This window comes from Tasmannia lanceolata, unplaced genomic scaffold (genome assembly GCF_043159265.1).
Source record: "Tasmannia lanceolata isolate RefF3 unplaced genomic scaffold, GAP_Taslan_0.1 ptg000054l, whole genome shotgun sequence".
NCBI classification, from domain to species: domain Eukaryota; kingdom Viridiplantae; phylum Streptophyta; class Magnoliopsida; order Canellales; family Winteraceae; genus Tasmannia; species Tasmannia lanceolata.
Genome location: NW_027518731.1, coordinates 2,340,280 through 2,478,970, shown reverse-complemented (window position 1 = coordinate 2,478,970; position 138,691 = coordinate 2,340,280). Strand labels below are relative to the sequence as shown.

The window sequence follows — 138,691 nt, the reverse complement described above, 5'->3', positions numbered from 1 at the left end:
TCAACAGTACCATTAGGATGTAATAACATCCCAGTCAGGCACGCATCAAATCTATCCCGTGGAGCCAAGAAGGAAAAATAATGAAATAAATAACAATATGATAATGCATGATGTGTAGTGTGTGAATCCCTCGTTTTAATTACGCACCTGTCTGGTGCCTCTGGATTCTAACGATAGAATTCCCATTTAAAATGATTTTAACTCAAATTTCTCCAAAGTTAGTAAAAATGGCATTTCTATAGAGTTAGGCAATGTTTCAAAAACTCCCCAGCAGAGTCGCCAGCCTGTGGACCCCGATCCTGAGGACGGTGCCGAGGGACGCGAGATCCCTCCTGCAATCCTCTAAGATCTCCACAACGTGAAGGAGAGCTCTGCCAAGGAACTCTCGAAACGGATGCCACCCTCACAGCATAGCATGAGTGGCGATATAAAAAGAAAGAGATACATCCTGATCCGGAGCCAGGGCTCGAAACCAAGATATATCTGAAAAATAACTCAGAGTCGCCATCCATGGACATGCCATGGAACCAAAACAAATGCTCTGTTTGCAATGGATAACCAGAGATACAAAAGGTCCGTGCCTGATGACGAATGGGGAAGGGGTTAGGCGCCCCCAATTCGCCCAAGTGCAAGCACCTGGTCTCTTATGCCATTTATTATTAACTCCAAAGAAGTTTGGGTAAAAATCATGTGAAATGGGAACAATCCTCAGGATTCGTCTACCTAAGCATGCATTTCCTGAGGATAAAATAATAAGCACACATAAAATAAAATGAAAGATGTGGCACCTAAGCATAGCTAGGTTATGAGTGACATGCCTAATGGGTGTCTAAGTTCTGATGTGCAAACACATGCAAGCTATAGCTAAAAGGTATAGGATCAGTACTAGAAAATAAGAAAAACACATCAAAACACACAATAACAATACAACAAATCCTAAGACTCTAAATTATTAGCCCGAGTCCTCGGATGGTCTGGTATTCATCCAAAGAAACCTACGTATCCCCGCCTCCACGAGAATCAAGGCAACGTAGTTCTTCGTACCCATTCTAAGCTAGGATGCCTAAGACACCTAGACCTCTATCCTAGACTCGATCTAAAAGACCGGACTAATTATTAAAGCTTCTTGAACGATTATTTAAATTCCAGTGAATTGTAGATTTTAGGACACCCTATATGTCCTAGCTAAATGCAGGTTAGCCCTAAGCTAATGCAGGTGGTTCCTACAACCTATGTGTAGCTAGGCTGTGTGTCCTAAGGAAAACCAAGGGATCGCTAACGTATCCAAGACCTAGTCATCAGTCGGCGATGTGAATCGCCAACTGACCGGACGGAGGCGCTCCTATAACTCTAGGACAGACCCCTAACTCTAAAACAAGCACACAGCAAACAAACAATCAAACAACCTATCAAAAGAAAAACCCTAACTCTAAAACTCTCTATCTAGGAGAAACTCCTAACTCTAGAGGAAGATCTTTTGAAAACAAGATTTTAAAGGTTTTTGAAGAAGGTTTAAAACATTTATTTACAAAAAAGTTTGGCTGGACTTGGGATGTAAATCCCAAGCTGCACTACGTACCTCGGAAGAGGATCAAGCCAACGTAGTTCGAAAATCGAACTCGCCTACTACGCTTCTAAAAGAAACACTCAACACTTAAGATTTTTTAAAGGTTTTTTATGTTTTTCAAATATTTTTGATATTTTTAAAGTTTTCAAATGTTTTTGAGATTTAAATTTCTAATGTTTTTGGATTTTAAAGCTTTTCCAATGCTCAAGACCTTTAAATGTTTTCAATCTTAAAGGGGACACGCAAGTAATACCATAAACTAAGGCAAAGCCTTAAAGCAAAAAAGGGAAACCCCAAACAAGCAACAAAGGTCTCAAAGAGACGATCCACAACAAGAAACTGGCGTCTCAAAGAGACAAACCACAACAAGAAAGATAGCGCCCCAAGAACAGAGAAAACAATCTAAGATCCTAAGCAGGGAAGGCTCTATATGACTGAGTTAGTCTCTAATGGAAAAACTCCTAACTAATAACACTAGGGAGGAAGTACAAATGAGTCAGAGACTGTAATAACACTACAAATGATGAATGAGTCAAAGACTCTCTAGTCAGGGCTGACTCCTATGCGAATGGACTATCGAATAAGGAGAAGCTCACAAGTAAAAAGAATAAAAGACCATGTGCATAGTTGGCAAAGGTGAAACACCCAGCCGGGCCGGACAGCTACCTAGCCCTAGGGTGCAACAAATGTGCAACCCAATACCCATAAGGGTAGGGGTATGAAGCCAAGCCGAGAAGGGTGTTCTCCCAAAAACCAAACGACGCACAAAGATGAGGTTAAGCAAGAGAATGAGACTGGGCAAGTCTCCTATATACAAAGGAGGGGTATGCTATTTGGACTGAGCAAGTCCCCTAAGGATGGGCTTGGGCTAGCGCCTTCATCGCCCCGATACAAGCATTAGAATCAATATAGGCTCAAAACAATCTAAAAAAAAAGGAAAAGGTAAAATTTCCACCTAACATGTAATTTTTACCAAAATAGTTAAAAATGCCAAACAAATCATGGGAATGATTCAATATATGATTTATGACTTGCTAGCATGCTCATCATATCCCAATACAAGCATTAGAATCAATATAGGCTCAAAGCAATCTAAAAAAAAAGAAAAGGTGAAATTTCCACTCAACATGTAATTTTCACAAAAAATGGTCAAAAATGCCGAACAAGTCATGGGAATGATTCAATATATGATTTAAAACTTGTTACCAAGCTCAAAACATCCCAAACACTCATTAAAATTGAATAGAGCTCATATTGTCCATGATTTTCAAGAAATAGCACAATCATGACATATAATGTTAAAAGTGCAACTTTGAACTGACTTTTAGACCCCTCAAACATCAAAACCATCAAAAACTCTACCAATCAAAATTGTAGATCTCAGCATGAATGACATTCTCTCAGTTGACCAGTTTGTTCGGATCTAGCCAGAAGTGTCCGGAAAATGGCCTCTTCCGATCCATCGCCATTAAAAGACATATTAGCGTTTTAACTGAAAGTTCGGGCTCAGTTTTGACACTTAAAACATCGCTTCTGGAAAAATTCACTCAAGGACAAAGTATTAGAAAATCTTGTGAAGAACATTTTTTCTTTGTATGGCTTTGGACGAAACAGATCTGGAATAGCCTAAAAATGGCCAGCAAGCTGCTGTTGCAGAAATGACAGTTTGTTTAAAAAAAATGAAGCTTGCAAGTCGTTTTTGACATATTAAAAAGCATTTATGGAAACATTTGCTCAATAAGACAGTTTTAGGAAACATTATAACAAACACTTTTCCAGTTGACAGTTTTGAGCAATTCCGATCAGAAGCAGCCCAAACATTACTCGACACGATAATTTCTAAAACACTTGGAACAAAAATATCATTATGGACTAAACTTTAAACGAGCATAACTCTCTCGTCTTTTGGCCAAATTTGGGCCGCCATATGTCGAACTGACCGGCTTGACGAGATCTACAAGATTGATATGTTTGCTTTTTTTTAAAAGTTTTGAGTATTTGAGGTCGAGAAAGGAAAAAATTCATAACTGGACAGCAAAGATCACCATACCTAGGAGAATACACACTCACTCACACCCATACACACACATATATATATACGCAGACATATGTTCACATATATACACAACACACACTCACACACACAGACATACATACATTAGCCACTGAGAAAAACGAATTCCTAAATGCATGCAAAACCATTCCACAATTCTCAATTAAAGGCAGAGCATAGGACCAAAACTCATTTGACAACACCGTGGAAATCACAAAGTGAATCACTCAAGGACAGGCACAATATAAGTTTCTAGATGGACCGACCTTGATTTTGATTTTCAGTTCAAGCACAATGGAAAGGAGATACAGTACTTGTCAGTTTAAGATAATGAAGATGAACGATAACAGTTTTCCTTTCAAACACAATAAAAACGAACTTCCAGTGGGTTAACAAACAGCCCTTACACCAGTGTAGTAAACTAAATATGTAAACGAATGCATTACCAGTGACTTATTCACCCCTTGGACATAAAACTGAACTGGTGGAATAAAATGAGATGAGTTTGGTTGATGGGCTAAATAGTGCTTAAGACAGGGGTTGAAATGTGTTTAGGAATGTGCATAAAACCGAGGCTGAGCTATGGGACAGATTTGTGCCAAAACTGGGACAGCAACATGGAATGAATTTATCCCAAAACAAGGGCAGCAACATGGACTGAAGTGGGGACATAATTTGTGCTAAAACAAGGGTGAGTTGTGAACAGATTTTTGTGCTAAACATGGCTGAATATAGGGACAGATTTGTGCCAAAACTGGGACAGCAGCATGGACCGAACTGTGGGCAGAATCGTGCCTCAAATTGGGGCAGAGATGCGCTTAAAAATGGGGTGAATCATGGGTGAAAACTGTGCTGAAACAGGGAGCAGCAGTATGGACAGCATTTATGTTAAAACAAGGGCAGCAATGGGGCTGAAATAGAGGTGAATCTGTGCTGAAACGGAGGTAGCAATAGGGTGCAAACCTGGGGCAGCAACATGGACCGGGTTGTGAAAGAACTGGGACTGATTCGGGAGGGGAACCATGGACAGAATTGTGCTAAAACAGTGGGGCTGAAATGAAGTGAATAAACTGATTTTTATACACAGAAATAGGAGCTGAAATGATGTGCAAACAACTAGTCCTCCCTATAGATCTGCTATACACAGTTCACACGTATGAGAACAAATAATGCACAAGTACCCTACAAACCAATACATGCAGCAGAAATCTGTTATAAACAGTCCATACATATGAGAATAACTCATGCACAAGTACCCTACATACCCCAATATGTGCAGCAGACTAAACGATGAAGTAGTCGCTGTGAATAGAGATTACCAGATGCACGGAGTCTCGCCGGAGTTAGATCGGGTTGTGAATTTTTTGCCGGATTCAATCAGCCCCCTAGTGATGACAAAATGGTGGAGGACCGGAGGTAGGAGTCGGAAGTAGAAGAAGAAGAGGCACGGTTATGGGTTGGGGCAGATTTCCAAATTAGAGGGTAGCTCAGGTGGCTGTTATGGAATAAAGTAGAAGAAGAGGGTTTTGGTGTTAGAGATGAAGGTGGAAGAGATGGTGGTAGAGGGTTTAATGGATATCGGTTGAGATAGTGGGTTTCGGGCTATGCTAAGGAATGGAAGGGAGCCCAGTTAGGCCATATGCAAGTGGGAAGGGGATCAAATTTTTCTAAGGTAGGAGGGAGTGGGAATTCCTTTGTTTTTTTTTTTTTTTATCTCCTTCCCTCTGTTTTCTCCCTACGAGAATGAGTTCTCTCTTTGTGTTCTATCCCTCTCCTCAATCCTTCAATTAAGGGTAGGTTCAATTAAGAATCAAAGCCTCTTTCCATAAAATATTAGTTGTTCCCTAAATAGTGTATAGAAGATGCCATCCACATTTTGCAAAGCAATTTTTTATTTTAGCAAATGTGATGCAATCATTTTAAAATTGATATTTTAAGCATGCACTCATCATTATACTATTTCTCAAATTGAAAACCGTATGGCTCCATGCAAGGGAAGAAGAAAAATACTACCTTTCCAATCACCATGCTTCTCTTTTCTTTCTTTTCTTTTTTTTAAATTGCTATTTTAAACAACACCACACCCATTCCCATGTTCAAAACCATGTGGCTCCATGTAAGGGAAAAGAAAAAATGCTACCTTTTCAATCACAACATGCTTCCCTTTTCTTTCCTTTTTTCCTTTTTTTTTTAAATTGCTATTTTAAACAACACCACACCCATTCCCATGTTCAAAACCGTGTGCCCTCTTTCAACAAATTTTTTTTTTTTATATTTAGCTTTAATTAATAAAATACCCCTCCATGAAGTGTTGTACAAGCAACCCTTTTCTTCTCTTAAATCATTTGCCATATGATCTAGACCGTCCAAGCAATATGCCATTGCATATATGGATTGCGCCCCCTTAAATCATTCCTCTATGACGATCCAGACCATCCAATTGATGGGTCCCAACCTAGGCAGGTTGTGTCCTCCTAAATTATTTCAATGGGCTGATCTGATCTGTACAATTGATGGGCTGAAATGTAAGTTGGTTGCACCCTCGAAAATCTCTTCTATGGGATGATCTGAAGCATTCAAATAATTGGCTATCAAGTGATAGGCTTGGATCACTCATAATGTGGGCCCCCTGAGTCTCTCCCATTGGATGATCTAAACCATCCATTTGGATGATCCATATTGCAAATTAGTTGTGCCACAAAATTAATTCTAATTAGAATAATTTCAACCATCAATTTGACGATCCACAACTTCAAAAATCATTTTCAAGAATGGTTCGGATCGTTTGGTGGGCCTCAACATGGAATAGATGTGGACCCAAATTATTTCGATAGAATGGTCTGAACTGGTTCATTTGATGCAACATAATGTAGATTGGCTGCGCCCCTCTAAATCATTTCTGTAGGCTTATCTGAATAACTCAACTTGATGATCGTAACAAAATTGGTTGTTAAAACGACTTCTCTGAGATTTTGACCGTTCTCTTGATGGTCATCTTTAGGCGTTGGATCGAAGTAGTTCAAAACTCATTTTTCACTAAAACAATGTGCGGGCCCCCCTGTTTGATCCAAATCTAAACAAATGCTCAAGGCGGGCCCACCAAACGGATCCAAATTCTCTTTTGCTCGGATTCTTATGAATAATCTCTCTCAACACTTAACGGAAAAAATGCGAAACATGGCGGAGATGATTGGATGGGGTTTTGCCCAAGCATAGCGAACTTGGGTCCGATCAAAATGGGGTGTCTACAATGGGAGAATATTTGCTCCATCTGTGGCTCTATTTGGATAGTGTGGATGAGTCACATGTTGTTTTTGCATGTCTTTGCCTATAACAGGCTCTGTAGGGTAGGACTCTTAGTCTAAAGATGCTAGCTTTCGAGCCTTGACTTGTAATCTTTTCTATTTATTATTATGAATCTGGTAGGGGTCTGCCTAACCCCAGCTTGCCTATAAAAAAAACAAAAGAAACTCAGGTGGGGTTCAACCTGAAAAAAAAAAAGTGTTGGGTCAGGTTCGGGTTGAGCACTTAAATTTCCGGTAGGGGTACAACTCAGGTGGGGTTCAACCTGAACAAAAAAAAAGTCGGGTCAGGTTCGGGTTGAGTTCAAGTGGGTTCGGGTTGAAGACTTGGGCAACCCGACTCGAGTAAAACTCGGGTTAGGTTCGGGTTGATTAAATGGTTCCTTGGGTCGGGTTCGTGTTGGCCTGAACCCGACATGAGTTGCACCCCTAATTTCCGGTCTAATGGTAATTCAGGTGATATTATATGATGTGTGACCCAAAAAATCATTCCCGAAGGATGATCCCAACCCTGCGATCTATTGAATTTTCCATAATATGCAGTCCCTCAGTAGAGGATCATCGTAAAAGAAAGCCCCTGCTAGTGGTGAAGAAGTTATGTCGTGTAAAAGAATCCAATTTTTAATGATCCAAAAGGCCCTTGTCACGCCATAACATCCACTGGTTTCCTTTTTCTATTCAATGCAACTGATCCTTGGATAGTTAAATAAAAGGAAAATGAGAAAAACAAAAACAACTACTAAAAGTTGGGGTACACTCGGGTGGGTGCAACCCGATTTAAGATCAATCATATTTTGGGAGGTGCTTTTTGTTTCCTTGTTTTTCAGTCTTTTCTTACCCTCTCCTTACTTGGTCGCTCTCATGTGGATCGCTCTCCTACCCTCCCTCAACATTGGGGAATTAATATTTTAGGGAAAAAATTCGTGGTAGCCAACACAAGACCTAATTGTGCGAAAGTGATTATTAGAGAAATGATATACCCATCCCTTTTTTTACCTTGGGACAGCCCCTTGTAGTGTAAAAGAGTAGGAGCTTTTGTAGAGACTTTTGCATACAGGTGAGAACAACTTCCTTAGATGAGTTAAATGAATAAGACAAAATCTGCTGAAAAGTGCACCTGCATTTCTGCTCTCTCATGCAATAGTAAGTCGTGAAGTGCCTCTGGGAAAGTCCCCTAGCAAATCCCTATATGTACAGTTAAACACATGGCATACTATAGAGAGTTGTTACGAACAAGAAACCAACAATTAACTACAAATTCAGTTTGTTTTAAAAAAGCTTGGTTGCAGTTTAAAATTGTTACATGTAGGATCTATTTGGATCGCACGAAACAATTTCTCAAAGAAAAATTTATGTCAGGAATTTTCTTTTCACGATTTAGAGGAAAATGATATGGTCATAGCTTATTTATAGGCATAAATTATAAACTGAAGTAGAAAAGCTTGAACCTTCTGTTTTAAGTTACTTTTTTCATGCCTAATCAAACCATGGAAAAGCAAGAATTACGGAAAAGTTTTTCTTTTCCAAAAACTTCCACAAATTGAAAATGAACCTTAATATGAATACATCAAACTTGATGCAAATAAAGAATGGGAAATGTTATCAGCACAACCATAAATTGATATTTGCACAAACCATCTTGTCTTTTAGCATTCAAAAAGCAATCAAAAGGTTACTACATTTCCCAAAAAGCTCTCTCGAGCCAATTAAAGAAGAATAAAAAGGTTGTTACATTTTGCAAAAGGCTCTCACGAGCCCATTAAAGAAGAAAAGACAGTTGGGTTTGTGCAAATATCAATATATGGTTGTGTTCCCTAAAGCAAATTGTATACACTTACACCCTTTATAAGGGGTGTAAAATTGTCTGTAGAAAACTACCTCTTTCTCTCTATCTGAAAAACCCGTAGGGGACTCCTCCAATCCCCAACTTACCTACCAAAAATAGGAACAACTACACTTACACAAGCACTCTTTCTTCAAACTTGTAGAGATGATCCTTTCACCACCTGATAGCCTTCTTCTTCATGCTCTTGGCTGGAATTGTGTAGCAACGTAGACAAGGGGTGCCAATATCAAATATGTATGCTTTTGGGCCATTAGAAATTTAAAAAAAAAACCATAAAAAAAAGAAATGAAATGAGGCGTGTAAAAATCAAAAGATAGGGAAATGATATCGATACTCCAATGTTTAATATATGTGCGGTCCTGGGTGTCTTTTCTTTTTTATTACGGTTCTCTAAAACCTCTTACAAGGCAATTATAAAAGAAAAGTGAAGGTAGGAGGAAAAACACTGCAGGGACTAATGTAAGTGTTAATCGTTTTAGCAATATCACAATCGGTTATCATAATCTTAAACCAGCAGGGACGTGTTTTTCATCGTTGTTTGTCAAAGTTGCGGGCCGTACAAACGAAACTTGGCTGGTCCGAGGAAAGTTCCTCAGACCCGTGAGGAAAGTTCCTCAGACCAACCCTGGTTGCTAAAAAGTCAGCATGGAATTGATATTTCCACACCCCCACACTCTTTGCTAGGAGTGTCCTTATAATCGACCTGTTCAGCTTGAGACTTTGTCAGACCAGATTAGCCATGAATCCGGCTAGATCAAACCCTAGCTCAGAGGGCCACGACGATGAGCAGCAAAAGAAGATGGAAGCGTTCTTCTCTTTGGGAATCTCCTGCGCAACTGGCATTATCGGACTCCCCCGTGAGAAAGGCAACCATCATCCCATTTTCCACATCGCCATCTTCGCTATCCTCGCTTCCTTATCAGCTTCTATTTTTTCACTTCTAATCAATGGTCACAACACCGCCGCTCGAATCTCCAGCAAAATGGGTATCTTCCTCTCTTTCATCTCCCTGTGTTCTTTGCTCTCTACTGAATTAATGGAGGAGATGACGCCGTGGGTTATTGTGGTTTTCGCTCCTTGTCTTATCCCTCTCATCTTTTTGGGTTTCGACTTAAAAGATGTGGTGGTTTGTTCAACAAGAAGATGCGACTTGGAGAATCAGTTGGAAGAGAATGGTTTTGATAAGCTTTCCAAGAGGAGGTTTTTGGCAGAACTTTCAACGAGGAGGCTTTTGGTGGAGCTTTCCAGGAGGCTTTTGGTGGAGCTTTCCATGAGGGAGCATGTGGGGAATGGTGTTGATATTTCAATTGTCGATCTGCTTTCCACAGGGAGGAGGGATTCGGTGGAGGGGAAGGATTTGGATATCTCAACCGTTGATAAACCTTACACCTTGAGGGATTTGGCACAGGAGGAGGAGGAGGAGGAGGAGAATCCTACCTCAACCGTCGATCAACCTTCCACGATGAGGGATTTTGATAAGGTTGAAGATGTTACTGAGATGATGAGGAGAAGAAGAGGGAAGAGAAGAGTGAAGAGAAGGTTGCCTTCCACAATGAGTAAAACCATCTATGCGGAGAATCCTCCTGTGATCTCTACCGTCGATAAGCCAGAGAAGGTTGTAGATGATGTTGAGATTAACGCCAAGGCAGATGAATTCATCCCTAGGATCAAATTGCGGAGCTTTGACAAAATCTTTAAAAGAAAAATACAGGGCAAATTGCAGAGGCTTGAGGAAATCAAGAATTACACGGACTAGCTCAGATCGGAGAAGCTTGAGAAAACTAATTGAGCCCCCTCTGTTAAGATATGTGTGATCATATGTGGTAGAAATTATTGTTGGATGAGATTAATTAGAATATCTAGCTTGATTAGAAAGTTGGATTGGATTAGGGAAGTAGATTGGATTAGGATAATCTAGATTAAATCTTATCTTTATCTTCTTTTATATTTATCTGTAAGTGCTTATTTAAGCACACCTTTACTGATTAATGATATATCAGAGATTAGAGAAATCCTAAATTTAACATGGTATCAAAGCGGGTCTATCCTACCCGGACACGGCCCTGACCACAACCACAGTGAAGTGTCCCTCCGGCGGACGGCCGATCTAGCCATCCGCTCGGCCTAATTCCTTTTCGTTTTCACTTTTTGTTTCCTACTGGAAGCCGATGCCCAATCCAAGTCTTGCTAGAAAGACTCCCCCAACTTCCTCTCCATCCATGCCCTGCACCATCATGATCATCATCAAGCTTGACGATCGTGTGTGTCAGATGAACCGGAGACCGCAACATGGCGTCTGGATATTTGATGGTGGTGAGCATCCTCCATCTTTCATGGCAAGTGTAAAGGAAAGCAGCAAGGTGTCGTTATCTCTTGCATTATGATGTGATGTGAGAGTAGGGTTTAAAAATGTACGGGCTTTAAAAATAAAAAAAAACAGGAGTTGGACTTTCGTAGTCCCATCCATTTTTTTAATCCCTTCTTTTCCTTTGGTAAAATAGTCTCCCAATTCATATTGGCACCTCTTCCTTTGCCATTTATCTAATTCTCACCCTACTGGCACTCCTTTTATTTTAGGAGTTCTCGTGCCTAATTCTCATCCTAATGATTTTGATAGTGGCGCTCTTGCCTTTGAAGAACTTGTTAAGCCCTTTCACATTGCCTTACGGAAAATTTCCTTCCCAACTATTGATATTTGCATCTAGGGCTGCAACAAGGTCGGGTTGGGTCGGATTTTTCAAAACCCTAGCTCAACCCTGGATCCCATTATCTCGGCCCTGACCTGCCCTGACCCTGAGTCAGGGCCGAAGAACCTCAACCCATGGCCCGCCCTACAAGGCTTAGTGTTGGCCCTGGCCCGCCCTGATTGGCCCTGATTGGGCAGGGCCAGGCCGGGCCGGCCCTAATTGACCCTAGTGCAAATACCTGTTAACTTGTTAAGAGTGTCAAAAATAAAGCAACCACTTATCATATAGAACAAAATGATCAATAAACAGAGAAAGGGAACAAAATAAGACAATATGAATTCAACAACATGACGGGCAACAGAGACAATTAATAATAAGAATCTAAAGAAACATCAATCCAAGATAATAGGAAACATTAGCAAAAGAAACATGCATAGATGGTTCAATTCTATAATAGAAAACTTAGGGTCGGGTCGGGTCAAAGTACCCGAGGCATTAACCCAAAACCCGACCCGACCTGAGTTAGGGTCTAAAAAAATGAACCCTGACCCGCCCTCAGGGTTGGAAAATCCAGCCCTAACCCTGTTCGGGCTCAGGGCGGGTCAGGGCTGACAGGGCCAAACTTGCACCCCTATTTGCATCCCTCTTTGTGTACACACTGGCCATTTCTTTTAAAAGGATTTTTTATGATCTTTCATGTTTGCCACTAATTGTTTCTTAAGTCGTTTAGTTGTCGTTCCTTTCTACCTTCTTTTTCTTCTAAAACTTTGTTCTCCAAACTATTTCAGTTGAGGTGCATCTTTGAGGTGTATGCCTGAAATAGAAATATTTACTTTGCTCAGTTGAGGTACTCCAGTCTTTTGGACCCTTGGAGTGCATGCCTGAGAGAGTTTTTCTGCCCATCAAGGCTCATTCTCGCCAATTTTGGCATTGGTCTATAGTGACCCATTTTATGTAGACTCGCCCATCGAGGCCTTGAGTCTCATTTAGCCCATTATGGCTTCCTTTCAGCAACTAGCATTGACACACATGCAACAAGAAGCATCAATCAAGGTTAACAAACCTTCTTCATCAACATGGTGCGACTTACACGAGATGATTCGGCAGTATGCTGCTAAGTGTGTTTGGGAGATTTTATTCTAATCAATTTGAGAAATTTTGTTGTATTCAAACGTATATAGATTTTCAATCAATATACGTTTGAGGGGGCATGTTTGAGGGGGCATGTTAAGATATATGTGATCATATGTGGTAGAACTTATTGTTGGGTGAGATTAGTTAGACTATCTAGCTTGATTAGGAAGTTGGATTGGATTAGGGAAGTAGATTGGATTAGGCTAATCTAGATTAAATCTTATCTTTATCTTCTTTTTTATTTATCTGTAAGTGCTTATTTAAGCACACCTTTACTTATTAATGTGATATCAGAGATTAGAGAAATCCTAAATTTAACACTCACTCTCTCTCTCTCTCTCTCTCTCTCTCTCTCTCTCTCATGGAATAATATAATCCATTTTGATCTTTGTTCTGTGCCACTTCTCCACTGTTTACGTAATTAGTAGTTTGCTGTTGTTTAGGGCTTCCATGGGTTTTGAAGAGTAAGATCTGTGTGTTTCCTGGATTTGACAGCCCTATTTATGCAGATCTAATTGGTAGAGCTGAGGTATTCTTGTTTGCACAACTAAATCTCCTTTTTTTGATATGCTGTTAATGGTTTTCTTGGTTGCAGATCTTGATTGCTGGTTCTGATAGATTTGGCTTTTCTTATTTGGATTCTTCATACTTGGATTTCCCATAAGGGTGCAACTCGGGTGGGGTTCAACCCGAAAAAAGCCTGGTCAGGTTCGGGTTGAGTTCGGGTGGGGTTCGGGTTTAGGACTTGGGCAACCCGACCCGAGTGAAACTCGGGTTAGGTCGGGTTGAACTCGGGTCTGGTTCGGGTTGATTAAATGGTTCCTTGGGTAGGTTTCAAGGTGGGCCTCAACCCGACCCAACTCGACATGAGTTGCACCCCTAATTTCCGGTCTAGTGTTAATTCAGGAGATATTATATGATGTGTGGCCCAAAAAATCATTCCCAAAGGATGATCCCAACCCTTCGATCTATTGAGTTTTCCATAATATGCAGTCCCTCAATAGAGGATCATCTTAAAAGAAAGCCTCTACTGATGGTGAAGAAGCTATGTCATATAAAAGAATCCAATTTTTAATGATCCAAAAGGCCCTTGGCACACCATAACATCCATTGGTTTCCTTTTCTCTTCAATGCAACTGATCCTTGTATAGTTAAATAAAAGGAAAATGAGAAAAAAAAAAATAACAACTACTAAAAGTTGGGGTACACTTGGGTGGGTTCAACCTGATTTAGGTTTGGGTTGGTATTTCCTTGGCTTGGGTTCAGTTAGGGTTGGGAGAAGCCAATCCGATTTAATGTCACGTTGGGTTAGGATCGAGGCATAGACCCAGACGCAACTTAAGATCAATCATATTTTCGGAGGTGCTTTTTGTTTCCTTGTTCTTTTGGCTTTTCGTACCCCCTCCTCACTCGGTCGCTCTCGTGTGTATCCCTCTCCTAACCCTCCCTCACCATTGGGGAATTAATATTTAAGGAAACAAAAATCATTGTAGCCAATACAAGCCGTAATTGTGTGCAAGGGATGGAGAAGGAGAGAGGCGGAGAGAATTAGTTGTGCGGGAGATGAGACTGTTGAGACAAATTGTAAGGTTGATGAACAAATGGTGGAGATGTAAATAATCAAAGTAAGAAATAATAAGAGAAAATTAGAAAGAGGATTAGAAGAGAAAGGGATGCAGGGAAGACAAGCCAAAGCAATGGATTTGCTTATAATTATCTTGGAGAATAGTATTATTTGGTTGCGCATAATAGACTCGAAGAGTAGTGGAATTAGTAGGGGAATTTGGTTTGAAATTTATGAGGGGATAGGAATGCCACCTCAATAGACATTCAACAATTACACAAGAGACATCTCAGCGAGCCTATTAGCAACCAAACAGGGAATGGCATAACAAATCCCAACAAAATCTCGATGGCTGCTTGAATTTTAGGCAACCAAACACTGTTATATATTCATTATATTTCTAAAGGTGAGGTCCAAAATGTGAACGATCGGTAGTCATTAATAACATATATGATCTAAAAGATCGACTGTAATTAAGTGTTTAAAATCAAAGCACTCTTCCAGCATTCAGAGTCGAAGACGGTATACAATAGCACATAATTTATTTTTTCCAAACAGCTGAGTTTTCAAAATTTAAGAGGGGAACTTACGAAACAAATTCTTGCTACGAGGTTCAAATATCATAGTTTTTTTTTTTTTTAACTGAGTATCAAAATCTTCAAATTGAAGCTCTTCGTTGAGCTAGTTCAACATAAAATTTGTTTATCCTGAGGTTTCTTTTATCTCGAAATTTTTCACTGATAAGCGAAGATAAAATGGCGACCTAAGGAGTGTAATTATGGTCGAATTGCAATAGCTTACTCTAAGGTTCAAAATCAAAACACATATATGTTTTAAATTTACATATTACCAAATTTATTTTTCCAATTTGACCAACTAAGGTTGAGGTAAAACTAAGGGTTAGATTCAGATTACAATAACAAACATTATATCAGATGAGATTGATATCAACTGAATTCAGTTTCTTTAATTTCAAGGGCAAATTTTTTTCCCATGGAATTTATTCAGATGCTACAATAATGATCTTTGATCTTATTCGATTAAAGAGGTTTATCGGAAAGCAATCAAAACTTTACCACATATGGTAGGAAAACATAAAGAAAGATACATAATTCTTGATATTTCGCTAAATTGGATAGCAACCAACCATATCTTGGCGAGGATGTGCTCAAGATAGGGCAAATCGATCACATTCCCAATCAAAGAGGATTACAAGATGAATTAGGTGTATATTTATGATTCGAAGTAATCATAGGGCAAAATCATACAGTGCCTGTCACAGAGAAAATCAGATTCCTAACTCATTCTGATCATTCTCTAGCTTTGTCTCAGAACACTTGAACCAATCCTATCTTTTCACACCAATACGCTGAATCACAAATTCAACTAAAGGGTTATGTGCACATAAACTCACCACACCGTCCCATACCAGCATGGTTAACTTATATGCTAAACCAAATGCCCCTGATCCAAATGATCTGACTATATTTTCATATCTCATAACTAACTAATTCTCATATCAAATTGAGCACTCTAGATACATACAAGCTCACTATGCTGTCTCATACCAACACAACTAACTCACATGCAAGACCAAAGGCTCTAAATTTCTTACGACAAACTAAACTTTCTTCACAAGTACAACAAATTCACATACTGAACCAAGCGTCCCTGGTGCATGCAAACTCATCATACCAGCTCATCTAATCTCATTCGAATACGATAAACCTACATGTTGAACCAAGCGTCCCTGGTGCATGTGAATCTATCGTATGGTCTCTAATAGCACAACTAACTCATGTGCAACCAAGCATCCACTGTGCACACAAGCCCATCACGCCATCCTCGCAAATATTCATCACCAATGACTAATCTTCCGAATTAATGTCATGTCGGGTTAGGATTGAGGCCAAGACCCGGGCTCCCCCTCAAGATCAATCATATTTTGGGTGGTGCTTTTTGTTTCCTTGTTTTTCTGGCTTTTCTTATCCTCTCCTCACTCGGTCGATCTCATGTGTATCCTCTCCTACCCTCCCTCACCATTGGGGAATTAATATTTAAGGAAAAAAATTCATTGTAGCCAACACAAGCCCTAATTGTGTGGAAGGAGTGGAGGAGGAGAGAGGCGTAGAGAATCAGATGGGCTGGTGTGGAACCAGATCCGGGACGGGGGCGCGGGACGGGCCCCCACGCGAGTCTCAGGATCATCCACGTGAAGGAGAGCCCCACCAAGGAACTCTCGAAAGAGTGCCCCTCACAGCATGAGCGGCGATGTGAAGTGAGATACCTCTCGATTCGGGGACCAGCCCGGATTCGAGACGCACCTCGAATAAAGAAGAGTCGCCATCCAAGGAAGTGGGCCCTGGATCCCATGCTGTGCTCTGTTGCAACGGATAACCAGAGATATAAAATAGGGTTCGTGCCTGATGACGAATGGGGAAGGGGTTAGGCGCCCCCAATTCGCCCAAGTGCGAGCACCTGGTCTCTTATGCCATTTATTATTAACTTTGAAGAATTTTGGGCGAAAATCATGTGAAATGGGAACAAGCATCCCCAAAAAAAACGTCTATCTAAGCATGCATGACCCGGGGATGGGTAAAAGAAAAATAGACATCCAAATCCTAACTCACCGCATCTACTCCTAACCCATCACATCTAGGAAAGCAGTAACATCCGCATGCACTGCTACAGCTAAACAAGCAATATCAGATATGGTAAGCAGAAAAGCAGTAAATAGCCACAGCTAAGCATCTGAAACTAAGCGCACAAATAATAAGCAAGCTGAAAGTAAACACACAAGGAACCAAAGACAAACACACGATAAACAAAAGATGCAAGGAAAGAAATGAATCGATAAATCGACGGTACATGAGGACCGAGAATACCAGGAAAAATAAAAGGGAGTGTACGATAGGCTCAGGGAGTCTAATGAATCAAACTCAACAATCCTGATCCGCTGAAGATCGGATAGGTCTCACGATCGTCATAGCCTATCGTTGGGCTCAGCGAGGACAATCCCTGCGAAGGGGCCACGCTACGTCGTCGCCCGTCCCAAAACGCGATAAAAACGTCGGAAAAACGATAAAACCGGCAAACCACGATGAAAACCGGAAATGGAATGAAAAGAGGGCTCCGAGTGACCTGGCAATCACCGTCCTTGCCCATGTTTTTTTTTGCTTTTGTTTTGAAATGTTTAAAAATATTTATTAAAAAGGTTTGACTAAACTTGGGTTGATGAAAAGGTGAGAGGGTGTAAAAATAGTGTGTGAAAATAGTGTAAAAAAAAAGAAAGAAATTGTGACTGAACTCAGGATGCCAGCAGCACGCCTGAGCTGCCTACGTACCCCTCAGCTAGGGATCAAGCCATCCGTAGTTCGGACGGAAAGGTGAGAAATAATGGTAAAGTGGTGTGTAAAGGGTGAAAGAGTGTAAAAAATGGTGTCTGAACTCAGGGTGCCAGCAGCACGCCTGAGCTGCCTACGTACCCCTCAGCTAGGGATCAAGCCATCCGTAGTTCGGAACAGATTTTCCTAACTACACTCTACTGACTCGAGATTTTTGAGATTTTTGAGATTTTTGATTTTTCAGATGTTTTTTGAATTTTTCGACACAAGAGGACAAAATCCTATCATCACAAGGGGAGGACAGACTCCTGATATCCCGCAAAGGTTGGACAGCATCCTATGCTTTGCGGGGGGGATGAACAGAATAACAACTCTGCAAGGGTTGGACAGCATCCTATACCTTGCAGGAGTGAATAAAATCACGTGATTGGATGAGGGGATGGACAGAATCCTAACCCCTATGATGATAGGACAGACCCCTGAAAGACTGAAGGACTGACTCCTATGCTGAAGACTGACTCTGAAAGATGGAAGGACGGAATCCTAAACTCTCTATGACAGACTCTAAAAAAAAGAAGAAAACCACACAAACGGGCCCCACATCAGCGGGCCCCACATAAACGGGTCCCACACAAACGGGCCCCACAAAAGCGGGCCCCACAAAAGCGGGTCCCACACAGGCGGGTCCCACACAAACGGGTCCCACACAAGCGGGCCCCACATTTTCTTTTGCTCGGATTAATTTCATTCATTTTCCGTCTGACCTCGGGATTTTATTCGAATATGCGGGTTTAGGGCCTTGTCAAAATGGGGTGTCTACAGATGCCCCTCTTTGGCAGAGTGTGCTTGTCGCGCGAATGTCAAAGCTGAACAGACAACACATTTTGACTGGCCCAAAATTTATTTTACAAAGATTGAACTCGTGGAGGGAACAGATGTCTCAGGGGTCTCACTCGAATTGGAGGGAAGGGATGCCTCAGGGGTTTCGAATGAAAAGGATTTTGATTATTGGCTTGATGCTCTCAAAGATGCTCTCAGAGAGACTTTCGTTTTTAAAATTTCACATTCAACATGACTTAATATTAATTTGGTGAAATGCTGGACACATAACTCAGCATTCAAAACATATTGGTGAGATAGCCTCCCACCAGAGAAATAACTCGAGTAACACATCGGTCACACTCGAGTAACACATCGGTCACACAGGTATTCCTGACTCCGCACTTGGGTGACGGCACACTGTGGAACGACGGACCATGACTTGACAACAAAATAACTAGAGAGAGTTGTTGTCCAGCTTTTCACCAAATTAGACAAGGAAGAACAACAGTTGAATGAAAATTTTGATCAGGGGTCCATGGTAATAAGCCATGAAGAGCCTTGCAGAAAACGAGGGTCCACGGTGGTGAACCGTGAAGAGCCAAGCAAACGGGAATCGAGGGTCCATGGTAGTAAGCCACGAAGAGCCTCGCGGAACGAAATTTATTTATATTTTTTTATTTTTAGGAAACTAGAAATCGAGGGTCCACGGCAACAAACCGCGAAGAGCCAAGCCATAATCCGGGGTCCGTGGTAATAAGCCACGAAGAACCTTGCAAGAAAGATATTGAGTGATTAATGGATTAGAAAAACTGAGAATCAAGGGTTCATAGCCATAAGCTATGAAGAGCCAAGAAGTAATCGAGGGTCCACGGTGACCAGCCGTGAAGAGCCACGCAATGAATCTAGGGTCCATGGCAAGAAACCATGAAGAGCCCAGCAGAAAGGAATTTAGGGTCCACGGCAATACTCCGTGAAGAGCCAAACATTGAATTTGGGGTCCATGACAATAAGCCATGAAGAGCCCAACATGCAGAAACAAATGATATGTAAAAGATATGAATGGAATGACTATGAATAGTGGGTCCATGATATTTCTGGAAGGACATATCACGAAGAGCCAATCGGGGAGCATGGGTCCATAGTATACCTGAATGGTAGACCATGAAGAGCCAAGAAGTAATCGAGGGTCCACGGCAACAAACCGTGAAGAGCCACGCAATGAATCTAAGGTCCATGGCAAGAAACCATGAAGAGCCCAGCAGAAAGGAATCAAGGGTCCACGGCAATACTCCGTGAAGAGCCAAACATTGAATTTGGGGTCCATGACAATAAGCCATGAAGAGCCCAACATGCAGAAACAAATGACATGTAAAAGATATGAATGGAATGACTATGAATAGTGGGTCCATGATATTTCTGGAAGGACATATCACGAAGAGCCAATCGGGGAGCATGGGTCCGTAGTATACCTGAATGGTAGACCATGAAGAGCCAAGAAGTAATCGAGGGTCCACGGCAACAAACCGTGAAGAGCCACGCAATGAATCTAAGGTCCATGGCAAGAAACCATGAAGAGCCCAGCAGAAAGGAATCAAGGGTCCACGGCAATACTCCGTGAAGAGCCAAACATTGAATTTGGGGTCCATGACAATAAGCCATGAAGAGCCCAACATGCAGAAACAAATGACATGTAAAAGATATGAATGGAATGACTATGAATAGTGGGTCCATGATATTTCTGGAAGGACATATCACGAAGAGCCAATCGGGGAGCATGGGTCTGTAGTATACCTGAATGGTAGACCATGAAGAGCCAAGAAGTAATCGAGGGTCCACGGCAACAAACCGTGAAGAGCCACGCAATGAATCTAAGGTCCATGGCAAGAAACCATGAAGAGCCCAGCAGAAAGGAATCAAGGGTCCACGGCAATACTCCGTGAAGAGCCAAACATTGAATTTGGGGTCCATGACAATAAGCCATGAAGAGCCCAACATGCAGAAACAAATGACATGTAAAAGATATGAATGGAATGACTATGAATAGTGGGTCCATGATATTTCTGGAAGGACATATCACGAAGAGCCAATCGGGGAGCATGGGTCCGTAGTATACCTGAATGGTAGACCATGAAGAGCCAAGAAGTAATCGAGGGTCCACGGCAACAAACCGTGAAGAGCCACGCAATGAATCTAAGGTCCATGGCAAGAAACCATGAAGAGCCCAGCAGAAAGGAATCAAGGGTCCACGGCAATACTCCGTGAAGAGCCAAACATTGAATTTGGGGTCCATGACAATAAGCCATGAAGAGCCCAACATGCAGAAACAAATGACATGTAAAAGATATGAATGGAATGACTATGAATAGTGGGTCCATGATATTTCTGGAAGGACATATCACGAAGAGCCAATCGGGGAGCATGGGTCCGTAGTATACCTGAATGGTAGACCATGAAGAGCCAAGAAGTAATCGAGGGTCCACGGCAACAAACCGTGAAGAGCCACGCAATGAATCTAAGGTCCATGGCAATAAGCCACGAAGAGCCTAGAATGAAATTTGGGGTCCATGACAATAAGCCACGAAGAGCCCAACAAGAATAACAAGTAATGGAGATGAATGAAATGAGCATGGAGAGCGGGTCCATGATATATCCTAAAGGACAGATCACGAAGAGCCATTCAGGGAGCAAGGGTCCATGATGTGCCTGCCTGACAAACCACGAAGAGCCTTGGAAGGACAGTGATATTGCTGAGAATTGGACTCAGATAACTTGCAGGGATTTGGATATTGACCATTTTTTCTGATTTTGCCGGGGATTGAAGGCTGCGCGAGCAAATTCTAGACTCCGCTTGGGAAACTGATTTTCTTAGAGAATTGACTCTTCTGAAGAGAGGACTCAACTGAGGAGTTTAGAGGTTAGGCTTGAGATGTGCTTGTACCCCTCTTATCCTTACTTGCTTGAGACATTGTTACTGATTGCCTTTGTGCGCTTGACATCTTTTATGACGCAAGTCATAAAAGATGCCCCTAGTATATTGTGTTTCCATGACAGGAGTTTTAAGAAGGCAAGACAATGATGGTTGAAGAAAAGATGTTTCGTTTAATGAAGGCTTGAGGATGCAAAGTTTTTTTTTTTTTTTTGTATGGAGAGAATAGGACAATAACCATGATGGCTGAGTCTGAAAATCTCTTCTTTCGCATGGCTCACTTTTGGAGGCTTAAGGTCTCGGGTAGGTTTGAACAAGATGTCTCCCGCCCCTTCTGATACCTAAACCAGGATTTACTCTGAATTTTCTTTGCATTTTGGAGGACACGCTCCCATTCTTCCAGCACCCGACAGTTTGGACTTTGCAAGGAGAGGGAACACAAATATGGGGGAACAGATTTCCAAGGACTCAATCAAAGAAGACTCTTTTTGCTTTAAGGACTCGATTCGCTTTCGACTCACTCTTGGATCTGATGTGTTATTTTTCAAGGGTATGGCTTAGCCACTCTTAGAGTATTTCGAAGACCATGTCAAGAGGCACTACTCTCCTCTTTCGGTGTTTCCGTCATGGTTATTATCCCTTTCGAATTGCTCGGTTTCAATGCCCCTAGTTTAGAGTTGCTGGCACTACTTGGACTCCGAGATTTTGCCCTGGTTGAAGACTGTTTCTCCATCTCGATGATTCGCTTTTTCGTTGGAAGTCATTGCCATTGACCAGATTGCCTTTTCAGGTTTTCAATCTGACGGACCGCTTGCCCTAACTTTTGCCTGGTTCGCCCTTTCGGGTTTTCAATCCAGCGGGCTTGATACCCTAACTTTTGCCTAAGCTGACTTTTCAGTTGTCAACTTAGCGGGTGAATGACCCTAAATTTTGCCTAGACCGCCCTCTCGGGTTTTCAGCCTAGCGGGTCTTCAGACTCCGTCTCTTTTTCTTCTTGACTTTGAACCTCTGCTTGTTCACCAGAAGGACTTTTCTAGGTAGGCTTGGATTCAAAAGGGTTGGGTATTTTTTTTGGATTTCAAAGTTTCGACCGAACCTTGATCGGCCAGGTTGCCTAAAGTATCCCAAAAATGGAGGATCAGGTCCGCGTAGTTCGCTGGGGTTTGGAACACAATGATTTGGCTTTAAGCTCAAAGGTTGAAAGGGAATAATTTGACTTTTATTCCAAAGGTTGAAAGGGAATAATTTGACTTTTATTCCCAAGGTTGACCGAACCTGAATTGATCAGGTTGCCTACGTACCCTGTAGAAAGGGATCAGGTCAGACGTAGTTCGGAACGAACTACCCCTGGTTTGTGGGTGTTTGAAAAGAATGTTTGATTTTGTTGAGGCTCAAAGGTGTTTGCAAAAGGATTTTTTTTTTTAAAAAAAAAAAACTTGGGATTTTGGCATTTAAGGCTCAGGCGTCCAAGGATGGCCTTCTGGTGTTTTGGCATACAAGCTTCTTGAATGGCTAAGGTTCAATGGCTTTGAACTTTTTTCTCTTTCCTCTTTTTTTTTTTTTTGAGGAGTCTGGCGGCATTTCCTGGCAAGACTTCATCTGCACTGTGCAAGCTAGACTGATTGAATTCCCACTTTTTCTTTGGGATCTTGCACTGATATTCGGGATTCTACGACTCTGGGTCCTCTCTGAATGCTGGATCCTCTCTGAATGCTGAAGATTTTGAAATCTTTCAATCTATTTATCAGCTCTGCTTTTTGAGATTCTGACGCTCTCGAGAAGTTGACGTGGGGCATGCTCCCTTCTTCTTTCTTCTCTGGATTCTATCCTTTTTTTCTTATTGGATGTCGGGGAGGCCCCTACTCCTTGAATGCTCTAACTTGAAATTCCATCGGAATGTATAGCCCAAGTATTCTTTTTGGGGTTCATGTTCTATGCTCATGACTTTGTTGTCCGAAAGTCTTCTCTCAATTTTTCATTAACTTCACTTGATATCTAGTATTCTTCGTTTGAAATTTTCGCTTTTTCGACCCGATGTCTGAAGCTGAGGGTGACTCACGTTGAACAGTGTCAAGACACGCTTCCGGTTTATCCTCATAGGACCAAGCAACACTTATTTGAACCCTCTAAATAGATTTATCGATTCTTTGCGCTCTTCGGGAGATTTTGCCAATCCTTATTTCCCGAGTTTCGGATTTGGATACCACTATCCACGGTATCGATTTCATCTTCGAGTGGCTTTGCTCGACGCTCTTCCCCTCGTTTGATCAGCTTTCAAATCTCGAGGAGAATTTCATCGGCATCCTCGTCTGAGGAGGGTGTCTTAATTTGTTTATTAACATTAGATCCAAGAGTGAACATATACAAGAATACTGACGACACTGGAATCAAATGTTCGTTGCATTGAATGTTTGAAGTACATACATTGATTTTTGACGCGCCACGATAGGCTCTCCATCAAATTCAACAAAAGATGGGACATTGGCTCACAATGAGAGAGACCACAAAACACGACATACTTAGAATTGATATTGACATGGTTAGACTTACCAACTTTGACAGGAGGGTCGGTATACACACTTCAAAGCAAATTTCAAAGATGGGACACTTCATCGGAGGCAACGGATTGGCGCTGAAAGTTCAAGGGCAACGTGCCTTCATTAATGATGATAATGATTTGAGAGAGCAATCCTGGAGTTAGAATCTCAGAAGAGAGGGCCTCTTTGGTTTCTGTTGATCCAGCTCAAATTGTCCTTTAGCACCTGACAATGGCAAGGCTTTCTCTGGTATAATGTTTTCAAGGAGTTCAAGCTCTGACATTTTTCTTTTCCCTTCCTAATCATTTTCCAGCCCAGAGGCGGTACAGGTAAAGGTGGTAAGATATGTGAAGGGTTGAATGGGTGAAATGGTTCCCATGGTGGGTGAAAGAAGTGCAACATGGTTATGTGCAGGGTTCTCAGAAGCATTTGAGTTCAAGAAGAATGAGGGAATCCCTGTCTACCAGGTAGCGGGCTAGACCAAGCGAGTTTAGAGATGAAAGCTTTTTTGGGGTTGATGGTAGACGAGTGACTAAGACTCCTGTCATGGACATCATAAACACTAGGCTCAATGAGAATTAATCGCATGACAATGTAATGTGCAAGTTGAAGCAAAAGGTAGCACAAACACATCCTCCCCTTGGATAAAAATCCGACAGCATAACAACTGTACATGAAGATGTGGTACGGCAAGTACATGGTTCGTCAACAAGCCTAAAAGGATGATGACCACACTTAAGGTATTTGGAAAAAATTCGGCAGCATAACGGCTATACCAGGAGATGTGGTAAGGTAAGCACATGGTTGTCAACGAACCCAAAAGGATAATGATTACGCTCAAGGGTTCTGAAAAAAAATCGGCAGCATGACGGCTATACTAGGATGGTCTCAGCAACTAAACATGAAGAGTATGCCGTCATGGTCAAGATAAAGCAGGGCTCTCAGCAAGAACACACTCCGGTAATGATAATGGCAAGATAGACTCATAATCGACATGCGGAGTACATCTGATCAGGATCAATCAAATGATCAAGCACATGGGAGATAGATCATGGCTAAAAGAGCCCAGCATCTGATGATAATCCACAGAATGGATGGAGAAGAATAATTGATTAGATTATGAAGGAAAACTTAACTAGGAAGCAAGCCCTAATCTAATAATAAATATGTACATATATATATATATACATCCTAACCAGGGACACCAACCCTAGTCTAATCTAGCGGAGTCAAGGAGGTCTCGACTCGTGACAGACTGATGAGTGTACTAAGACCGCGCTGTAGCCACGCAAGGTGAGCTACCCTAGTCTACAAATTGGACAAGGCTCCTAACTCTAGGCTTCACATGTGTAAGTAACACATGTTCGTCCTCATATGAATGCAATATAGATGTATATAAACACGGGTACTTCCTAGTTGGTTTTCACTAAGCCAGTAGGTATATACATAATATATAAAACAAAGTAGGGCTCCGAACTCAATCTATCGGGTACTATGCGTATAAAACATACTTAATATGTATAACTCAAGTGCACCGAGTGTTATACATAGTATGCTTCATTGCTCATCGGCTGCTGTAAACACAAGTGCACCGAGTGTTTACGGCCGCAGCGCTGGCGCATAGCTTGGAAATAGATTCAACAGTACCATCAGGGTGTAATGACATCCCAGTCGGGCACGCATCGAATCTATCCCGTGGAGCCAATAACGAAAACAAATAAAGAAATAAAGAATATGACGATGCATGATGTGCAGTGTGTGAATCCCTTGTTTTATTTACGCACCTACTTGGTGCCCCTGGATTTCTAACGATAAAGTTCCCATTTAACTTGGTTTTGACCCAAATTTCTTCTAAATTAATAAAGATGGCATTTTTACAGAGTTAGGCAATGTTCCAAGATTTCCCCAGCAGAGTCGCCAGTCTGTGGAACCAGATCCGGGACGGGGGCGCGGGACGGGCCCCCACGCGAGTCTCAGGATCATCCACGTGAAGGAGAGCCCCACCAAGGAACTCTCGAAAGAGTGCCCCTCACAGCATGAGCGGCGATGTGAAGTGAGATACCTCTCGATTCGGGGACCAGCCCGGATTCGAGACGCACCTCGAATAAAGAAGAGTCGCCATCCAAGGAAGTGGGCCCTGGATCCCATGCTGTGCTCTGTTGCAACGGATAACCAGAGATATAAAATAGGGTTCGTGCCTGATGACGAATGGGGAAGGGGTTAGGCGCCCCCAATTCGCCCAAGTGCGAGCACCTGGTCTCTTATGCCATTTATTATTAACTTTGAAGAATTTTGGGCGAAAATCATGTGAAATGGGAACAAGCATCCCCAAAAAAAACGTCTATCTAAGCATGCATGACCCGGGGATGGGTAAAAGAAAAATAGACATCCAAATCCTAACTCACCGCATCTACTCCTAACCCATCACATCTAGGAAAGCAGTAACATCCGCATGCACTGCTACAGCTAAACAAGCAATATCAGATATGGTAAGCAGAAAAGCAGTAAATAGCCACAGCTAAGCATCTGAAACTAAGCGCACAAATAATAAGCAAGCTGAAAGTAAACACACAAGGAACCAAAGACAAACACACGATAAACAAAAGATGCAAGGAAAGAAATGAATCGATAAATCGACGGTACATGAGGACCGAGAATACCAGGAAAAATAAAAGGGAGTGTACGATAGGCTCAGGGAGTCTAATGAATCAAACTCAACAATCCTGATCCGCTGAAGATCGGATAGGTCTCACGATCGTCATAGCCTATCGTTGGGCTCAGCGAGGACAATCCCTGCGAAGGGGCCACGCTACGTCGTCGCCCGTCCCAAAACGCGATAAAAACGTCGGAAAAACGATAAAACCGGCAAACCACGATGAAAACCGGAAATGGAATGAAAAGAGGGCTCCGAGTGACCTGGCAATCACCGTCCTTGCCCATGTTTTTTTTTGCTTTTGTTTTGAAATGTTTAAAAATATTTATTAAAAAGGTTTGACTAAACTTGGGTTGATGAAAAGGTGAGAGGGTGTAAAAATAGTGTGTGAAAATAGTGTAAAAAAAAAGAAAGAAATTGTGACTGAACTCAGGATGCCAGCAGCACGCCTGAGCTGCCTACGTACCCCTCAGCTAGGGATCAAGCCATCCGTAGTTCGGACGGAAAGGTGAGAAATAATGGTAAAGTGGTGTGTAAAGGGTGAAAGAGTGTAAAAAATGGTGTCTGAACTCAGGGTGCCAGCAGCACGCCTGAGCTGCCTACGTACCCCTCAGCTAGGGATCAAGCCATCCGTAGTTCGGAACAGATTTTCCTAACTACACTCTACTGACTCGAGATTTTTGAGATTTTTGAGATTTTTGATTTTTCAGATGTTTTTTGAATTTTTCGACACAAGAGGACAAAATCCTATCATCACAAGGGGAGGACAGACTCCTGATATCCCGCAAAGGTTGGACAGCATCCTATGCTTTGCGGGGGGGATGAACAGAATAACAACTCTGCAAGGGTTGGACAGCATCCTATACCTTGCAGGAGTGAATAAAATCACGTGATTGGATGAGGGGATGGACAGAATCCTAACCCCTATGATGATAGGACAGACCCCTGAAAGACTGAAGGACTGACTCCTATGCTGAAGACTGACTCTGAAAGATGGAAGGACGGAATCCTAAACTCTCTATGACAGACTCTAAAAAAAAGAAGAAAACCACACAAACGGGCCCCACATCAGCGGGCCCCACATAAACGGGTCCCACACAAACGGGCCCCACAAAAGCGGGCCCCACAAAAGCGGGTCCCACACAGGCGGGTCCCACACAAACGGGTCCCACACAAGCGGGCCCCACATTTTCTTTTGCTCGGATTAATTTCATTCATTTTCCGTCTGACCTCGGGATTTTATTCGAATATGCGGGTTTAGGGCCTTGTCAAAATGGGGTGTCTACAGCTGGAGCTGAGACTGTTGAGCCAAATTGTAAGGTTGATGAACAAATGGTGGAGATGTAAATAATCGAAGTAAGAAATAAAAAGAGAAAATTAGAAAGAGGATTAAAAGAGAAAGGGATGCAGGGAAGGCAAGCCAAAGCAATGAATTTGCTTGTAATTATCTTGGAGAATAGTACTATTTGGTTGCGCGTAATAGACTCGAAGAGTAGGAGAATTTGGTTTGAAATTTATGAGAAGATAAGAATGCCACCTCAATAGACTTTCAATAATTACACAAAGTTTTTTGAAATTTATGAGAAGATAGGAATGCCACCTCAATAGAGATTCAGTGCAGAGAGAGCACTAGAGAGAGTCACCGGAGGGGGAAAACAGATTGGGGAAGGGAAAAACAGGGAACGCGTGGGAGTCGGGAAATTATCGCGCGAGGGGAGAGAGCAAAGTTCTTTCCTGTTTTTAATTTCCAATTTCACCGACGGTCATAAATGAAAGTGGGTAATATTAGGGGTGGACATGGTTCCGGTTCGAACCGAGGAACCGAACCGAACCGGCACATATGGTTCGGTTCGGTTCGGTTCCATTTCTATATGGTTCGGTTCCGGTTCCGAAATCCGGGAACCGGTGCAAATTCGGTTCGGTTCTGGGTTTGGGATTCCGGAACCGAAAACCGAACCGAGAACCGACCCTCACCTTAAGTCCTTAAGTTCCATACCTCCTCATTTGATAAAATCACCCCACGCCCATTTTAATTCACCCCCTTATAAGTTTTAATTCATGCAGGGGATGGAAATATCATTTCCACGAGATTTTATAGGGTGTGGGGTGTGGCCCTAAAATCTAGTATTTTCAAAAAAGTAATATATGGCCCACTTCATAGGAATATCCAAACCGTTCATTTGTTGGCCCACTTCATAGGAATATCCAAACCGTTCATTTTCTGCTTTTTCATGCCTTAATCAAATGTAAAATGACCACCAAAAACAATAAATATCACCCAGGCTGTTACTAGCCCACTACTATTACTGTTACTATGGTTTGCGCCTTGTCGCATGACACATGTAGATGTTTAGCAGAATGGACATCTACTAAACACTAAACAGGGGTTACAGGGCCATTAGTGAAGGTTGGGTAAACCCAGAACCGAACCGAACCGAACCGATTATATATGGTTCTGGTTCGGTTCGGTTCCATACATATATGGTTCAGTTCTGGTTCCAATTTCAGGGAACCGATTATATATGGTTCGGTTCTGGGTTTAGCCCAAAACCGAACCGAACCGAACCATGTCCACCCCTAGGTAATATTGTAATTAACGGCTAAATAAACATCGGTGCAAAAAAAACACAAATTAAGTCGTCGGGTCTTGTATTAAGAAAGATATATTGAGCATTTCTAGATAAACAATTGTGAAGATTAATATTTAGGGACATTTCTTGAACGTCGATGGATATTCTTAGTCAAAAGTAATGGCGGGATCACCTCGAATTGATATGCAGCGACGCTCATGTATAGAATGCCGGTAATTAATCACAATTAGGGACGGTTTTAGTGAACGTCGGTGAAGAACCGCCAGTGAATGCCACTTTTCTTGTAGTGCTTGTACCACCTTCTTGCAGATGTTTGAGTTCTTCTAACACCCATCGTAGCTAAAGAGCTTGACAACCAGCTGAATGTAATGAAATGTACTCCGTTTCCGCCATTGAAATAGCAACAACCGATTGCTTCTTTGATGCCCATGACATTGTACCCGAACTAATGTTAAAAACATAACCAGAAGTACTTTTGCTATCATCAACACTTCGGCCTCAATCACTATCATAATAACCAACCAAATTTGAATCTTCAACTCTTCCATAATGTACCCCATTATCGGCTTCCCAATGATTTCTTTTTGGTGATTCTATAAATTTACTAATCATACTCACCACAAACATAAGATTCATTCTTGTAGCCGTCAAGTACATGAGACCATAGTTTAAAATTTCGGTTTCGGTACCCTGAATTTCCAAAATTTAGGTCGAAATTTTGTAATAAATTAAAAAAAGTATTTAATAAATTTCAAAATTTCGGCCAAAATTTTGTAACAGGTTTTTTCTTTTTAAAATTACATTAAATTGAAATTTCGAACAGAAATTACCGAAATTCCAAAAAGGGCGAATCCGAAATTTCGCCAAATTTCGCCAAATTTCGGTTTCGGTCTCCACTGAAATCTGAAATTTAAAACCATGCATGAGACTACCAACAAGACTTCTATAAAGAGTTGCATTAACTCATTTCTCATCCTCATTCTTGCATAGTTTCAAGCCAACTTCCATAGGTGTGCTAATATGTGTAGCCCTTCCATTCTAAACATCTTTAGCAAATCTTTTGTGTACTTCTTTTGAGAAGTAAAAATTCCATTCTCTGTTTGGTCAATCTCAAGAAAGAAATGAAGAAGACTCATATCGGTCATCTCAAATTCTTGCATCATATTTCTTATGAATTCTTTACACTTACTTGAACTATTACCGATAAAAACAAATCATCAACATATAAGCGAACAACTAAAAACTCACCTCGGGTGCTCTCTTTGATGTAGAGGGTGTGTTCATAAGGACACCTTTTGAAATCGTTCTTCATTCAATATCTGTCAATTCGACTATACCATACCCTTGGTGCTTGCTTCAAATTACATAAAGCTTTCTTCAATCAACACACTTTGCTTTCTTCACCTTTCTTTACGTAACCGGGATGTTGATCAACACACACCTCTTCAAAAAAACCCACCAAAGAATGCTAATTTGACATTCATTTGATAAACTTTCCAATTCTTTTGTGCTGCTAAAGCTAAAACTATTCGAATTGTCTCAAGACGAGCAATGAGAGTAAATACTTCTTTATAATAAATGCCATACCTTTGCTTGTAGTCTTTTACAACTAAGCGAGAGCTTTATACTTTTTAAGGTCACCATTTGCATTCAATTTTGTCTTGTATACCCGCTTCACACCAATCGTCCTTTAACTATTTGGAAGCTCCGTTAGCTTCCAAGTATTATTCGTTTGAATGAAAGAAATTTCTTGATCCATTGCTTGCTTTTACTTTTCATCTTGACATGCCTCCTCAAAACTAATTGGATCGACATCCACAGATAAAGCAAAATTCACCAACTCTTCATCGGCAATTCTTCCAGACTTTTCTAGATTTCTCTAATGCTTTTTGTCTTCTTTAGAGGGTCAAGGATTGTTGAGATGATGGAGCCGAAGAATATTGAGAGTTTGGGGGAGTTCTATCCTCACCATTTTCTTCAATTTCATCATCATGAGTATCTTTAGTTTCATCCATATCTACAAAAATTGATTGTTTCTTCTCATTTTGATTCCAATTCTAAGATTCTTCTTCATTGAACTCCACGTCTCTACTTATTTTGTGATGGGATTGTACAAACTTGTATGCTTTTGAGCTTTCACTATACCCAACAAGAATTCATTTTTCAGATTTGTCATTCAACTTTCTTCTTGTTTCATCCAGCAAATGAGCGTAGGCGATACTACCAAAAACTCGTAAGTGAGCCACACAAGGCTTGTGACCATTCCAAGCTTCTTAAGGAGTCATACCTTAATTACGTTTTAATGTTGCTTCGTTCAAGAGATAAATAGGACATGTCACGCCCCGAACCCAGAATTTTAGGTATGGCGCACGTGACAGCCGCCGCACGCCCATAGGGTCACCCCCACAAGCATGCAAGGCTATTTTACAATCAACTATTCTCAACATTCAGAGCGACTAATAAATGCGAAAATTTTAGTCTCAATTAAAGCTCAAAGAAAATACATATATAGGTCCATAAGTCTAAATCCACAATAAAACAACAAAAGTTTCTAAACTGGAAATAATGAAAGAAAGCAGGAAATGTCTTAGGTTCCAATCCAAGTGCCTGAACTCAACAAATTTACTGCCGCTCATCGGTATCTGAAAATTGTTAAACCACATAATGAGCTAACAGTACAACTTGTTTTCCAAATCCAAGCCAACTAATAGGAAAATGAAAACATGATGGTGCGGAAAAGAAGTAACATGCCATAAAATTTTAGTCTATGCAGAAATTGATAAGAAGCGGGAAAATCATTTCTACATTAGCTACATAAGAAAAATACATGTTTTTACAAAAACGGTTCCAACCACTCGGTTATGCAGTTTTTCGCTTTGAAATCAATGACAATGAATATATATTTCCAAACACTTGGTTTTGCAGTTTTTCCACTTAGAAATCAAATACTTAACAGTCTTCTCTGTGGCCAATTTCCAACCTTATTGGCAAGTAGCTGTAGACACCACATTTTGACCGTACCCTAAATCCCTCCATGATTGTTCAAAACCCTATCAAATCAGTGAGGTATGATCCCAAACTTCACCCTAAGCTAGTTTAGGGTCCCACCAAGGTCCCTGCAAAATTTCGTCGAAATCCGAGCACGTTTGCCTAGCGAACGAGCCGAGAGATGCCCGCAGTGTAACCAAAAAAAGGGGGGTGAATTATCCTGGAACGGTGCCAAACCTGGGCTGAATAAGACACGATTCCGCGGCGCGCTCATCAAAATTCGCGCAACCGCGCACCCATCCAATAGGAGTGCCAATATCCACACCTTATCTTTAATATAATATTTTGTTTAAGCTCATTTTCAAGAAAGGAAGAAAAAAAAATCTTCGCAGAGAAAGGGAGAATTTAGATCTGAGCAGAAACCCTAACTCTATCCCCTTTTCCTTCTCCGGCCAAGATCCGATCGGATTCCGGCAGTTCTCCGGCTAGAACTTTCTTCTTATAACATTGCTGGCTGTTGTCTTCTTTATTTCTTCTTATAATTAGAAAAATCTAGTCTCTGCTCCTTTTCCGATCTAAACTCTAACCTTTGATTTTCTCCTACGATCAGCTCATCAAAGCTCCGGTGAGCCTATCATCGTCAGGTTTTGATGCCTCATTAGAGCCTGAAATCTCCATAACTCTAGATCTGTGTATGCCAAAGCATAGAAACCCTAATTTTCTCAAAATCTAAGATCCCTCTTTTGAAACCCTAACTCATCCAAAGCCTCAGATCTATAAAAGAGGAAGGGAAATCTCACTTCAGAGGAATTATCAAGATCTGTTTCAATCACCTTGATCTCATCATCAAGATCTGTAAAAGAGAACCGAGACGAATTGTTTTTCTCGCCTTCTCCGATCATCTTCTCCGGTGAAAGCCTACCGGAATCTGCTCCGGCGAGATCATTCCCACCGGCCGATCCAAGCTTCATCTTCTCCGATTGATCTCTTCCGTTCCGGTAACTCTTCTTCTCCGACAAGCTCCGTTCGAGCCCCGGCGAACTCAAGATAATCTCCTTCTTCTCAACGATCCTCAGTTTAACCTTGTTGAAGAAGAAGAGGAGGAATAAAAGGAAATCGATTTCTTCTTCTCAGGTATTTTAATTGAAGCTTTGGAATACTTCTAGATTCTCTGGTTTATTTTAAATTCTTCTCCGATCGATCTCTTCATCTGCTTTGATTATTTCATCCAAAGTCTTATTTAACAGATCATTTATTATCAGATGTTTAGAGATAGTGTAGATGAATTTATAACCTTTGTAAAGGATCAATCATTTTTAAAGATAATTAGTTTTATGAAATTATTTTAACCTAATTGAATATTCAAGAATGTTTATTGTCTTTTGAAATTCTGAGTAGCAAAATGATTTGAATTTACGTTTAAGAATGTTTGCTGGTAAAATTTGTTTGCACCCTGAACCTGTTTGCAACATTATTTTTAATCTAGAGTTTTTGCTACCTATGCTCTGATAAGATCAAATTACATTTGATTGTGGCGTTATTAAGTAGTAATATGCCTTTGGACGTTCTTATTTTTGTTCAATTTGATTCATTTCGTTTGATATCTTTCCTAATTATACCTTGTTTATGTTATTCTCTGTGTTGAGAGTAGGAAATAATGTTGTATTGTTGTTGTTCCCTACTGAGATCTCAATCCTTGGATAAATTGCTCTTGCGGTGAGTTGGGAATGGACAATGTTATCTTTCGTAATAGCAGCCCCTATTTTTTTGTTTTGGCGACCATCCCTTTGATAATGGCAACCCTTATTGCTTTGTTTTAGTAATCATCTCTTTGATAATGATCACCCCTTTTCATGTTCCTAAAGTTGAACAGATTTTGTTCTAGTCATCAATCCTTTATATTTGAGAAATTATTGACAAGAGACACTTCTGGTGGTTAGATTAATAAGGGATATGAAGAGGTTATGATATGCCTAGTTGAATATTTTTGTACTATTCCAAATGGGAGTTCAAGCTACCATGCTTCTTGATTTGCACTTACATATCCTTGTTTCCAATAAAAAAAACTCTCATTAATCTTCAACAATTCCGTAGAATCTAATCACTGATTATTTGGATTCTCTCGTGTCATTGGATTTTCTGATCAATTTATGGTAGTTTAAGGAATAGGTTATGTTCTAATTCATGTTCCTGATGGTTCCTTATGTGCCTTGTTTTGATTTGCTTTATTTATTTATTTGGAAATTAATAATAGTATGAGTTTACTTTGGGTGATTGCATTGATAGATTAACAAGAGAGAGCTAGAAGTTAAAGAATGTGATTTCCATTTTTTATCATGATCATGTTTGGATAGGGAATTATTTCAGCACAAAAGATTTTCATTTTTTCAAGAGGCTATGTAGCTATGTTTGGGATAATAACACAGAATTGGTTTGGTATCATTGTGGAAAATAACATTAGTTCAAACATGTTTTGAGAATCTCACAATTCACTTTGTCTTTTCCTTTCAACTAGCTCTGAAATTTTTTGATAATTATAAAAAAAAAATATGTGTGTCTTGGCGTATGAATCAAAACCTGATGATGCTCATTATATATATATATATATATATATATATATATGTCCATGCATTAATCAGGTAACATGTCCTGTTGTAAATAGGTATTTCTCTTCTCTGAAATGGTTTTGTCAAAAGATGATCACACATAGTTGCTGTCTCACAATTTCCTGCATTTCACAACTAGGATTTATATTAGCTTAAAAGTTCACAGATACTATCCTATATGCACTTTACTGTTATAAATTGTATTGATTTAAAAGCATATAATTGCTATCATATAGGTTTGTATACTTGTATTTGTAATAATAATTCAGTCAAAGGCACGTAGCTGCTGTTTCCACCAGTTTATACACTCTGTAGCTGTGATTTTGTTTGGTTTAAAGTACCCAGCTACTGTTCTATAGGTATATACATTTTTATAGTGGTGATCTTTGTTTAGTTTAAACTATTTGGTTGCTGTCCTATCAGTTTCCTGCACCTTATAAATATGATTTGTATCTGCTTAAAAGATCATAGTTGCTGTCCTAGCAGTTTCCTGCACCTTATAAATATGTTGGGTAATGATCTAAAGGCTCATAGCTGCTGTCCTGAAGTTTCCTACGCTCACAGCTATGATTTATGTTGGTCTGAAAGTCCATATTTGTTTTCCTATAGCTCCTTGTATTTTATAGTTATGAATTGTATTAGTCCACAAGCACATAACTGCTATACTTTATTGTATATATCTGCTGCCCATTCCGGACTCCTTTGAGCCAGAGTCCGACTCGGAACTAGTGCTAGACATTAAAAGGGAAGAAAAGAAAAGCTAAAAGAAATTACCGAACTGAGGTGTTGACCGAAGATCTCCGGGCTCACTGATCCGAAGCGGGCAGAAATTTGACTAGCCGAGCAGCAGAGAAGGAGAGAAGAATGTGAAAAGTGAAAAATGAGGAGTAAAAACTCCGGTATATATAGGCTGGGAAGAGCGGGAAAAATCCCGCCCTTTTCCCACCAGCCGGAGTGCGCCACGTCACCTACCGCATTAAATGCGCCGCTCGCATTAAATGCGCCGTACACATTAAATGCGAGGTACAAGTTCCAAAGTGATAACGCCAAAATTCTGCTCGGCCTGGCCGTCCAGCGGCTTAGCCGGACAGGATATGGCGCAATCGCTACGCGACAAAAGACCTGCCCGGCCAAGCCGCCTAGAAGGCTTAGCCGGACAGGATATGACGCGTTCGCTAGAAGACAAAGGACCTGCCCGGCCAAGCTGCCCAGAAGGCCTAAGCCGGACAGGATATGACGCGTTCGTTAGACGACAAAATTCTGCCCGGCAGAGCCGCCCAGAAGGCTTAGCCGGACAGGATATGGCGCAATCGCTACGCGACAAAAGACCTGCCCGGCCTGGCCGTCCAGCGCCTTAGCCGGACAGGATATGACGCGTTCGCTACGCGACAAAAGACCTGCCCGGCCAAGCCGCCCAGAAGGCTTAGCCGGACAGGATATGACGCGTTCGCTAGAAGACAAAGGACCTGCCCGGCCAAGCCGCCCAGAAGGCCTAAGCCGGACAGGATATGACGCGTTCGTTAGACGACAAAATTCTGCCCGGCCAAGCCGCCCAGAAGGCTTAGCCGGACAGGATATGGCGCAATCGCTTGGCGCCCAGAAACAGATCAGCTAGGCCTGCTGCAACGCCCAGGAGATCTGCCCGGCCAGGACGCCCAGGAAGTTTGGCCGGCCAGACTTCTGGTTCAAATTTTGGCCGGACTGGGTCGCCCACAGACTCCTGTCCGGCCGTGCTCCTCAGGCCATGCTCCAAGGCCCGACCAGGCCACCCGGAGGCCCCTGTCCGGCCGCGGTTTCTTCTGGACCAGTTTGAGGCCGGCCTCAGCTTCCCAGAGGCCTTAAGGCCGGCCAGATGCTGTTTTAACCCTCTTTTTGCTTCCCCTAGCCGCTATCACGACTCGGAGAACCAGGGGGCAACTGATGGGGTCCAAAATCTGCAACCAATCGGCTGTTGACACGTGGCCCTCACAGAGACCACTGCAAGGCCAACACCTGTCCCTGCTAGGTGTGACACCTGGACCAATCAGGGACTTCCATCTGCCCCTCCTAGGTATGAGACCTGGTCCATACAGGGGCTACCACCTGTCCTGGACAGGTGGCTCAGAACCACTATAATAGCCTTCACTTGTGCTAAGGTGAGGGATCTGAAATCAAAAACCCTAAGCTTTCTGCTCTGACATTGCTCTGCACTCCTGCTCATACTGACTTGAGTGTCGAAGCGCCCGTCCGGAGCACCACTCCGGGTTGGTCAGCTGACCCTTTGTATTCTTGTCTGTGCCTGTGCAGCGCAGGACTCCACTAGCCCTTCAGCTGTGGCTTGTCAGATCAGCCCTTCCGGCCCTACCATAACCTGTTACCAATTTTAGACCTAACACTCTGCAAGACACCTAATGCTACAGCCAACCTCTCACTGTGATAAGCAACGATTGCTTCCTTTTGCAACTCATCAACGTCGTGAAGAGCATACTCTGTCATAGGGACATAACCCATTCCTCTACATTCTCCATCCAACTCTGTCAGGTTCTCATATATCTCCCCCCTATTTGGGTGAGAAACATCTCCTGCTACAAAAACGTGCCTTTTGCTTCGAATCTCAATCCAGCTAAATCCAATTTCCTTCTTTAACCCTCTTATCTTTCATCTGCCTCCTCACTCTTATTGCATCGTCCCACATACCAGAGGCAGCATAGAGATTATTAGAGAGAAGAATGTGACTAGTCTCATCTCCGGGTTCCAACTCAAGAATTCTTGTTGCAACAAGCACACCAAGTACAAGTCTCTTATGTGCATGGCACGCCCCAAGTAACACCCTCCACGAGCTCAAGCAAAAGTTCCGCTCAGTCCCGAGGAGAGCAATGCCAGTCTCAACCAACTTTTCAGCTCTTTTAAACAGACCGGAACGTCCAAACAGATCAACCATGCAAGCATAATGCTCAATGCTGGGCTTTATATTATGATCTTTACTCATGGAGCTGAAAATGAGGTTCCTTCATTGACTAGGCCCGCGTGGGCACAAGCAGTAAGCAAACCGAGAAAGGTTACGGAGTTTGGCTTGACACCATTTGCTTTCATCTTCTCAAAGAGTTTGAGAGATTCATAACCCATACCATGATGGGCATACCCAGTAATCATGGCAGTCCATGAAAAAACATCTCTTCTTGCCATCCTTTGAAATACACTAGTCGCTTTGCTGATGCTACCACATTTTGAATACATGGATACCAAGGCATTATTTATTGACAACAGATAAATTTGATAATTAGGAAGCGGAAACTGGTATTTAATGGCTAAGGCATGAAATTGTTTGCTTAGCTGCATAGAAGCCAATCTGCAGCAAGCTGTAAGAAGAATTGAGAAAGCCAATTGATGGAATTGCATTCCTTGCTCAAACATATCTAAAAAGAGAACGATTGCCTCATAATAATGGCCACTGATGGAATATGCCTCCATCATCGCATTCCACGAGTAGGAATCTCTCTTGCTCATCGCTTTAAAGATTTCCTTTGCATCGGCCAGCCTATTGCATTTTGCATACATTGTTAGGATAGCACTATATGTTGAAATACCCACTACTTCTAACACAGTCCTCTTCAACACAGCCATGGATCTCCCTACCACGTTTCCAACAGTTTGACAGAGATGGATATGGCGATAATGCGACAAGAATACTTGTGAAACTGTGATTATCAGGGTTGATTCCTGATGACTGCATCTCCACAAAGAGTTCAAAACAATTCTCGAATTCTTCACTCTGGGCATATCCTGCAAGCATCGAATTCCAAGTAATAACATCCTTGTAGGGCAATCTCTCAAATACTAAGCTTGATCTTCCAGTTTTTCCGCACTTAGCGTACATGGTAATAAGAGAATTTGCTAAGCTCATCTCTTGTTCAAGCCCTGACTTGATCATCTGCCCATGGACCTCTTGACCATGCTTTAGAGCTGAAACATCAGATATAGCGCTGAGGATGCTGAGAAAGGTTATGACATTTGGTTTCACACATGACTCTTACACGACGAGTCTACGGAACTACATTCTTTGGGGAAATCATCTCGAACATTCTGTTTGCATCTTTCAAATTCCCACACTTGGCATACAATGCAATAAGAGAATTCCCCATAGTTTCCCTGTTGAACAGTCCATCTTTGACGATTTTTCCATGTATTATCCTCCCATACTCTACTGCTCCAACAGAAGCACAAGCATTGAGGATGCTAGCATAAGTGGGTTCTGTTGGACGAACAAGTCCTATGCATAACATGTCAGAAAACAAGTGAAGTCCTTCACTCCAATTCCCATTCGAAACATTAGCTGCTATTATCGAATTCCACGTTGGAATGTCCTCTTGCAAGGAAGGAGGAACCTCGCAGAAAATCCTCAGAGCATCAGCTAAGAATTTGAAATTCGAGTACATGGTTATGAGGGAAGTCCGCACACCAATATGTGATGCAAAACCAGTCCTTATAGACCACCCATGGAGCTGCTTGCCGACCCATATATCACCCGGACCAGAGCTCGCCTTAAGAAGGCTCCCCAAAGTGTATTCATTGGGAACCAAACCCTCCTCCATCATCTCCTCAAACATATCAAAAGCACGAAAGCAATTCCCACAATGAGTATTTGCAGAAATAATAGAAGACCATGAGACTGCGTTTCGCCCAGGCATTTTGTCGAACAGATGGTGTGCATCTTCAAATTTTCCCTGTTTTATGTGAGAACTCAAGAGGGAGTTGTAAGTGAAAGTGTTTAGTTGAAGTGGGGTATCGATGTTTTCTATCTCACATAATTAAGCGTTTGAGTTCTGTAATGTGTTCGCTGAATTCGGAGTTGGAAAGGTTACTGTTAGTTGTCTTGCAAGAAAAAGAAAGGTGTTGTGTATAAACCGTGGAATTGCTGCATATGGGTTTTTTTTTTAGAGGGAGAATGGCCATGGAATTGCTGCATATGGGTTTTTTTTTAGAGGGAGAATGGGGTTGAGGAAGAGAGAGGTGGGTTTTGTGGTGTATTTTCTTCTCGTTTGAGCGTTGGTGGAAGGCGGGAAAATGAAAAAAGATGGCTTGTGAAACGAAGGCCATTCTCCCTCTAATGTCATCAGCCTCGACGTTACTATGGAGAAGTGATAAATTCGTCCCTTCTTTTTACATGGGACAGCCCCTCTAGTGTGTTTTTTACTGTGGGGTTTTTTTACACAGCCCCCCCGTAGTGTATGTTTTTTGCATTATTTAGGTGACACGTGGCGCACCCACATCGTCCAAGATTCTATTTTACCAAAAACCCAAGTTTCTCAGCTATTTTCAGAAACTTACTAACCCCAAAACACTAGGCTTTCTAATTAAATTTGGTTTCTTGGCTTTTCTTACTCTTTTCCTGCTTCATCCTATCTCTCCCTGATCCCAAACTTTACAAATTTAAATTTTCTGCCAAAAATAACACTCACTCAAAAGTCAAAACCTTATAAAATTCACCCTCGTCACACCCTCAATCTAATTAGGAGTTGTAAAACTCTTTTGCTGTTGCTGGACCAAAACAAACAAATCAGAGCAAACTTCTGAAAACTCATCTGAAACTTCTGAATGTTGACATGGATATCTGTTCTCTCTAGCTATCTCACCTCTTTTTTCTTTCTTCTTCTTCTTCTGTTGTCATTCTTATTATTTTTCAGTTATTTTAGTTTATCTGGGTTTTTCATGGATGGAACAAATCACAAAAAAGGACAAAGGCTGAGCTTTTTCTTTACCTGTTTTGTCTTCATTGCCAAATTCTCCAATTTTCTTTTTCGTAACGTTTGGTTTATCTTGAGTTGATAACCACCCGTCAAGTCCATGGGTGGTTATCAAGTCAAGTAGTTTAATGATGTGGATTGTCATTGTGGCCCATCAAATGGACGGTTTGGATCATCCTATGATATGAGCCGTACAGTCCATTTTGAAAAAACATACATGATTTTACAGAGTACCTGTCTCTTCAATCTTTGAACATAAACCCTTAGTGGGGCCAAGACTGAATGTGGTTTATATCTTTGAAAAAGGTGGACACCATAAACAATTAAACATGTATTTTTATATTAGAAAAAGGGTGATGATATTTTCAACTCCGGTCCCCTCAAAATGAAAATGTGATTTGACATAAAGTTACCCACTTTTTACGTCAAATCAAGTTAAAAGGAGAGCGCGCATGTAATGCAAGCGGGTGAAAATATCATCTCCCTAAAAAAATAACTTTGGCTTACTTTTTTTAACTCCAGACCATTCATCTGTTGTGACCCAAAGTAAATAGGCCTTGCCCATCTCCCCAGTCCCCCAATATGATCTTAGCTCTACGATCTACGGAGATTCTTATATGGTATCGTCGTATTGGTTCTTATCATTCAGATGATTTTTGGGGCATACACTATTTACATAAGTCCAACAATTGAATGGTAAAGTGGCCCAGTGAATTTTCTAAAAAAATGTGTTGTTACCTTTGTTCGTAGGAGAACATATATATAGAAAAATATAATGAAGCCCACCTTATAGTTACCAGTCTGTTCCCCAAATCAGCTCTATTAGATGATCCTAACCTGAAAATAGTCTCCCTGAGATGATCCTAACTCTTAGATCATTGAACAAAGTGGCCGCGGTGAATTTCCTTTAAAACATGCGTTATATGATATATGCTCGTAGGTGAGGTGGGCCCAATCTATATTAATAATTGAGAATATATTTTGAAAAATACAGTGAAGCCGAGCTTGTTCGAAGATCCAAACAATTCAATTGAGCAGTAGTGTTACTAGACTCTGTCCCAAAAATAAGCTCCATTGGATGATTCGAACCCTCTAAAGTCTAATCGATAGAAAATTTACACCATGTAGAAATGTCTATAGAACGAAGACTGCAGATAATCCAATGGAGATGAATTTCGTGGTACGAGGTATTTAAGTTGGGGATACCAACCGAATGGTTTAGATCTTTGAACAAGGTGGGCCATGATCTTTTTCTTTCTTTCTTTTAAATACACCTCCATAGATACACCATATACCGCATATTTATTAAAAAATTCATTGCGGCCCTTATTCCAATATCCAAACCATTCATCTGATGGACCCAATGTACAATCATGGACCTTTAAAGGGATTTTGCTAGTCATTGGGGGGGGGGGGGGGGGGGGGGCATGGCCTCCCTCATGCTATACGTGTCTCCGTGCCGAAAATTATCCAAGGATTCCTATTGGCCCGCAGCCGACCCATACTTATTCACAATCACTTTGTCCCAAAGCTGAGATTCCTCCTCACCAAATCTCCACAGCCACTTACCGAACAAAGCCTGTGTAGCTTCTCTAAGCTTTCTGATCCCAACGCCTCCCACCTTAACGGGGAACATATATAATCTTCCAAGAGACCAAAGGTACTCCCGCGCGCAACCCACACACAAACCTTATTCGAAACCTTATTCGGATTTTTGTATTTTCTTGAATAAGTAGTTTACCCTCGTTTAAAGGTCTAAACAAATCACTTGTTAGGCCCCACCAATGGTTCATACATGTAAGAGGGAGTGAATTTATCCAAGAAGGGAGTTGGGAGTTGTAACATTGCGTCAATTTATCACCACCTTTTGAAATTAAGGAATGCTAAAATCAAGGGCGCCCGTACAAAAAACAGAGGAATGGGTGCCCCCATTGGATGCCGCCACATCACGTAGAAGCTAAAAAAATATTAAATGGACTTTGGTGACGTGAATCCCACGGTGACGCCCTTGAGTTTAGAATTCCTCCTTAAAACGTGCACCCCAGCAAAGCTGTGCGTTGGTTAAAATTTACTGTTCCAGATTAATCCAGAAATTCCTGTAATCTAAACTTCAATGCAAAGATATATTACTCAATCCGGACCATACACGTGAGCATATTTTAAGTTTTTCAACCAAATAACTAAAATACCCCTTTACGATAAGATTTTTTTTGCAATAATAGAGAGAGAGAGAGAGAGATTTAAAAACATAACTCTTTATATAAGGTATTGAATATCTTGAGGAGTCAGGTTGTGGTATAAGAAATTCTCTTGTAGGAATAACAAGAGAATGGGTAAAGTGTTTAAAAAAACTACGGGAAATGATTTTGCATATTTTGATGTAGTTTTAGATCTAAAATAGATCATGGCAATCTTTTCTGGTCGTTTATGTTAAATTTTGGAGAGAAGATTTCACTAATCTTGAATACCTTGGATAAATTACAAAGACAATTGATGGTGCTTATAAAGAGCACTTACATGATAAACATATAAATAAATCAAGACAACTATGAAAGAGATAACACTAGAATATTCTAATCTAACCTAATCAGATCTACTTTCCTAATCTCTCTTGCTTGCCTCTTCTAATCCACTTGGCTAATTTATCTAGTTGCTTCATTTAGCCAACTTACCCAATCTACCTCCAAGATGATCCAATGGTTAAACTTTCTCATATCAGATCTAACAAATCTTAACACGCCCCCTCAAACGTATATAGATTGAAAATCAATATACGTTTGCTCACAATAAAAATTCTCAAATTGATTACAAGGAAATGTCCCCAACACACATAGCGATGTACTGCTGAATCTTCTAGTGTAACACACATCAAGTTGATGAAGAAGGTCCCATTAACGTTGATTGATGCTTCTTGCCAAATGTACGTCAATGCCGGTTGCCAAAATGAAGCCACAATGGGCTAGATGTGACTCAAGGCCTCGATAGGCGAGTTAACATAAAACGTATATAGATTGAAAATCTATGTATGTTTGACAATAATAATAAAAACTCCCCAATACAATAGAATTTCCCAAATTACAAATGTAATCAAAATCAATTGATTTGATGCCCATTTCCAGAAGTCGATGACAAAGATTTGTAAGATCTGATATGGGAAAGTCTAACCATTGGATCATCTTGGAGGTAGATTGGGTAAGTTGGCTAAATTAAGCAACTAGATAAATTAGCCAAGTGGATTAGAAGAGGCAAGCAAGAGAGATTAGGAAAGTAGATTTGATTAGGTTAGATTAGAATATTCTAGTGTTATCTCTTTCCATAGTTGTCTTGATTTATTTCTATGTTTATCATGTAAGTGCTCTTTATAAGCACAGCTTGAGCTCTATTGTAAATCATCTAAGGATTAGTGAAAATCTCCAAAATTCTACATGGTATCAGAGCATGAGAGGGTTTAAAAACCAAAAATGAGGGTTGTGCATATCAAATATTAGGGTTCAAATAGGACGAGGTGAGACTCAAATAACTTTAGTACGAGGGGGTGTCATTACAAATATTTGGGGTGTTATGTAAATGCAGCCAAGAAATTGAAACAGAGGGGCTGTAGCCTGTAGGATTCAAAAAATAAAATGGGTGATATTTTCACACCTTTCATCCCATCCCATCTCGTGAGAAACCCTCTCTGGCAAATATTCAGAGATCACGTCTTTTCCCATCTCTTCTCTAAAGGGTATACGTATCATGGGATATCATAGGGATTTCTCAAAAAGAAAAAAAATATCATCTCAAGTGGCAACAAAAGAGAAGAGCATATGGTTTATTCCCAACAGAAATCCGGAACTGACTCACGGAAAATATGGGTCTTTTAGCGTGGACCACATCTTCATCAATTAGTTTTGGAGAGATGTAACGACAGGGGCTTGTAGCAGGAAAGAATAAGATTTATGGAAGATTTGGGATGGGATGGTCGAACCAGTATAGGATGATTAAAGATCAGCAAGCTAGAGAACAAAGTTTGATGAGATAAAACCAAACAAGGAAGAAGAACTAACGATTTACTTACTATGGCCGGGTAGAATTGTAGAAGATGATGAAAATGTTATGTTTGCAATGGCAATCGATTGGGGCCCGGCAGACGGCCGATCTAGCCGTCCGCGGGAGGACGAGCTCAGCGAGGTTGTGATCAGCACAGGGGCGGATCGACCCGCTCTGATATCATGTTAAATTTTGGAGAGAAGATTTCACTAATCTTGGATACCTTGGATAAATTACAAAGACAATTGATGGTGCTTATAAAGAGCACTTACATGATAAACATAGAAATAAATCAAGACAACTATGGAAAGAGATAACACTAGAATATTCTAATCTAACATAATCAAATCTACTTTCCTAATCTCTCTTGCTTGCCTCTTCTAATCCACTTGGCTAATTTATCTAGTTGCTTAATTTAGCCAACTTACCCAATCTACCTCCAAGATGATCCAATGGTTAGACTTTCCCATATCAGATCTAACAAATCTTAACATTATAGTGGAATTCTTGTCAACTCGCCACTTCTTCCTGATTTATCATACAAGAAAATCCTGGCTGCGAGACATGGCAAAAAACAACATGATTTCTAATATTGCCTCCCACCGACCGTGGGAAACAAGGCAACTTTCCCAACAACGGAAAATTATAAAATAAAGTAAAAAAGATGAGCAAGAGATTTAAAAAAAAAAACCCTATTTAAGAGAGAATTTTAAACAAATGTCACCAATGACACAATGTGACCAATGTCTAAAAGAGTCCCTCGGCTTGCCAACACGTTTTTTTAAAGGAAACGCATCCCATTGCCAATCTATAGACAATGGGTACGAAGGGAAAGGGACATGGCTTTGTTTGGATCTCATAGTAGGCATCTTTTCTTCCCTTTAAGTTGAAGTCATTTAACACTTTGTAAGGGACCCCGACATGGCTTTTTCAGTAAAGCAAAACTTCATGATTTCCAACTTTTTTGTGTGGATCGCTACACTTTGGTGGGACTTGTTAGGCAATTCTGCGGAAAGCCATTTCGGGGCTCACTTTTGCAGGAGAGAACAACCACCTCAGATGCACTAAATGAATAAGACAAAGTGTATAAAAAATTGAGCCAGTGTGGCTGTTTTCTCTTGCAAAAGTAAGACTCAAAATGGCTATCCGTAAAATTGCATACCAAATCCCTACTTTGGTTTTTCGTCCTTTGGAAGGCAATTAGACAGTTGGGGCAGGAAAGAAAGCTAGTGGAAGTGATGATTTTTAAACCATTATAGAAAGAAACAACTTCAATCCTTTACATTACAACTATAACTTGATTTAGTCTCTGATTTTATATGATGTGTGCACATGAAGTCTAGTATTTTTCAAAAAGTACTGTGGAGCCCACTTCATAGCACAATCTAAACCGTTCATTTGTTGGGCCACAACCTAAATAGGTTGTAACACATAAATCATCTCCACATGATGATCCAAATCTCTGATCTTTAGAGGTTTCTATTATGTGGAGAATTAAAAGGTGCCACCCAGGCTTTCTAGATAAATTCTAGGTCAAAAGAATGAAAAAAATACAAATAACAAACCAATAGTGACTCGATTGAATAAGTTAGGCCCTATTCGTTTTAGATTGTGACAACCGATTGTGAACCCCAAACCTATTATTGGGCTCAAAATTAACTATTCAAGTGGATGATATTGTGAACAAGCGGGTAACTATTTATGAACATATGCGAGTGGCAGTCATATCATCTTCAATTGAATAATTCGCACAGAGCAGTTCTCTAGACAAATTTAGTCATCACATTTGATTGAGTTTTGCGAATCCAGTCTTGCCATCAATTTATGACCAAATTACCCATGGTAGATTTTTTTTTACTCATATAATGACAAAAATATCCTTACAGGTGAAGAGACAAAAATTACCTCCAATAAAAAACCTTGATTTAATTTGAGAAATAATAAGAGACCTATTCTCTGCCCATTTTACCCCTCTCTTTTCCTTTTTTTTTCATTCATATACTCACGGCTTGAACTTGATTCAATTGTTAGGGTTGAAGGAGAAAAATGTTTTTCATCCATTTTTTTCAGGATTTTTTTTTTCTAAGTTAGAAACTGTTTCAAACTCAGGAATCCTTTAGAGTCGGGTCGAGTCGGGTAGGGTTAGGGTTGGATTCAGATTATGTGACTAGTTGACGCACCTCAGGTTGGGTTCGAGTTGGACTAAACCGGGCAAAACCTGGCTCAGGTTGCACCTCTAGTTGGATATGTTCGTCACTTTATCAAAAGTATAAAAAGGGTGAGTAAATTAGAAAAACAGTTTTTTCAATTAGATATTTAAAAATAGCAATACACAATTTCCTGAAATTTCTTTCCTCTCAATACATTATCATGATATGTACTAGACATGTTTTTTACCCTTTGTCATTGGTTTTCTTTCCATAGAAAATTTTTAATGGAAATATTTTTCAAAATTAAAAAATTTCCTATTTTCATAGAAAATTGTAAACCATAGAAATTATTTTCCAAAATTAAAAAAATTTCCTACACTCAAGGAAAATTGTAAAAGTACTTAGACCTTGGATTTTTTTTTCTATGGAATGTTATTTTTGGTGGAATTCTTTTGCACCTCATACCATAGCATCTGGGGGCCACCATTTTACACCTCATTAGGGGTGTCAATGGATCCAGACGGTCCGATGGACCATCCGAATCCGAACTTTAGTGGACGGGATATAAGCATACCAAGAGGGTCCCTGGGCATATTTCGGATTCCCAATCATACAATCCGAAAATTTTCGGATCGGATCCAGGCATGCTTCAAAAGTCCTTAGGGACAGTCATGATCCGAAATCATCTTACTAAAATACCCTAAAAAGTCAAAATCATTATAACAGCAATGTTAATAAGTGGGGGTATTCTTGTTAAAATAGCCCAAAATTTTCTAATAGTTATCGGTTTCCAACTTTTCATCATTATTTGACGTACGGAATCTCCTCTTTCCTTTTCGAAATAAATCTCATCTTCCTTCCGGTGTAAGCAACCCTTAAAGTACAAAATCTCCTCTTTCCTCTTCGAAATAAATCTCCTCTTCCTTCCCGTGTAAGCAACCCTTCCCCATTTGCCAACAAACATCTCATCTCATCTTCCTTTTGATAACCCTAACCCACCACTCTAATGACATTATGACATTAACTCGCTACCCATTGCCCTCACCCTCGCCATTGCCGCAACCTTTCATTCCCACTTTCCCCGAGCTAAGCACAAAAACCTCGTTATTTTTTGTTTCTATTATATTCTTAGTATTCTGGAATCTGGATATATTTTTAGTCACATTTTTTAAGTTTATCACCTATTTTTTTCTAGTGGTTATGACGGAATGATCCAGTCCTTGGACTTTTAGAGGGTCTACGGTACTGTAAAAAAACATCTCCGCGGCTAATAATTTATCTAAGCAAGGATTTCAGCCTGAGTAATGGGGAAAACTTGATTATCAATTATTTGGATGTAAGCAACTCAATGGGTTTTTAGGGCAGCGATAAATCCACCCCCTTCTATTACAATATTCACCCCTTATATGGACTGTACAGCCCACACCATAGGATGATCCAAACCGTCCAATTGATGGGCCACAATGTAAATAGGTTGTGCCCCAAAAATCATGTCCATAGGATGATCCTAGCTGACATTCTAAGTCTTTTTAAAGAAAAATTAATTGTGTACTAAGCTTAGTAGGACACACTAGGACACTCCGATTTAAAAAGGATCGTGATCGTGACGTGGAAAGTAGGATCCGAAGTACTATCCGAATCAGACCCGACCGATAAGGAATTTGAATGGAACATAACTGTGACATAGGTGGATCCGATCCGTGGACACCCCTACACCTCGTGGGTCACCATCTCACCAAAACCATAAGTAGCCTTATGAGATGGGGCCATTTTATACCTCATCTTTGATATGTAGGTGTCACCGTCTCCACCCTGATACATTCATAAAGAGTTGTTTCTTTTAATGAATTTACCAAAAATAGATGAGATTCCTCGTGGTAATAGTAGGATAGATTCCATCAGTTAAGAGAGTTCTTTCAAAGATCAATGTTTCTAATAGTGTCAACGATGGTATAGATTTTAAAGATTTATCTATTTCTAGTCTTAATCTTCTAACGAAAAATAAACTTTAAACAAAAATTTGAAAGTTATTTAAGCCATTAAAAGTAAGGTAAGGCCCGCACCATAGGTTGATCCAAACTGTCCATTAGATGGGCCACACCATAAATAGGTTGTGCCCCAAAAATCATTTCCATGGGTTGATCCTAACCCTCCGATCTGAATGTTAGAGGGTTGATGCTAACGTCTATAGATCGGAGGGTTAGGATCAACCTATGGAAATGATTTTTGGCGTAGGATCAACCTATGGAAATGATTTTTGGCGCACAACCTATTTAGGCTGTGGTCCATCTAATGGACGGTTTGGATCATCCTATGGTGCGGGCCCTACCGTACCTTTACTTACTAAAGTGAGGAGGGGCGATCATCAAAATACAGTAGTGCTGATAACATTACCCAAAATATATCTTCATATCTTTCATTAGTTGTTGGGATTTAGACGCTAGCTAAATTGGGAAGAAGCTTATTGTTCCTCAACCAAAAGGTCTAAGTATCAATTCAGTCACCTAACAAAAATATAAATAAAACATACAACGTTGAAAAGAGAGCAAACTTGATAAGGACTTAATTATCTTATTGATTTTATTCTATTAGATCTCTTTCCCATTTCCCCACTTCCATTTCTGTTTATCTCCTTGTATGAGCTTGTGGCTGTTTGGAGGAAAATAGGACAAAAAGGATAAGCGATAGATTTATCTCTCTCACCAACCAACGATAAGATTAAAATTTGAGAAATATTATTCCCACACCTTAAACTAATAAAGTATATAAATAGTGGGCCCTACAGATTACAACAACCATACAAAGAATCAGAATGGTTGTCACATCAGTATAATAACTATCCTTAAAAAAAGTAATAAAAAGGGAAATGTTATATTCACCCCCTTTTCTTCCCTTCCCCACGCCATTCTTGTGTAAAAGAGGAGTCATAAATACACTCGACGGGGGGTGGCCCAGGAAGAAATAGGAGTGAATATATCACTTCCCTTCTTCTATTTGGGCCCAACAGATTAACGGTTTGGATCATTTCAGGTAAGCTTTCGATAACCTCCTATTTTTCTATGCTGCTCTTATTGGTGGGACCCAGTAAAATTATTGGTGGGCCCCTCCATACTAGGGGTCCGATTTGTACGTTTTTTGATATAGGCCTTGACAAGTTGGTCGCTTTTGTCTAGAAGTTGGCTAATATAATGGGGGTGCACCAATAAAAACTAAGGGTGAAGAAAAAAAGTCTCCCCTAAACCAATCTAGCATATTATTTTGTATGGGACCACTTGAATATAACAATGGGAGGTGATATATTCGCCCCCATTTTAAAATAGGGACAGCCCCCTCTAGTGTAATGAAAATGTGAGTACCTGGAGGGGATGCGTATGTGCCTTCGAGACCGTTGATCTCGTAGATGATCATCAAGATAGTCTAGGATATATGCCTAATGGACATCCCATCCTAATGATCCATGGTTCTAGCTAGGATCATATCATCAAGGTTGGATTACTGCATACGGTCCGATTTGTGCCTGCAGATCAGATCAAGGGACCAGATTATGTCCACGTAGTACATGTAGGTGTACAAGGTGGCTTTTAGCATTTTCATTTCATTTATTTGAGTGTGGAGCAAAGAATCATCTTTGTTGGATTATATGGATTTATCCTTGTTCTGTCACATTCGTTTTAGCATTTTGGAAAATAAATGTTTCCACAAGAAGACAAGGAAAAGGCTTTTCTTTGTCGGACCAAACACTAGAAGTAAAATTTTAAGAAGAGAACGGATAGGAAGACGTCAACCCGTTTTTATGAAAAAATTTGGGGACATGGATTGGGCATTTGTACAAGACGACCGGAATGAGACACGTGAGCATATTTTAAGTTTTTCAACCAAACAACTAAAATACCCCTTTACTATAGAGAAACGGGTAAAGTGTTTAAAGAGACTACGGGAAATGATTTTGCATATTTTGAGGTAGTTTTAGATCATGGCAATCTTTTCTTGTTGTTAATAGTGGAATTGACAGGCATTATTACCAAACCACATAAAATATGTTGTCTTTATAGTTGTTTAATTATCTGCTTTGCGCACGATTGAATTGGAATAGGCCTCTCAGATTTATACAAACGGTCTCCTTCTTCTTTCTTCTCCTAACTACGATTTGCAGGAAATCCAAGATTCTAAAATCTACCTATCCAAACGACCCCTTAATGCTCTGTTTGGTTCTATTATTTTGAGAAAAAATAGCAGGGAATGTAATTCTACTAATTCGTCGAAGGGTGTTTAGTTGGGAATTTAAAGAATTTGGGGAGTTTGACCGCTGGGGATGTCGGGCGCTTGTCAGTAACGTAGAACACTCAAAATTTGCACGACGAATTTCTCCGAATCAAAGAAAAAATGGGAGAATTTTTTAGGCAAATTCCTTTTTCCCGTAATTGTCATAACTTTATACTTTTTATCGTAGTTTTTCCCGTAATTGTCATATGTTATTACATGTTGTTGGTATTTTTCTGTAATTTTGTAGGGGTGGCCAACCGGTTCGGTTCTCGCTTCTCGGTTCATTTTTTTTCGGTTCTCGGTTCCATGAACCGTAAGAACCGAACCGAACCGTACTACACAGTAGGACCGAACCGAACCGGACCGAACATAATCAGTTCGGTCCGGTTCGGTTCTTCGGTTCTAATGGGTAATTATTAATTATTAATTATAATTTATAAAAACTTTTAATTAAAGTTATAATATAAGTTACTTTCTTATTATAAGAATAGTATTAACTATTACTTATTAATATTATAAGTAATTTATATTATTAAGTATATGTATAATAGAAATATAAAAATATTATATATATGAGGAATAAGATTGTACGCTCGACCGTACCTAACTTTAGGTACGGTAGAGTGCCAAATCACATGGGTCCCCCATTTTTGGTGGGCATCTAAACCATTCATTTGCAAGGCCCCGTCATAGATAGGGTGCATACCAAAAATCAGCACCATTGAATCATCCTAACCCCTCTAAAACTGGAGGCCAAAATGGGCAGATTTGTGGACAAACACTGTCTGTCCATTTTGGCCTCCACAAATGGATGGGTTAGGATGATCCTATGGAGCTAATTTTTGGTATGCACCCTATCTATGATGGGGCCTTGCAAATGAATAGTTTGGATGCCCACCAAAAATGGGGGACCCATGTGATTTGGCACTCTACCGTACCTAACTCTAGGTACGGTCGAGTGTACAATCCTTTTCCTCTATATATATATATATATTCAAAGTTCGGTTCTTCGGTTCCGGAACCGAACCGAGAACATTAGACCCGGAACCGAATCGAAATTTTTCAGTTCTTCATCAGTGGAACCGAACCGGACCAAAAATATTTTTTTACAGTTCGGTTCCGGTTCGGTTCTTCGGTTCTTCGGTTCTGGTTCGGTTCTGGCCACCCCTATAATTTTGGCTATTTTACTATTTTTTCGTAATGATTACTATTTTTCCTATTTTATGGTTTTGCTAGCAAACGTGCACCATGTGCCCATCTTTGTACAAAGGATGGGCCACAAGGCGAGAAGTGGCCACGGAGAAGTTGGCTTGCAAATTCCTTTACAAAAAGAAAGGAAAATATTATCAACACTACTGTTTTTTTATGAGGGCATTCCTCACTTTATTAAAAGTACGGTATGACCCACACCATAGGATGATCCAAACCGTCCATTAGAAGGGCCATAGCCTAAATAGGTTATGCCCCAAAAATCATTTCCATAGGCTCATCCTAACCCTCCAATATGAATGTTAGAGGGTTGATCATAACCCTCTATAGATCGGAGGGTTAGAATCAACCTATGGAAATAATTTTGGGGCATAACCTATTTAGGCTATGGTCCATCTAATGGACGGTTTGGATCATCCTATGGTGCGAGCCATGCCGTACTTTTAATAAAGTGAGAGTGCCCTCATAAAAAAACAGTAGTGCTGATAACATTTTTCCAAAAAAAGCTTAAAAAACACGGAAAAAAACCTCCCTCACATCTCTCACATCTCCGGACGCAACCAAACAATGTGTGAGAGATTTGCTCTCAATCTCCCCATTGACTGATTTCATTTTATTTCTTCTTCTTTAAGTCCCCCCAACATTACCAGCATCCGAACAGAGCATAGGTGTATGATACACATTCCTAATTTGTAAAACATCTACCACAATAAAAAGCTTTCTTGATATAGTACCGCGCGTTTTACCGTAGTCGCATCCAAAAATGTAGTTCTCTCCGCTTTATGGGAAGTGATATATATCACCCCCTTTTTTTCCTAGGCCAACCCCATCAAGTGTATTTATCACTACGCGTTTACACTACAAGCCGGTGGCTCAAGGAAGAAAAAGGGGCGAATATATCATTTCGCCACTAGTAGAATCAATGGGTCCCACTATTCCGTTTAGACAACCACCATTTTGTCGTTTTCCGCCGCCACAATTCTGCCGTACCAAAGGAATCGTAAGAACCCAATGTAATAATAACAGAAAAGCTAAAAGCATAAGGAGGGTGGACGTAACAAAAGAGGGGGCGCTAAATACTTGTTCCCGAAAGCTTTGAAATTCGAAGTTGTCTTTGAAAAATAAACAACAATTTGGTAAGGGTACTGATATGGGCACTACCATCTTTTAATAATTGCACCAACTCAGCTTGTCTTTTCATAGTTAAACAGCTGTCAAAGTTTATTACAGTTCCCAAAAATCTCTCAAAAGCAAATTAATAAAGATAACAGAAGCTGGGTTAGTGCAATTATCAAAACATGGTAGTGTAAATACAAGCAGACTATAATACAAGCAGACTTTAGGAAGAAACCAATGGAAATACAGAAAAGCTAAAAGCATAGAATAAGACAGGGGTGGACGTAACAAAACAGGGGGTGGAACAGGGGGTGGCAAATACTTGTTCCCGAAAGCTTTGAAAATCGGAAGGTCAAAGAAAAATAAACAACAATTTACGAAGGTACTGATATTGACACTACCATTTTTTAATAATTGCAAGAACTCATATTGTCTTTTCCTATTTAAATAGCTTTCAAAGTTTATTACGGTTCCCAAAAATGGAAGTGTCAATATCAGTAGTAGCCTATAGGAAGAAACAAATGGAGATACAGAAAAGCTAAAAGCATAGAATAAGAAAAGGGGTGGATGTAACAAAATAGGGGTGGAAGAAAATACTGGTTCCCGAAAGCTTTGAAATTCGAAGTTGCCTTTAAAAAATAAACACCAATTTTAGCAAGTATACTGATATTGGCACTATCATTCTTTAATAATTACACAATTTTCCGTTTTAATTGGCTTCTGAGAACTTTTGGGAACTGCATAACGAATGGCTGCTGTTTAAATAATAAGGGACAAGATAGATTCGTGCAATTATCAAAGCGGGGTAGTGTCAATATCAGTAGCCTTTAGGAAAAATCTGCTTCTTTTTATACCCCATGCACCCCCTTTGAACATTCCACTGATTCTGAAAAAATCCATCTATCTCTCTTTCTAAGGTTAGGGTTTATCCTCTGCTATTAGATTTCTTTGCTTATTCTTCTCTTTGAGTGTCGATCTCACATCATTTGCTTTCTGCATTTCGATTTCGCATTTCGATTTTGGCACGGATTTTGATTTTTTGCTTTAGTTTAGTCTAGATCGGGCTTAATTTTAGAAGATCAATGTGAAAATCTAATTCGAGTACTGAAATCCGTTCTTGAGATCTGAAGTTGACTATTTGTACCGATTTCCATGGAGGAATTCACTTTTTTCTGTGATCAGAAGTTTTGTGTTGACCTTTGATGATGAATTTTCTTTTATCAAAACTGATGAAATTTTGATCAAATATAATATGATATTGAGTTGAATATTTTTGTAAAAAACATTTTTGTTTTATTCGGTGATCGATGTAGGATTCGTATTGAAATAGTGGAATTCATGTTTATTAAATTTTCGGATGTTTTCTCTTTGGAATTTTCTTTTGCGTGTTTTTAATAACTTTGGACTATTGAATCGACGTTTAATAATTCAATTACTGTACTTATTTTTGTGAAAAGGTTTTGATTTTTTCAGTAACAACTTGTTTTTCCCTTGGCAGTGCATGATGCGATTCTGCTCAGATAACAGGAACTAACTTTTAATATCCGGAACTTTCGAAGTGAATTTGTTCGTGAAATGTGTTTTGCATCTGAGAATTGATGAACATAAAAAAATAATTTTGTTTTTCTAGTGATTGATGCAGAATTCGTGTGTGAAATTCAGGTGTATTATATTTTCAAAGTGAATTTTATTATCTGGAACTTTCGAAGTGAATTTGTTCATGAAATGTGATGCACAATTGTTGTGGAAATAGTATAATTCATTTGGATATTTTTTGTTCTGAATTTTGAGATTTTTAGCTATAATTGGATCTCGATCAGGTCTCTTGTTTTGGAGACTGATGTGAAAATTACATTCAAGTACCAAAATCTCTAATGGATTATCTTAAGTTTGACCTTAATTTGGCAGTTTTATCACTGTATGCATTTCTGTTGAAAAGTTTGGGTCATTTTCCCTTTCATTTTACAATTGATGCTAAACATTCTATTCAAGTGTTGTAGAATCTTGTCTAGTCTGTTTTACTCATTAGAGCCATATCATTTTTTCTGTGTCCCAGAGGTCTTTGGTCCATATTTGACACTTGTAATGCCAAAGAAATAAACCGAAGTAGAAAAAATCGATTTCTTAATTTCTGCCCCAGGCCCACGGCAGTATATCCATGTCCATTGTCCACAGCCAGATCATTTTGTTTGTGTCCCAGAGGAGGGCCTTGGTCCATATTTGACACTTGTAATGAATATGAAATAAACCTAAATAAGGAACAACAATTTCTTAATTTATGCCCCAGGCCCACTGTCCATTCCTTGGCCCTTGGTTTTTCCCAACATAATATACATACACTGCCTTGAAATTTTGAGGTTTTGGCTGAGGTGTATATGCAGATGTGAATGCATGTTATATTGTACAGGAGTATGTGTACAGCACCTAAACTGACAAATGCAAATTAGAATTGTAAAGACCTCGTTGAGATCTCTCTATATATACTCGTAACAGTTGATACTTATTAAATCATCTTTTTTTATATTCATTTGATTGGCTTCATGTCATGAAGCCTTTAACATCAATAAACAGGGTATCTTGTTTATGCCTCTGGCATTTTATGTGCATTTTGGGCCATCACTTTTTTTCATGTGTAATGTGTAGTATCTTTTTTTTTCAAACTTCACTCAGATAAGATTGAGAGAGACAAGATGTTGGAGAATGGCTTCCATGAAGGAGAAAACAATAAGGCTGATGGTGAATTGGTACGTATACTCTTTCTTTGTTACAATGAGGAGACCTGGTAGTTCATGTTTTGCTTCCCAAGAAAAGCTTGGAGATATAGCATTTGTTTGCATAATATATTTGCTATCGGTGCTCCTTGCTTAACCTATTGCAACATATTGACACCCCATTTAGCATTGAATCCTTTAAATACTATAGAAATATTTACTTTTTCTACAAAATGATGCACGAATTGCAGCTCAGATGTCTTTTTACATTTTTTAGAGTTTGATTCACTATTCCTCCTTCCGAAATGGCGAAATCATACTTAGACTGCTGTGAACCTGTATGTACCAATTGTAGAAGGAAATACACATCTGAATGCAATCCGTATGTCAATTTAGGTTCTTGAAAAGATCTTGAAAGACAACTTCAACCTTCTACATGGCTCAATGGTTGAGAATTAAATTTAAGCCTTTCAAAAAATTTGATGGATATAGCCTCTACTAAATCCATCCATAAATTTGGAGAATCATCTTAAATTTGATAGATAGAAATGTAACACCAAATCACAGAGAGCCAATAATTAAATCCACTATTTTTTTGAATTATGTGATATTGTAGGCCTCTAGGGAAATTTTAGTCATTACCCTGTTTATGACTTAATGAAATAAAAGTCATGAAAAGGAGCAGCAGCCTCAAGTTATGTTTCTCTAATATTCTCTTTTCCTTTCTTCTATTTCTTCTTCCTCGATAAACTTTATTGTCGATCTCAACTTGGTTTCAGAACAGAATAATCAAACCTTTCTCCCTTTAGAGGAAACTATTTATTTTTTTTAGCCTTAGTCATTATATACTGCCTTTTCTAGCCTTCAGGTTGATTAAATCTTAAGGTGATAGAGTGGTTGCATATTATTAAATTCTGAAGATCTTTTAGTTCTCCAATGCCCTTCTAGATTACATGAGAGAGAGAGAGAGAGAGAGAGAGAGAGAGAGAGAGAGAGAGAGAGAGAGAGAGAGAGAGAGAGAGAGAGAGAGAGAGAGAGAGAGAGAGAGAGAGAGAGATTATAGATACCTTTTTCTGCCTTCTAATCACATGCTGCTCAGTTTGTGTGTGTGTATACTCATTTAAATTCCTTTTTAATTATTCATAACCGCCTTTTCTAGCCTTCAAGTTGATTAAAGGTTAAGGTGATAGTAAGCTTTCATATCATAAAGTTTTGAAGATCTTTAGTTCTGCAAGGCCTTTTAGATTACACTTGCGATTTTAAGTTAATAAATACCTTTTGCTGTCTGCCAATCACATGCTGCTTAGTTTGCATACACACACACACACAAATATACACACACAGACGCACACACACACACACACACATATATATATCATTATATATTTATTATACATACACATACTATTATATATATTTATTATCACATACTATTTCAAGCATTAAAATATTCATAAATTTGTCAACTTTCTCAGTCTTTTGGTTCTTTCTAGGTTAAGGTGGACCCTGGGAAACCTGCACAGTTAACTTGGCAGCGGAGGATAAATAGTGAGGGAAATATTCCTTTTGAATTTACTCTAAGCTTACAAGAGAAGCTGCACATGGTACATTTTTTTATTTTTGATGATAATTGGTGTTATTGCTGCTGCCGAACCTGTTATCATTTGCATTGCACAACTAAATGTAACTGAATGAACAAATATAACCGTTTGGTTTAAACGGTGGGAGTGGGAAGAGACACTATGAACGGCCATGGTGAAAGGCCATGATGAAAGGCCATGGTGAAGGGCCAAAAGGCATGTTGGATTCTTCTATAAGAAGAACCCATTTTCCCCTTTGTAATTCATTCGAACAATTCATCTCTGCCACTGTCACACAATTTATATCTTATTGGAAGAAATACGGTCCCCACTCTCCATTCACTCATTTTCTCTTCTATTTGATTTTCAATCTTCTTCTCTGTAACCATCACTAAATGCTTTCAATTAGTATATTGACAATAATGTTTGATGGATTGCGGTTATAACCATTACAACACTTTTCTTATAATTTTACAATTGCCTTCTTTGCAATCAATTTGAGTGCAATGTATTTAGGTAATGGAGTTGAAAATCATACTTTTTCAACCATTCAAAAAAAAATAAAAAATCATACGTTTTCAATGATGATTAGTACTAGAAAATAGGGTTGTGATAAATAAACAACAATAGTGCCACCTGGTGTTTCTTATACTATGGAGCAAAATAACATTTACAAGTTGTTGTCGTCAAACTAGTCTTGAATGATTGCACATAAGAGAAGAAAGAGGAGATCAAATGCTACAAGAAGCCCTCACACCTTACATAATGAAAAAAGGAGTTCACGCCACCCTCACAACTTGCCTCCTCTATATATGTATTATATGCATGTATATAATATATGTATGGTTGTTAATCAACCTGTAATTGTCAAAAGAGCCGTCGTAAGTCGAAGCGCGTAAAAGTAAATCTACTCTAACTTTTATACACCAAAATATGGTTTGTAGAAGTGATTTACAAAAGGTACAAATTATAATATTTTCCACACTCCCCCTCAACTTGATGCATAAGATCAGATAACATCAATTTGCTAATAAAAAAACTATGCCATAGGAAACTGAAACCTAAAACCAGGAGAAGAAGATTCTCCGATTGGAGTTTAGGGGTTTTGGAGACTAAATGAGTAAATTCGGGATTCCTGGTTCGATAACTCTAGCCTTAGAAGCTCCATGGCATGCCAGGAGTTCTTTGAAAGGAAAAGATGGATGAAGAAAGGTGGAATGTCCAATGGAATAGGAGGGGAAGAAGGTTTAAACAACAGAGTAGAGATGAAATTGACCCCTAAAAGATTGGTGTTGTTCTAAATGCAATTTTTACAATGTCAGACAATGAGTGGAGTGCTGGAAGTGCTGCCAAGTTTGGTCCAGATCCTATCACAATTTCCCGATGACAGCGGTTCAAGAGTCGGGTCCGGAAGCATCTGATATTTTGTCTTCCTCTCCTGTCCATCCTGTTAGAGGTATCCTATCTTCCATGAGAGAAGAGAAGAAGATAAGTAGTGGAGAAGAGATAAAAGAGAGTTGTCTCTCCCACACGAAAATTATATATTTATGTGTGGAGTAGGGTTACATAAAATGACAAGAATACCCCCTACATGGGTATGTAATAACATAAACACTCTTAACACTCCCCCTCAAGCTGAAGTGTTTAATCATGCATTCCCAGCTTGTTACATAAGTCACTTAACCTTGCTCTACTTAAAGGTTTGGTGAACATGTCTGCTATCTGATCATTTGACCTTGTGAAAATGGTGCATATCTACCCTTTTTTAATCCTCTGACGGATAAAGTGACAGCCCACCTCTGTGTGCTTTTTCCTCTCATGGAAGATGGGATTCAATGCTATACGAACAGCCGCCTTGTTGTCACAATGTAATGAAGTGGCTGTGAGTAAGGAAACCCAATCTTAGACATAAATGATCTCAACCTTTTCAACTTGCAGCATGTATAGGCCATGGCTCTATATTTTGCCTCTGCACTCTACCTGGCTACTACATCTTCCACGATACCAAATTACCCCCAATAAAGGTACAATAACAGTGGTAGACCTTCTGTCTGCAGGTGATCCTGCCCAATCTGCATCCAAGTACCCCTCAATCCTCATGTGATGATGCTTTCTGAAGAACAATCCTTTACCAGGAGCTTTCTTCAGATATCTCACAATCCGAGTGACTGCTGGCCAGTGAGATGTGCGTGGCGTGCTCATGAACTGACTGACTGACTGCGAATGAAATGTCTAGGCAAGTCACTGTGAGGTAGATCAGTTTCCCAACTAGGCGTCTATATCTGTCTAAATTCTCTAACAACTCCCCCCTGATCATGAGAAAGCTTGATTTTTGGATCCATAGGTATCTCCGCTGGCTTCGTTCCCAGAAGGCACACCTCTTCTTGTATTTCCAGTGCATAAGCTACCTCTATCCTAAGAAAGTACCTAAGACGTCCAAGGTCATTAGTGCGAAACTCTTTTTGAAGGAAATCCTTCAGTCTCTTTATACCTACATCATCACTCCGAGTGATGATGTCATCTACATAAACGACTAGAAAGATACGACCATCCTTAGACTGTGAACTGAATGCAAAATGAACAACAACGCGTTGTGTCATACCAAATTGAACCACTACCTCATTGAATCTCCCAAACCAGGCACGAGGAGACTGCTTAAGGCCATACAGGGCCTTACTCAACCAATAGACGGCATGCTTCATCTCCCCCTGAGCAATATACCCAAGAGATTGCTCCATATAGACCTCTTCCTGCAAATCACCATGCAAGAAAATATTTTTGACATCCAACTAGGAAAGAGACTCGGGCATGTTGACTGCAAGATATACCAAAACACCGACTGATGGAATATTAGCCACAGGGGAGAACGTATCCGTGTAATCAATGCCATAGGTCTGTGTGTACCCCTTTGCAACCAATTGTGCCTTCAGCCTTTCCACTGCACCATCGGATAGGTATTTGACTATAAACTCCCACTTAGAGCCTATAGTCTGAGCACTAGAAGGAAGAGTGACCAACTGTGAAGAGTGATTAGACTGAAGGGCGCCCATCTCTGCATCCATCGCAGCTCGCCAACCAGGATGAGTTAATGCATCTGCAACAGAACGAGGGATAGAAACAGAGGATACCGAAGATAGAAAGGAACGGTAACTGGGGCACATATGAGCAAAAGAAATGACATCAGAAATTGAATGAATACCAGAATAAGAAGGTGTACGTGATGAGATGGGAGCATCATCAGGTACAGAGGAAGAAACAGTTACCTCAGGATCAGATGTGGGTCCAGTTGGCTGTGGAGGAGGTGGCTTGCATGAGGTGTCATCATCACATGTAGGATGACCAACCTGTCGTGGACTATTGGAGTAAACCTTCACCTCTGGGGGTGAAGATGGTAAAGCAGGAACTCGTAAGAGCGGCGACGGTGGAGGATCAGGGGAGGGAGTAGCAGCTGACCCAGTAAAGTATGGTGTGTCTTCAAAGGAGGTGACATCAGCAAACACGTAAACATGATGGAGCTGAGGATTGTCCCATTATTAATTAGTGGAGCTCCTAAACTAAGCTATTTCTTGCACTCAACATGATTTTTTTTTAGGGAAATTGATGCTTTATGACCCGGTGCATAAATTTGAGGGGGAGTGTAGACAGTAGAAGTTTGTACAATGTTATAATATATATATATATATATATATATATATATATATATATATATATATATATATATCGTTGTAGGGGTAGAAAAGTCAGTTTACATTCATACTTATTTCTAATTTCTACCCAAACGGAGATTATGTAACTTAATTTTATTTCACTGTAATTAATATATGAGTGGAGTATCCAATTTTGTGAGGCTAGTATCCATCTCTTCCTCTCTTCTTCCCTCTTCCCTCTTCATATCTTCTCAAGTTCACAATAAGTACATGTGTGTATATATATATATATATATATATATATATATATATATATATATATATATATATATATATATATATATATATGGGGAAAGTGATTGTGAGCGGCCCCTCATATAAGCTTATATGAGGTGACCGCTAAAAACATGGTGGACCCACATTTTTGGGGTGATATGAGCCGGTCATTTGATAGGCCCTGACGTAGATAAGGGGTGCCCAAAAAATCAGCTCAACCCTTCGTACTGTGGAGGTGAAAGAGGGGGAAAATGGACGGGTAAGTGGGCAAATTTATACCCGCCCATTTTCCCCTCTTTCACCTCCACAGTTTGAAGGGTTGAGATGATCCTATGTAGCTGATTTTTTGGGCACCCTCTATCTAAGTCAGGGCCTATCAAATGACCGGTTCGGATCACCCCAAAAATGTGGGCCCACCATGTTTTTAGCGGTCACCTCATATAAGCTTATATGAGGGGCCGCTATATATATATATATATATATATATATATATATATATATATATATATATATATATACGCATGTGCATGTGTAATTGTTTATATATGGGGCAGGATGTAGTTGAGTCCATGACTTTAATGTTGTTTCACATGGGTTATAATAACCTACGATGGCACTCAAGCCATCTGTGTGTGCTGCATGCTTAATCAAATATTTGATCTTATTTTACTTGTTGAAAATTTCTAATCTGGTCATCTGAATTTATGAAAGGCTAACATTGGGATTCGACTGTGGCGCCATGTCAGAGAAGAGGCCAAGAGAGGACGGGTGATTTTTTATCCTGAAATGATGTTTTTATTTTGTTTCAATTCTTGATCTACTAATCATAAGAAAAATTGTTTCTGATTATCTTCTCATCTTGAAAGTTTGTTGTTATTTGGCATTCTTTTTAGGTGGGAATAATTGATCCTTTCAATAAGTTCATTGCGAATACCTCTTGTCACGGCGTTCCCTTAGGCGGCATTGGGTAGGCATTTATTCTTACCACAACTGATATGTGCATTAGATCTATTGAAAATTTTTCATTGTCAAGTGATAAGAACAATGTGGAAACCCACTTTTGGGTTGCCTTGGGAGCAAACTACCAAGTTGTGAGATTTTACTGGAAGAAAAAATGAATTATAACAGTGTAAAGATATTCTTGTACATAGTTAAATGATGCTTTCTGTGAGTGGTTTCTAAATTCAAGAATAATAAATGCAGCACAAATTTAGTTATGAAAGATAGAGAGGAAGAAGAAGGATACGAGAAAGGGACCGAAAAAAGAAAGGAGAGGAACATATATGAAATCTAGAGGTTATTGCTTGAAATCTAGAGGTTAAGACATAATAGAGGAACCGAAAAAAGAAAGGAGAGCAACATATATGAAAGATGAGAGGAAGAAGAAGGACAAGAGAAAGGGAAAACAAAAGGTGAGAGAGGGAAAGTTCATACTGGTTTTCTTTTTCAACTCCACAATCTCTTTTAGTCATACTAAGTCACTTGGCTTACGTACACGAATTCCATTTTTGATGGGTCTTCTCTAGGATGTACAGTAGTAGTCACTTAAACTGACTTAAACCTAACTTTAACACTTCTTATAGTGGGCCCTATCCAAACATTCTCATCTTGCCACGTATCATGAAGACGAGCTCGCACTGCCACTGGTGAAGATATTAGCTAGTTGATAATTACAACGACCAAATGGTGAAGCAGTAATCTTGGAAACCACCTCTATGTGCACAAAATGACAGTCAACTTCTGTGCTTAGTCCTCTAATGAAAGAAAAAATTGAAAACAATGTGAATGGCTTCCTGATAGTCACAGACTCACAATGAAGTTGTATGGGAACAAAAACAGTTACTTCCATCTCTATGAGAATTGAACGAAGTCATATTAACTGACTCGTAACATGTGCAATGGATCTATACTCCACCTCAACTGATGAATGAGCCTCAACTGATTGTTTCTTGACTTCTTGAGAGGGAGTGTTAGAAGGGCTCATTTAGTTAATGGGTTATTTTGGTCATTCTGACCAAAGACTACTTAGGTTTGTACAGAGTTTCATTATTGAGGAATTAATTGGGTTTAACACTCTATATGGTTTCTCTTCCCTCTATACCTCTCTATTTTATTTCATTACCTAATATTTTACAACTGATGCCTATTTCATTTGGTGGATCCACCTTTCTTTTCCCTAAGTAGATGGGAATGTAAATTCCCCTGCAACAATGACTCTTAAGTTTATGAAAAGGATCTGCATTTCCTAGTTAAAAGGGGATTATCAGCCAATTCCCTCCCCGTACCCCGCAATGGCGGGAGCCTCGTGCACTGGGCCACCCTTTTTAAATGAGAAAACTAAGGCCTTGGCCATCAATATGTATTTGATTAAATTCTCAATGCATGATCTTTTCATGTTTTGAGGTATGCTATGCTGTCAGGTTGATAACCTTTAGGCCCATGCAGTAGAAGAAGAGAAGGGTGAGAGGTGGTGAGGGGTGGGGTGGGGTCAGGTTAGGGTTTAGGCTGGGCTGGAAGAGATTAGGGTTTCGAAGGGGAGGAAGGGGTACTGATTAGGGTTTCAAGAAAAAAAAAGGAAGACGAAGAGGAAAGGGAAGACTTCCAATGGTGGTCCCTAGGGCACCATAACCCCAGGGCTCTGATACCATGTTGAGAGTAGAAGAGAGAAGAGAATGGGAGAAAGAGTGAGTTAGAGATCTCTCCCCAGTCCCCATCACACACATACAAAGAAGAGTACAATTACAGAACTGCCCTTAGGGGCCCATATACACTATCTAACACATCATTTGGCCAACAACTTCAGTAAGAAAACGTTTTTTTTTCCTCTTCTTAACTGGAATTCTTAGTTTAAGACTTTGATATGATTTCTATCTTTCGTAGAACAATGGTGAAAATAGGCTGTTTGTTTTGTGTAGTAATTATATGTTCAATAATCTTTTTAAAGTATGGCAACTGGCGGCTCTTCCTTGACACCAATTTGATAGCTTAAATGATTCATGGGAGAGTGGTTCTCTATTTACCATGACACTCCTCTTTTATTTTGTTCTTTAAAATCTCTTCAATTGCACTGATTGGTCTGAACTTTTGAGCAAATTCCCATACCTAATGCTTTAAAACCTTCAATTTCCATCCTGATATTTCTGATATTTCCTCATGGTTGAAAACTTCAACAATCAGTGCAGGAAGTATTGGAAGAAGTTATAAAGGCGAGTTTCAACGGTGGCAACTTTTTCCTGAAATATGTGAAGATAAACCTGTCTTAGCGAATCAATTTTCTGTAAGTTACATTCTTATTTGTTGAGGACACATATGACAGATGATTCTCTGGTGCACTTCTATGAGAAAACTGTTCTTATACAGGCATGCATAGTCTGTAATTCACTGTGGCCAGACATTAAAACTGAGTTCATTTATTTGAAACTGTGAAATAGTATGCTCAAGGGAAACCATAATGACTAATAAATTACTTTAAATGAAGAATATCTTACTGGCATATTATTCAAATTCAAAACCAAGGAAGCAGGAATCTCTACGAATCTCGATTCCCCGAAAATCGATTCTGAAATGGGAATCTTCTCGATTCCTTGATTTTTGGAAATCCCATTTCGGAAACGTGGGAAACATGATTTCCACTCTATGGGAAGAAGCCCGTATCCCACTCTATGGAAAGCGCGTTTCCTATCTGCCTTCCTTGTCTCTTGCTAATCCTCTTCTTAGTATTTACATGTAAAGTCATTTAAGTGCTTAAGGTTTACATTTAAACACGGGAATAACCGCCATTTGAATCTACTAAAAATAGTTTTAAGACCCAAATCTAAAAAGATAAAAAGTCAACTTTCCAATTCTAGTACAAAATTCAAAAAAAGAAAAGAAAAAAGGGTCGGGTCAAAATCTTAACTTTCAAACGATTGGGGTATTTTTCTAATTTTAAAAATTCATAAATTCTATCATGTCCAGACATTATTAAATCTCCAAAGTCTGGTAAAAAAATCTCATAATTTGGTTTCTAATTTTTTTTCTTCTTGTCAGGCACCGGTCAACACAGGCATTTCAACTGATATTAATTTTCCTTTAAGTAAATGTTGGATCAACTCAACAACAAATCAACTCAACGAAGCCTTTGTCCCCAAGAAAAAAAAAAACTTTCATTGTAATTGAGCTGCTATTCACTAGACATAAAAATCCTTAAGAATTTTTCCATTTCTTCTTCCTGGCAAATTAATTCATCCGTTGGTTTGCATGGTTTCTAAGATATATTTGTTGGTGGACATATTACTTATAAGTTTTGTTGGTAATTTACCCGAAAAAAAAAACGTTATACGGTTTGTTTCTCTTATTTATGTCAATTTTGTCATAAGATCATTGATGTAATTTCCATAACATAGCTTTAAATGAATAAAATAAGGTGTGTCCTTCGAAGGGAATCACATCTCAAGTCCACAAAAAGATTCTCTCCTTTCTTCGTTTCACTTCTTGTCTATTTCTTCCTTATTCATCAGTTTCTGCATGATATTAGAGCAGTACTAAATCTAAGGAATCCCAGATCTTGTCCAGATCTTGTCCTTATTTCTCCTTCGATCAACATCAAGAAGCCAAGAGGAAACTTCTTTGACTTGCGAAGATAAAACCCTACCTTCTCTAGGCTGTGCGGCTGACCTCATCAACCATACAACACAATTTGCACCGGATCTTGAATGAGTGGTTTCTATCCAATGTAGGTCACCTACAAACGTATTTATGAAAAAAAAATCCCTAATTTTTTTGAACTTTTTTAGGAGATACTGTGGAGATTTAAATATCTCCGATTTCTGAAATTTAAAAGAGCACATCTAGACTATTCTGATATTCTCTGTCTAAAAGGAATTTTGAGGGGGAATCCAATGACAAATCATCAATTTTATGATGATTGCATTGGAAGTGGTCTGACTTCAGTTGGATTAATATTGAATATGCTGTAAACACATCTTGGAGGGTTTTTTAATCTTAAAAAAGGACTTCCTCATGAATTTTCCATTGGAAATTTGTTTGCATAAGTTGAACCAGTCTGGAAATTGGAAATTTTGTTGATTAATAAGTTGATGCTGGATCATGTTCAAATATACATCATAGGGTAGTTTTGTGTCCAATTCAATCCCATATCTGACCTATATTAGTGGTCAAATGGACCAACATGTTTTCCAAACCACAATCTTCAGATTGGATGGGTCAAATTATCTTGAATGGTTGCAACTTGCGAAGATAATTTTTGGAGCAGATCTAAATTTGGTTTACATAAATGGACTGATAAAGGAACTGAAGGAAGGTCATCGTAACTATGACAACTGGAATCAGTAACCTTATGGGAATGTCAATGCGTAGCACTTATGCAGCACGATATGAACAAATATTTAATGTTCTTGCACAAAATAAAAGATGTGTGGGTTATTATCAAGGTTACAGGTTTCGATTTTAGTATGCATTTCTGTCAGGAAATGGAAAGATGTCAGTCTTATAAAATTGCAGCAACCTATGAAAATGATGGAGATTTGTGATAAAACTTCAGGAAGTACGATCTGCTTTGACTGAAATTTGATCTGCTTTTAAGTAGTCAATTTCTTGTTTGTTCTTTTCATTCTGCAAAGGACCGCTTGTGAATAATCCAAGAAACATGACAGGTATAGGAACCACTAAAGGTACTAAAGAAACAAGAACCCCATTTTTTGATGGATATTATGGTATAAGCAACTGTGTTGAACACCTGGAATTTTCTCCCATTGACAAGATACACATCATATGATGAAATTATGGAGAAATAGATACTCTCCATCATTTGATTGAGTTGTAAAAATTATCATCATAACGTAATCTAGTTTCTCAGCACTGATTTCATTGCATTTTGTAGGTTTTTGTTTCGCGCCCCTCTGGTAAAAAATATTCTGCTGTCTTGTCCCCAAGGAGCCCAGAGAAGATCAAGTAAGCAACTCTTTTATTGTCTCGTTGGTGTTTCGGGCCTTATTTCTTTAGGATTTGGAACTTAAACTGAAGGTTATAAAATCCTACAAGGGCATGATTTTCAATATGCTTTAGGATTTAGTAGATACATAACAAAGTAAATCTCATTGAAAATCATGTGGGTATGCAGAGAGAATACCATTTCAGGCATTGGATCTTGGGACTGGAATCTGAATGGGCAGCATTCCACCTATCATGCCTTGTATCCAAGGGCTTGGACTGTCTATGAAGGTAATTGTAATTGCCGTGCACTTGATTCATAAATTATTATTAATGATTGTCAAACTGTATGTAGATGTTCACTTTTTCCTCTTTTTTTTCCTCTTTCTTTTTAACTTATGATGCAGGAGAACCTGATCCAGAACTTAAGATAGTTTGTCGTCAAATTTCACCCTTTATTCCTCATAATTATCGGGAGAGCAGCTTTCCTGTATCAGTATTTACGTTCACGGTATGAAAACGCATGAGAAGCTTCTTTGTCACTGTCAGACATTGTGGTTCACTTCGGATAGGTTTATCTAGTTTTTATTAAGCAGCTATTCAATAATTCCCATTTTTTCAGATTTTCAATTCGGGAAATACTAGTGCAGACGTCACCTTGCTTTTCACTTGGGCTGTAAGATCATACTTTTAATCTTGATTTTTCTTCATTCTGAATTATCCTCAGGAAAATTTTCAATTGTCATCGACCAATTCTGTTGATGATGTGCATTACTCAATCCTATGAGAATAATAGCTGGATCTTTTCTGCCTCCACATTGCCTGAATCCTTAGTTGTTGCAATTATATTTTATCTTTTTTATTTATTTGTTACCCATGCAGAATTCTGTTGGTGGGGACTCTGAATTTTCTGGTAACCATTCCAATTCAAAATTCAAGTAAGAATATACTCTTTCAATTTCCTTTTATGCATTCGCTGTTACTTCATCCATGGGTTTTATGAAAAGTATTAATATTATTAACAATGTGGATCTTCCTATTTTGTCAGATCACACTTTCTGATTTTAGTTGTGCCTGGGATGAATTCTAACATGTAATGTCGTAATTCATTATAGGACAAAGACTGGCATTCAAGGAGTACTTTTACATCACAAGCAAGTTCCTTTCCTTGATTTGGCTTCCAGACTCTGCAATTTCATCAGATCAGATAAATTAATAGGGGTACTCGATAGTACTTCAAGGTTTTAATCTTCTTTTTAATGTGATTGTATAAAATCATGCAGGACTGCAAATGGAACATCCCCAGTAACATTTGCCATAGCAACACAGGAAACTCATGATGTTCATGTTTCTCAGTGTCCGTGCTTCATGATATCTGGAGATTCTCAGGGTTTCTCAGCAAGAGACATGTGGCAAGAAATCAAAGAGGTTGGATGATACATTCTTGAGTTTTTAAATATTAATGATAGAGATATCGTTTTGCATATCTAAGGTTGGTCCATTTAGAGCTTTCATGGCCCACATAAAATTCTGGATCAAGCGCAGTGAAATTTGTGGTGCACTCAGGTTGTCTACCTGTGATGTATCCGTTTTCAAGATATTCGTACAACACGTGGATCCTCCAGATTACATGATCTTCTGAATCGCTGATGCATTTTGGTTTGAATATGTGATTTGGTTCCGGGGGTTGAAGTGCTTTATCTTGGAATTACTTGCACCTTGCGTTCTGTGTGATTCTGCACATGCATGTGTAGGTGTGCACATGTGTTCATGCATGTAGAGGTTGTGTGTTTTTCACAAAAATAAATAAATAATACACACAGAGACACACACTTGTGTGCAAATTTGTGTCGTGGATCTATGCCTATATAGAGAACACCTCTGATTTGGGGACACGGACACTGTTGTCACGTGACACGGAGAGTGTCGGACACGGCAAACCACCAAAATTTAGAAATGGGGACACGGCTAAAATAGAAGGTATAAATGATAAAACAACACATTAGTTAAAGAAGACCTAAAAAAGAGTTTATAATAAAAGAATAGTTAATTATAAAAGAGGTAAACACCATTTGCAATAGTAAAACGGAATGTCACATTTGACACGGCACAGAAACATGTTCAAACACCCACATTAAGTCCAACACTTATAGTAGAACATTTAAAGTGTCCAAAGGAGTTTCGACACAGGTGGACACCTGTGTCGTGTCGGACATGGCAGGACAGGTTTGTCAGCAATAAATTCAAAGTGTCGGCTAAATCATAGGTGGGTACATATAAATGTATTGCTCTCCATTGTGCAGCCCATTCCATCTTATGTGACGTAAGGATGTTCATTTCTGAGATTCAGTAAAATATACCACATTGAGGCTATACATTTTTCTGGTGTGTTAAGCAAAGATATCCTGGTTTTGATTTCAATTGAGCAGTTTATTTGATTTACAATCAGTGAGTTTTCATATTGGCAGGGAATCATTTACACATATGAAGTATCATGTATTCATGTATGCAACAGATTCATTTTGGTTGTTGGTGAGAAATCATATTCATGCTTGTTAACTTTTTGCTTTCAACATGTTTTCCTTGCATGATTTCATTTCATTTTATCTAGATTGTTCCAGAAAATGTTGAATGATAAAGACCACAGCTTCAGGGAAGTGGTTACTAAAACAACTTTATTTTAACTATAAGCATCGGAGTTGTAGAAGAATGAACCTGTAAAAATTCCATATCTTTTTATGAGTATATTTCCTAACAAGTAACTGAAAGTTGATTTTGAGATAATGAGATTTTAGTGGAAGGCTAAATTGATTTTGGAGAAGGATATTAATTTTTTCGCAAATTATATCTTGATCTGTTTTCCAATTGCCAGTTAAACCCATCCTGTTTATTGTTTAGCTAATTCCTATACAAATGGCTAGGATACTTCTTCATCTGTCGATTGAATTTGATTCAAGATTTAGTCTACTTTTTGGATCTGATTGGTTTTTAGCTGTATTTTTCAGTTTATCTTTTTCAATCTGGGGTAATTTTGTAGAACAGAAGCAGTTAGCCACCGTAACCACCATCATGAATTTCAATGAAGAAGTCCTTACTTTAGAGATGGTCAATAACTCCTTATTATACACTTTTAGAAGCTAGTAGTTTTCTCGTGTCTATCCTTGCTGACTTTCAATCAGTTTTTGACTGCTGACCTTCAATCTAGAACATTAAAAAAATTTTACTTCAGAATACCCATTACAATGGGCAGGTTTTCCATGTCCTTGACCTGCAATTTTAAGTGTCAATGACATTTACCTTTAAATTTGTTTCATTATAAATTTAATGGAGGAATTATCATCCCCTAGCTGATGTGTTCTTTAATTTATTATATTTGTTCTTTTCTGTGATCGGCTCTTTTCACCTACTGAGACTACTTGCTTTCTTATTGTCCCTAACCTTTCATGAGAGGTGACTTGTTATCCATTAGTAGATTCCTTTAATTCCATCTTGAGAAATGCTTCATAAGGTCTCCTAAGACTTATTATCTTCTAAAGATTTTATATTTTCATTTTGATTTGGTCCTGATCCTAACTCCTAAAGCATCCATTCCTTTTATGCTGGCTTGAACATTACATATATTGATTCATTTGAATCTTTATCTGTTAATCTATCTCATTGCCTTCATTATTTCCACATATAATACCTTTCTTTATTATATAAGTTAATTATTATGTAGTTTTACATGAGACCACCATATCTTCTTTTATCTATTCTAACATGATTTACCTGCGAAAGGATGTATGTCTCAGTGAACTTAGTTATATTTGGAAAAAGTCATATTTAGCATTGTGTACTGAAAGTTAAAGTGAGACATTTTTTCTATATTCCATTTAAATATGGTTGGCACAGCTCTTAATATTCCTCCTTATTTGAATAGCACGGATCCTTTGACCGCCTTGATTCCAATGAAAAGTCAACGCCTTCAGTAGCAGGATCTTCTATAGGAGCCGCAATATCAGCTACCGTTTCTATTCCTTCTCAGACATCTCGTACAGTTACATTTTCTTTGGCTTGGGCCTGCCCTGAAGTCAAGTTTCCCAGCGGAAAGACTTATCACAGGTGGTAACCCAACCTTGGTGTAAGCAAATATGCTCATAAACTTATCATATATTGATTCTGTCAAAATATTAATTACAGGCGCTATACCAAATTTTATGGCACTCATGGGGACGCAGCAGCAAATATTGCACATGATGCTATTCTTGGTAATTATATCTAAGCCCAAGATTACTAGTATGATCTGATCACATGTCATAATTTCCTGTGCGTATACTCATCCAACTGCACCCTCTCTACCCTCTCTCACCACTTAAAGACACTAGTTTATCATAAAAAAAAATTCATCGCAGCCAAATGTGCTCTAACTTCATACATTTTTCTTTCCTTCTGAAAACAGAACACGGTTCTTGGGAGTCCCAGATTGAAGCATGGCAAAGACCTATTCTACAAGACAAAAGGTTTCCTGAATGGTGAGTTTTTAAGAGCCCTCTACCAAATAACAGCTTCCCAGCATTCAGATATGTAATTTTCTTATGGTTTTGTAGGTACCCTATCACTCTGTTCAACGAACTTTACTATCTTAATGCTGGGTCAACAATTTGGACAGGTATTTTTGCAATTTGGATTCTACCTTTCCGAGAAATGTAGTTCAGCCAGTGAATCTATTCTTCTTCTTCTTTTTCTATTTATATTTTGGAAGGCAAGTTCAGCAAGTGAATCTAAATTCAAGTTTTTCCCTTTTTGCAGATGGATTGCCTCCAAATCAGAATCTAGTAACCATTGAAGAAAGAAAGTTCTCCCTTGGTAATTCCACTTTGGATCACAATAATGTAACTAATGTTAGCCCTCAAAATGATACCTCTGTCGATATCCTCGACAGAATGACATCCACACTAGAGAAAATACTCAGTCCAGTCACACCATCTGCCTTTGGGACATCCCTGCTTCAAAAGGGCGAAGAAAACATTGGTCAATTCCTCTATCTCGAAGGGATTGAGTACCATATGTGGAACACATATGATGTCCATTTCTATTCCTCTTTTGCATTACTCATGTTATTCCCCAAACTTGAACTGAGCATCCAAAGAGACTTTGCCGCGGCAGTGATGATGCATGATCCTGAAAAAATGAAAATTCTATGTGATGGAAAGTGGGTACCAAGAAAGGTACTTGGTGCCGTTCCTCATGATATTGGCCAAAATGATCCATGGTTTGAAGTAAATGCTTACAATCTTTATGACACCGATAGATGGAAAGACTTAAATCCTAAATTTGTTCTCCAAATTTACCGAGATGTGGTTGCAACTGGTGACAAGTCATTTGCACGGGCTGTTTGGCCTTCGGTGTATACGGCTATGGCTTATATGGATCAATTTGATAAAGATAGGGATGGGATGATAGAAAACGAAGGTTTTCCTGACCAGACTTATGATGTGTGGTCGGTGACTGGTGTAAGTGCTTACACTGGCGGTCTTTGGGTGGCTGCTCTACAGGCGGCTTCGGCCATGGCACATGAAGTTGGTGACAATGCTTCTGAGGATTATTTTTGGAGTAAGTTTCAGAAAGCAAAGGCTGTATATGCGAAGTTGTGGAATGGTTCTTACTTCAACTATGACAACAGTGGTGGGGGTTCAAGTTCGTCTATTCAGGCCGATCAGTTAGCTGGACAATGGTATGGTTTTCTTTTTCTTATTATTTTTTATTTTTGTGTTCCAATCTTGCGTTTCTAGGTAATCAAGAATGTGAAATTTAAAAATAAATAATTAAAAGCAAAAATATATGAAAGCATTACTAGACAGGCCTGCAAGGATGCATGGAATAACCATTACAAGCCTGGTCATAACCAAAATCAGGGGACCCAGTTTAAACCCACCATTAAAATGAATCTCAACTTTTATGATCATAAAATCTAACAAAACCAGAATAATTATCAAACTGCAGATATTCTTGGGGTGGAGTAAAATACTAGACTATGGTATGTTGTGATTGATTCATCTCTCTGAGTCTTATCTATTCATGAGAGGAATGCTTCTACATTCAGCTTATATAAAATTGTTAAAAAAATCCTCTTAAACACTCTTACGTTTTTAGCTATTCATGTGGGTATTATTAGTGCATGCATATGTATCAATTCTGACAAACGATTAAATACACAACTCTCCTTTATTTTCTTTCTTTCTTTTTGATATGTAAGTTGGGATTGAACCTCTGACCTCAAGGTTGAAGAAAAAAGCCTTGGCCAATTGTGCTAGAGGCTCAATCCCGAACTCTCTATTATTTTCTGTCATTCCACTCGTACACAACTCCCCATTACATTCTGTCATTACACTCATATTGGAATGCAACAACCATTTTTCTTCTTTGTTTTAGAATACTAAATTGCATTTTCATTTTAGTATATTAAGTTATCTACTAGCACATAAGCTCTACTTCCAGTGTATATGTTTCTTTTATTCAATGATGAATCACCTTACAGGTATGCTAGAGCATGTGGGCTTTCGCCAATTGTTGATGAAAACAAAGTACAAAGAGCACTCGAGACGATTTACGATTTCAATGTTTTAAAGGTGAAGGATGGGAAGCGAGGGGCTATGAATGGAATGCGACCTGACGGAAGTATTGACATGACAACAATGCAGTCAAGAGAGGTATGGCCCGGAGTGACATATGGCTTGGCTGCTACTATGATCCATGAAGGTATGGTGGATACTGCATTTAGTACTGCACGTGGAATCTACGATGCTGCCTGGTCTCAAGAGGGACTCGGGTGAGTTATACTCTCCTTTTGCTTTCATCTAGACGGACTACCATATTTTGAAAATTGCACTAATCAATTTATATCAATGAATCAGAAAAGTGTAAAACAAAGTGAGTAGTGCCATTATTAAAATATGGTAATTGGAACTTGGGATATTGGTCCCCAATTTAGTTTTGAAAACTAAACTACTGTCGATATGTTTTTGTTGAGAGCTTCTGAACCCATAACAACCACAATGATAGAAAGGATTTTCACCACTTCAACTAATGGATTGACACAGATCATAAAGAGTTTAGAGACCTAAGAAAAATGCCAAGAAGACTGCTGGTAGTCTATTTCCTAATAGCCACTTTTGGGGAAAATGTGTGCCCCATGGACAGGGTCAGAACCTAAGATCGGAGAAGTGCTCACTAGTTCATCCAAATGCTGTTGAGATCACCATGATTGGATGATCCTAGGCTCTTGATCTATGAAGCCTTGTTTAGGGTTCCACTAAGAAAAACTAACATGTTAATTTTTGTTGTCCTTTAGGGCATGTTTGGATAGTACAATCCGTTAAAAAGTCCTCATAGGCTCACTTTTTAACAGATTTTGTCTTATTCATTTGATTCATCTGGTGTGGTTGTTCTCTCATGCAAAAGTCAGCTGTGAAATGGCTTTCCGCAAAATTCGCTCGGAAATCCCTCTATATATACATATATTTGAGGAAAAGGAGTGTGCGGTCAAGCGCATATAAGGTTATATGCGCTCGAGGGCCCAAACACATGGGTCCCACATTTTTTGTGGTGATCAAAACCGTTCATTTGCAATGCCCCATCATAGATAGGGTGTGTACAAAAAATCAGCCCCATTGAATCATCCTAACCCCTCCAAAAGTGGAGGGCAAAAATGGGCAGATTTGTGGCAAACGGTGTCTGTCCATTTTGCCCTCCACTTTTGGATGGGTTAGGATGATCCTATGGAGCTGATTTTTTGTACACACCCTATCTATGTAAGGGCCTTTCAAATAAATGCTTTGGATCATCCTAACAATGTGGGCCCACATGAGTTTTGGGCCCTCGAGCGTACCTAAGCTTGGTGCGCTCGAGCGCACAATCTTAATCCTATTATTTTCACCCCCTTTGCAGTATGCATTCGCCCCCCTCTTAACGTGATTTGACATCAAAATGCGTTAAAGTTCTCCACTGTTGACATAATAAGGAGGGGGGGCGAAAGCGTACCACAGAGGGGGTGAAAATATCATCTCCCTATATATATTGACTGTTGATTGTTACATACACAATTTTTCTGAAAAAATGGATTGTCTTTGTTACATAGTTTCCGTGAATAATGCTTTGATTCCAATATAGGTACTCCTTTCAAACCCCAGAAGCTTGGAACAACAACGAAGAATACAGAGCTATGTGTTACATGCGTCCTCTGGCCATCTGGGCAATGCAGTGGGCCCTGTCACCACCAAAGCTCTACAAGGAGGAGTTTATAAAGAACAAGAATGAAAATCCTGTTTCAGAATATAATGAAGGATTCTCAAAGGTTGCCCAGTTTCTTAAATTTCCTGAAACTGCAGCTCCTAAAAGCGTCATAGAGGTTCTCTATGATTGCACCTGCAGGAGACTGAGGAACTGATTGATGATTTTTGAAGCCTCTGGAATCATCAGGTTTGTCAAAGATTGCACAGCTTCTAAGGTTGTCAAAATGGGGCTGCTTTTGTTTGAAGATGTAATGGAAGCTTCCAGAAGGTTATCTATTTTTATTTTTGCTGTATAAAATATTTACGATTTCAATTATAGAAGACAATATATAAGACTGTTTGTGATGAGATTTTAATTTTACAGTAATTGTTGCAAAATTTTGAATTATTTATACTATATATAAAATGAATCCTCCCTCTTACTTTTCAAAGGGATTTATGAAAATCAATTTTCTAAAGTTAAGGGTAGAGGGGGTGGACAGTTCAACTTTATCACCCCAGATAAAATTATAAAGTAATATCTTGAATGCCTAGTGACCTTGGGTGACAGGTCCACTTTTCGAGTGTAGGATCATTGAAAATTAATATGTTTGATGAAGTGATTTGCACTTTGGGTGGTGTATTTGTGTAGAAATTCTTTCATAATTGCGGCGTAGACATATATGATAAGTTTTCAGGTTGCAGACGATGATGAGGCGGTCAATCTTGTGATTGAAGAGGGCAGATCGAGATCTCTTCCCAGATTTGACTAGACGAGTTCACTCAGAGTAACTACAAAAGTGATTGGCTATATTGATCGAGTCAGGTAGAATCAGGGTGTGTTTAATTGGTGCTAATGCAAGTAGTTTGGCTCTCACATGACTAAATTATATTACAGGCAAAAAGGGGTAACAATGACAAGCCCTGAACGAGTTAAAAACTTGTAAATGCAAATGCCCTTATAACCATTAGATCCCTTATATATGTAAATCTACTTATAACTATTTAGGGATGCGCTAAGGACTATCGCAGAAGGCATTTCTGGACTGGCGATTGCATTAGAGAGCAGCCACTTAGGCTCACTTTTCAGCAGATTTTGTCTTATTCATTTAATCTATTTGAGGTGATTGCTCTCAAATGCAACAGCCTGCCGCAGCAAATTCCAACTATTAAATTTCTAATAAATTTAGGGAAAGTGATATATCCGCCCATATTGATTACTTGGGACAGCCAGGGCGAGTGTACATAGCAATCAGCCCCATTGAATCCTTCTGACGTGAAGTACATGGCTTACACCATAGGAAGATCCAAACCATCAATTTGATGGGCCACAAACAGGTTGTGCTCCAACAATCATTTCCACAGGATGATTTCAACCCTCCAAGCTATAGATGTTTCCATGCAGTTGCTCAGTTCCTCTATGATCGGAGGGCTAGGATCATCCTATGGAAATAATTTTTTGGTTTCAACCTGTACTTTGTGGCCCATCAAAAGGACGGTTTGGATCAGCCGATGGTGTAAGCCTTACAGTACTTTTGTAAAAAATCGGACAATACAGGCTTATGCGATATAAAAACTCTGCCTCTGGTCATATTTTAACAGGACAAGGGTATTAATTTAGTTGAGAATTTATATGATGTGGGGCCGTATAAAGCTATGTTTTCAAAAATTAAGGGCTAGGATCATCCTATGGAAATGATTTTTGCAGCTCGACCTATTTACTTTGTGGCCCAACAAATGGACTGTTCGGATCATCCCATGGTACAGGCCTTCCACATCATATAAAATCTCAGTTTAGTCATAATATGAAAGGCTACTGATATTCCCACTACCATGTTTTAATAATGGGACACACTCACCTGGTCCTTTATTATTTAACTGGCTGTCCAAGCCTATTACAATTCTCAATAAGCTCTCAATTGCTAATTAAATTGAGTTCGTCCCATTAGAAAAACATGGTAGTGTAGATATCAGCAACGTTATGAAAATTCCCATTTTCCTTGTTCAAAATACACGGAAGCCACTGTTAAAATCTGTCTGCAACTCCACGAAGCAGTAGTTCTCACTCTGCAAACCCCTAGAGATTTTCCAGCACTTCAAAATTCCCACTCTCTGTCTCGATTTCAATACTAGGGTTTTTAAGATCAGAGCTTTTGGCACAAGAAATGAAAGACTTTTCTGGTAAAACCGACATTTCTTTATCAAATGCCAAAGAACCCATCTCGAGTGGCATGAAATTAGGGTTTAGAATCGATCAAAGAGTTCATTCATCCACTGATTCTCGGAGAATTGGAACTGTGAAGTACGTGGGACCCATTGAAGGCTATTCAGGGATCTGGGTTGGTGTTGATTGGGACAATGGAGAAGGGAAGCATGATGGGTCTGTTAATGGGGTTCGATATTTTCAGGCAAAAGACGCCAAATCGGGTTCATTTGTAAGGGCTGAGAATTTGAGCAGTGGGGTCTCGTTCTTAGAGGCTCTCAATCTTAGATACAGAGGAGATTCCACCAAGGAAGAAGAGGGTATGTTGAGAGGAAAGTCCAACTCTATTGTGGATTTTATATGTTATAATCTTTGCAATGAAATGTGGGTTTTTACTTCTGTTTTTTTTTTGAAAGTGGGTTTTTTTTCTGCAATGGAGATGGAAGTACTCACTCTTTATCATGACATTTCATCTTAAGTTCCAATGATTCAGGCATGTTAGTCAGGCCATGTATCTGTTAAGATCCTAAGTGGTTTAAAGGCTTTGCCTAACGCGTTCTATGGCTCATGGGGCTTTTGGCATATTGGTTAGGTACCTATCAGATGTTATGTATCCTTTGGCAATGTGTTTACAGCTATTTGGATTTCCTTTATTCTAGCAATAGCTAGGTTGCTATGGATAAGATATTTCCTTTATTTTATTCCTTTTTTTTCCTTTATTTTAGTAGTAATATCTTAGCAACGATATGAATAAGGCTGTAATCTCTTTCTGTTTCACATCATGAATAGAATAGCAAAGTGGTTTAGGAGATTTGACCGTCTCGGATAGGTTTGCATGCTTCTCTCTAAAGCTGAATTAGGAATATTTTCATTATTATATCAAAATGGAGAACCTACCTATGTTATACTACTGCATTTTAAGCTTACTTTAATGAGATTGTTTCTTAGATCTAACAAATTCTTTCTAGCATTTTCATTCTTTTCTGTTAAATTCCATGATCAGCTTGTCCCTAAGTGGGTGCGAAAAGTCTCTTAGCATTTAGTATGATTTTTCTTTTATCTGGCCTTGCATCTTGTAAGGATTAAATTTATTCTCAATTTTGCTCGAATTTTATCCATTGATTCTGTACTTTCTAGTCCATTTATTGCAGTATGATGTTTTGCTCAGTGTATCTAAAGAATTTTTAATATAGGCAAAAACTAGTGGGGATTTATATTGATAATTCAGTTTGTTTTTTTATTATGTTGCAGAGGAAATGTATGTTCTTTCAGCAAGTAATAAACGGGTATCCATACAACTTGTTGGGAAGCATAAAGTCCAAGAAAAGATAAGTCGATTTGAAGATTTGCTCATTGCATCACTTTCTTATTTAGGAGTTAGCTCAACTGGACCTCCACATCAGATCAATGCTGTAGTCCCGAGTAAGTTTATTTCACTTAATAGTCTACTGTTTTCCTTCTTTATGGAGTACTTTTGAGGTTCAACCATCCATACTTCTTTAAAAGTGTTTTTAAACATGAGTTAATTTTTTTCACTGAAAATTGCATGAATTTACTAGTTGGCATTTCCTTTAGGGTCTGTTTGGTTGCTCAGCATAGACTTGGAGAGTAGTGGAATAAGTAGTCAGTAAGGAGGAGACGAGCATTGGATTTGCCTGGAATTACCTTGGAGAATAATGGTAAGTAGTGTTTGGTTGCGCAACATAGAGAAAAAGAGAGAAAAAGCACCATTCCCAATAAATTTCAAGCAAAATTCCACCTTCTTTTGTGGATTTTGGCTTGGATGTTATAAGGAAGGGACAAGAATGCCACATCAACAGACATGCAATAATTGCCGAGGTGATATCCCCTGGGGTCTCTAGGGAGGCAGTGAGTTCAATGCTATATTGGAAACCAAACGGGGAATTTTGCTAACATGGCACCCAAGTGCCAAGCAAAGTCCCTATTCCTCCCTAGCTTTTGTGCAATCAAACATACCTAGGGGAATGCTGAAGCGCAACGGTTATGTTCCTCTTTGACCCAGGGCAATACCAGGGATTGGCAAGGTTTTAAATTTCGGTTTTAGTTTTGACCACAATGGAAATCGAAATATTTTGGTTTCGGTGGAAATTTCGGCCGAAATCTTGTAACTTTCATGGAAAATTTTCAGTTTCTCTAAAATTTCTGGGGAAATTTCAAAAATTTTGGTGGAAATCTTGTAAAAAGGAAATTTCCAGTTGTGAAATCCTATAAAAAAACGATTCCATGCGAATTTTGTTTCAGTTTTAGTTGAAATCCGAAATTTCGGCTGAAATTTAGAACCTTGGGGGTTGGTTACACCCATAGTTAGCAGAACCTTGCTTATTTAAAAAAAAAACATATTTTGTAGGTTCGATGTTTAATACTCTGTTTAAAACTTTTACAGAAACAGAACTCCGTGTTGTTTATCAAAATGTGTAAAACATGTTTTTAACGTATTAAACGCATTTTTTAGCCAACTTTCCCACGTTAACCCCGCTATATTTGGTAAATAACAAAATTTTAAACGTATTAAACGTAGGTTTTCATGTTTGCATTTATTTGACCATTTCTACTACTTTTTTTTCTAGCCAATGTTCTATTAAATTCGAATTTTTCCCATCCTTCTTTTGTTGTATCATGTTTTGCTAATCATGGTTACACCTCATTTTTTTTTCTTATTTTCTTATTATTTTTCTATTTGTTAATTTTGGTACAAAGAATTACGTAAGCCTTCGTCACTCATCGAAGTGCAGATTCTTGACACTAGAGCTCATTGAATGTAGCGTGTCCCTTGGGATACCGACTTTGAAGGCAAATCCTAGGCTCTTTCATTCTTATGGATCTTGTAAAATTGTGGTTAGGAAATGAATGAAATTTGAGAATGTTCTTGACTGATATGAGTTACTTGAAAATAGTGTATAAATTTGGTTTATCTTGTTTCATTTCCATTTCTCCAAGTTTTTGCATCATAAAAATGATCAGACACTTGCCTCTAGAATTGTTCATTATTTGAACTTAGATTTGGCGAATATGGTTTATTTTTCTGGACAAAATGAGCCATTTAAATATCTAGGAAGTCAAATTTGTATGCAGCTAGTTTTCCTTTTATGTGCATTAAAGATCTGGAATTATTTTTTTCCATCTTTATTTTTTCTTTCTGCACCGCTAAGGATGGATTTTGTTAAATGCTTCTGTGCACAATCTCAGTAAGGCCTCTAACCTCTTCCCTTTTCTTGGAGTGTACCGTTGACGTAACTTTTGTTTTTTTTTTCATTTCCGCTTCTTGTTATTAGTAAAGCCTTTTTAATGGTTTTCTCTCATCTTAATGTCACGTTTACAATTGAGTAAAAGGCATTTCTTTTGTTACCAAGTAACCAAGCTATGCATAGCAATTTTTTATCTTGACTCAAAACCTATGTTGAAGCTCACTGTATACCTTGTAAACGTCCTTTATATTATTAATTCTGGAACCCTTGTTGATCTCTCAAGGTTATGTTTTAGTGAAGAGTGTATTGGCACCATAGTTACCTTGTATTATGTTATTGCAGATCTAAAGGAGCTTGATTTGACTGGAAACTTGCTTTCAGAATGGCAAGTATGTTTCTTTTAAGAAGATTATAAATTAATTTGCTTTTAAGTTTTTACTGTCCAAGGTTCTATGTGTGAAGTATGTTAAGTTGAACTGGTAGTTTATTTTGAGAATAGTGCAGTTTGTTTATTTTAAATAAAGTTGTGTCATATTGCCATATACCAAGCATTTTGCTTCTTTCAAAGTCAACATCATGTGAAGACATAAGCCATTGATGGAGTTCATGTTCCATTATATGACCAATATCAGCTGAGAAAAATACTAATCTTATAAAATAACTTCATCTAAATCAGTGTACAAACCTCACAAAGTGTCACATCGTCACAGTTGCTGGAAAAAAACATTAGGGAGATAACTATTATGGATCTAAGCTCTCTAGAACCTTCTCAAACAAGAAGTTTCTGTCTCTCCTCTGCTTATACTTCAAGAATCCCTTCATTCTATGTCATATTCTCTTCATCTTTCCCATGAATGTGGAGCCTGTTTACCGCAGTGGTTACCCAGATCAGATTCTTGAATCCACATCCTATAATTATAAATTACTTCTTTTTACCATTAAAAAAAACTATAAATTGCTTCATGTAAATTTCACTATGGGCATCATAAACCTTGAGACGGTTAGAAGTTAGTTATTATGTGTTCTTTGTTTTCACTTGAACAGTTTGCTCCATTATGGTATATTTATATAAGACTGATATGCTGAGTAGAACATTTTCTGGGTATTTCCTGAACTGTTTTACCTATTTACAGGTGATGCAATGTGCGTGCATAAACCAAATAAAGCATTTTTACTAATTTGATGCCATTTTGCTCTCTAGCAGGATGTGGGTGCCATCTGTCAAGAGTTACCAGCTCTTGAAGTTCTCAATCTAACTAACAATTCTATGATGCATGATATAACTGAGCTTCCTTTACTGCAAAACATTCGCATTTTGGTTCTCAATAATTGTGGAATCATATGGAATCAGGTATTCCTCAGGTTCTTTGTTATGCATCTTTTCTATTGTCCTATGTGTTTCTTTCAAATTGATGACCACGATGATTTGCTTCAGGTTGAAACACTTAAACAGTCACTACCGGCTGTTCAAGAGCTCCACCTAATGGCAAATAAGTTGAGGACAATAGAGGTATGCACTCTTGACTACAGAGGGGAGGAAGTAATACACTGCAATAATTTTCTCCCAAATTAATTTTGATTTCTCAGTGGGGGTCTTGCTATGAAATTAATTTGTTATTTCAGTTTTTGTTCCTCAAAGCATCATCTCTTTCTTAAACTTCCCAACTACTTGCATGATGTGTGACTATTTGGAAGCTTATGTTCCTTACAGCCTGCAAATGCTGGTTCAACAAGCACATATGTCCAAGGATTTGAGTTTTTGCAAGTTTTGAACTTGGAAGATAACTGTATAGATATGTGGGATGAAATTCTGAAACTTTCTCAGCTTAGAAGGTAAGAATAAGAACTACTTTTCTCTGAGAAACTGTCAATTTATAGATATATATCTGCATATATAATTCAACCACTGAAAAAATGTTATGGTCGCTGTTTCAGATTGGAGCAGCTTCATCTGAACAAGAACAATTTGAAGCGCATATTTTACCCAGATTGTGATCCAATACAGGATTTGTTGGGCAACTACGAATTGGAAGAAAAATGTGTTAGACCTTTTGAAAATTTGCGGTGCCTCCTACTTGGTAACTTGACAACTTTTCACTCAAGTTGTCCATGCTTCCTTGATTTTGGCTGAATTACTTGTTTCTACTGGTTACTAACCCATAATATACTTCTGGAGTCCATGCTTCCTTGATTTTGGCTGAATGACTTGTTTCTACTGGTTACTAACCCATAATATAACTTCAGGGGGTAATAATATCGAAGATTTGGAATCTGTGGATTCACTGAATTTTTTCCCTAGCTTGATGGTAAGTTCATTTTCCTCGATCCATTTCATGATCCTTGAGGCTTAAAAATGTCCTGCAAATATTACAATCTTTATTGTATTCAGTTAGGGGCTGTTTGGATACGCAGATTTTAGAATCCAGGTTTTAGTTTGAAAGCGGTGTAAATTTCTGGATTTTACAATCCATTATCCTGGAAGAGATTTCTAAAACCTGGAAACAGGGGAAGATCTCCTACTCTCTCGCTCGACGGAAAGAAGGGCGAGAGATCAGAAAATGAGGGACGGTCTCCTTCTCTCGTCTCCCATCCAGGATTTTGAGGAAATCCAAGATTCCAAAATCCACGTATCCAAACTGCCCCTTATTGTATTTTCAAAAAACTGCCCCTTATTGTTTACATCAGATGTTAATCAACCTCAGTAATGTTAATTCTACTTGTACAGGGAGCTGTACTTGTTTTCTACTTTGCTCAGAATATATATATATATATATATATATATATATATATATATATAGAGAGAGAGAGAGAGAGAGAGATGAAGAGTTTTGCGTTTACACAAACACACACACACACACACACACACACACACACACACACACACACACATAGATATAGATATAGTTGCATATATTGCTGATTGGAACTCACTATGTATTTCTACTGGATTGCTATCTTCTGTAAATCATTTCTTTAGGACCTCCCTCAGTCATGGTTTAATGATCACACAAATAGTTCAGCTGTCACACTTGTGACTTGATACATATATGCATTATCAAATGATGTTTATACAAACGTATGCCCAAATCTCATATTTGTAGGTTGATAAATAAGAATGCATTTATATTTTGAGGCATACATGTATTTATTCTATGCCTAGTTACCTGGACATATAAGAACCTGCATAAAAAAGATGCCCAAATCTCATATTTGCATGTTGTTACATATTATAGAAATGCATTTATATTTTCCAGCGTATGTGTATTTATTTGATGCATACTTACCTGGACATATAAGAACCTGCATACTTGCCTGGACATACAAGTACCTTGTACATCCATATGTATATCCAGCTTTTTAAGCAACTGATTAGGCAAGCCCAGTCAATTCCATTGAATTGAAAGCTTCCACTGAGACGTAAAACTGTACTGGGTGATTTACGGAGCTTTAAGAAGCCATGCAAGTTTTGTTCTGGGATTAGTAGAGGATAATTTCTTACAAGAAACTAGTGTTCTTGTAACTTCAACCCATCAAACTGGTTCCTTGTTGAAAGAAAATTAAATCCAGCATGGCAATTTAAAGCAATTTTGTGCTGCTAAGAGCTATATCTTTTGCATGGGTGCATTTTGGGAGCCTCTTTTCTCTTTAGATTTAGTTTGTAATATAGGCCTAAATTCTAGGGCATGTGTTCACTTTGCTTAGGAGATGTCACATCTGTGCTATTTCTTCACTGCATCTTGATAGAATAGGCATTTAAATTTCTTTTTGCCTCTTTAGTATGTCATATTCACCCTTATCACTTCAGACTCATTTTCTCCATTTAAGCAATGCCGGGATCACTTGTTGAATGTTGACTTGTTATGCCTCATAATGAGTTCATTTTAGTGAATTATTACTTTTAAAAATTTCTTGCATGTGATTTTCCTATTGCATGTGATTTAGAATGGAAGAAAATGATCCACGTAGAAGAACCCAACTAGAACCAGGATTAGAGCCGGGTAGATCCCTTTTACCTTCTTCATGAATTTTTTTCTCTAAAGGATTCATTTAGCCGGCCCCAACTAGCTTAGGACAAAGGCTTTGTTGAGTTGAGTTGAGTTGAGTTGATTTTCCTATTGCACGAAGCCAAAAGTATGGTTCTGAAGTTTTATATGCATCATTTTCATTTAGGCTCCGTTTCTTGCAATGTAAAATGGGCGTAATTGTATTACGCCCATTTTCAAGTTCAATTTTTTTTTTTTTTTTTGAAAGGTTTCAAGTTAAAAAAAAATGGACATAAAATTTGTTTTACATCCATTTTACATCGAAAGAAATGGAGCCTTAGGTTTTCCTGTAAATATTACTGAATTTTGCCTGGTCTTGGTAGTACCTTTGACGTAGTTTCTGGCTTCTGTTCTAACAGTGCTTCACGTTGCATTTATGTGAAGGATGTTAGGCTTTCTGAGAATCCAATAGTTGATCCAGGAAAAGGTGGTATACCCCGGTTTGTTTTGGTTGCACGTTTAGCGAAAGTCCGAATTCTAAATGGTAGTGAGGTAAAGGCTGTGAATTCTGTTGCCTTCTGAATTTTGCTTTCTAACATAGTCTATTTTTTAATGAGACTAGAGCACTTATCTGTGTACCCCATCTTGTGTACACTTTTTAGGTAAGCCCACGTGAGAGGAAAGAGTCTGAAATTAGGTGCGTTGTATTTAAGTTACATGACATTGGTTGGTCTGTTCTGATATTCAGAATCATGGTTCATGGAGAAACTAACTTGGATAGCTAATCACTTTTCTGTTTTTCTGTCTTGGAATGATAATAAAATTTTATTAAATAAAAGTGAAAGCAGAACATTTACAGAAGGGGCAGAGTTTACCTCACAACTAACACTGATCTGAGATAATCTAACCCAGGAGATGAATTGCAGGTATGTCCGTCTAGTAATGTCTAAGATGCAATCTGACAATTCAGAAGAGATCAAGCAATTACATCCAAGGTAATTTCAGAATCCATCTCAATTTACGTCATGTGCCAGCTCATTCCCCTTGGCTAATTTGTGGTAGCCAACTTAGCTTTATTCATTTAGGAAGGAGAAACAGAAGTTGAAAACGGGTCTAAATGATAACATTTTCAAAGTTCATAATATGGAAAACAATTTCAATTTCAATGAAAAAAATCATTGAAAAATTTTTCAATGAAAATATACTGTGATAAACGTTAATTTCTTCCTTGTAAGATTGATATTGTTTCTTTATCTAACTGGGCATGATCGATCAGTGACTACCAAATACCATGCCCTCTCACCTTGAAATGAAACTACTGCAGATTTGCTGAGCTAAAAGAATTGCATGGAATTGAGGATGAGAAGCCATCTACCAGACTGGCAGGCCCTCAGAAAATGGCTACAGGACTACTTTGTGTGAATCTATATATACCAAAAATGATTACTTTTTATGATTCCGGTATTGGCATGCAAAGAATTTACTTGTTCTTTATGCAGCTATCACTCTGAAATGTGTTGGGGCATCCATTGGAGAAAAACCACATTTGACAAAGAAATTGCCTGCCACCACTACAGTATGCCTCTTCAGATTTTTTTATAGTCCTGATTATGTACTACTGTGAATTTATACGAGTGTTTGGATGTGTATTTATTGTAAAGTAGCGTCTAATTAGTTTATAACCTATGCTAGGTTGGCAAGTTAAAAGTTCTATGTGAGAGCTTCTTTAAGCTGAAATCCATCAAGCCAAAGTTGTTTCTTCAAGAGGAGGTATGTATTTACGGCATTCATTTTGTACTAGTGATTACTGATAATATAGAGATGGGTCATAAAAAAGCATACTAGACACAAATTCAACAAGGTACACATGATAGGATAATGCTTGCAGAGCAAATCATTATATTTGAATGGATAATTCAGTTGAACCCATTCATATATCAATGATGCACTTAGAACTTTACACACATGTCAGTATTTGATGCAGGGGCTCAGGAAAGCTCACATATAAACATGTCTGCGACTCTCTGCAACCATATGATAATGTCAAAATATATAGTGATTTTTTTTTTTTTGAATGATCAAAAAATATATGATGATTAAATACTAGTTTATGCAAATTTTGGGTATGATAGAAAATGATTCCGCATAGACGGAAATCTATTAAAACTAAATAAGTAGTATTCAATTAAGAGAACATCTGGTGCATCTCATTTGCATCATGGACAATTCCAATCATCTCGAGTTGGATTTTCCATCTACGAATGTGTCACTAAGGATGGTCCACCTGAAAAATATACCAATTGGGATGATTGTAATTGTTCAATTGGTAGCCAATAAACAAACAATTAAAAAAACACCTTTAGTGTTCTAATCATCATCTGCATGCCATTGATTCGACAATTAGGATCATCTGATCAGAACAGTTTCTGGGCCTTTAAAAATTCATGGTAGAACACACTGGATGGACAGAGTCCAGATTGTTAAGCCAACTCTGCATGTCACAGTCCATGTGACTTGCACAATAATTTGGTACAAATGAGTTGCATTAAATAACAGACGGACAGAAAAAACATATAATTGAAAGTTTTGTGCATTTTTCTTACCTGACTGGATGTAGCAATATTCCATTTTGTGAAATAAACAATCATTTCTTCAAATGATTCAATTGAAGTACTGGAACATATAGAATAATTTTTCTATTCTGCTATAAAAAATATAGATAATTAATTGCCTTGCAAAACAGTCACAAGACAAGTGCTTTGTGTTCTGCTTTTGTAATTTAATTTTTTTTTGGGACATCAGTGCATCCGTAAGAGTTAAAGCTAGAAATGATCTATTGTAACTTAGAACTGAAATAAAATGCTTTTTCAGAAAAAATATTCCACTGCTTTCCGTAGAAAAGATAATTAACTAGAAGACTTCCTTTCTATCAGACAGATGATTGCTGATACTTTGCTGCATGTCCTTTTATCAAATACTACTTTTAGACCAGTATCTAAGCCTTTTGCTGAAACACCTTTGTGCATTTATGTAATTCTGTCACAGGGCTCTCCGCTGCCATTATTGCTTGACGATGAAATGGTTTCATTGATGGAGCTTGGAATTGGAACTGGATCAACCATTCTAGTGGATGAAGAGAACTAGTGAACTTGGTATGGTTAGTTTTCACGCTATAAATATTGCAGTACCATATAATCATTCTTTCTTTCTTTTTTGAATGGTTACAGAACCCTATAATGATTACCTGGGTAGATAAGCTAAAGTACCAAGGCAGCGCCTGTGCGTGCTTTATAAGTTTATATGCTGAGTGGTTTTTTTTTTGTTTTTTTTTTGAAATACGACTGATTTATTAATTGGTGTAACTGGATTGCATCAATGGGGACAATGCGTCCCACCAATGGAAAAACACTTGTACAGCGAAAACCCAAAAACCCTCTTATCATTACCCATTTATACGCCCCACCTCAGCTGACCAGTAGCAGTTCAACTCTGTTCCGATACACAACTGAACCCCAATTTATATGTGAACAGGAAAACAGAAAATCTTCCTCATTCTAGCGTTTGCTTTATATGCAGAAATGGATCTTGATTCTTTTTTTGTTGTCTTTTGATAGGGAAGGCAACAGTTAAGGAGACTAGAAATGCCAAAGAGAGTATGTTGCAGGATCACAGGCGATTTCTTCATGAGAAATTGGCAACCAACCAGTTGCAACACATTTTATCATTCACCAGCAAAAGTTAGTATACCAGTCTATGTATCATGATACTGTGTTAACTGCCTATAATTGGAATTGTCACTCAATTGTTTGATTGGATCTTCTTTTGCTCATGTTTTGATTTTAGTGTATTAAGGAAAATCTCAACCCGAGCTCCCAAAAATTGACCCAAGTTGCACCTCCAGATTAGACTATTGTACAAATCGCGCGAGAAAAATGCTAAAATGGGCAATGGCTTTTCAGCTAATTTGTTCTGTACTCGACTCAATGTGGATATGATCGTATCCATCGGTCCGATTAGATGACAAATCCCACCTTGATCTGATGATCTAGCCCCTTTGATCCATCTACAAATTGGTTTCTACTAACTGAAGAAGATGGGTGCCTAAATAGTGTATCATGCCAGAAGCGTAATAACTGTTCAAGTTGTAGATCTCCAACTTTGAAGGAAAATATTAGGCCTCTTTGATACCACCAAAATTGATCCTTATTTCCAAATGACATTATTTGAAGTTAAATTTATTTGTAAATGGAATATTAAAGTTATTCTCGAAGCAATCGTTAATGCAAGATGAAGAAGCCATCCCTAATTGCAAATGTTTTTCATTTAAATGAGCAATTTAAATAATTAATGAAAGATGAACCAGTTCGTTTTGGATTTTGAGTTGATTCTGAGGCTAGCACTGATTATTAGACTGAACTAACTTGACCTTCATATGTATAGCTATAAGTGTGCTGATTTTACGACTAACCTTTGGCACAAAAATCTCAGAAACTTGCTCATTCAAAGTTCAAACTTCCCCTTTGGATGCCCAGAAAAATTATGTTTAAATTTGCAAATGAAACCAATCAAGTTAATTTTAGGTAAGTGATATATCCGCCCCCTTGTGATTACTTGGGACACCCAGCAGCAGTGTAAGTGGCAATCAGCCCCTCTGCAGTCATTGATACACAGCCTGTGGGTGTACCAATTAATCAAAAGGGCTGGATATATCACTTCCCTAAATTTGTTTGGGGATTTGCTAGGGCCATCACAAAAGGCATTTTGCGGACGAGCTGTTGAATGAGAAAGCAACCACAATGGCTCAGATTTTCTCTCATTCATCTGAGATGGCTGCAAAATGCCTCCTGCGATGATCCCAGCAAAACCCTAGTCGCAAATAATTGATAATAATTATCTTCAAAAAGATTTGCATTTAAGCAAAATGAATTTGAAGTATCTAAAGAGGCCCCTAACATTATTATTAGTAAGCCACTGTTATTAACATACTGCCCTTCTGGGCAGAATGTAACATTGAGTGAAACCTGTAAAAGGAACTGAGAAAGGAATAATGCATCATAGCATATTAAAAGAAAAAGCATGGACAAATTCCGCACAACCTGAAGACGATGATAAACATAGAGCAGCCTGGTTAAAGCTGTCCATCAAAAGAGAAACATAATGGTTCTAAACTTCTAATAGTAAAAAAGGACTGGAAGCTCCACGACCGAAGTAAAAAATACACCTGATAAGAAACTACTACTGCTACCTACATAATAGTTACCGAAAGAGCACTTACACATATCGCCCCTTACAGAGAACATACCCAGAAGACATTAGTGGTGACCATACATCTGACCACCAGATTCGTAATGGCCATACCCCGGTTGTGGCGATAAGCTCTTAACATAACCAACAGGTGCGGTTCCAGGATTACTACCATAACCTGATTGAGGCATAGGCTGCTCGTAGCCTGACTGGTTTGACGTGGGCTGCATGTAACCCACCTGGCCACTAGCTGGTGCCCCATAGCCCGAAGTAGGTACGCTGTTATAACCCATTTCACCAGACCCTTGGTACCCATAGCTTGGATTGGTTGGACCTTGTTGCTCACCATAACCTGGTTGGGAAGTTGGATACTGTGCATAACCACTTGACTGTACACCCTGCTGGGAATAAACTGGTTGGGATGGTGGTTGAGTGTACCCTTGGTTAGTCGAGGGTGCAGACCCATATGGATACGGCTGTTGGGATTGCGCAGTTGATGGATACGGGTACGACTGCTGAGGTGGTGGCCCACTTGATCCATACGAGGGGGCTGATGAGATGGGCCCCTGATATGGAATGTCCCCTGGTTGTTGACTAGTTCGAGGTGGGCCATAAGATTGTGGTGGTGGACCTTGTGAAGGCATATCGTAAGTTGGTTTCCCGTATGGTTGCTGAGTATAGCCTGAGGGAGTGCTGCCTTGTTGCGGGTAAACCCCTGGTTGAGGATTTCCAATTTGTCCTCCATAGGAATGCTGAGCTGGGGCTTGGTTTTCGTATTTTGGGTCCTCATAACCATGTCCATATGTATGTTGAGGGGGGACTGATTGTGGATAAGTAGCAGGCTGCCCATATTCTGAAACTTGTGGTTGTCCGTAATAGTTCGCTTGGGTAGGGGCGGGGGCCAGGGCAGGAGCAGGAGCAGGGGTAGTTTGGGGAGGTGTCTGCACATGGGTTCCTTGTCCATAGTAATCATACCCACCAGTTTGGGGAGGTGTCTGAATTGGGGCTGAAGGCCTTTGATCCCAGCCTGGGTTGAAATTGCTTCTGGGAGCCTGTTGTTGTGGATACCCACTGTAGGGCTGAGGTTGATAATGTGTAGGCTGAGATGGATACGTACCTCTTTGCTGATAATCATAACTGGTTGGTTGGGCCGGAGGTGGGGCACGGGGTCCCCACTGAGGTTGACCAGGTGGCCCACGCGGACGATAGGCTTGCTGGGTATAACCCCCAGATAGATGCGAAGGCCTCATAGGAATCTGATCAAGATATTTAAAAAAAAATAAGATATCAGTGCAGATCTTAAAAGATGATTGAACATAAGCAGTGTAATTTTGGAAATCACAACTCTGAACACTGAGAGCTAGTCAATGCAAATCAAATTCTATATCTAGAATAGTATTACGATAGCCATCAGAGAAGTGAAAGAAATAATAACTAATTAGAAATAAATGTCACAACAAATGAACCTAAAATTAAGCAGACCAAGACAGGATGAAGCAATTTTGTTCTGTCCAAAGACGCTAAATCAGAGCTCACTATAGTAATATCACAACATGTTTTAATTAATAATAAAGATAACATCATAGCATACCAGAAACTACAGCCAGAACCACAACTCAACAATAATTTCAATAGCAGAAAATGTGAAACAAATATGTCGCTAAGCAAAAAAATGGTCGATCAAATGAATAAGAAAGCTACATCCATTACATTCAGAATATTCTCATTACACCTCGCATTGTATAGGAAAATTGAAGAAAAGGAAAAACATAAGCATATTCACATCATATTCTTTGAACTAAATGTTACAACAAATGAACATAAAATTAAGCATGAAGCAATTTTGTTCTGTCCAAGAAGGCTAAAGCAGAGCTCACTATAGTAACATCAAAACATCTTATAAAGATAACATCATAACATATCAGAAACTAGAGCCCTGAACCATAAAAATAATTTCAAAAGCAGAAAATGTACAGTAAAATGTTGCTAAGGTAAGAAAAGGTGCATCAAAGAAATAAGATCAGCTACATCCATCACCATCAGAATATTCTCATTACACCCCCGCATTGTATAGGAAATTTGAAAAAAAAAGAAGCATATTCACATTATATTCTTTGACTTGGTACTCCAGAAAAACATTTTTGAGTTTCATGTGGTATTCAACCGAGTAAAAAGAGATGCATCCTTTCGTAAGAGGGCAAGGGAGATCAAAAGACCACACTGGAGAACTTAATGGCCATATATCTGATGAAGTTACGATGAGCTTATGACATGGGACCAGAGCAAGTGATGGTACCATCCCCATGCAGTAAGGAGATCAAAACTAAGAATGAGCTAAGCAAAGAAAACAGACATGTCAACATTGAAGGATAAAAAAGGTATTGAGATGGTTATGTTGGAGGAATTCTTTCGTGCAGTTACTGAAGAAACTGAAATTATTGCTGAGGGACGTGGGGAATTTGCATTTGTTCAGACATAGGTCTAGATTTGCGAGAGAATTTCCAAAACTCGAGCCTTACTATATGCACGAAGGACTGATGGATATGTATTTCAAAATGGATGATGTTATCAATATCATATCATGTAAGGTAATTCAATATTTGGTATAAGATGCATACTCAAGAAATCCTAAGATCAAATTCAGTAAATGTTGTGAAATATATGGTTGAACTGAGTCAGGTACCTTCAAAAGAACTTTCAGTGTGAACCCACATGTTGCCACCAGAGGGGGAATGGGTTGCGAGTCTTATTACCCCTTCACATTCGATGCGGAACACGTCTCTGCTGCTTTAGCCCAGTGACCATTAGTTCTACGTGCAACAATGCAAAGGCACATTATCAAGGCCTTAGAGCTATACATAAGCTTTCATTTGAGGCAAAGATTGGGAGCTACCAATATGACCTTAGGTCATATTACTACGGATATTCTATGTGGGACAACCCTTTGCTATATGCTCTGATTAAGGATTGTTTGTTATACACTAAAAACAGGAGGGCACAGGCACACTGAAACAACTACATGAAACTCTACACACTGTTCATCATGAGAAAAGACATTAAAATAGCGCCATTATGACATAACTGAGAAGGGTTTGTGCAACATGCGGGTTCCTCTAGATGCATTTGAAGTTTTGAACAGCGAACAAAACATGATTATCGTATAATTAAGTAAAAAAAAACTAACTGGAGGCGATTATCATATAATTAAGTAAACATAACTGAGCAAAACATGATTATCGTACAATTAAGAAAAACAAAAACTAACTGAAGGTGAGATAGGGATGAATTTTACAAGCATTGTAAAGATAGCACATGCAATAAGAGCAAGATAAGATGCATTAGTCTCAGGAAGGACACCAACTATTTGAACACTGCACAACCTAAGTGTCAATTCTAGGTCATATAAAAGATATTGAAATGTTTCAACACAGCAATAGGTAATTATTTGGGTAAGAAACCAATCCCATATATGACTTTACCAGGTAGACACTTTAGTTTTGAACTGCATGGCTCATGAATGGAACATTGGGGCCACTAAATAGCACTAAGGTTATCATGATAGAGTCTTGCTAAATTATGAATTTTGCTTGTTAATTCTAAAAGCAATCTTACCAACCATAAATATTCTGCAATTGCAACTTGCAATGTTTAAAGCCTGATTCCCTCTCGAGTGAAGAATGGCTGTTTATTGCTACACCAAGAAACCAATGTTGACTCCCATGTGAAAGGTATAGGCAAATCTGCATTATGAAAAGCCAACCAATCCCAAATCGGCACCTTCAACATAAATAAACCATGGTAACTGGCATCTTAGATCTTCCTAACTGCATTCAAGTGAGTTTTACATGGATCGTGCATTTATCTGGGAAGCCCTTGTCAAGTGTCATTCAGGCAACAAAAGCTCCCATTTCTTCATATATGATGGAATTGAGCAATATTGTTATTCATGTGAAGAATGCTTTTACCGGAAATAACGTGGAGATCCCGTTATCTCATCATTTAAAAAAAAAAAAAAAAAGTGGTGCAGTCTTGCAACACATTTATGGACGGTTAGACATGATACAATCCATATGTATATAGAGGTAGATGTAGTCATGCAATATATTTTCTGGAAGGTAGCCATGATATAGTCCACGTGTACAATACTAGCATATTACTTTGACAAATTGGAACATCGGGAACTAATCATACATTTTTCAAAGAAAAATATTAATGAGACCAGCCAAATGCCTTCCTAGCCAAGACTGCTAAATGGTTACATAGGTTCCTTGTTATTATTAACACATCCGCACCAGTTAAAATCATGGTAGTCACTGAAATTATCTTCAACAAATGTAAAACATTTGTTAGAACTTTAAAAAAAAAGTAAACCACCAAATATGGGCATTATTTCATCTATCAGGACATAGTTTTATGCGGAAATGGGCTTGGCTTTGGAGAAGATGAAGCTTTTGTTTCAATATTATGCTGGTGAATTATTAAGTAACATATCTAACCACTCAAAATTATACCCAGCAGTCCTTGCACCAAAGAGATCACCCTTGTTTCGAGATGCAAGATCATCAATCAAGGTTGTATTACTAATATCTGCCTCAAAGATATCACGTTTTCATACAACTGCCATAGTAGTTAACATCTCAAGGCCAGTTGCCAATTTGTGGGAATTCCAGTCAAACCTTGAATCTACTAAAAACATAACTGGTTCCATCTCATTATTAGGAGAAAACAATGGATTAACATTAGATGCAAAAGCAAGGAACCCACTTTTCCTAATAACAAAAAATGTATTGGAAAAAGATTAACAAGAGCAGAGATTTCCCCACATTACTCTAAATACGTTTGAAGAAATAAGCGGCAATTCCTTTGCTAAAGAAAAAAAAATGTAGAAAAGAGAACAAAATGAAGGAAAGGAGGAACTTACATAGGGTATAAGCTACAAGTGCATCACACTGGGGTATCCTAGGGTATCACGTCTTAGGTTGATCGAGGGCTTGCACCAAGATCGGTTGGAGAATCACTCATTCAAGGCTTGCACAAAGCAAAATGGTTTTTATACATCATTTAAGCTCTATAAAAAAACTGGGCCAAAGTCTTCAGATATATAGATCCTAGAAATAGGACTCTTATTCACTTAAAACTTGGACCGAAACATAACAAAGACTCTCCTAGTTAAAATTTCTCTAATATACGATGGAACCCGCTTTTTGAGGTATTTGCTTAAGTGACCTAAATGACTATAACAAAAAGGCTATACCCTTACTAATATTTAAAAGGAATTAAATAACAATCTAAAACTAAATAAGACTCTTTTAACCCTCTTGAGCGGTCCCATCTAATTTTTCCTAATTAAGTTCTTCTTGATTCTAGTGAAGGACGGTCCCCATCATTCTCCCCTGCTTTAAAAAAATACTAGACTGCGTCAAGTATAAGGATCAAGGTTGACACACTGAGTACCATTCAAAAGAAGAAGAAAAAAAACAGGTTGACACACTGAATTCTTTGGCAGTGGATATACATATGATGATACAAGTAAAGAATGGTTGTCCTTTCCACCTAACAAGACACTTCAATCAAACAAGACGCTTACAACAGTCTTTTCAAAACAAACAAAAAAGACGCTTACAACAGTCGTTCATTCTTGTAGAAGTATTCGCTTTTGATGTATTTTTTTTAGCTTTGATAGTGGTGGTAGACCAAAGGTTTGCACCTTTACTTTTTTTTTTTTTTTTTTGGAGAGGTAAAAAAAATTCATTAAAAGGACCGAGATGGTCAAATAATACAAGGGACTATACATATAGAGACAGACACCATGAAAAGTCGAGGAAGAAAATCATATTGTTCCCCGAAACTTCTCCTGAAATTCCCGAAATTCGATTGAAATGGTCGGAACGGCAAAAACAAATGTCAAGATGCTATGGTTTGCATTTCATTTCATTAATGTAGAAAATGAAATTTGGTAGGCAATATCATTAAACCGCACAGCAAAGTAATTGTATCTTATGCATGTGATGTTTGATCTGCATGAGACCAATAATACCTTATAACTCTTAATGTGGTATTGACTTAGAGTTGGCGTCCTGAGAGGGAAGACTGGTCCTTTTGCTTTCTTATACTTCATTATATTGTATTTCTTTATTGACTTTACTATTCAGAATCCAGACATGTATGACAACGCATGTGATTAAGCCATTATGGATGGCTTTCTTGCTTATGTGTTGATTTTTTAACTATATATTTATGCTTATTCTAGCATTTCCCAAAGTTTCATCTTAAAATTTTATCATTTACATACGTTTCCGTAATTTTACAAGATTTCCACCGAAACCGAAAGATTTCTGTCTCCGTGACAACTGAAACCGAAATTTAAAACCTTGGAAGGAGTATTTACAAAAAAGAGTGCATTAAAGATGGGATTTTTTTTTCCAAAAATTTAATATTAAATAGGGAAAAGTTTTTATGAGCTAGAGCTCATATAAGCTTATATAAGCTAGAGCTCACAAACATAGGGGGGCCACATTGTTTGGATGATCCAAAGCATTCAGTTGATATGCCCTCATATAGATAGGGTGGTGCCCAAAAAATCAGCTTCATAGGATCATCCTAACCCTTCCATTTGCGGAGGTTAAAAATGGGAGATTTATGGAGGTTTACACCCATCCATTTTAACCTCCACAAAGGGAAGGGTTAGGATGATCCTATGAAGCTAATTTTTTGGGCACACCCTATCTATATGAGGGCCTCTCGACTGAATGCTTTGGATCATCCATACAATGTGGGCCCCATATGTTTGTGATCTCTAGCTCATATAAGCATATGTGAGCTTCTAGCTCACAAACACTTTTCCCTATTAAATATACATGAATAAAATATGTGAAACTATAAATTCCTAAAACTTGTAATTCTAATTAGTAACGAAGTATTCTTTTCTCCGTGTAATCCTTACCTATATTAACCCTTCCTCCTAACCTACAACAATCCTACTCTTTTTATGTACTTCTTGTTTGCTTCCATGGAGGCTTATTACATGCTTCATGTTGACTTTCAGTGATGCTTCCAAGACATTCTCTTTATTTTCTTTAGAGTTGTTCGCTTTCCGTAGTTTCTCTTTTCTAAACCCCTCCTTTCCCGCTTTCGCTTCCCACATCGCTTCTCGCACTCCCTTCCGGACGAAAATAAAAAAACTACACAATCCAAGAAATTGCGGATCTGACCTTCACACGATTTCAAATATGACCGTGGATCAGCCTGAAATTTAGATATATGTTGGTACAAGACAAGACTAAGAAAATCCCAATATCTGACCTTTTGAACATTGATATGGTAAAAATTCATAGTTCTGTAAAAATCAAATATTGATGATCTAGATATGATCTCTATTTCAAATCCCGCTGCCGTAACTTGAACATGTGTGGACAGTGTTGGAGAGGATGAAGACTAGAATCTGAAGCAAATCTAGTCGTTGAATCAATGGCTATCATTGCACAGTTAGGAATGATTGCATAAATTAAGAACTAAAGAAAACAAATGCAGAAAAGGGAACAAAATCAAGGGAAGGGGGAACTTAAGTAGAATAGAAGCTGTCAGGGCATCGCAACATAGACTTAGGTTGATCGAGGCGCTGCACGAAGATTGGTTGGAGGATTAAAAAAGAGGGGCCAAAGGCCTTACATATAGACCCTTGAGCTAAGATTAACTAGGGCTCGTATTCACTAAAGCTTGGACCCTTCAATTGACTAAAACATAACAAGAACTTTCTCATACTTACTTCCGCTCCCCCAATCTAAGGTTCATAAGTTCATTAATGGAGAACGGGCACTTAGTTAAGATATCTTTTCGGGGTTATTCTCATTTAAGCCCACCCACCTGGACCGGGTTGGGGGTTGGTAGGGGCCAGGCCGGGTTTTGTCTCTACTTACCATTCCGACCCTGCTTGGATGGAGGGAGTGGGGAAGGCCAGCTCGCTGCGCTCGGAAAATTTTTGCAACAGATGATGGACCCCACCCCAAATTTAGAAGGTATTATCACTTCAACAATTTTAGAATAATTGACTATAGTACCCCTGTAACTTAAAAGGACTTAACACTTTAAAACAAAATAAAAGACTCTTTTAACCCTCTTGATGGGCCCCATCTTCCTAATTAAGTTCTTGGCTCTAGTAGAGGATGGTCCCCTTCACAACTCCACTTGCAATCAATCAACAGTAGCTTGTGTTACCACATTCATATTGCTGACTCCATCAATGATAAACTTGCAAAATTTATCTCCAATCTTGACTAGAGAGAGTGGAAAATATGAGTGTGAAGCCAATCCTCTCTAGCTTCCTCCTTCAATGCAATTAGTATGCGTGTCACTACGAAAGCGAACGAATCAACCGCATCATCCCGTCTCTTATCATCATCAATGAATTCCCCTTACTAAATCTTTCCCCTTCAAGTTGCCATAGTAAAAACCTAAACTCTGATACCAAATTAACGCAGGAACCAGAACCAAAAGGGAAGGAAACTAAATGGTGTAGCTCTGACACCAAATTGAAGCAGGACAAATGTATGGAACGGATGAAACAGAATAGGAAAAGAGAAGAATGGACTTCTGGGGATGATCTCGATGGAATTCAAGAAAACGACTCGGTAGGAAAAATCAAAGACTTTAGGAAATTTTGAGATAAAAAAGAATGCTAAAATTAGCCACTAACACAAAGGATGGGTAAATATCCGACCGTTGGATATTCTCAAATTTAAGACATGCTAGAATAGGCTGAGGATGGAGTTGTCCAAACTCCGATCTTCATCTATGCAAAAATAAGAAATCCACAGAATACAAGAAATTACAGATCTGATATTCTCACAATTTCGAATCTGACAGTTGGATGAGTCTGAAATTTAGATATGTGCTCGTGCAAGACAAGGCTATGAAAATCCTACAGTTTCGTCAATATTTGACCTTTTGATCATTGATCTGGGCAAAATTCTTAGACCTGTAAAAATCAAAGATCGACATTTTAGATCTTATCTCTATTTCAAATCCCACCGTCGTATCTTTCCTGAAACTTGAAGATGTGTGGACATTGTTGGAATGAATGAAGACTAGAATTTGAAGCAAATCAAATTGTTGGATCAATGGCTATGATTGAATTATTAGGACTGATTGCAGAAATTAAGAACTAAAGAAAGCAAATGTAGAAAAGAGAACAAAATCAAGGGAAAGAAAACTTATGTAGGGTAGAAGCTATCAGAGCACCACACAAAGGCAACCCAAGGCATTGCAACTTAAGTTGATTGAGGCATCCCACCAAGATCGGGTCGAGAATCACTAATCCAAGTCTTGCACAGAGCAAGGGGGCTTTATTCATAATTCAAATTTTATCAAAAAGGGCCAAAGGCCTTACAGATATAGACCCTTGAGCTAAGACTAACTAGGGCTTCTTATTCACTTAAAACTTGGACTCTTCGATTGACTAAAACATAACAAGGACTTTCTCCCACTTAAAATTTTCTTCATAGATGATGGACCCCACATTTGAGAGGTATTAGCTTAAGTGGCTTAAAAAATTGTAGTAAAAGACTATAGAACCCCTATAACTTAAAAGAGCATAAATAACACTTTAAAACTAAATAAAATACTCTTTTAACCCTCTTGATGGGCCCATGTTCCAGTTTAAGTTCTTCTTGATTCTAGTAGAGTATGGACCCCATCAGAACACCACTTGCACAACTAAAAAACACGTCACACCCTTGTACATGCAAATCCCATATTACAGTTGCTTTGCCAGCATAATCCCCAAACTGTAAACAGTTAGAATCCAAGCATATCACAAGTCCACTTACATAACCAAAACCTGATAGTCAAACACACAATACCTTGTCCCAATTCAAAACGCCAATTTTAGTGGCAACAAATGCATCATTAACATCACATATAATATAACGCTATGTTTTCTTGGCATTCACTGGTACAAGCAGAATGAACCAGGCAGAAAGCAGAAAAGTATCAGGTTTTCCTCAAAAGAATGAAGTTCCACGATTCAACCCAAATCTATTAATGAGAAAAAGTATATATACATATATACATATATATGATTATTTGACCCATGGAATTTATAAACATCAGCCACAAAACTGTCCTTCATCATTCTGAAACTCCTCAAGATTTTAGATAGCATAACTCACTGTGTAAATATGCTAGTCAAAGCTGAATTGCGCAACCCTTTAGATATCACAATTACACAAGTAACAGCATGGCAGAGCAAACACAAATAAATAAAATAGCTTCATCTAATGGAAATACTAAGAACCTGCTAAAGTTACACAAGCAATGTCCAAGACAATGAAATAGATATACGCTACTAAATACACTATTTTTTGAAAATATATCTATTCATCAGCAAAACACAAGCATATCAGCTTAAGAACAGACCTGATTCATAACTTCCTTGATCATTTCTGTAGCTGCCTCAATTTGTTTCTTGTTGCCGGTAACTCTTACAGTTCTTTCCTTGGATAAATCGCCCTCGGGAAGATGTTGTGGTATCAACTAAATGATGGAGAAGAGATCACTTAAGTATTTAGATGAGATATGCAATGAAACAAAAAGGTCCATGTAACAACTTCAAATCTGGACCTGTGTTTTATCTATTCCAGCATACAACTACCTGAATGCGGGCTCCAGATTTGGTCTGCAAGTTCTTAATTGTCTCGCCCCCTTTTCCTATGATCATCCCAACCTGCGCAGAAGAGTAAATATGAACACAAGACGGCCCAAAAAATGACAACAAACTGTAGACAGCCAATAATCTTGTAACAAAGTTCACCTTTTCATTTGGCACTTGAATTTGGAGTTGCTCAGAACCAGATTGTGCAGTACCAAAACCCCTGGCTACAAGTGCAGGGGAACCCCCAGCATCAGCCTGCAGAAAGACGCAAACCTTGTAGGAAAAGCCCGATAGATAATCCAAGTATTCCATAAAAGAAATTAACTAAGGCCCTGTTCATTTGATATTATGCTATGATTTGGCCAACACTTCGAATTTATTGCTGACTCGCGTGTCCTGCCGTGTCCGACACGACACGTGTGTCAACACTCCTTTGGACACTTTTATTTGTATTGCTGAAAGTGTTAGACTTAATGTGGGTGTGTGGACATGCTTTTGTACCGTGTCAAGTGTGACATTCTGTTTTTTATTGAATATTGTGTTTACCTCATTTAGACAACTCGCATCCATGTCAAAACTAGACACACGAATCCATATCCACAAATCATGATTACATATAGTTTCTATTTTAGCCGTGTCCCCGTTTCTAAACTTTGGGTGTTTGCCGTGTCCGACACTCCGTGTCTGTGTCGACACGCGACACCCGTGTCCGTGTCCACAAATCATAGATATTATGACAACCGATAGTGAGCGTCCAAACCTATTATTGGGCTCAAATTACATTAATTTTGAGCCCAATAATAGGTTTGGCGGCTCACCATTGGTTACCATAATCTCAAACGAACAGGGCCTAAGAATAAACGTTTAAGTGCAGCAAGCATCATTGAACCTCTGCTATAACATCCTTTATCAGCTGCTCAGCCTTATTGATATTTTCCAGACTCCCTATTAATTCCACAGGTCTGGTAGTAGAATAGGGACTTGCATCAACATCCCTTGTGATTTGAATTTTGGCACCTGAATTGTATTGCAAGAATCTGATTGTATCACCAGCTTTACCTATGAGAACACCAACCTGTACCAAGTGTTCCATGAAAACCCATTAGAGAAGTGTCAAACACCTTGTGGAACCATTATATGAAATATCCAAGATGGCAAGAATGCAATTAATTAATTACAAGTTTCTCTGCGTGATTACAAGCTAAGATACTTAACATCTCCAATGGACAAAGGGGAGAAAGATTCTAGTGAAGCTGAGGTGTTAGCTATGCCTTATGGCTTGAGGTTATCTTCATCTATTGTTACTTGTCCTATTATTGTTAAATGAGGGTCGTGGACCATCATCAAGTGGATGTCTAAGGGAACTAGGTACCCTTGGCCACTCGTTGATCGGATAGAGGGAATCTATGATATTGCTCCTCTATGGATATCAAATTCCAACAAGTATCTGGGGGAGGGTAACAACAAGGTAGATGGTCTTTCTAAGGAAGAGAAAAGGGCTAGGCATTGATTCTCGATAGTTAGATCGTGCTTTGTCACATTTCGTTGCCATGATCTTTTGTTATGTTGTGCCTTCATGATCACCTTTTGTCATCTCTGTAATTTTTCTTTCTATTAATAAATTGATTTCTACTGTTCGGAAAAAATCAATTAAAGAAATGCAAGAACCAGTTCGAAGGTGCAGTTCATACAATGAATTATACCCAATACATGTTGAGATTCAATATTTTTCCTAAAATAATAATTCAACTCAAAAACCGTAGGAATTCCGACCAAATGAAGAAAACATTATCGCATGTTAAAATCATGGAACAATCTCATTTTAGTTCCCTTTGAGACATCCATAACATCATCCCACAATACACACACACACACACACACACACACACACACACACACACACACACACACATATAATATATGTATGTATGGATGTATGTATATAATAAAGTGTCAAGAGGGTGTGCACTGGAAATAAACCATAGAAATTCTTTTGATAAACAACAAGAATTCAAAAGAGTACAAGTGCCTGCACCTTGGTATTAGGAACTTCAATTTTACGGGACAATGGCTGTGCCTCAAGCTTATTCTCTTCCAGTGGAGAGAGAACAACTTGTTGAGGGATCACTGTGGGCAGTTGCTGAATATTCTCTACAGAAGGAGGTTGGCCATTTTCTGCTTCCTGGTTATTCAGTATAGAAGGATGTTCTTCATTCACCACAGGCGTTGCCTCTGCCTTCTGCATTTGAAGGAGTGTGTCTAAAGATGGGAAAAGAGAGGAATTTCAGTGCTAGCACAACAGAAAATTTGAACTCCAAATTCCACACACAACTACATCAAACAAGAGCATGATTTCATCATAAATACATCTTCTGTATCTTTGATAGTTATCTGCTTTTATTCTTTTAAGATGGTCAATAAGGGAAGTGCAATGTAAGACAATAACACCAAAAACAATAATCGAATTCCGTTATTTTAATGTACCAATTTCTGAGTCAATTGTATCATACGATGCAAAACAATGCAGCATATATGGGTTTTATAAAGTAAGAAAAACAATATTATACAACACCATGTTAAACAATGGGAATGATCGTACAAGATGCACGTACGTGAGAAACTGCACCTACATGAGAAACAATCTCATTGGTTGCTTTAAAAGTTAAACAGAAAAATTGAAAGATGAATTCATTTTTCTTTTCAAGATATCAACAATATTATACAAACAAACAACTGCCAACTACTTCTAGGTTATACAATTTATCATCTTATCTGAAATTTCAATTGTAATAAACATAAATAACGACACCTACTACTAATAATAAGCAGCCATTTTAATCATTTTCCTTGTGAGCCATTTTAGTCATTATAAGGAAATCCATGCTTAGACCACATAAGCTATAACCATGCTTCAGATTACATCACAATGAAGCAATAAACAAAAAATTTCCCAAGTACACCAAATTTCCATGACAATCTTTTATTTCTCTGTTGCAGAGACAGCAAACATAAATACAAAATACATGCATGCATACATGCGCACATAGATAGCATATACATAAAGAGAAAGGGAAAAAGAGTTAGTGATAAGTATATGGGAAGAAAAACACCACAGATACACTGCATCAAGCAAAACCAGCAAGTTTAATAAAAAACCAATCCGTCCAACGCAAAACTAGGGGCTCTGAGAAACACAAAGATACCCATTTCTGGATATCTGAGAAGTCTTATTAGGAACTCCACAATTGTACATTCGCTTTCAAGTTTCGGTAGAAGGGAAAAAAAAACTCAAAACCCTTGTTTTTACTTGCTAAGTACTGCAAATTCCTGACCAATACAAAAACTCAACTAAGCCTTTGTTCTAAACTAGTAACAAATACTTTAGAAAATTTCCACGAAGAAGGTGAACGAGTCTAACCAGCTCAAATTGACTAAGTCTAATCCTGACACTAGCTGGGTTCATCTACATGGGTCATTTTCTTCCATTATCTCCTACCAGGGGCGGAGACACATAAAGCTTGAGGGGGGCCATGCCACCACCCCCCATTTATTATAAAAATTTAGTAAGCTAGCCCCCCCAATGACCAATGCATGCATTGTGTAAATTAATCTGCGCCCCCACCCGCCCCCACCCCCACCCCCAAGTGTCAATTCCTAATTCCTGGCTCCGCCACTGTCTCCTACCCAAGGTCATGTTCTCTGTTATGTACCTAGCCATACAAAAACTATATGATGGGATGTAAACCTCCAGCCTCTCACAGGCCACCACCTGTCCTGGAGTAGGTGAGCTCCAGCCTCTCACAGGCCGCCACCTGTCCCAGAGTAGGTGAGCTCCAGCCTCTCACAAGCCGCCACCTGTCTCAGAGTAGGTGAGCTCCAGCCTCTCACAGGCCGCCACCTGTCCTGGAGTAGGTGAACTCCAGCCTCTCACAGGCCGCCACCTGTCCAGGACACCTGTCCTGGACACCTCACCAGGTTTTCCCCTATAAATAGGGGTTCAAAGCTCAAACCAACGGGTAATACGAAAAACCCTCTCCACCCAAAACTCTTAAGACTAGCTCTGCACTCCTGCTCATACTGACTTGAGTGTCGAAGGGCCTGTCCGGAGTAAAACCCGGGTTGGTCTTCTGACCTCGCTTGCCTTGTGCAGGACTCAGCCCTCATAGCAGGACTCAGCCAGTTCGCTCTCCTTCACTCCGATCCCTCAGGACTCGGCTCCTCTGGTCATCCAGCTCAGCTATTACGTCATTGTCATACCTGTTACCGATTTTCGGTCTAACAGATTGGCGTCATCCGTGGGACCCAGAACTAAAAGCCGTTCTCAGACATCTCACAAAAATGGCAGGGCGCAAGTGCGCGGATACCTACTGCATGGACTACCCAAACAGTGCTGCCCCACAGGACCCGGAGCGAGCGAATCGCCTCGCTGGTAGTAGCAGCTTCTGCTACAGCCGAGCAGAGCCCTGCTCGCTCAGAACACCTGAATCCCCTGCCCACTCCGGAGCAAGTTCAAGCTCTTTTTCAACAAATGACAGCTCTCGTTGGGCAGTACCAGCAACTACTTCAGACACCTCCGCAACCTCCTCCAGAAGCTCCGCGATCTGTCCAAGAAAGGCCAGACATCCATAGGGGAGAGTCATCGTGCCATGGTGAGGATCGAACTCACCACTCCACCAGACAAGTCCATCACTCCACAGCGAGGCATGCCCAAACAGGGCCTCACCGCCGTCAAAGGTCGCGGTCCCGCTCCGCACAAAGGCGCCGAGCTCATGAAGATCGTGCACCACCAGTGAAGTCCCGGCCTCGTCGTAGGAGTCCGGAGAGTCAGTCCGGCTCCGCGGCGAGCCAATCCGTGAGAAGAATCAGGTCCTTGGAACATAGAACGGATCCGCTCCTACAGAGAATGGAGGAAATGGACCACCGAATAGAGGAACTGGCGAAGGATCAGAGCCGGCCCGCCTCCAGGGCGTTCTCAAGCAGAACGCCGTTCACTGATGATATCTTGGGTGCCCCAGCACCCAGAGGGTTTAAAATGCCTGCCGTCCAGCAGTACGACGGGACTACTGACCCCGTGGACCATTTGGAGACATTCAGAACAATGATGCTCCTCCACGGCGCCTCCGACGGCTTCATTTGCAGAGCGTTTCCAACGACGCTAACTGGTGCGGCAAGAGACTGGTACTCCAGAATCAAACCGAACTCTATCAGTAACTTCGATGATTTCGGAGAGGATCTGGTCCGTCACTTCATGAGTAGCCGCAGGCCGAGGAAAACAACAGCATCCCTGATGGCCTTGCGGCAGGACGACAATGAGCCCCTGAAAGTATTCGTCCGCCGCTTCAACAGGGAGGCACTTCAGGTGCCAAATCTAGATCCCTCAGCAGCTATGAATGCGCTCCTCGCGGGTGCCAGGTCTAATGATTTCCGTCGGGCTGTAGCTCGACAAAATCCGCACTCACTGGCAGACCTCATGGCCGGGGCAGAGGAGTATATAACGGTGGAAGAAACACTAGCAGCTCTTAATTCAAATCGGAGGATAACCTCTGAAGAGAAAAATCCCCCCAAGCAGCGCAGGGAGGATAAACCTCCAAGAAGAGAGAAGTCCCCACTTCCGCAAAGAAGAGAAGAGAACTTCACACCTCTCAACACCTCCATAAAACGTATATTGGCTGCGATCAGCGAAGAGGAATTCGTGAAGTGGCCTGCTAGAATGATCTCCAAAGGAAACAGGAGAGATCCATCAAAATATTGTCGGTTCCATAAGGACCACGGTCACGACACAGATGAGTGTTGGCAGCTCAAAGAGGAAATTGAACAGCTGATCGGCCGGGGTTATTTGAAAAAGTATATCCGAACTGACGGCCGCAAGCAAGAGCGCAGGGAAAAAAGCCCCCAAGGCCGCAGCCCTCGAAGATCACAGCCGCCCCCTGCTCGGAACAAAACCTCTCAGCCGGCCAGTACGCAGCCAGAGGCACCACGATCTCAGCCAAGGTGGGTCATTGGTACAATCATGGGTGGACCTGCCGCTGGGGGCACGTCCTCCGCTGCCCGCAAAGCGTATGCACGACGAATCAACGCCGTGCACACGACCAGCAAGAAGACAAGAACAGAGAATGAGATCTCCTTCTCAGATGCAGATTTGGACAACCTCATACTGCCTCACGACGATGCACTGGTGGTAACCATGCTCGTCGCCAACTGGGAAGTAAAGAAAATCCTCGTGGACAATGGGAGTTCGGCGGATATCTTATACTATCACGCCTTTCAGAAGATGATGATAGGTGACGACCGCCTGAAGCCGGCAAGCTCAGACCTGTTTGGCTTCTACGGAGAGGTTGTGAAAGTAGAGGGGCAGATTGAGCTCCCAGTCCTTGTCGGAGAGCCACCTTGCCAAGCGTTCGCCATGGTCAACTTCCTGGTAGTATGGGCCACTTCGGTCTATAATGCTATCCTGGGACGGCCTGGCCAGAACCTGATTCGTGCAGTGGCTTCGGCCTACCACCAAAAGATGAAGTTCATAACGCCCAATGGCGTGGGGGAAGTTCGAGGTGATCAACCTTAATCCAGGGAGTGCTATGCGATGGCACTCAAAGGCAAAAATGCAGCGGAATCACTGCCAATCGAACTGCTCAATGTAAGGGAAGAGCTTAGGGGGACTCAACCCGCTGAAGACCTCATCTCCATCCCACTATGCCCAGAAGATAGTGAGAAAGTCGCTCTGATCGGTTCCTCTCTTAACAGCAGCATTCAGCACCAGCTCACTGAGTTTCTCCAGGACAATGCAGATGTCTTTGCATGGGTTCCCGCTGATATGCCCGGCATTGATCCAAAGATCAGTACCCACAGGCTTGGTGTTGATTCAACCTGTAGTACGGTTAAGCAGAAGATGAGGCATTTCGCTTTTGAAAGGCGACAGGCAATAAAAGAAGAAGTGGAGAGGCTTCTGAAAGCTGACTTCATTCGCGAGATTCGATACCCGGACTGGTTGGCAAACGTAGTCCTAGTCAAAAAGACAAATGGAAAATGGAGGACCTGCGTCGATTTCACCAACCTGAATAAGGCCTGCCCTAAGGACAGCTATCCGCTCCCAAAGATTGATCAACTTATCGACGCCACTGCGGGTCACGAATTGTTGAGCTTCATGGACGCCTTCTCCGAATACAACCAGATCAGGATGTACGAATCAGATATACCAAAGACCTCCTTCGTCACAGATCAAGGGGCTTATTGCTACCGTGTTATGCCCTTCGACCTCAAAAACGTCGGAGCTACTTACCAAAGGTTAGTGAACCGACTTTTCCAGAACCAGATCGGCCGCAACATGGAAGTATACGTGGACGATATGCTGGTCAAGAGCCGGAGTGCGCAGGATCATGTGTCTGATCTCAGAGAAACATTCCAGGTCCTGAAAAAGCACAGCATGAAGCTTAACCCCACCAAGTGCACCTTTGGTGTCAGTTCAGGGAAATTTTTAGGATTCATGGTAAGCCAACGCGGGATAGAAGCAAATCCGGAGAAGATTAAAGCCGTGATGGAGCTCACCGCTCCAAAAACTATCAGAGAGGTTCAGCGGCTCACGGGAATGATAGCCGCACTGGGGCGCTTCATCTCGAGGTCAGCGGAGAGGTGCCTGCCCTTCTTCAGCGCGGTCAAAGGACTCAAGACTGCGCCCTGGACGGAGGAATGCCAGACCGCATTCGAGGAGTTAAAGAAATACATGTCCTCCCCACCACTATTAACAAAGCCGGAGCCGGGCGAGAAGCTGTTTTTGTATCTCTCCATTAGCTTCACGGCTCTGGCAGCTTTCCTCGCCCGCGAAGAGCACAGCCAGCAAAAACCTATCTATTATGTCAGCAAGGTTCTTCACGACGCAGAAATAAGGTACCAGCGGGTCGAGAAATTGGCTTACGCGCTGGTAATGGCGGCCAGGAAGTTAAGGCCGTACTTTCAAGCCCACACCATAAAAGTCTTGACTGATTAGCCACTCCGGCAAGTACTCCATCGACCAGATATCTCCGGGCGACTTGTGAAATAGGCCGTGGAGCTAAGCGAGTTCGATATCCAGTACGCACCTAGGCCAGCCATCAAGGCTCAAGTACTGGCCGACTTCGTGGCTGAGTGCACCATCCCCCAACAGTTCGTCGATTCTGAAGCTGTGCAGCTCCCAGTTGCGGAAAAAGCAGCTCCTAAAGAATGCATAGCGGAGGGAGCTGAAACAGAAATCGTTCATCTGCCAGCCAAGCAGGACTCCACCACCAGCTCACTAATCTGGGAAGTACAATTCGACGGGTCTTCGAATAAGAGTGGCTGTGGAGCCGGCCTCGTCCTCACCGGGCCTGATGACTTCACTGCGGATTACGCCCTGAGGTTTGGATTCCGAGCATCCAACAACGAGGCAGAATATGAAGCTCTCCTCGCCGGAATGAGCCTCGCAATCCAAACCGGCGCCCGGAACTTAAAAGCATACTGTGACTCTCAGCTAGTTGCGAACCAGATTCAGGGGGTCTACGAAGCTCGAGACGAGCGTATGATCAAGTACCTCGCCAAGGTCCACCAACTCGCCAGCAAGTTCGAAAGTTTTGAGGTCATCAGAGTCCCCAGAACAGAAAATGCCAAGGCAGATGTGCTGTCAAAACTGGCTGCCTCCGGATATACCACCCTTGGGAGCATACGCATGGAGTTCCTGCAAAGATCCAGCATCGAAAGTAAAGCCGCGGAAACAATGCAGGTAGAGAATGAGCCGTGCTGGATGGACGAGATCATCAGTTATCTGCGCGATGGTAAACTTCCTGAGGTTAAAAAGGAAGCCCGCAAGGTGATACAGAGAGCTGCCCGATTCTCTCTCAGCAGTGACATCTTGTATAAGAGATCCTATACTCTCCCATACTTGAAGTGCCTTAGGCCGGGCGACGCCGCATATACACTCCAGGAGACGCATGAAGGAATTTGTGGAGAACATCTGGGGGGCAAAGCCCTGGCAATAAAAGTGCTGCTCAGAGGTCTGTATTGGCCCACCATAAGGCAGGATGCGCTGAGTCTGGTTAAAAGGTGTGAGAGGTGTCAGAAATTCTCTCCCACCATCCACCAGCCCGCCGTGGCGATGGCTCCAATTATTAGTCCACTCCCCTTCGCAGTATGGGGGATGGACATCCTAGGCCCCTTCCCACCGGCCTCCGAAAAGCGCATGTTCGTGGTAGTAGCGATCGACTATTTCACTAAGTGGGTGGAGGCGGAACCTCTAGCGCAGATCACAGAGCAAAATGTGCAGAACTTCTTCTGGAAATCAGTAGTTTGCAGATTTGGGATTCCTTGTGCCTTGATAACGGACAACGGAAAACAGTTCGATTGCCGGAACTTTCGAAAGTTCTGCTCTGATCTAAAGATTGAACAGAGGTTCACTTCAGTAGCTCACCCCAGACCAACGGGCAAACAGAAGTGACTAATAGGATCCTGCTTCAGGGAATAAAGAAAAGACTGGATGAAAAAGCTGGCCGCTGGGCAGACGAGCTTTATCACGTCCTATGGGCATAGCGCACTACTCCTCGCACGCCAACTGGTGAATCGCCATTCAACCTCTCTTTTGGAACAGAGGCTGTGATACCGGTCGATATAGGCACTCCGTCTCCCAGGGTCACCAGCTTCAACGAGCAGCTTAACAGTGACGGGGTCCGCGCCAATCTCGACTTACTAGAGGAGATCCGGGAAGAATCTTGAATTCGAGTCGCCGCCTACAAGCAGAGAGTATCCAACTATCATGACTCCAAGATACGTCCCAGAGAATTCCGGACAGGAGATTTAGTTCTGAGGAGAACAACCGTCTCCCAACCAATGAAAGTCAGGAAACTCTCCCCGACTTGGGAGGGACCATATCGAGTGAAAGAAGTTATCCGCCCAGGTAGCTACAAGCTAGAGACACTGGAGGAGCGTCTATTACCCCACGCATGGAACTCCAAAAACCTCAGGAAATATTATCAGTAGGCACATCGTCCGGTGTGAGAGGTGACTTTGTAAATTATGTTTATGATAATATGAATAAATAATTCTTTTTGCAGATTCAAATTTTTCTCTTATAATTGGAAACCCGGTTCGCTAAAACTGGGTACTCGTTGCTGAGAAAGCCTAGTTCATTAAAACTAGGGTACTTGCCGCTTGGTTCGCTGCGGCTCGTCTCCACAAAAACCAGGAGCCCACTCCTGGTTAGGAACAAGCCGGACAGCAAAAACCAAAGCCGCCTGGAAACCCGGTTCGCTAAAACTGGGTACTCGTTACTGAGAAACCCTAGTTCATTAAAACTAGGGTGCTTGCCGCTTGGTTCGCTGCGGCTCGTCTCCACAAAAACCAGGAGCCCACTCCTGGTTAGGAACAAGCCGGACAGCAAAAATCAAAGCCGCCTGGAAACCCAGTTCATAAAACTTGGGTACTCTTTGGAAACCCAGTTCATAATACTTGGATACTCTCTGGAAACCCAGTTCATAAAACTTAGGTACTCTTCGGAAACCCAGTTCATAAAACTTGGGTACTCTTTCGAAACCCGGTTCGCTAAAACTGGGTACTCGTTGCTGAGAAACCCTAGTTCATTAAAACTAGGGTACTTGCCGCTTGGTTCGCTGCGGCTCGTCTCCACAAAAACCAGGAGCCCACTCCTGGTTAGGAACAAGCCGGACAGCAAAAACCAAAGCCGCCTGAAAACCCAGTTCATAAAACTTGGGTACTCTCTGGTTATGAACTGGGTACTCTTTGGAAACCCAGTTCATAAAACTCGGGTACTCTCTGGAAACCCAGTTCATAAAACTTGGGTGCTATCAATCGTCTACAATCCCAGGTTATTAAACATCAATCGTCTACAATCCCAAGTTATTAAAACTAGGGGGCAAGCCGGGCAAGCCAATCAGCTAGAGTTTATCAAAGGCGGAGGACAGAGGAGCACAGATATGGACAAGTATAATTTCATTGATCAAAATGTGGGGGCCTCGAGGGCCATTACAGAATTAGCCTTAAAAGGCTGTCAAAAAAAAAAAGGAGATTCTGGGGTCTCAAGGACCATTACAAAAAGAAACAGAAAATACTAAAAGATATCCGGGACAGAGGCAGTGTCGACAGTGGCATCAGCATTAGTATCAGCAGGGGCCTCCAAATCCTCCTCGACAATTGTCGGCCTAGCAGGAGGAGTCCTATCTGTCATCACCAAGTTTGGATTGCAGGCTTTGAGTTGCTCAAGGCAATCATAGTACCCAAGACTATAGGCCTCGCTGGACAAATTGAAGAGTTCGGCCTCTTTCTCCTCTGCAGCCTCCTTCACCGCGATCTTTTGCCTCTCTTTGGCTCTCTCCCTCTGGGCGTTCATGGCTTCGGCAGCCTCATCCAGCTTCTGCCTTTCGAAGGCCAAATCCTCCGCCAGCAGCTTCTTTTCAGCCTCCACCCGTCCGATGCTCGTTTGGAGCTCCTTGACCTCAGTGGCCAGCTTCCCGTTCACCTCTTCAGATTTGGTGATGGCTTCGGAGAACTTCTTGCTCTTCTCCTTGAGATCGTTGTAGTATATTCCAATCTACAGACAGAAACAAGCATTAGTATAGGAAGAAAGCAAAAGACGGGCAGAAAGTAAGCAAATTCATTACCTGATAAAGTGAAGAGAACACCGCCTCTTCGCCAGTAGCCGGCGGCTTGTGGACGACCTGTTGCTTGTCCTTCAGAAGGAGACACTTGCTCACGATCTCAGCTGCTACTCGGCTCTCGCCCAGGGCAGTATCGTCCTTCTGAACGGCCCAATTGGGCCGAAAAACATTGTCACTCAACCTCACGGGAGGACGGGCTCCAGCTCCAGTTCCAGTGGATGTACCACCAGATTTAGAAGAACCACCTCCCTGAGCAAAGGGGCTCACTAGCCTCACTGTGGTTTTTGCCTTCTGAGCCGGGGATGGCGCAGTGTCTCGTGACGGGGCCGGACTCGCCAGCTCAGCCGCCTTTCTCTTTTGGCGCTCTCGGATTGCCTGTTGAGCCCCTTCCTGCGCCCTTGGCTGGGCTCCTTGCCTTATCTTCTCGACTGCTGATTGTTTCTTCATTTCTGCAAGTAAGCAAGCAGTCAGAAGCAAATAAAAGAAAAAACAGCAGTTTTAAGAGTCTAGCTACATACGTGCCGGAGTCGCGGTACTTATACCAAGTCCGACCAGAATATCTTCTCCTGAAAAGTCCGAACAGTGAATGAGACCTGTTCGCTCCACCTCCTCCCGCATCAGGGCAAACGTTTTCTTATCGTCGCCCTCAAGAAGCGGCTTGCGGCTCAGTCCGGTGGTATTCGGAGTATCCCACACTAGAGGAACTGGCCAGGCTTCGCTGGACTCCGTGTCCTTGACATAGAAGAACCTATTCTTCTACGAGTGTATCGACGAAGGGATACCAGTAATGATTTTCAAATCAGGGCGCTGGCTAATATAAATCCAGCCCCCTTCCTTGTGCCTCTTCAGGTGTGCACAAGCACGGAATAAAGGCACGAACACGCCCCTTTCTAGCTGGCCATGAACAAGGTACAAAAACCCAGTCAGTAACCTCCATGAGTTCGGAGCCACCTGGGCAGGAGCCAGTCCATAATATCGGAGCACCGCGACAAAGAACGGGTGCAAAGGAAAGCGAAGCCCTGCTCTCAACGACTCTTCATAAATGCAGATATCCGAGCTTTCGTTACACGCCCTATCTCCCTCTATTGCCGCTCTCAGCTCGAACGATGGGGTCACACAATATTTATCTCTAATGTCCCTCAGCATGGACTCGGTGAGGTGATTCTCCTCAACTAGAGCCCGCATGTTGTACTTAGGGTTGGCCTCCATCCGTGCTCTAGCGACAACCTCCACGGCCCGGCCAGGAAGGAACGTGGTCGACGCCTCAGCAACGTCACTACCCCCACTCCCCCTACTCGGTGGAGACTATCAGTCGGAAGTGGGGTGGCGTTCAGATCTAATATCACTTCGTCCTTGTCCCCTCCGTCGTCGCTGTCTATAATATCTACTCTAGCGGCCGGACTAGCCATTACAGGCTTCTGAAGCGGCCTAAGTTCTGAGCTACTACTGGTGAAAGACTCAGAACCGGACTCGGAACTTCAACTACTATCAGACATGTAGAAAAAAGAGGGGCTGAGAAGAATACCGGTGAGTAGAGAGCTCCTAGATCCACGCGCAACTCCAACCACGAACTGCGAAGCCGAACTCGCAGAGCAAGAGGAGAAGATAAAAGGTGAAAAGTGAAAAATGAGAGGTAAAAGCCTCCTTTTATAACTTTTCGAAGGCGGTGGGACATTAAATGCGAAGCACGCATCTCGAGGGCACTCAAATGACGCCATGTGTCCCTTATTAATGACGGACACGTTCTCCCAGACAAAGATGTGATTGAGCACGCGCGTACGGATACGCTCGTATGAACGCGTACCTCCAAAGGACAACCGGACTGGATTTCCGCACTCCGGACAGGATATAACGCGTTTCTACAAGACGACAAAAACCAGTCCGGCGACAAAAATCAGTCCGGCCCAAGCTGGACTGGATATAACACGTTTCTACAAGACGACAAAAAGTCCAGTCCGGCTTGGCCGGACTGGACACAAAACGACAAAAACCAGTCCGGCCCAAGCCGGACTGGATATAACGCGTTTCTACAAGACGACAAAAACCAGCCCGACCCAAGCCGGACTGGACACAAGACGACAAAAACCAGTCCGGCTATAACGCGTTTCTACAAGACGACAAAAACCAGTCCGGCCCAAGCCGGACTGGATATAACGCGTACCTCCAAATGACAACCGGACTAGATCTCCGGACTGGATATGACGCGTACCTCCAAATGACAACCGGACTGGATATCCGAACTGGATCTCCGTACTCTAGACTGAACCTCTGGACTCAAATCCAGCCGGACTCCGGACTGGACCTCCATACTTGTTTCCAGCCGGACTCCGGACTGGACCTCCATATTCAAATCCAGCCGGACTCCGGACTGGACCTCCAGATTCAAATCCAGCCGGACTCCGGACTGGACCTCCAAACTTATCTTCTTTCCGGAGTGTGGACTGGATCTCCGGACTGAACTCCCAGATTCACTTCCACACAACACCTGCCCATCCAGATAAGCGATCAACCACACTTTCCCAAGTCACTCAATGACTTGGAAAACTGGGGGGCAACTGATGGAGTGTAAAACTCCAGCCTCTTTCCCCTATAAATAGGGGTTCAAAGCTCAAACCAACGGGTAATACGAAAAACCCTCTCCACCCAAAACTCTTAAGACTAGCTCTGCACTCCTGCTCATACTGACTTGAGTGTCGAAGGGCCTGTCCGGAGTAAAACCCGGGTTGGTCTTCTGACCTCGCTTGCCTTGTGCAGGACTCAGCCCTCATAGCAGGACTCAGCCACTTCGCTCTCCTTCACTCCGGTCCCTCAGGACTCAGCTCCTCTGGTCATCCAACTTAGCTCTTACGTCACTGTCGTACCTGTTACCGATTTTCGGTCTAACACTATATTTAAAAAAAAGAGAAATGGAAAATCATTTTTTGCGATAAGTAGGTGATGCGGCACAACTTTGTGTCTTTATTTATGGAGTTGTATATAGAAGTTTAACCAAAACAGAAACTTATGTTTCCGGGGTCTCGAATTAGGTCTAGTTGACCCGAAATAACCCCCCCCCCCTTTTTCTCTCTCTTATGTTTCCGGAGTCTCGAATTACGTCTAGTTGATCCGAATTAACCTCTACCCCCCTCTTTTTCTATGTTTTTCTTTGTTAAATTGGCTGTAGCAGGTTATTACAAGAACCCATGTGAGTTTTAATAAATCCCAACAACCTGGTAGGAAAACGAGTCTACTAATGGAGTATAGGAAGAACCTAATCATAAAAACAATGAAAGCTCCGAAGAGAGAGAGAGAGAGAGAGAGAGAGAGAGAGAGGGTAATCGAATACCAGAGTTGTCGGTCTCTTCCTCCAAACGCAGTCGCTTTGAATCGGGGGCGTTCTCTTCCTCATCAATATAGGGTCGCTTTGAATCGGGGGCATTCGATAGGCCATCAGTAATCTCCTCCGATTTCTGGATTGCATTCTGAATCTCATCTGAATTCGCATTATTCTCGTCCGTGTTCGTTTCCGTGTTCAAATCAGCAGGGGTTTCAGCAGCCGAAGGGCTAGAGATCTCAGGTCTCAGATCCTCCGGCTCAGTTTTCGGATCCTGCAGGTAAGTTTTCGGATCCTGCAGGTTAGGTTTCGTATCCTCCAGCTCAGTTTTCGGAACCTTCAGGTTAGGTTTCGGATCCTCCGGCTCGAGATCTCCGAACTCCCTATTGTGGTCAGAAGAATCGGGGCTTGTAGATCCCGCTACTATTTCTTCCTTCGCCATTGATTGTTGAAGCTCGAGAGAAGGAGAGATTTTTTGCCAAACGAGTGAAAAGCACAAAACCCAGATGGAGAGGGGGGCAAGAATATCTAGGGTTTTAAGGTGGGGGAGGTTGTGGATTGCAAAATGCAGATGTAGGGTTTTAAGGCATTAAATAGAGATGGGGGTAAATGAATGGTGGTGCGGAGGAGTACAAAAGTCGCTAGTCCAGTCGTCGCTCGGAGGACGTAAAACGCAGAAGTATTTGATATTCCAAGAAAAATATTTGTGATTAATATACTCAACCATAGTTTTAAATTTCGACCTAAATCCGAAATTTGGGGGTTCGCTCGAGACCGAAACTGAAATCGGTAATACCTGAAACGATAGTTTTTTTTTGGCTGAAATTTCATGAAAAAATTAAGGGATTCTAAAATCCGCGTATCCAAACGGCCCCTTAATATTATCCTGAAATCTCGGTTGAAATTTCTGGTCGAGATTCTGTACTAGAAAAAATAGGCTTTAATTGATTTCGTTGGATTTCTGCCGAAATTTCAAATTTTCGGTGATGACCGAAACGCATTCCAAAAACGAAATTTGAAACCACGTACTCAACTAAACTCAACTAAGCCTCTGTCCCAAACTAGTTGAGGTCGGCCAATGAATCCCACGAAGAAGGTGAAAGAATCTATCCGGCTCAAATTGGCTAAGTATAATCTTGACATTAGTTGGGTTCCTCTAGTAGAAACTTCAGCTCGAGCTGAAAATTTCCCAAAAAAATTCAATTTTGTAAAGTAAATGACCTATCTACCTTTTGTAAAAGACCAAAAACCCAAGATTATGCAACCAAAATACCAAATTACCCCTAGTGACATAAGATGACATAAAGGTACTCACCAAACTAGTCTAATGATTAAACTAACCTAGTACATAGAAAAATAACATGAATGAACAAGGACGGTAAAAAAAGACTACAATAGAGAAAATATTGGATGATGTAGTAAATCCAGGGTATCAGTATGCCTCCTCGGATGGAGGTCAAAGAACCTCCTCTCCCTTCACTTTCAAGCGTTGATTGGACCTAGACTAGTAAGAATGGTAGTTGTGGACTATAAACCAAGGGCTGAGAGCTTGCACTCAAGAACTTGCTTGAACCCAAATGTACATTACATTTCAATTTTCCTTTGCACTCAAATGTAACTTCATTGCTTGAACCCATAACAAAATAATTCTTTCCATTTAATTTGACTGAGAGTCCACACAAGGCTGTCACAACACTAAACAGGGTTTAAACAAACAGTGGCCTTTTTTAGCTAAGCCGATCCACAAAAAGGGATTAAAACTCTACTAAAACACTTCAAAATCCAACCACAACACCTCAGATATATTCCCAAGGTAAAAACACACCCCATGGAAGAGATACTATTCAAAAATTCACATTGAATAGAATCCGATTTGAAAGCAATTTTCGTAAAAAAATTAACGAAATTGGAACTGAACGAAACTAGGACAATGACATCCATCCGGGCCTTGAGTCTGCAAACAGAACAGCCAAAAGGCATCTCCTCCTTTGTGCACACCATCCGGCGTGATTTGACCTCCCAACCAAGCCCCAGTGCTGATGTCATCAGTGGGAAGCTGATGCTAACAAGAAAGAAATCACACCTCCTCCCTTTCCCTTTCGTTTTTTCGGTTTTATTTGTTTTGAAATATAAGAAAAGAAAGAACAAGAAGAAGAAATTAGGTCATGATCCCCAGGGCTCTGGTACCATTTCAACGTGAGAGAAGAGAGTGAGAAACTGCTAGATAAGAGAGTTTTTCTCCAAAACCGTGGCATGGGTTTTCAAACACATATTATTTAGTTGCTTCTTGTGTTGATCTTTATCTTAGTATTGCTGCTCCACGTTCCCTGCTTCACTTTTGGTTTCAGTGTATTTCAAAGTACGAAACCATGTATCATATAAAAACACCTATACACTTTCCCCTTTTATGTAGACTGTGATAAACACTACTTTGCAGACGGCCGCATTCAAGAATAGCACAAAAAATTAGGGGCGATGATAAGTTTGCACCTCCTTAGGATAATTCGCACCCAATCTAACGTTAATTTCACGTCAACAAGCATTAAAGCCTGCCATATAGTCATATACACTCCTTTAAAGGGGTGCGAATTATCTTATAGGGGGGTGCAAATTTATCATCGCCCGAAATTAGTTGGCCCCAATGTAGATAATTAAGCTGCAATGTGATATCAACGTCTCTAATATAATTAAGAAAGAAATTCATTAAAAGACTGATACCAGCATGATCATGTTTTGATTATGGGACTAACTAATGTTGTACATGTGTTACCCCAGCTCTCAAAGCCTATTACAATTCACATGAAACCTCTCAGCTGCCAATCAGAGAAACATAGTAGGTTTTCATGATTCCTTTTTTTTCTACTTTGAATAAGGAAGTGTATCGATGATTAACCGTTTCTCTCAGACAGAGTGCTTTCAGGCAGAATTGGTAGTATTTATGTGGTGACCTCATTGAGGAGGCTAAACCAGGGTTCACTTAGACACTGTTGGTTTTGAGCCCAAAACTGATTATTGAACTTCAAATTAAACGCAATTATGAGTCCAATAATCAGTTTGGACTCAACCAATTCTCAAAATCCAAAATGAATGGGGAATCAATTGATCAGTCAATGAGGAAAAAGCAAAAAAAACAAGAATCCTCACATTGATTTGGAATTTCTTGTGTTTAATACCTGCTCATGCGTCTGATAAACACATCAAAAAAAGGTGAACTTGCTGAAACTCAAAGCTAAATGGACTGTCAAATGTCTTTACATGGACTGCAAGCCTAACAAAATGTTAAAACTAGGGCACATCAAGATCACTTACCTCCCAAAAGAAGATAGAATTCAAACACCCCAGCAAAAGATCTACAAAAAGCAAGAACTCCCCCCCTCCATCACCAATAGGAAGACATCAGAGATTTGGCTGCACTTAGTTCAGTAAAATTTTGGCATCTCTTGATCCCTTTGGCACCATTGACAATTGATTAACAAACCTCACACGTTGATTCTGATCCATTTCTTTGACTGGATTAATGGTAATGGTCCTCAACCATTCTGTGTTTTTGATTAAAAAGATAATGAATTCCACTTCACAATCCAACCCAGTGAAGTTGTTTACCTTGATCCATTGAAGGTTATTTAAAAGGTCAGTCTCTACCTCGACAAATTTCCAATAATCATCCGGTGGGGTAAATTCGGAGTCCCAGCTACGTGTATCTAAGTAGTCAATTTCATCTGCCACATCATCGTTAATCTGTAGAACATCAAGAAAATCATAATGAAGTTCAGTAGCCAATAGGCCCGAATATGTAAACAAAAATTATGCAAAGGATTTTTAAGGGAATCAATGGATAGAGAGGACAATGTTGGGAAAACTGAAAGAAAATTAAAGTATCCATACACTTATCAATCTAATGAAAACAAGGAGAAAATCAATGAAATAATTGAGTACACAAGCAAGAGTGAAAAGAGAGAAACTAACATGTAGAATTTGAGTATTAATACGGTTGTGTGAAATACAAGCATCGGGCCAAGGTCTAAGATACTGCGAGAAGTGTTACAGTTGGGCCGACCCACATGACATCAGCAAAAGGGTCCCTCCACAGAAATGCCACTTGAAAAATCACTCCAACCGACCAATAGCTTCTTCCACAAAATGGCTTCCACGAGGTTTCAAAGGACTGCCATTAAAGGAATCCTGCGTAAAGGTCGGTGGGTTGTAGATGTGAATAGAATGGAGGAGTTGATTACCTATTCCTTTAAAAGATTATATCAGGTTCAGACGAGATGGCTTCCCAAATTTGATGGTATCTGTTTAAGAACCTCTCTTTTGGTGGATCGGATTGGATTAAAAAGGGTCAGAAGAAGAAAAAGTTAAGAATGTGGTTTTTGTTACCAATGGTGATAAGGCATCAGGGCCGGATGGTTTGACTATGGCTTTCTTTCAAGAGATGTGGGGCATCTTAAGGGGGGCATTATGGAGAAGCTTGATGGATTTCACTGAAGGAGTAAACTCAATCATAGCTTTAAGGTCACCTTCATAACCCCGGATCCTGGAGGTGATTTCTCTATTAAATTGCTATTCAAGTTCTTCAATTCTTGGGTCATTGTTATGTGCCTAATTGGCCGTAACACAAGGAAAGAGGTTGATTCGAGACAACCCGACCTCCTAGAGGTTCAATTTGAGAGGAACCATGACTCTCCTCGAAACAAAGTTTCCTTCGCTGTAAAAAATTCTCTTCTAACATCATTTCATTGAAATAAAGAAGTTAAATACGAACACAAAGAGAGAACCACATCCTCAACCCATTTACCCCGCTAACACGATACAAAATTAAAACTAACACCCATAAACCTAACATAAATAACGATCTAATAACTACTTTGTAACTATAGCACATACACCATAAGAGGTACGTATCAGTCAGCCAACTAAAATCTCTTTTCCTTCGCAGAAGGTGTGGATTCTCCAAGAATTAGTGCTTTCAATTAGAAGATGACTCCCACCAAAATCAACACTCAATACATGCTCAAAGATTGCAATTTTATCTTAGCAAACAAGTGCTATCTCTTAGCGATGATCTGTGTAAATTAACTAAATTCATTGATAAGATTAAATCTCTTTGTTTGGATAGGGTCGGTTATTTCCCTATTCGCTTATTCGGATAATTGCTAATGATTTCCCATCAAGCTCAAATTGATAGGAAAATGAAAAAGGCCCCAGTTGTCAGCTGGAATCACCTTCGTACACGTGTCAATGATATCAATCGAACATTTCTAATCGCCGTATAAAGGGCACATACATATAAAGCGACAATGACCCCAAAAGGTATGAAGTTATGTTTAAATGAAGTGGAATGCTAAACTGAAGGGCGTCCTCGCAAAAATCACTCTCAAATGAACAGTTTAGATCAATCAAGTGTGGAACCCAATGTGCTCTGTAGGAGTCAGGCACATTACATAACAATGAGGTTGTGGCCTTTGTGCCCTACTTAAGCATTCCTATAGTCACCTGGCTGTTGTTGTTGGATCATGCTAAATCCTCGGGTTTTCTGGCACGTTTGGCTACCGTCATTTCTTTTTTCATGATAAACTAGTGTCTCCGAGTGGTGAGAAAGGGATAACAAAGATGAAGTGGTTAAAAATCAAGAAACAGAAATCAGGAAACTAGTGTCTCCGAGTGGATAGAAGCTCAGTTTCGGAATGCGTTTCGGTCCTTTCCGAAGCTGAAATCCGAAGAAATCAAATAAATGACTATTTTATCTCGTACAAAATTTCGGTCGATGGGAAAATATTAAATAATTATAAAACATCGAGATTTTTAGGTGAAATCCCTTAAATTCCAGATGAAATTTCGGGATGAACAAAATTTCGGCCGAAATAAACGACTATTACCGATTTCGGTTTCCGTCGAGACCAAACTCGAAATTTCGGTCCAAATTTAAAAGTTAAAACCATGGATAGAAGTAGCCAAAAAAAACAGGAAACAAGAAACCATACCCAAAATAGGATAGACTTTTTCCTGGTTTTTAGCTCCTTCTCACCCTCATCCAAAATAGGAAACAGATACGGCCTTCATGTTTCTGTTTTTCCAACCCAACAATTAGGTAAGGCACAGTCCGTTTTAGATTGTGGATTTGCAAAGAGACTCACCTGAAGATAGAGTTCTCAATTCATATATGTGGGATGATCTTTTCTCGAAATGGAAACGCATGTCCACTTTTTTTCTTTTTTTTTCTCTTACTAACAAAGTAACAAACAATGGAAAGGGATGGAAGCTTGGAAAAGAGTTTCCTTCCACCTCTTTTCACCCCTTTCTTGCATACCAAACATGCAAACCAAACAGCCCTTAAAGTAAGAGAAGGGGAGAGAAGGCTGGCCAGAGAGATTTGAGAGAGTGAGAAAAGCATGTTCCGGGGTTGGAAAACGAAGGAAAAAAATCGGCTTAAAATGGAGTTGGGGTGGGCAATCTGCGACATCAGAGGTTGGGTTTAGAGTCGATTGAAGAATTCAGGTTGAACTTTTACCATAAAATTGGGTGGGTTCGGGTAAATTCCAACTCATTTTTTTAGCAAAACCTCGAACCCAACATTTGCAAATTGCACCCCAGGTTGGGTTTTTTTTGGTAGCCAAGCTGGGATTGATCCTCCAGGTCGGAGAACAAATCCTTACCCATTGAGCTAGATGCTCAATCCCCCCTAGGTGGGTTAATTTTTTCTGTAGACATTCTTCGAAGATGGTACGCACTTCATGGATTAGCTTTGCATTTTTGGGCTCTCAAAAATGCTCCCTTAGGTGTGACCTTATTTTCACACTAGTGAGGACTTTTCATCCAGTTTGGACTGTTCAACTGATGGATTCTACCTTATGGCCATGTCTGGCAGGCAGGGATTTTATTTGGGAAATGATACCCCCGTCAAAGGGGAAGGGTAGGTCGGTGTAATTGGTAGACGAAAGAACTGCCAAAAACGTTTCCCTATTGTCTCAAAAGGCCGCCGGGCCCGGGGGGGGGTTGGGGGTTTAAAATTCACCCTTTATGCTTTGTTGAGTTACATTTTTTTGAGTAAAATAGCAGGGAATGTAATTCTCCTAATTACCCGAGGGGTGTTTGGTAAGGATTTAGTAGAAATTGAAATTTTGACCGACGGTTATGTCGGGCGCTTGTCGGGTGGCGTGGAACCCTTGAAATTCGCCGGATGAATTTCTCCAAATCGAAGGAAAAATGAGAGAATTTATCAGGGAAATTCTTTTTCACCATAATTGTCATAACTTTCTACTTTTGCTTGTAGCTTTTTCCGTAATTGTCATATCTTATTACATTTTGTTAGTATGTTTTTCGTAATTTTCAAACTTTATAACCATTTCTAGGTAATTTACTTTTTTTGTTTTTGCAAGCAACCTTTGCTCATGTGCGCATCTTTGTACAAGGATGACCACATGCCGAGAAATGGAATAGGAGAAGTTTGCTAGCAAATTCCTATAAGAAAAAGGAAATGTTATCAACACTATTGTTTTCTTACGAGGGCACTCTCACTTTATTAAAAGTACGGTATGGCCCACACCATAGGATGATCCAAACCGTCCATTAGATGGGCCATAGCCTAAATAGGTTATGCTCCAAAAATCATTTCCATAGGATGATCCTAACCCTCCAATCTAAATGTTAGAGGGTTGATCCTAACCCTCTATAGATCGGAGGGTTAGAATCAACCAATGGAAATAATTTTGGGGCATAACCTGTTTAGGCTATGGCCCATCTAATGGACGGTTTGGATAATCGTATGGTGTGGGCCATACCGTACTTTTTATAAAGTGAGGAGTGCCCTCATCAAAAAACAGTAGTTCTGATAACATTCCCCAAAAAAAATCTTAAAAAATACGGTAAAAAAACTCCTGCACATCTCCTACCCCCAACCAAACAACGTCGGGGAGATTTGCTCGCAATCTCCCCGTTGAATGATTTCCTTTTGATTTCCCTTTTAACTTCTTCTTCTCTAAATCCCCCCAACATCTACCGGCATCCAAACAAAGCATTAAGGTGTGACCTTATTTTCACACTAGTGAGGACTTTTCATCCAGTTTAGACTGTTCAACTGATGGATTCTACCTTATGGCCATGTCTGGCAGGCAGGGATTTTTTTACATTTTTGTTGGGAAATGATACCCCCGGTTCAAAGGGGAAGGGTAGGTCGGTGGAATTGGTAGACGAAAGAACTGCCAAAAACATTTCCCAATTGTCCCAAAAGGCCGCCGGGCCGGGGGGGGGGGTGGTTTAAAATTCACCCTTTATGCTCTGTTTGGTTACATTTTTTTGAGTAAAATAACAGGGAATGTAATTCTCCTAATTACCCGAGGGGTGTTTGATAGAGATTTAGTAGAAATTGAAATTTTGACCGACGGTTATGTCGGGCGCTTGTCGGGTGACGTGGAACCCTCGAAATTCGCCGGACAAATTTCTCCAAATCGAAGGAAAAATGGGAGAATTTCTCAGGGAAATTCTTTTTCACAGTAATTGTCATAACTTTCTACTTTTGCTTGTAGTTTTTTCCATAATTGTCATATCTTATTACATTTTGTTGGTATTTTTTTCGTAATTTTCAAACTTTATAACCATTTCTAAGTAATTTTTCATTTAAAACTTTATAACTTCTGCTATTTTACTTCTTCTTTTTTTGTAATGATTACCTTTTTTTGCTTTTGCTAGCAACCTTTGCCCATGTGCGCATCTTTGTACAAGGATAGCCACATGCCGAGAAGTGGCATAGGAGAAGTTTGCTAGCAAATTCCTATAAAAAAAAGGAAATGTTATCAACACTACTGTTTTCTTATGAGGGCACTCTCACTTTATTAAAAGTACGGTATGGCCCACACCATAGGATGATCCTAACCGTCCATTAGATGGGCCATAGCCTAAATAGGTTATGCTCCAAAAATCATTTCCATAGGATGATCCTAACCCTCCAATCTGAATGTTAGAGGGTTGATCCTAACCCTCTATAGATCGGAGGGTTAGAATCAACCAATGGAAATAATTTTGGGGCATAACCTGTTTAGGCTATGGCCCATCTAATGGACGGTTTGGATAATCGTATGGTGCGGGCCATACCGTACTTTTTATAAAGTGAGGAGTGCCCTCATCAAAAAACAGTAGTGCTGATAACATTCCCCAAAAAAATCTTAAAAAATACAGTAAAAAAACTCCTGCACATCTCCTACCCCCAACCAAACAACGTCGGGGAGATTTGCTCACAATCTCCCCGTTGACTGATTTCCTTTTGATTTCCCTTTGACTTCTTCTTCTCTAGATCCCCCCAACATCTACCAGCATCCAAACAGAGCATTAAAGGTTTATGTGAGAATGGTTCACACATTGAGGGGGGGGGGATTTATCCGTCGGAGGGGGGAAATATCATTTCCCTTTTTTTCCATGACAAAATATTGTTTCCAAGTGGGGAGCAATGTGATATTAACGTCTCAAAAATATAGTTAATAATTTAATTAAAACACTGATATCTGTGCAACTATGGTTTTAACCAAAAACTGATTGTTGGACTCAAAATTAAAAACAATTTTGAGTCCAATGATAAGTTCGACTCAAAATCCAAAACACTTGCTGAAATGAACTGTCTAAGTCTTTACACAGATTGCGAGCCTAAAAAAATGGTAAAAAACTAAGACAAATCAAGATAAGTTACCTCTCAAAAGAAGACAGAAGTAAAACTCCCCCAGCAAAAGATCAGCTACAAAGAGAAATCCGCCTTCCACCACCAGGAGGAAGACATCAGAGATTCAGAAGCCCACTAAAGAACAACATTTGATTTCAGGGATTGGGTTGCACTTGGTTCAGTAATATTTTGGCATCTCTACGTCCCTTTTGCACCATTGAAAATCGATTAATAAACTCCAGATGTTGATTCGGATCCAATTCCCACATTGGATTAATGGTAATGGTCCTCAACCTTTCCGTGTTTTTGGCTAAAAAGATAACAAATTCCATTTCACAATCCCATCCTGTGAAATTGTTAATTGTGATCCATTGAAGGTTGTTATTTAAAAAGCCAAAGTCTTCCTCCGCTAATTTCCAATAATCATCTGTGGGGCTAAAATCGGGGGCCCATCTACCTTCATGATGAAGGTAACGAAACAATGGATTTTCATCTGCAACAGCGACGTTGATCTGTAGAGCATCAAGAAAATCATAAACAAGTTCAGTAACTATACAGTTGGTCTAATAGTCAATGGAGCTTAAAATTGAAACAAAAACGGTGTGAAGGATTTTCCTTCAAACGATAATCAAAGGGTTGGACAGGACAATATTAGGAAAACTGAATAATATTGCAAAAACAAATGGCCTTTCATAAATGGAGAAAATCAATAAAAAAAGAGGATATGTAAGGAAAAGTGAACAGAGAAACTAACATGAAGAATTCGAGTATTAATACAGTTCGGTGTCAAATACAAGAATGGGACAAAGGTCTAAGATCATTCACACCCACCCAAACAATTAATTCTTCGAGATTAGGGCAATTATCAAGGAAGTAAGAAATTAAATTAAGCTCCTGTCTTGTGGACAAAGACACTTCCAGCTCCAACTTTAGTAATCCACAGCGCGCATACTTTGACACCTCACCTACAGCCAAACACTTCGATTGCAACCAATGGTGAAAATATTGTCCCAAGAGTCCAACTGAAGGTATCATACTAAAGATGAAATATCAGAAAAAAGGTTACCTTAGCAGACCATCCAAGTAGGGAAAGAGACCTCACATCAAACAGATTGTTTAGTAATTTATCCAGACTGTTGGCTTCAACTTGATTGCGAGGGATGCGATGGCCGCCCCGGAAAATGATTGCATTCTCCACCATTGCAGGTCGATCAAGAAAGCATGTCATAATTTCATTGCAGAAGTGTAGAGTCCTCAGCTTTCGCACGCTGATCATTACATCAGAAGGACAATGTTCCAAAGTCAAGCTTTCAAGTTGCTTATTAAGATCCGAAATGTCAATTTTTTCAAAACCATAGCACCGTTGAAGAGTGAAACTCTGAAGAAGACCACATTTGGAAAGAAGGCAGCATATCAGGTCCTGTGATAGACTCATATTCCCTAAAAAAAGTGTCACAAGAGAACTGAAACCGCTGAAACTGGAAGGAGGCCTGAAGATGCATGATCGTAACTTCAAAACAGTCAGTGTTTCATAACTGAATAGACAAGAAGGCAGCTCATACTCATAGTCTCCATGCCCATCTGAGAGGAAGTCAAGATCTAACTCGCGTACACCACATTGCATAAGGATAATGACCCAACATACAACATAAGAGATGTATCTACCAGGAGAGAAACGGAGGCGAAAACTCCTAATTGCACCATCACGGTTTTCCAACAATTTGTTAACAATAGCAACAAATTCATTTCTCTTTTCATCTGTTGTTGCTCGTAGTAAAAGATCTCTGAATTCAAGATTGGGAATTGACATCAGCAACTGACTCAACTTTTTGGACAGAATGCAGGTGTGGATGGCATCTTTCATTGGCAAAAATTCAAATATTGCATTGATAACATTGTCAGGAAGTTGGCTGAAGAGATCGACACCATCACCTTTCATAACCTCCTTTGTCTCAGACTGATTAACATCACCTATGTCCATAGTTTTTCTTCGCTTTCTCATCTCTTTCATTTTCCTTCTTCCCAAAGAAAATCCTTTCAACGAGTACACTGTTGATCCTAGTTTTCTGACTTCAGATTAGCAGGTGTTAAGTAACAGTCAATCCTTCAAAGTGAAAACATAAACATAAACAATGAATTTCTTACCAAACAAAGAAGCGTTGCCAATGAGAATTATTACAAACGTAATTGTAAAAACAACCAAGCATAAAGCACAAGCCACAAGCAATAAAAGATCCAATCACAGAGCATGGTCAAATGAAAAAAAAAAGTGATGGTATATGCAAAAATTGAGTCATCTGGGCTGACATTGATGTTGTGACAAATTATTTTCAGTCTCCCTATGAATTCTGCCCCCAAATTTCACAATTAAGTTCAGGAAATGAGTTGTAATCACCAAATACAACTGAGACTCAATGTAAATAGGCTTAAACTTGATCTGACCAATTTTCATTTAGTTGTTTTTACTTTGACGTACACCCAAATTGCAATTTGGGTGTACATCCAATACACCCTTACAACTAATTTTTTTTTTTAATACTGTCAACAGTACAAATTGGGTTAAAGCTAAACTTTCTAACATAAACAAGGTATTTCAATGGGCAAGAGTCAATCATAACACCACAGATATGGCCTGAAAAACAATTGGATCAAATCCTAATCCAGTCTCCTTTTAATTAAAAGTTTGTCTTTTACTGATGTACAATTTGAAGAGAAGTGTCTCTTAGGTTTATTTATTTATTGATTGATTTATATATTTTTCGCTGCGATCAAATGAGTAAAAGTCAGATATTCATTCACTCCTAGAAGTGCTAATAATTTGGTCATCTGGGCATTGTTTTGGGGAAATTCTTTGCCTCCCCATGTGCATTTGTAATCTGCATTTTATTCAATGTTGTCTTTGACAAAAAAAAAAAAAAAAAAAACAAATTATTTCATTATAAACTTAGACTGAATGAAATGAAGTAAAGATGAACTACAGAGGAATGAAATTAACTGAGAAAAAGGAAAATCCATTGGTGTAAGAAGAAGTTGTAAATTGAACTACTTGAGAGCTAGTTAATCTAGTCATAAATAAATTGGAAAGGCAAAAGAAAAATAAAGAGAGGAGAGAAATGAGGTGTAGAAATTACCAGAAAAATGAAACCCTAGTTTGAGATGGGAGAGAAGAGTAACAAGTGGTAGATGAAAATCCAAAAAATGGAGAAAGCAAATTGTAAAGGTGGAGAGCTCAAAACAAAAGGAAAAGTGTAAGAGGAAATGGCAAAAGCGTGCTGATATTCTCCGCCCCTCCCCCCCCCTCTTGACGGCTGGCTAACGTTAAACGTTAGGGTTTAACGTATATGTCACTTTCCCACCATTTGACCGGTCTCTCTCTCTCCACACACACACAACCGGAACAGTTGGTGGGCCCAACAGAAACCGTTGGTGGAATGGTGGGCCCATCTTTGAACAACGCAGGCTCCGCCCATACCACACCATAGGATAATCCAAACCGTCCATTTGATGGGCCATAAACGTAAATAGGTTGCGTCCCAAAATATCATTTCCATAGGCTTATCCTAGCCATCCGATCTAAATGAAAACTACATCTTATGCAACCTCTATAGATTGTAGGGTTGTGATCATCCTATGGAAATGATTTTGGGGCACAACCTATTTACATTGTGGCCGGTCAAATGAATGGTTTGGACCATTCTATGGGGTTGGTCGTAAAGTAACATTAAGGCCCGTCCACAACATAGGACGATCCAAGCCGTCCATGGTTTGGATAATCCTATGGAGTTGGTCGTATAGTAACATTAAGGCCCAATCGTAGGTCCCACCGATATTTTTCCAAATTGAAGCGTACCGTCCACAACATAGGATGATCCAAGCCGTCCATGGTTTGGATCATCCTATGGTGTGGTTCGTACTGTAACATTAAGGCCCAATTTAGGCCCCACCCATATTTTTGAAAATGAAGTGTACCGTCCGGACCATAGGATGATCCGAGCCGTCCATTTGATGGGCCATAATGTAAATGGGTTGTGCCCCCAAAAGGGTTGGCCCATCAAATGAATGGTTTGGATCATCATGTGGTCGTACAGTAACATTAAGGCCCGTTCACAACATAGGATGATCCAAGCCGTCCATTGTTTGGATAATCCTATGGAGTTGGTCGTATACTAACATTAAGGCCCAATGTAGGCCCCACCGATATTTTTCAAATTGAAGCGTACCGTCCACAACATAGGATGATCCAAGCCGTCCATGGTTTGGATCATCCTATGGTGTGGTTCGTACCAATTTAGGCCCCACTCATATTTTTGAAAATGAAGTGTACCGTCCAGACCATAGGATGATCCGAGCCGTCCATTTGATGGGCCACAATGTAAATAGGTTGTGCCCCAAAAATCATTTCTGTAGGATGATCACAACCCTACAATTGCATAAGATGTAGTTTCTATTTAGATCGGAGGGCTAGGATCAACCTATGGAAATAATATTTTGGGACGCAACCTATTTATGTTTATGGCCCATCAAATGGACGGTTTGGATTATCCTATGGTGTGGTATGGGCGGGGCCAACGTTGTTCAAAGATGGGCCCACCATCCCACCAACGGTTTCTGTTGGGCCCACCAACTGTTCTGTTGTGTGTGTGTGGAGAGAGAGAGAGAGAGGTCAAATGGTGGGAAAACGTTAGCCAGCCGTCATGAGGGGGGAGGGAAATAGCCTACAAGGGGGCGGGAAATATCAGCGCCCATGGCAAAAAAGGCTCAGCAGCACGCCCAAATCACCGTCGTACACCTGTCGAATATGCGAATCTGAGTGGCGGGGACCAATTGTTGGCCAGAGATTCGTGTCAACTACTCGTTTGTTTGAAGTGTGACTAAAGATAATTTTGGCTTGTGGCGGGGCCCAGCTGTTGAATTATATCACCATAGCATGTGCACATTTAAAGTTGAAACAGAGCCGTATAAAGTTGAGAGTTACGCAAACAAAGAAAGGGACCCACCTGGTTGGATGATAAACCATCCATTGATCAGAAGCTTGAAGGTATTTTAGGCCACATTCATACCAACAAGATTTAGATCTGGATTTAGTTGATATTTTGAATTGGATCATATCTTTAGATTTCCAAATCAGCTGCAACAGTGCAAAAAATTCTGATTTTCAAATCTGTTCTACGAGACATTATTTGGAAATCAATATTTGTGGCAACTTCCTTCCCCATCGCTGCTCCTCGAGTTGCTCCGGCAGCAATGAGACATCCCTCCCTCCCTCTCTTAAAACATGATCATGAAGATGATTTATGTGTTTTGTATCCAAAATTCAAATCCAAATCAAAATACAAATACACCCATTTAAGATGGGGAAGAAAATCACGGTCATAACTATCATAAAGGGCTTTGACCAATGGGAGAGCCATTTCTCTAATTTTTTTTGCAAGGGCACCTATGAGTTTAGCATTCCTCACATAAATATAATGTGTAACTATTATTACGGGTGGCCAGAACCGAACCAGAACCGAAGAACCGAATCAGAACCGAACTGTAAAAAAATATTTTTGGTCCGGTTCGGTTCCACTGATGAAGAACCGAACTTATTCGGTTCGGTTCCGGGTCTAATGTTCTTGGTTCGGTTCTGGAACCGAAGAACCGAACTTTGAATATATATATATATATATATATATATATATATATATATATATATATATATATATATAATATTTTTATATTTTTATTATACATATACTTAATAATATAAATTACTTATAATATTAATAAGTAATAGTTAATACTATTCTTATAATAAGAAAGTAACTTATATTATAACTTTAATTAAAAGTTTTTATAAATTATAATTAATAATTAATAATTAGCCATTAGAATCGAAGAACCGGACCGGACCGGACCGATTATGTTCGGTCCGGTTCGGTTCGGTCCTACTGTGTACTACGGTTCGGTTCGGTTCTTACGGTTCATGGAACCGAGAACCGAGAACCGAACCGGTTGGCCACCCCTAACTATTATCAAAGAATATGATGCATAAAGAACAAAACTCCTCTCTCTTTTCCTTCATGAAAGTATGAGATGAAACGACTGAAATGAGTGAAATCGCATTCCCATCCGATTCATTAAGTGATAAGAGAGGTTTGACAAAAATACCCTTCATAGAATGGTTGGCATTAATAAAATTTGGAGGGTATTTTTGTAAACCATTTCAGATCGTGACTATCCAATGGGCATTTGTGGCGTGTCCATACACAATCCAAAATTTTTCGGATCCTAGATTTGATGATCCGAAATATGCCCATGGATCCTATTCATATGTTTAGATCCCGTTCATTAATAATCAGATTCGGATGATCCATCGGACCGTCTGGATCCATTGACACCCCTAGCCACAGGAAGTTTGTGGGCCCCAGTTGTAGGTCCAAATAAACTAGTTTTGGGCCTATCGATAGAAGGGACCAATAAAGGAATGGTTTAGATCATGGATATAAGTGTGCGCCACTGTACTTGCCTACACTGTACTTAAAGACGAATTATAGGCAAATAAAATTAGCTGAGAAGTGTTGCCGAACATTCCCTGCTCTGTTTGGATGCCGGGTTTTTTTTTTTTCCTGGGATTTATGTGGGTAAAGGTAGGAGACAAAAGAGGGGACAAACATTAATTAGAGAAAGATATTATGATGAGTGGAGAGAGAGGGTAGAGAGAGAAAGAGAGAACACCATTTTCAAGAGAAGATTTTGCTAATGTCAGCAAGAAAAAGCTGATGTGACCACTAAAACTTTACCCACATAAATCCTGGGAACAAAAAAAACCTAGCATCCAAACAGAGCATAAAGCTCAAAACAAAGGAAAAGTGAAGAAATGGAAAATATCTTGGCCTGCCTTTGTTGCACTGTTACGAAAACGGGATTCCCGTTTTGGGGAAAAAAGGGCATCAACCATGTAGCCACGTCCACTAAAAGACAAAGGAAGGGGCACAAAACCCCATAAAACCAATAAATGAACTTTGAAATTGGTCAAATCAACTATCATTTCACGCCCGTTTTTATTTCCAAAACAGATTCCTGTTTTCAAAGCTTTTTCCTTACGCCCTTGTTTGGATCGGTTATGATTAATTTAGGAGGATATTATAACTAGACCTGGCAAACGGGTGGGTCGGGCCGGGTCACCCCGCGGGTGATGCGGGTGCGGGTCCACGGGTCGGATGAGGAAATGACCCGCATTTTTTCAGGTCAGAATTTCTGCGCGGCCCTCGGGTGGGCCGGGTTGACCCGCAAATATATGGGATTGTAATAATTATCCGATTTGACCGCATCTGTTTTTTTCCATAATTGTCATAACCTTTTATATTTTATTTGTATTTTTTTCATAATTTTAGAACTTTATAAACATTTCTAGGTAATTTTTCATTTAAAACTTTATAATTTAGCTATTTTACTTTTCTGGGTGTAATGATTACTTTTTTTTGTTTTTTTTATTTGCTAGCAACATTTGCCATGTGGCATCGGTGAACGACGATGGCCACATGCCGATAAGTTGCCATAGGAGAAGTTTGGTAGCAAATTCTTGTAAAATAAAAAACCGAAGGAAATGTTATCCACAATACTGTTTTCTTATAAGCGCACTCTCACTTTATTAAAAGTATGGTATGGCCCACACCATAGGATGATCCAAACCGTCCATTAGATGGGCCATAGCCTAAATAGGTTATGCTCCAAAAATCATTTTCATAGGATGATCCTAACCCTCCAATCTGAATGTTAGAGGGTTGATCCTAACCCTCTATAGATCGGAGGGTTAGAATCAACCAAATGGAAATAATTTTGGGGCATAACCTATTTAGGCTATGGCCCATCTAATGGACGGTTTGGATAATCCTATGGTGCGGGCCATACCGTACTTTTTATAAAGTGAGGAGTTCCCTCGGAAAAAACAGTAGTGCTGATAACATTCTGAAGAAAAATTAAAAAATACGTAAAAATGCGGGTGCCCACGGGTTGACCCGACCCGACCCGACCCGTGTTTTTGCGGGTTGGGTCACCCGCGGGTTAGTTTTTCACCGGTCACTAAAACTTAGACCCATGCCCGCAAATTTGCGGGTGGGTCGGGTCGACCCGCGGTAACGGGTCGCTTTTGCCAGGTCTAATTATAACAAAGTAAAGGTCTCTCGTGAAAATTGAATAAGATCAGTTTACATCATCACAAAGCATTGCAGATCAAGCTGTTTTGGTATATCATTTCTAAGAGGAAGACCCCGTGATGGGCCTCTCGACTCTCAGATTTCAAGGAATGCAATAGGCAATGTCTTAGCTCAAGAAACCACCATTGACGAACTGATAAAATGTGGAGTCCGGAGTGGGACTCCATGTTCAATAAAGCATCACTAAAGGCCACGTTTGGATACCCACAAGATTTAGATTTGGATTTCTCACATTTACAATTGAGATTTGGATCTGGATCAGATCCTTAGATTTCCAAATCAGCTACAACAGTGAAAAAACATCCGTTTGTCAAATCTGTTCTGGAAGACATTATTTGTGGCCCGCTGCTCCTCGACCTTGTTGTAGCAGCAACGAGATGTCCCTCCCTCGTACAACATGAGCATGAGAATGATTGATATATTTTGTATCTATAACTCAAATCCAAATACAAAAACTTTGAGGTATCCAAATGTGGCCTAAAAGACGTAAAAGGTATCCAAAGCTTTCGTTATTCCCACTCACGAAGATCAGTGGTTTGGAAGCCCAACACCAACTATGGTCTACAACAAAAGGTGTGGGATAACAATAAGAACAAAACACACAAGCATCCCATGGGCCATATCTATTTGGTTTGCTAGTCAATATTCCAAGCACGCATTCACATCGTGGCAAACTATTCCAGTGAGATTAAGCACAAGGGACCACATAAGATTTTTTAGCGGATAGCATATAGACTGCAGGTGCCTCCTTTGCAAAGCAGAAAACGAGGGAATTGACTACTATTCTTCTCTTGTTCATACTCATCTTGGATTCGGCACTCCATTCTTATATCTCAGTTAATGCACTGGTTAGGGGTACTGCAAAACCCTAGCTTACCCATTTGATAATGGGACGAACTACCCTTGTTTCACATGTTTTTAATCAGCTGTCAAAGGCTATTCAATTTCGCAAGAAGCTCTCAGAGGCCAATCAGCGAAGTGAAAACAAAGTGAGGCCTTTGGTCAAAATTGGTATCTTACTTGAACTCTTATGTGGTGACCTCATTGAAGGGGCATAAGCCAGGAGTTCACTTAAGCCATGTTCGTATTGGATTTTGAGCCCAAAACTGATTGTCGGACTCAAAAATTAAAAGCAATTTTAGGTCCAATAATCAGTTCGGACTCGAAATCGAAAACAAACAGGGCAGGGAATCCTCACATTGATTTGGCAATTCCAGTGCATAATCTTGTTAATGCTTATGACAAGCAGATAAAAAAAAGGTGAACATGCTGAAATGAACTGTCAAAGTCTTTACACATATTGCAAGCCCAACAAAATGGTAAAACAAAGGCAAATCAAGATCACTACCCGTCAAAAGAAGATAAAAAGTAGAACTCCCCCAGCAAGAGATCATCTACAAAAACCAAGAATTTCGCACTTGGTTCAGTAATATTTCGGCATCTCTATATCCCTTTCTCTTTCGCTCCATTGACAATAGATTAACAAACTCCAGAGTTTCATTTGGATCCCATTCCTTCGCTGAATTGATGGTAATGGTCCTCAACAGTTCCATGTTTTTGGCTAAAAAGATGACAACCTATTTAGGCTGTGGCCCATCTAATGGACGGTTTGGATCATCCTATGGTGCGGGCCATACAGTACTTTTAATAAAGTGAGGAGTGTCCTCATCAAAATACGGTTGTGCGGATAACATTTCCCATTTTTTTTCAAAGAACAATGTCTATTTTTTACGTTGGCAATAGCTGTTTTACATCAACCCAGGTATTGGCAATGGCTGTTTCTCACGTTGGGACTTGCTTGGGGAAGAAGAAAGAAAAGAAAAGGTAGTAAGTGAAATTGCTTAGGAATTAGATCCTACATAGTTGGTGGGAAAAAGCAAGGGGGGGGGGGTATTTTCGTACATGACAGCCCTTTATTTATAGATTTGAAATGTCCACTCTTTGTTCACAATTTAGCATAAACTTTGCATTTTTTAAATAATTTTTCCTTAAAAAAATCAATTTTTACTATGATTTCATGGATTGTGGGCTCTTCTAAAATATCTTAGTAATATTGTACACTTGTGGGTCCTGCTAACGTAGTCATTTCACTTTGGATAGGGCCAAAGCAAGACTTATCAAATGGACATTCGGATCATTCCAAGGTGGGGCTTGCACGTATTTCTATCCTCCATTTATGAATGAATAAATGAATACATGAATATATTCTATCGAACACCCATTATAAAGCTATTTTTCAAAGAGTGCATATTTCCACCACCCATTTTATCAAGCAGGAGGCTTGCACATATTAAATCGAAGTCAACAGGTTAAGAAACTAATAACAACAAAATTATGAGGATTTTAACTCCAATTAAAATTGTAGAAGACCCATCCAAAACATGGTTTCAACAACTCATTAAAGGTCGTCAGTGGACACCTTATTACTATAAAAGCTACAAAAACAGTCGTATGTGCATAAAATCCCCAATGCGAGAGAGAGAGAGAGAGAGAGAGAGAGAGAGAGAGAGAGAGAGAGATTGGGTATTAACACCAAAATACATCAAAGTAAAGATTGTACTTCAATCTTCTATTGACCAAGAAAACCTACACATAGACCCCATCAAAATCCCATGTAAACCTCGAATTCTTCCCGTCAACTCTTCAATTTATCCTATAAAAATAATTAATTAGTCAGTGAATAAAATTTATACCATTCCGCAAGAAATTTAAATGAGAGAAACAATGAAATATACCATTTCTAATGACCAATTGTATGACGTATTGAGTCTTCCCACATCTTAATGGCTATCGCTTTGCAATGCCAAGTTCAAGTTGTTGAGTTTCGGTTTGCAACCCTCCGTCAAAATCATAATCTTCTTCGTCAATTGGTTCTTGCTCTAACTCATCCGGAGGGAATTCATCACTGCTGAATTACAACAATATAGAATGGCTAGAAAAGACGAACTTCTGTTGAATAGAATGCCACACGAATCAAATACTAAATTCTATTGCATAGTCAAAAGATCAATGTATAGTGATTGGAAAATACTTAATTGGGTGCATGCTTATTTTCAGATCTCCACAGGCATCAAATATAGTGAGAATTCATTTATCAGAGCCACTAGCCAGCAGAAACCTATGAAAACCTCCACGAGCATCAAACATAGTGAGGATTCATTTAGAGAAACTCATGTTGATCCACTCACCCATCTTAACAACAACAGAACTTCCATTAATAACTTTGTCACCCATTAGATGGAAAAAAACTACACTTAGAGATTATGAATAAAAAATCACACCTGCCAAAACGTACATCAAATTTTTAGTTACTCAAATTGACATGGAATTTAACTTTTGAGCCCCGATATTAGAGTTGCCTGATTTCGCCCAAGATTCAACTAACGGTGCAGTTCTCCAAAAAAAAAAGGCGCGTCCGACTAACGCTGGATTCTCCAAATCCACCAAAGATCGTTTAAATCCGCCGCCACTCTAGAACTTCGAGTCTCCTCATCCGGCCTCCTCTCTTCTCCAAACTCACATTCAATTCACGTTTCTTATTACGATAAGGATGGATTACAGATCACCGTGGCAGTTTGTTTCTAATAAGAACTGCTATTTTGAGCATATGCATTGATTTTAAATAATGGGGGCTCCACCTCATCAAAACATGAGCCGTTAAATGGCGGGCCTTAGCCTATGTACAATGGACCCTCCCCATCAAAACACGAGGTAAAAAGGTGGGCCCCCACCCACTAAGCGGGATTGGTGGGACCCATCAAAACATGTTGGGCCCAACACTGTGCGAGGATTTGCCGATTTGGGTCGAGACGGTGTGCCCGCTCATGGGTGTAAAACAGGGTCCCACCGTATGCATGAGTTTGCATATGGATACATGGTGGGCCCTACCGTATCAAAACATGAGGTGTAAAATTGTGGGCCCCGCCTTTGATGTAAACGAAATCAACCATAGCGAAAATTCCAATTAAAATTTTTTCACAGAAAGACAACGATTGATAAAGGAAAGAAACGCATTAGATCTTGGCCTAGGCTCATCTGATCTGAGCCCTAGATCTTTGCCTAGGTCACTTAAGCTTAGGGATCATTCCAATGAAGTCATTGTAGTAGTCCGTACGAGATCATATTGGTAGGGTGTGATAGATATCGTGCACATATCTCTATGCAGATTTCTATCCAGGATCGCCCGAACAAACTCACACGTGTGTATCACTGAATATCTTGCAGATACTGCGCATGTATGTAACGTGCGCACGCTCTAGACCGTTGCCCAATTTATGGGAAAGATCCAATTCCCAATAGGCCCACAAGATAAGGCAGTATGGTTAGTTAGTTACAGGCCCAAAAAAGTCCATTGGACTCATCTGAAACCCATAACTTCCTTCCAATTCTTTCCAATCTTCATGGCTCTTAAATACTTGTTTCTGATGCATCTAAACTCCAACCTATCTATTCTCCAAGTTATCTATTCTGCAGTCATGGATGCAAGGCTTCTATACTCAATTTTCTTTATTTCTCTCTCATGTTCTACACTCAAGTTCTTTCATTTCCTCATGAAGCCATTGATGTTGTATGCTGATAATTTCATGTCTTGAATTTCCAAGGTTTTGAGCAAGGGATGTTAATATGTATGAAGATTATATGGTTTTTGTGAACATATTAGGAAAAGTTTTTTATTGGGTTCAAATATGAAAAGTTGTAATGATCTATGTATTTCAATTGTTGCATAAATGAACAAAACGAAATAGCACAAAGGGATCTCTGTTTCATTGTTTTTCATCGAGTAGTTTTATATTGGAAATTAATGTATGTAATATGGGATTTGCTATGCAATTTTGGGGAAAGCTACTTCGCGGCTGACTTTTGCAGGAGTGAAGAGCCACATAGGCTCACTTTTTAGGATATTTTGTCTTCTCCATGTTCTCTTATGAGAAGTGAGTCGCGAAATGGCTTAGCAAATGATATAGAACAACCATTTTTTTTTATAATTGCACTGACTCGTTTTGTCTTTTATTATTTAAACAGCCGTCAAAGGTTATTACACTTCCCAAAAAGGTCTTAGAAGCCAATTAAAACATGAGGAAGTCTAAACTGAAGGGAGCCCTTGCAAAAAAGAGGTGAAAGGGCTCCCCCA

At 39.9% G+C, this 138,691-nt stretch overlaps 5 protein-coding genes and 1 pseudogene across 13 annotated transcripts; 2 read left to right on the top strand and 4 right to left on the bottom strand.

Annotated features, from left to right (window-relative positions):
* Positions 1-37,584: 37,584 nt before the first annotated feature.
* Positions 37,585-38,157, bottom strand: LOC143864910 (putative pentatricopeptide repeat-containing protein At3g23330 pseudogene; annotated as a pseudogene).
* Positions 38,158-38,170: 13 nt separating this feature from the next.
* On the bottom strand, positions 38,171-39,287 carry LOC143864909 (pentatricopeptide repeat-containing protein At1g11290, chloroplastic-like). The gene is made up of 2 exons (XM_077375771.1): positions 38,680-39,287; positions 38,171-38,591 (listed from the first exon to the last, which is right to left on the bottom strand). The coding sequence occupies exons 1-2, from the start codon at positions 39,285-39,287 to the stop codon at positions 38,171-38,173; spliced, it is 1,029 nt and encodes a 342-aa protein (XP_077231886.1).
* Positions 39,288-53,957: 14,670 nt separating this feature from the next.
* LOC143864788 (Beta-glucosidase, GBA2 type family protein) lies at positions 53,958-75,873 on the top strand. The gene is made up of 20 exons (XM_077375619.1): positions 53,958-54,027; positions 55,781-55,854; positions 57,315-57,425; positions 62,036-62,092; positions 62,218-62,291; positions 64,502-64,601; positions 67,206-67,276; positions 67,446-67,546; positions 67,663-67,766; positions 67,878-67,931; positions 68,138-68,193; positions 68,371-68,409; positions 68,539-68,683; positions 71,175-71,356; positions 71,435-71,502; positions 71,694-71,766; positions 71,842-71,903; positions 72,044-72,968; positions 73,773-74,063; positions 75,404-75,873. The coding sequence occupies exons 2-20, from the start codon at positions 55,801-55,803 to the stop codon at positions 75,678-75,680; spliced, it is 2,844 nt and encodes a 947-aa protein (XP_077231734.1). The 5' UTR covers positions 53,958-54,027; positions 55,781-55,800; the 3' UTR covers positions 75,681-75,873.
* Positions 75,874-77,493: 1,620 nt separating this feature from the next.
* Positions 77,494-88,796, top strand: PFI (tubulin folding cofactor E / Pfifferling (PFI)). 6 transcript variants are annotated; one of them, XM_077375626.1, is made up of 16 exons: positions 77,503-78,027; positions 78,959-79,129; positions 81,256-81,302; positions 82,118-82,264; positions 82,349-82,423; positions 82,625-82,746; positions 82,849-82,991; positions 83,158-83,219; positions 85,341-85,448; positions 85,559-85,593; positions 85,823-85,891; positions 86,221-86,312; positions 86,396-86,472; positions 86,589-86,666; positions 87,942-88,048; positions 88,511-88,759. In XM_077375626.1, exons 1-15 carry the CDS (start codon positions 77,670-77,672, stop codon positions 88,038-88,040), a joined length of 1,683 nt encoding a protein of 560 aa, XP_077231741.1. In that variant the 5' UTR covers positions 77,503-77,669; the 3' UTR covers positions 88,041-88,048; positions 88,511-88,759. The 6 variants fall into 6 exon arrangements, 4 of the variants coding, with proteins under 4 accessions (XP_077231743.1, XP_077231742.1, XP_077231741.1 ...); XM_077375625.1 differs by having other exon boundaries at positions 82,115-82,264; XR_013241357.1 differs by lacking the exons at positions 86,396-86,472; positions 86,589-86,666 and having other exon boundaries at positions 77,500-78,027; positions 82,115-82,264; positions 86,221-86,357; positions 88,511-88,796.
* Positions 88,797-89,973: 1,177 nt separating this feature from the next.
* Positions 89,974-116,347, bottom strand: LOC143864799 (uncharacterized). Of its 2 annotated transcripts, none has more exons than XM_077375631.1 (7): positions 115,726-116,347; positions 102,824-103,047; positions 101,678-101,863; positions 100,948-101,043; positions 100,786-100,860; positions 100,554-100,670; positions 89,974-91,396 (listed from the first exon to the last, which is right to left on the bottom strand). In XM_077375631.1, the coding sequence occupies exons 1-7, from the start codon at positions 116,153-116,155 to the stop codon at positions 90,209-90,211; spliced, it is 2,316 nt and encodes a 771-aa protein (XP_077231746.1). In that variant the 5' UTR covers positions 116,156-116,347; the 3' UTR covers positions 89,974-90,208. The 2 variants fall into 2 exon arrangements, with proteins under 2 accessions (XP_077231746.1, XP_077231747.1); XM_077375632.1 differs by having other exon boundaries at positions 100,789-100,860; positions 115,726-116,345.
* An 8,862-nt stretch (positions 116,348-125,209) lies between these two features.
* Positions 125,210-128,647, bottom strand: LOC143864805 (F-box/FBD/LRR-repeat protein At1g13570-like). Of its 3 annotated transcripts, none has more exons than XM_077375640.1 (4): positions 128,494-128,647; positions 126,429-127,428; positions 126,194-126,340; positions 125,210-125,874 (listed from the first exon to the last, which is right to left on the bottom strand). In XM_077375640.1, the coding sequence occupies exons 2-4, from the start codon at positions 127,371-127,373 to the stop codon at positions 125,518-125,520; spliced, it is 1,449 nt and encodes a 482-aa protein (XP_077231755.1). In that variant the 5' UTR covers positions 127,374-127,428; positions 128,494-128,647; the 3' UTR covers positions 125,210-125,517. The 3 variants fall into 3 exon arrangements, with proteins under 3 accessions (XP_077231755.1, XP_077231756.1, XP_077231754.1); XM_077375641.1 differs by having other exon boundaries at positions 126,429-127,432; positions 128,494-128,645; XM_077375639.1 differs by having other exon boundaries at positions 126,429-127,466; positions 128,494-128,641.
* Positions 128,648-138,691: the final 10,044 nt, after the last annotated feature.

Excerpts from the sequence above, each read along its gene's own strand:
- LOC143864788 (XM_077375619.1), top strand. The coding sequence starts at position 55,801 with ATGTTGGAGAATGGCTTCCATGAAGGAGAAAACAATAAGGCTGATGGT. Across the intron at positions 62,292-64,501 it reads GTTCCCTTAGGCGGCATTGG|TGCAGGAAGTATTGGAAGAA; the intron begins GTAGGCATTTAT and ends TTCAACAATCAG. Across the intron at positions 71,904-72,043 it reads TGGGTCAACAATTTGGACAG|ATGGATTGCCTCCAAATCAG; the intron begins GTATTTTTGCAA and ends CCCTTTTTGCAG.
- PFI (XM_077375625.1), top strand. The coding sequence starts at position 77,670 with ATGAAAGACTTTTCTGGTAAAACCGACATTTCTTTATCAAATGCCAAA. Across the intron at positions 79,130-81,255 it reads GATCAATGCTGTAGTCCCGA|ATCTAAAGGAGCTTGATTTG; the intron begins GTAAGTTTATTT and ends ATGTTATTGCAG. Across the intron at positions 82,747-82,848 it reads AAACTTTCTCAGCTTAGAAG|ATTGGAGCAGCTTCATCTGA; the intron begins GTAAGAATAAGA and ends TCGCTGTTTCAG.
- LOC143864909 (XM_077375771.1), bottom strand. The coding sequence starts at position 39,287 with ATGCCTGGGCGAAACGCAGTCTCATGGTCTTCTATTATTTCTGCAAAT. Across the intron at positions 38,592-38,679 it reads TTGAAAGATGCAAACAGAAT|CATCCTCAGCGCTATATCTG; the intron begins GTTCGAGATGAT and ends AACCTTTCTCAG.
- LOC143864799 (XM_077375631.1), bottom strand. The coding sequence starts at position 116,155 with ATGGCGAAGGAAGAAATAGTAGCGGGATCTACAAGCCCCGATTCTTCT. Across the intron at positions 101,044-101,677 it reads TAAAGGATGTTATAGCAGAG|GCTGATGCTGGGGGTTCCCC; the intron begins GTTCAATGATGC and ends GTCTTTCTGCAG. Across the intron at positions 100,671-100,785 it reads CTGGAGCCCGCATTCAGGTA|TTGATACCACAACATCTTCC; the intron begins GTTGTATGCTGG and ends TCCATCATTTAG.
- LOC143864805 (XM_077375640.1), bottom strand. The coding sequence starts at position 127,373 with ATGAAAGAGATGAGAAAGCGAAGAAAAACTATGGACATAGGTGATGTT. Across the intron at positions 126,341-126,428 it reads TACTTGGATGGTCTGCTAAG|TGTTTGGCTGTAGGTGAGGT; the intron begins GTAACCTTTTTT and ends TTGCAATCGAAG. Across the intron at positions 125,875-126,193 it reads TCGAAGAATTAATTGTTTGG|ATCAACGTCGCTGTTGCAGA; the intron begins GTGGGTGTGAAT and ends GATGCTCTACAG.